At 41.4% G+C, this 144,179-nt stretch overlaps 6 protein-coding genes and 1 pseudogene across 10 annotated transcripts; 3 read left to right on the forward strand and 4 right to left on the reverse strand.

Moving 5' to 3' along the window:
- The first annotated feature begins 4,797 nt into the window (after positions 1 to 4,797).
- On the forward strand, positions 4,798 to 73,769 carry LOC124466321 (protein-cysteine N-palmitoyltransferase HHAT-like protein). Of its 4 annotated transcripts, none has more exons than XM_047018129.1 (12): positions 4,799 to 4,999; positions 5,644 to 5,766; positions 7,240 to 7,307; positions 7,446 to 7,559; positions 14,714 to 14,908; positions 15,076 to 15,285; positions 35,306 to 35,477; positions 50,908 to 51,052; positions 51,148 to 51,183; positions 66,589 to 66,790; positions 72,291 to 72,432; positions 72,592 to 73,769. In XM_047018129.1, the coding sequence occupies exons 1-12, from the start codon at positions 4,909 to 4,911 to the stop codon at positions 72,804 to 72,806; spliced, it is 1,713 nt and encodes a 570-aa protein (XP_046874085.1). In that variant the 5' UTR covers positions 4,799 to 4,908; the 3' UTR covers positions 72,807 to 73,769. The 4 variants fall into 4 exon arrangements, with proteins under 4 accessions (XP_046874088.1, XP_046874085.1, XP_046874087.1 ...); XM_047018131.1 differs by having other exon boundaries at positions 5,650 to 5,766; XM_047018133.1 differs by having other exon boundaries at positions 4,913 to 4,999; positions 5,650 to 5,766; positions 7,217 to 7,307.
- A 4,870-nt stretch (positions 73,770 to 78,639) lies between these two features.
- On the reverse strand, positions 78,640 to 82,613 carry LOC124466328 (G2/M phase-specific E3 ubiquitin-protein ligase-like). The gene is given in 11 exon segments (XM_047018143.1): positions 78,640 to 78,862; positions 79,268 to 79,325; positions 79,328 to 79,436; positions 79,660 to 79,838; positions 79,987 to 80,237; positions 80,239 to 80,298; positions 81,015 to 81,067; positions 81,279 to 81,361; positions 81,461 to 81,770; positions 82,157 to 82,281; positions 82,386 to 82,613. Coding segments are annotated over 11 exon segments (1,620 nt in total). The 5' UTR covers positions 82,555 to 82,613.
- Positions 82,614 to 89,231: 6,618 nt separating this feature from the next.
- On the reverse strand, positions 89,232 to 90,892 carry LOC124466307 (putative nuclease HARBI1). The gene is made up of 3 exons (XM_047018103.1): positions 90,845 to 90,892; positions 89,726 to 89,837; positions 89,232 to 89,663 (listed from the first exon to the last, which is right to left on the reverse strand). Exons 1-3 carry the CDS (start codon positions 90,890 to 90,892, stop codon positions 89,290 to 89,292), a joined length of 534 nt encoding a protein of 177 aa, XP_046874059.1. The 3' UTR covers positions 89,232 to 89,289.
- A 325-nt stretch (positions 90,893 to 91,217) lies between these two features.
- LOC124466308 (putative nuclease HARBI1) lies at positions 91,218 to 93,146 on the reverse strand. Its single transcript, XM_047018104.1, has 4 exons — positions 92,785 to 93,146; positions 91,915 to 92,026; positions 91,554 to 91,852; positions 91,218 to 91,223 (listed from the first exon to the last, which is right to left on the reverse strand). The coding sequence occupies exons 1-4, from the start codon at positions 93,079 to 93,081 to the stop codon at positions 91,218 to 91,220; spliced, it is 714 nt and encodes a 237-aa protein (XP_046874060.1). The 5' UTR covers positions 93,082 to 93,146.
- Positions 93,147 to 95,358: 2,212 nt separating this feature from the next.
- LOC124466327 (nuclear apoptosis-inducing factor 1-like) lies at positions 95,359 to 96,671 on the forward strand. The gene is made up of 2 exons (XM_047018140.1): positions 95,359 to 96,257; positions 96,369 to 96,671. The coding sequence occupies exons 1-2, from the start codon at positions 95,846 to 95,848 to the stop codon at positions 96,581 to 96,583; spliced, it is 627 nt and encodes a 208-aa protein (XP_046874096.1). The 5' UTR covers positions 95,359 to 95,845; the 3' UTR covers positions 96,584 to 96,671.
- Positions 96,266 to 98,370, reverse strand: LOC124466322 (putative nuclease HARBI1). 2 transcript variants are annotated; one of them, XM_047018135.1, is made up of 3 exons: positions 97,076 to 98,370; positions 96,613 to 96,997; positions 96,266 to 96,481 (listed from the first exon to the last, which is right to left on the reverse strand). In XM_047018135.1, exons 1-2 carry the CDS (start codon positions 97,743 to 97,745, stop codon positions 96,627 to 96,629), a joined length of 1,041 nt encoding a protein of 346 aa, XP_046874091.1. In that variant the 5' UTR covers positions 97,746 to 98,370; the 3' UTR covers positions 96,266 to 96,481; positions 96,613 to 96,626. The 2 variants fall into 2 exon arrangements, with proteins under 2 accessions (XP_046874091.1, XP_046874090.1); XM_047018134.1 differs by having other exon boundaries at positions 96,266 to 96,500.
- A 14,898-nt stretch (positions 98,371 to 113,268) lies between these two features.
- LOC124466326 lies at positions 113,269 to 114,141 on the forward strand (annotated as a pseudogene).
- Positions 114,142 to 144,179: the final 30,038 nt, after the last annotated feature.

A 144,179-nucleotide genomic window follows, 5' to 3' on the forward strand; every position in this document is an offset into this window, starting at 1 on the left:
ACCTGTCAGTCATATGTTCCAATACTTTTGCTCACGTGACAAATGGGTGGGTTCGAACAAAAAGGTGATATTTTCTAATTTGTGCATCAGATCCTGATGTAAATACCTGGAAATAAAAGCTGAAACGTTGATCTCTGGTTTCACGTTCATCGTTTGATGTCAAGCCCAAATGTTTTCAGTCTACAGCAAAAATAAAGGAATTGGCCTCACTGTTCCAATACTTTTGGAGGGCACTGTATATGTTTTACCTCCCAAAAATCCCAGACCTTGTACAATGTATTATTTTGCCCCTACCACTAGTAACTTCAGGCACTTGTTTAGTTTTCCACAATGTATGCTTCGTGGAATGTCTGTCTTGACAATTTCAAAGCATGTATGCAGATAGACGTACTTTCATGCGATGGTGGAACAGTACCCATCGACCCACTAGACTTTAGCCACAGCGTAGGGGCACTCTGACGGCCCATCACACGTCAAATACACCCGCAACGATTTGCATAGCCACACTCAACACATTAGATGCGTGAGTCCAATTATCCCCACGCTCCCCCAGCATGAGTACGGTGGGGCCCACAGCTTGCTAGCTTGTTCCTTCCGGCAAGTACCTAGCATGACACTCGTAGCTAGCAACGCTAGACGCTGGTGTTTACCGTGACGGTACCCTCTTGCCAGAAGGCCTACATGTTTTGCCACACCAGCGTAGTGCATAGAGCTAGATAACCGGACGTTCATTTGAAATGGCCGAAGTCACACATCTGAGATGGTAGTCTACGCTGTGGGCCCACACACGACGACAGACAGATACTGTGACGCTACTCAACTGGTTAACCGATAATATAGGGATACCATATTTCACCTTAGTATGTATTTGACGTTTGAAGTCATTTGGCTGCCTTAACATCTGCCCGGAGACAGCAGACGAATTTAGCGTCTCTGGCTAACTGCTCAATTACACTTTCTATTGATCAGTGCGCACCCCTGAAATAAAGAAAATTACAATGAACAATATTGGCAAGCTGTTACGTAAGCACCGGCTAATACATTCCCGAAATCCGAGTATTCCGTTGCACAGCGTATACTACTGAATGCCATGGCAATCAAGCAATACAATCCATTTAAAGAGCCGCAGATACACAACCCTCTCATTCGGGTACGCCATTCCTGATTACCAGCCGGTGGTGTCCTAAGACACGGTACCACGTCATTCCTCCCCTGAAGTCAATGCGAAGTCGAAGGCCACGGGAGCGCCTCCGAAGCAGTACCGGGGATCGGCGGATCCACCGCTGTCGTCGACCCCTCCTCCAGCGCGACGACCCGAGCACTCGTTTCCGCCAGAGACCTCGACGTCCAGAGGGGCCAACTGCACCGGGTCTTCCTCCCTGGACTACAGCATTCTCAGCGGGCACCGTTCGGGAAGAGAAGGAAGGAGAAAGGAGCGGCCTTGCAGCACTCCACGAACGTGCAGTTCATCATGATTACACTCAAGGAAAGAGACACGACCAAGACATAGTAGAGTCCAGGATGCGTTGAACCGCCAATCCTGGTAGTAAGCGATCTTTGAGCTGACGCGAGTTACGCCGGGCCTGGCTACCTGCATCGTCGCTACCGCCGTCGGGGTGGTTCTCAGAGGCTGCGAATCCAGGCGAATGCCCGAAACCTCCCGCAAACACCCCCAACAACAACAGGTCACCCCCGGATCGCAAGAGCCGGACACAGCAACACAGGCGAAAGCATCAACCGACAACGCAGGAATACAAACACATTGGCAGCAGCACTGATCATACAACGACCGGGGTGAGTGTGTGCATATCCGCGCGTCTTTTAAAGACGCCTTATCGGACGTGGCCCAATGGATATGCGCTGCTACATGGGTGTGGTAGTGGGAGGAGTAAGGAAGGTGGAGTAAGACGCCTTACGTCCCCGATCACTGACTGACGCGCGCTGCCCGATTGCCCTGCCAGAACTAGCTGCGCTTATGCCCTGCTGTGGTAGAGAGATGAAATTGGCTGCACAGATGATCCCCCTCCTCTGGATAATTGTGGAAGATTGTATTGAATCAGTGTATATACAATATTAGTTTAATTTAAGTCACAAGTACTTTACATTTTCTTTAAAACTCAGCGGATACCTTTATGAACTGTTACAGGACATGACACGGTAGACGGGGTTGTGATAACTGTAATAGCTTGCTTGCGTTGGTTGCAGGGGTCCGTATTTAAATTACATTTTGCAACTGATATTTCTGTATATTTTATATTAAAATGCATGGCCTACTTATTATTTATAAAGATTACATAGATTTAAAAGCATTTTTTTTCTGCTCATTTACAACTCAAAATACTAAGAGTGAAGAGTAGAATGAAATAGTTGTCTTCGACTTTCCCTTGCAAGAGGGAATGGTGATCAGCAACCTCATAGTTGAATCAAAACGAATACATTTGGCAGACCGGTGTAAAAATGTACCTAATCTCTATGACTTAAACGTCATTGTAAGTTTTTCCCTTCTCGTGATATTTTCAGGCATTTGGCCTACTCATATTGCATTCATTCATTAATAAAGAACCCCCTTTGAAGCTTATTTTAACAACGACGTTACCAGCAGTAGCTATCTCAGGCCCCGTTTACACGGAAGAAAAACGCATATATTTTCATGCGGTTTGGCCTTTCATTTACACGAAAACTGAGGTTTTATCACGGAAAACGATCATTTCTAAAAACTCCGGCCAAAGTGGAGATTTCTGAAAACTCAGTTTTTGTGTTTGCGTGTGCACTAGCTTAAACAGAGTTTTAGGTTCTCAAAGCTCAGAGTATGGGACTAAAAAAGCATCACGTCATGAGAGCGTCCTGTTTATAGTAACACGTGCGTTCGACTTCATGCAGCGCCGGCGTCGCCTGCAGCCCGGCTGACTTGAAGCAGCCAATGGCTTTCTCAGCTTCAACGCAGCCGGCTGTCGGCACCGCCGGTGGTGCATGAAGTCGAACACCACTAGCATAATGGGGTCATTTATTTGTGAATTGCGTTACATTTCTGAATCACAAAATACATTTGTGCATCGCATTTGTGAATCATTCAAACAAATGAACCTCGCGCCTGAAAGGTAAAGGAAGTCGGTCGTGTTATTCGTAGTTGTTGATTTTGAAAATTGTGATTGGTTTGCATGGCTTTATCCTTCACATTACACTGCCGCCTACAGGTTTGGCATAGTTATGATGGCGCTCGGCGGCGTATATGCGGGTTCATGTAAACAGAAACATTTTTGAAAACGTACTTGTGTGTACGACGTTATTTTAGAAAACGAAGGGGCAGAAATATTCACTAATTGTACATCTAATATAACATTGTAATTTATATTGACTTGTTCCTTCAGGTCTTCCTCCTCTGTGATCCCTCCACTTCACAGTGAAGACACTTAAGAGTGCAGAGAGGGCTAAACACATAAAAGAAGCTGAACATCATGCAGCCATATTCAGTTGCACTGGACATGCAGTACATGTTGATCTGCCCTACAACAGAAGGCATTTCATTATTGTGAATTATAAACCTCTTTAGCAAGTTTAGTTTCAGACTTTTGTTTATAACAATAACTTACTGTTTTCTCTTGTCAGGGCAGCTTTGAAATCTGTTTCAAAAAACTATTTCTACTTTGCCAGCATTGCCATAATTTTCATTCTTCATGCTTCATTTTTAAATCAATAGATAGAAAATTTTGTGCTGGTCGTAGACAGTTGTCTGTAGCCTGATGTTGTCATACTCATAATTCTAGTCAGAATATGAGTCTGAAAACTCTCCGTTGGGCTGTGACTATGGTGCGTGTTTCAACCGAACTCGTAAAACAAATGCCTCTTCGCTCAATTGGATAGACCTACAACCAATCAGAGCAACGTTATATGTTGTTTGTTGAAAACGAATTCAACCCAAGCGCTCTTTCGTGACATTGTTGATAACGTTACTGTTGATCATCTGTCCATCATCGTATAAAGCCCGCCCTGGCAATTTCATTGGTCCGTCCTGATTCTGGTTTTCTGTAATTGTTCCCAATACGAGACCCTCCAGACCCAACTTCCCGACCAAATTTTTTTGTGGGCGGGGAGAAGTTGGGCTGGCAGCCAGGCTAAGTTGTCTGTGGAATCTAACAGACTTACACATTTGTTCAGAGCCCCACGAAAGCGAGACAAAGTCAAACTCTCGCCCCATAGAGACCAATGCAAATCTAGTGACAAATTTATCAGAGAAAGCAGAAGGAATATGTTTTTGAAACTGCCGGTAGAGTCTTATTTCTGACCGCACAGACATATAAAGGATATGTATGGTTTCGGCAGAGGGTCTCGGAAAATGCGTGAGCACACCCAATAATAAGAATACGTAGAAACACTTAAGGTTGCTTCGCGGCTTGGCCACCAATAATTGCTGGTCATGTTCACTGTTCACAACAGGCCAAAACCACCCTCAGGCCACAGGGAAATGTCCCAGTTCTCCCAATGGCCAGACTGTGCCTGCAGGCCAGTAAGGACTACAAGTGTCCTGTCCTAAAAGATTAGGGTAAAATCCCCTAATAAATTCTGTGTCCCAGGAACATGTTAAGACAATGAGACGTGGTAGGACATGGGGGTGCACTCAACTCATACTACTGTAACTGTAGGCTCAGGCCTATACAGTAGTTACAGGCTATACAGGCTTATGGTTAACAAACATGTAGCCTGTCTTGTCTCCATCTAGTTGTTTGATTGACACACTCTTGTTATATAACTCCGCCCCTCTCTGACAACTTCAAAATATAAATACTTCCCATGAACACTAACAACTCCCACTACAGGATTCAGGGGGTCCCGCTGTACCTCCCACACTATCAGCTTTGTAGATATAGAGCAAACACTTCAGCCTAGTTACTTACCAATGTTTATTTTCTAATGCAAAAAGAGGAACAACAGTTTTTAGCTGTGTTTTTTATTACATTTTTTAACTTGTTTTCCAGTTTACAACTCCATTGCTGCACTCAAGGTCAGTAGCATAACAGGTGTGACAAACTATTTGGCGACAATTTGAAGTGTATGACATTTAGACAGCTCATAGCTTGCAAAATTCTTTTGAGAATATATTGTCTTTATTACAAAGCAGTACATTGTTGATTTAAATTCGCATAAAGCAGAGGGCACGAAAGTGTACATAAAAGTTCACCGTAAATATGAAATGCAATAAAATAAAGTAAAAAAAAAACTCCATCTCTTATTCAACTTAAACAATTTGGAGAATAACCAATCATCTGAATATGTGTTTTACAATTCAAATTATATGTGAGCTGACAATTGAGGCACAAACCTAAATCCTAGCTGCATGTAGTACTAGTCTATTTTTAGCCACTGCTTAAATTGTATTGCATTTGACATTGAAACAGTAACATTAGACAAGCCACTTACACTGTGAGTGGTTGCAAATAAACTGATGTCTTTGCAGATAGTCATAGAAAGTGTTCCGTTTCACTATGAACAAATTATTAGATTTTAAACGTTTTAGTGGTGTGCTGCAGTCTGTGCAAATGTCGAAGTATTTCAACACAATCTGAAAAAAAACGATTGATTATTTCAATAATCCATCAAAATGAATTTGAAAGTTCACACTTAAACCTTTCTGTTGTCCCTCCTGAGCTGTAGGTGTGTACATCATGGGAATCAAGGCAGCCCTCCCTAAGTATGAACTCTACTTCTATAACACGGTGCTGTGTCTTGCCATGTTCTGGGCTGCCAGCTGGATCTTTGAGGTGTCCAGCTGTGAGTCTACCTCCGGCCCCTCTCCCACCCACCCCAAGACACACACACACAGTGGTAGTTTTAATTTAGTGTCACAGAGACTGTCTATAAATCCTGAAATGGATTTCTTTGTTTGTTTGTTTCTGAGCATTAACACATTTACAATATGTGACTTTCTTACCCTACCAAGGTCACATGTAGTAAATGTACCAATCGCATTCAGATCTGACAAAAATGCTCTGGCCTTGACACTTATCTGTAATTTTTCTTATTCTTGTCTTTGTGTACCCTAAGGTGTGCGAGTAGCTATTCACAGTGTGTTTTGCACATGCTTTTCCCCCCTGCCCTCATTATCGTACAGGAAGCATAAATCAGATGCAAAATATGCGCTTGGAGATGGAAAGAAGCATGGACAAGCCTTCCATCTCCCATAGATCTGTCCAGCCAATGGCTGTCCATCCAATGCACCCGAGGAACGATCATGAGATTTATTTCATAATTATAAATAATGAATCGTTGTACTTTGAATTGTCAACATGAAGAGAATTCTAGCAGCAGTCATTGTTGAAGATTTGATGCAGAATTCCCAAGTGGAGCGGTAAAACCTTTCCAAAATAGGTTATACTTAATATGGCCTTAATTGTAATTATACATCAGAGTTTGTTAGGATGTTAGCTTCTTCACTTTGTAGAGATATTTGTTATATTATTATTGTTTACCAAAAAGGCTGTGAATAATCTTCATGGTAATTCACAGTAAGTCAATGGCATTAACATGAAGATGTTTACATCTGACAATTTATCTTGTCAAATTCATGTTTAGTTTATTCCCCAATGCAAGTATAAATATTGAAAAATTGGTCAGACTGCTTCTCTCAATAGTTTTTTTATCTGCCTACCCTAAATAGCTAGGACCAGTAAGAAGGTCATGAGAGCTAAGTACTGTGTCCGCGTCGTCAAGCGACTCTGTTACTCTTTCCCGCTCTGTTACTTGCTCTCTCTTGTACCCTGTTGCATCTGCGGTACTAATATAGGGCCAATGACATTTTGTGCTGGTACGGTAGTTACATGTGCACATTATACATCATAATCTTTGATACATTTACACATGTCCGGTAAAGGAGGCCCACTGGAGAGGGGAATACAGTATTGTCTTTGGGTAAGGGTGGCGTGCAAGGCATTCCACTGGGCACAGACCCAGAATGTGAACTTCCCAGACCATGCGTGGCAGAACAGGTGTCTGTATTTATACCACAGGAAGGGAGGTGTGAGACCTTATTTATCACCTTGGGTTCTGTCACCAGTTACAAAAAGCCAGCTAAGCTTGCGTTCAAGGACAACAGGAAGAAAAGTGGGGTTTGGTTGGAAATAATGGGAAATCATGCAGTATATGTCTAGTATTTTTATGTTTAATTGTCTTAACTGTTTAATTGTAACATATTGTTCAATTGTTGAACTTGTAACTGATTTAGGTGATTCTTCACTCTTAATTCAGCAAATGCAAATAGAAAGACCTTCAAAACCAGTGTGAAGCCAGGATGGTACTACTTCGGGAAAAAAATGGTGAGAATGTTGACCGTGTCCGTTGTTGATTAAAATAGGTTTGTCACTCCCACTGAATTTGAACCATTGCATACTATACAACCTCAGACTGATGACGTATTCTGCAAATACATTTATTTTATTATGTTTGCTCTGCAGGAAACAGCTGATTTTGAGTGGGTGATGTGGTTTTCTACATTTCGAGAGCACATCCTATTTGCCCTGTCTGGTCATGTGATCTTTGCCAAGATCTGCTCCATGCTGGCTCCACAGGTAAGTCTACTGTGAGATCAGGCCTCTTTCAAAGAAGTTTGTACATTACGTTAAGTAGAACTGTGAACATTTTAAAAAGTTAGTAAAATAATCTTTAAAAATCTTTATGTTTAAGTTAGTGTCTGTCTTGTAATTGGCTTTACTGGTCATAGTTTCTACAATAACAGCATGTTTCAAGTAAAATTCAGTCAAAAGGCTATTTAAACACCTTGGCAGAATGTATTTCCAAAACACATACATTTTTCATGATGAGGTACTGTACCAAATCTGAAATGGATCCTTTATATTTATATTATTACATACCTTTTAGCTGTCTTTACATGAGCAAATCAATGTTATGTCAAAGGCAAAAGATGCCATAAATATTAAAATTTTTGTTGATATCTTATGAGAATTGAGAATAGGTCCTTGTCTAGCACTGTATTGTGCATATTTGTGTAGTAGCTTTTAATGTCTTAAGAGTGTGAGTGAGAGTGGGACCAGGTGGAGAGAGTAAAATAAATCAGAAGAGGTGTAGGTCGAGAGAGATGTGCAAAAAGAGATAATAATGCTTTATTTAGACTGCGTTTAAGGCGTTTAGTTTGGCTCGCCTCCTTGTCTCAACTATTCTAATAACAGTAAACCAGTCAATAATCAATACCATCCACATAGAGAAGAATACTTGAAGAAAACACTTCAAAATTCTCCCGCAATAATGTATTTTCTATTCTCGAACCTGGCTCATCGTACTATCTTTTTAGAATTATTTTTGCAACAAGTTTGAAACCAATCCAAAATGGGTAAACTAGCACCCCATTTATTTGCTTATGTCAAGAAAAAGTTGCCTGGAAATGTGCTTGCCGATACGAACGGCACGAGCACAAAAGGGAACATTAGCCGATCGGTGATTTACCTGAGCTGAATGAGCACAAGGAGAAAGGGCTTGATACAGTTCACCTGCCTTGCTGTAGCCAGTTTTACAAATGGTTGCACACATACATGACGTTTGTTTATAGAGTTTATTTCCGTAATTTTAAAGCAGATTTAACAATTTTGTAATGAATGTTATTATTGTCATGGCATGACAATCGTAATTATAGCCTAATATAATTAGTGATATTGTGGCATGTTAAGGTGTCATTATATATTGTTGACATGTTCCTCTGAAGCAAAGACAAAGTTTAATAAATCATGTCTGATAACCACAATGTTGTTATGGTTATGCGATGTTATGTCAGTTAACACCACAATGATGGCATTAACAATAACAGTAAGCTAGTAATAGTAAAGCATCATCATCATAATAGTAACATATATATAGGCCTATTTAACTTAATTTCTTTGCTGAGCTAAAAACAATGAAGAAGCCAGATATTCAAGTTTATAGTTTCTTTAATCCGACACAATACTTAAAGGTCCCATGGCATGAAAGTTTCACTTTATGAGGTTATTTAACATTAATATGAGTTCCCCTAGCCTGCCTTTAGTCCCCCAGTGGCTAGAAATGTTGATACATTTACATTTATTCATTTAGCAGACACTTTTATCCAAAGCGACTTCCAAGAGAGAGCTTTACAAAGGGCATAAGTCACTGATAATAACAACAAGATAACCCCAAAGCATTGCGGGTAGCCAAAAACAAGAAGCACACATTGTGATCAACCAAAAAATAAGTGCCAAAGGGAAGAACCATAAGAGCATGTAGTTAAGCATGTTACAATTAAACAACATGAATCTCTGAGGGCAAGGGTACCTGTAGAAAAAGCAAGCAACATAAAATAAAAATAAGATGAACTAAAATAGAATATTTCGCAGCGAATACAACAGTTTAAATCAGTTACCACCAACCAACAAGAGCAACAAGTCTAAGCAAGAGTCATTGTGATCCTTGAGGAAACTAGCATTGGGTTCAGCAAACCATTCCTAAGTACCGTTGTACTCCCGGAACAAATGCGTCTTGAGCCTTCTCTTGAAGGTGGAGAGACAGTCTGTGTCTCTAGGTGTAAACCAAGCCCTGGGTATTCTTCTCTCTCTATGAAAAATGAAAGCTCAAATGCTCCGATCTGACAATCTTCCTCTTATGTCGTCATAAAGAATTTGGCCCGCTCCAAATTATGGGATTATGACGGTGCAATTATGACGGTGCAAGCGCGAAATCGTTTTTTCCTCTAGAGACATCATGGCTTGCAAACAACCGAAGTATGGCAGTTAGCCCCGCCTCTCTCCTCCTCATAGCATTTAAAGCTACAGACACAGAAATGTCCTAAGGAAAGCTCAATGTGGGACTGCTCGTAGTGGCTGTAATTCTGCACCAAGGCTGAATTTCGGGAAAAAGACTTAAGATACAGTATTAGGGGACCACTAAGGCCTATATCGACTACAAAAACCTACTTCCTCACCTATAAAGCTCTCCACAATCTAGCCCCCACTTACCTCTGCGACCTCCTTCACGAACATACTCCCTCCCGCACCCTCCGCTCATCCTTTTCTGGATTGCTAACCATTCCCACGACACGCCTCAGTACCATGGGTGCCCGAGCCTTCAGCTGCTCAGCACCCAGGCTCTGGAATTCCCTCACTCCACACATAAGACAGACTCCATCACATCATTCAAGTCTCAACTCAAAACTCACCTGTTCAAACTGGCTTACTCTCTATAACTGGACCCTGTGCACTTCACGTGTGTTTATGTTGATGTTCTGTTTTAATGTTGTTTTTACCTTTTATGCTTCTATCTTTTATCCTGCATTCTTTATTGTAAGGTGACCTTTGGTTGACTTGGAAGGCGCCTCCAAATATGTATTATTATTATTATTATGTATTATTATTATATTATTATTATTAATGTATTATTATTATATATAAGCATCCAAAAACAGCATGCCATGGGACCTTTAAGCAGTCATACTAAAGCAAAAAGAACAACTTATATGTGGTGAGTCGTATGTGGAACATGTTCCATCTAGAATAGGAATATAATATTTTAATAAAATATTAAAAACCAAGTGAACAGAATACTATATAGGATTGATTTTGATTGATTTCGCGTCATACTGATTCTTAATCAGACTTTTACCCCATTACCAATTACCCCATTATTGCATGCATCCATTAGGTCACTGAGGTCTGCGGACAAGCTACTTTTGTATACTCCCCGATCACGCTGTATATGCACAGGTGATAGGGCCTTTGCAGTTGCTGGTCCTAGGCTGTGGAATCAGCTTCCCCTTTTCTATTAGGCAGGTTCCCTCATTGTCTGTTTTTAAATCCAGGCTTGAGACCCACTTATATGTTCTGGCATTTCCCACTACTTGAGTTGTGATGTTACTTGTTAAGGTGTTGTTGACTGTTTTGTATTTTGTTTTTACTATGTATTTTATAGTGTTTTTAAAAATGTATTTGTTTTATTATTTTTGTGCTTTTGTTCGGCACCTCGGTCAGCCTTGCTGTGTTGAGAGTGTGCTTTATAAATAAAATGTACTTACTTACCCCAAGTTTTCTGACTACTGCAATGCCTTGGCTCACATGCTCCTGACCAGATGTCGCAAAGTATGACGTATACAGCAAGTTGCAAGCGTGCACGAGTCCCGGAACTAGGAACAAGGCGAGCCACTGTCAGAAAATGTCTAATATAGAGAGAACTGCCACTCTCGGGAAACTTCCGGGTTCTGAACTGGTAGCAGTTCCATGTGAGGGCGCTAACGAGCGAGTGCAGAATGAATGGAGGTCTATGGAGCTATACCCCTCAAAATCCACTTTTCTCAGGATATCATTTTTTGTCTAGTAATTTGAATTCTGAACTCGAAAGGGGAGGCAAAAAGAATACACACTGCTGGTTGTTAGATTGTTTTAAAGTCGCCTTTCTGTTCTAAAAAGCCTTTGAAAATGTCATTGACGTCATACACATCGTACGACCAGAGCTACTGCTTTACGGCAAGCTCTGGTCACTTACTTTTTTCTCTCAAGGCATCGACAACACAGCTGACAGGTTAGGCTCTCCCTGTCAATACACATGCTAGAAAGAATTTGGGCTTGCTAATGTTGTTGCTAATGTTGCTAATGCTCTGACCATCAAGCGGGAGCTCTGGTCGTATCAGTCCTTCACTAACCAATCAGCATTCATTAGCAGAATGCTAGCATGTTATGGGCAACAACGACTCACCCTGTAAGAAATCAAAAGGACATAGGTACTCGTTCATTCAACTTTCGACCTATAATCTATGTTGAACATGCAAAAACTACAATCAATCAGGAGATTTCATAACGACAATCAGGCGAAAGAGACAAATGTAGCCGTTTAACTCCATAGACTCCCATTCAACATGCACTCGCTCAAAATCACCCCCAGTGGAACTCTGGTGGAACTGCAGCCACATTTGGTACAATGGGGCTCAATAGGGAGTGGCAAGGCTCTCCTTAAACCGGCTCTGCCACTGTTCTGCCAAGACCGGACGGGCCGGAACTGGAAGGATGGTGCGGTTCGTTTTGCGATCTCGCTTGCCTCACTGCCTCATTGAGCACTTTTCATAGAAAAGTAAGGGGAAGCCATCTTTAAAGAGAGGGTGGCTGAGGGAGTCAGGTGGCTGAGCGGTGAGGGAGTCGGGCTAGTATTCTAGAGGGTGCCAGTTCGATTCCCGTCCACACCAAATGACGTTGTGTCATTAGGGAATGTCCCTGTACTTACTGTAAGTCGCTCTGGATAAGAGCGTCTGCTAAATGTAAAGAAAGAGCAGGCTCTCTGTGTCTACTGTATATAAGTGTATGGAGGAAACAGATACCTCATTCCTTTTCGCGTGACTGCTATGTTTAGTATAGTAAGACGTGAATGATAAAACCAGGATACGAATCTTTGGATCATTTTTCACATGATCTGAATACATACGCTCCGAAAAGATAACAGAAAGGATTTGTTTTCGTCATTCACTTTCACTTTCTCACTGCAAGGTTTAGCAGTAAGACATGAATTATATTTGTAATTTTAACTTTACTTACAGTTCATTGCGGTGTATTTGTGTGGCGTGATAATTAAATGTTAGTGTGATAATGAATCATTTCAATCATACAAAGTGTCATGATGCTTATTTTTTATGCGCTAATTTTTTTTCATTTTATTTTTATCCCCCCCATTTTTATAAATGTTTTGTGACATATATTTAGTATAGTTTTGTCTAAAATGTGTAATAAAAAAAAAAGAAGAAATTTCACTGCGGAGGGCGATCCTTCACTGTTAATAAAATACACAGACGAGTGACAAATAATGAATAAATGAGTGGAGAAACTCATCAAATATAGATGCTACCATAAAGATTTACTGCATACTACAGTTAAGCAATTTATCTATCATACTCTATGGCAACAAAAAAAATTGCAGGCGTTGTTAACCTCTGTTTTGTGTCAAGATAAAGGAATATACAGTGCCCTCCAAAAGTATTGGAACAGTGAGGCCAATTCCTTTATTTTTGCTGTAGACTGAAAACATTTGGGCTTGACATCAAACGATGAATGTGAAACCAGAGATCAACGTTTCAGCTTTTATTTCCAGGTATTTACATCAGGATCTGATGCACAAATTAGAAAATATCACCTTTTTGTTCGAACCCACCCATTTGTCACGTGAGCAAAAGTATTGGAACATATGACTGACAGGTGTGTTTTGTTGCCCAGGTGTGTCCTATTACATACATTATTCAATCAATAAATACCACTGAATGTCTACACTCAGGTTCAGATTGGGTAAGATAGGTTTTGTCTATGCAGACTGTATTCAGAGGTGAAAACAACATGAAAACCGGAGCGCTGTCTTTGGGTGAAAAACAAGCAATTGTGAGTCTTAGAGAAGATGGAAAATCAATCAGAGCCATTGCAGAAACATTGGCCATAGCCAGTACAACCATTTGGAATGTCCTGAAGAAGAAGAAAACTACTGGTGTACTAAGTAACAGACGTCGAACAGGTAGACCAAGGAAAACATCAGCAGTTGATGACAGAAACATTGTGAGAGCTGTAAAGAAAGACCCTAAAACAACTGTTAGTGAGATCAGCAACAACCTCCAGATGGCAGGAGTGAAGGTATCACTATCTACTGTTCGCAGAAGACTTCATGAACAAAAGTACAAGGGCTACACCAGAAGATGCAAACCACTCATTAGCAAGAAGAATAGGAAGGCCAGGCTGGAATTTGCCAAAAAGTACAGAGATGAACCTCAAAAATTCTGGGACAAAGTTTTATGGACTGATGAGACAAAGATTAACTTTTACCAAAGTGATGGAAAGGCTAAAGTTTGGAGAAAGAAAGGAACTGCTCATGATCCCAAACACACAAGCTCATCTGTGAAACACGGTGGAGGTAATGTCATGGCTTGGGCTTGCATGGCTTCTTCTAGGACGGGCTCATTAATCTTCATTGAGGATGTAACACATGATGGCAGCAGCAAAATGAACTCGGAAGTCTACAGAAACATTTTGTCTGCCAATTTAAGGAAAGATGCAACCAAACTGATTGGCAGAGCCTTCATCATGCAGCAAGATAACGACCCAAAACACACTGCCAAAACAACAAAGGAGTTCATCAGGGGCAAGAAATGGAAGGTATTAGACTGGCCAAGTCAATCTCCAGACTTAAACCCTATAGAGCATGCATTTTACCTGCTTAAGAGGAGACTGAAGGGAGGAACCCCACAAAACAAACAACAACTGAAAGAGGCTGCAGTGAAAGCCTGGGAAAGCATCAAAAAGGAAGAATGCAAAAGTTTGGTGACGTCAATGGGTCACAGACTTGCTGCAGTTATTGAAAGCAAAGGATTTGCAACTAAATATTAAGTCTTATTCACTTAAATATGTTTTAAGTATATCTGTTCCAATACTTTTGCTCACATGACAAATGGGTGGATTCAAACAAAATGTGATATTTTCTTAGTTGTGCATCAGATCCTGATGTAAATACCTGGAAATAAAAGCTGAAACGTTGATCTCTGGTCTCACGTTCATTATTTGATGTCAAGCCCAAATGTTTTCAGTCTACAGCAAAAATAAAGGAATTCGCCTCACTGTTCCAATACTTTTGGAGGGCACTGTATATATAGCTTTGAGAGGGTTCGTTGGGGGTTTACAGGGTTTTTCCTGGCCCAGCATTTTCCTGGCCCAAGCAATACCAACACTGCTTGTCTCTCCCACAGCACAGGTCCTTGGTTTACATGGTATATGGCGTGTTGGCTGTGTGGACCACTATGGGCTGGACCTATGTCACTCTCATCCTGTCCCACTGCATCCTGCTCTACAGCATTTCCTTAGTGAAAATCAGGTGGCTCTGCTTTGTGATGGGGCTCACCACCCTGGCAACTTTCAAGTGTGAGCCCTTTGTGTCGTGGCAGGTGTGTTATGACTTGGAGCAGTTCTGCACAGCACAGCATGCACATACAAAATATGACCTTACATATTTGCATGAATGTATACATGTATGTTTATAATTTCAAATTTTAACCTTTGTGTAATGTAATTTACTCATATTGACTATTAATAAGTCCCCTTTCTTCTGCAGGCTGGCTTTGTGACTGGCTCGTTTGAGCTGAGGCCTGTATTGTTCTATGGTGGCTGTGGATTTACTATACTGCGCTGTATGAGCTTTGCCCTGGAGAACTGTGAGCGGAGAGAAGGGAACTATAGCATCTTGGAGTTGCTCAAGTTTAACTTCTATCTGCCGTTCTTCTACTTTGGACCCATCATAACCTTTGACAAGTATTACATTCAGGTAAATAGTATTTACAGTACCTCTGTGAGATACAGTGTTCCTAAACAAAATTCACTCCGATATAATACAGACATGCACACACATACACACCCATTATCGACCAGCTAGCTCTCATCACTCGTCAAGATTTTAAATCAATTTTCTATATAATACAAATAGAAAATGTTACGTCACAGCATTTGACTTTAATATGTAGATACACACCTGGGTCAAAACATTGCGTTTTGCTAATTCAGTTAATATTTAACAAGAACAGTTTGTTCTTGATCTCTATCCAGGTTGACATTGGTGTTGTGAATGATAATCAGATTGGGGTCTGGAACCTGACTCCCACACCTAATAGGTGTGTTCAACTTCATGCAGCGCCGGCGCCAATAGGCGGCTGACTTGAACCACTGCATGCCGGTTTGAATTTTTGTCCGACTTGAGACGGCGCCTACGGATGTCACTGTGACATATGTCATCAACATACTGCAGAACGATTCAAGAGCAGCTGGCTGGGTCAGCCAGCGCATCTTCTACAAAGCAACTGCAGGAGCTCTAATGACGACACAGCTATTTTATGATTGGCCAGGGGGGTATTCCAGGTAGCAGGTTTAACAAACTCAGAGATTAACCCTGAACTCTGAGTTGAGTTACTCTAACATGGGAAACTCCGAACATTCGGTTCCAGAAAAGCTGATATGAATTTGTTAACTCAACTCGGAGTACGGCAACTCTGAGTTTAGCGCGTGCATGAATACTACCAAAAGCCAACATCTATGGAGCTCCGATACTAGGATTCACCATGGCAACCGACGACAAAAAACATTGTCATACTTCACCACACTTTAGATATAAGTTTTATTTTGTGTTCATGGTCAATCTGAGGACATATTCCGGAAAAAAGCAACATGGCTGTAGCAGCGTAGCCTATAGCTACAATTGGCGTGGGAGACAATTGCTGCCGAGTCAATGCATTTACTATTTGAATGCAATAGCCAGTCCATACATTGAACAATTAACCCCACTATCCGTTAATATTACAGGAGAAAAACTGGTGGACTTAATAAAATAGCATGTTCAATGTTATATTACATATAAAAACATACTACGAACAGGTAATGCATATTTTGCATTACTTGTGATTGTAGCCTCGACGTCATCATGGTTTTAATCATATTCGACATGATAAAAAGTTTAAATATCAATTGGTGCCTATTTCAACTTGTAGTAGCAGTTTCCCTCAACAGAATGCTTTTTATCAAAGGATGATGATGATGATTAAGATGACGAAGAGACATTATTAATGACTGCTGCCACAGACATGAATGCAGAGAATTACTATGTATGGTAGCTACTGGTAGTTCTCTCTCAATGTACTTTTATTTACAGGCTTTTTTTGTAATTGTAATTTACACTGACACTATGAGAATATTGAATATAAAAACGATTTGCACAGGGCATGCTGTATACAATGAGATGTTCATTTAATGGCAGGAGAAGTTTGCATGTGGAACAGTGAAATGTAGCTAATGTAATCTCATGTTACAAGTAAATTAGTTGTACAAACTGCATCTGGTGAATAAAGTGCCAAAAACTGACCCAGAGATGGTGAAGAACTACTTAGGGTAGAAGAAAAAAGGCTAATCTCGAAAAAGATTTACTTGAACACCAGTTACGAGAGGATGCATGGTCACAGGTGATGTTAATTGTAGGAACAATAAACTATATGAATATTAATAGTGGATTTTCTGAATTTCTATTTTGACCAAGAGATGGTGTACTTAGGGCAGAAGAATAAAGGCCGATCTTGTCAGGCTATCAACCTGTCCCCACCTCTCATATGGTAAAATATGGAGTTATGAAGTCTCAACTTGATGGCTCTCACGTCTCATCGTGTAACTTACTGTAGCATTGCTAGTCATGTTGATAAGTAAGGGTCAAGATTCTGGTGTGATTGTAGTTGTTCTTAAGGAATTGTGAAGCATTGTTCTGTGGATTATTGATCAAGACGTTCTCCTGAGCTCTAGCTTGTCCTACTCCTTCTTCCTCACTTTTGCTTTCTATCTCTGGTTTACAATAATCATGGTAGAGTAGGCATAAGAGTTAACCTTCATTAATATCATTTATTTGCAATATGATAACAATTATTTAACCTTAATTTAACCATTCTTGCTCTGATTTAACCCAAAAATCAAAATAGTCAAATAACTGTAATTCCATTGGTAGGCCTATTGGCATTATTTGGTTAATGTTAATACACTGTTCAGTTTCCCATCTTCATTCAAACCATAGGGGAATTAGTTTTGGTTGTTTAGCCAATATTGACCCCCTACAATGTTGAAATAGATTTGCTGAAACACCAGTTTCAGGATGGTACATCATGTAAATTGTAGGAATCAAATGAATCATGTAAAATGTAGGAACAATAGCCGATAAAAATAGGCTGGGCTACTCATTGTGATTTCTATTTGTAGGCAATGAAGGAGACCAAATACAATTTCAATTATTTGTATTTATTTCAGTGCCCAAAAGCATTTGGTCAATTCTGAGTGCATGTCCACGGCATGTAACACAAGCGACGAAGGCCCACGGTCTGAGAATGTTGCTCAAATAAATTACAGATTGTAACGGGAAACGGTAACGTTAACTTAGGTATTCATCAGGGAATTAAAGCACATCAAATCGCAATCTTAAAATCGTTTCCCAGCGTAAAACTAAGCAAATACAATTTTGTTCGACATCGCTCGGCTAAACCAGGAAATGATATGCCGTGTCTGCCAAAGCTATCGGGCTCATAAAGTGGGAGGGGATCGGTAGAAACGCAGAGTTTGGCATGGAAAACCTGCTAGCGAGCAGGTTAGTTTGACGGAGTAAGTTACCATGGAAACTTACCAAAAGGTAAGTTACCCCCCTGGGGGGTATTCCAAGTTAGCCTGACGTTGACATACTCATAATTCTAGTCAGAATATGAGTCTGAGAACTCTCCGTTGGGCTTTGACTACAGGGCGTGTTTCAAACGAGCCTGGAAAACAAATGCCTCTTCGCTCAATTGGATAGATCTACAACCAATCAGAGCAACAGAGTATGTGACGTATGTTAAGCACCGCATAGTTGTTGTCAACAGAACTAAACTACAAGCAGACTTGAAGTATGCTTGAAGAATGAATACAAACGATTTTTGCCGGTGTTGTAAAATTAATTTAAGGGTAGGGAGAGTACTTGTTCACACAGTCAACCTTTTTGAGCGAAACAATAAAGGGCGATGCATATACGAAGTTCTCCGTTTAGGATTACAACTCCATCGGGGCCAGCTGATAAATTAAACTTTTACCGAATCCCGCAGGAAGGACGGCAAAAACATATTTTCCATTGACAAATGCCTTGATTGCGTCTCTCTGTTCCTCTTTCAAAATGAATGCGCTGTCGATGTCTTCTAAAACAGACTCGATGGCAGAATCATAACATCCCAGATCTCCAGCGGTAGCCATGTTTGTTCAAAACGAATTCAACTTAAGCGCTCTTTTGTGACGTGGGTGATTACGTTACTGTTGATCATCTGTCCATCATCGTATAAAGCCCGCCCTGGCAATTTCATTGGTTCGCCCAGATTCTGGTTTTCTGTAGTTGGTCCCCAATACGAGACCCTCCAGACCCAATTTCCCGAACAAATTTATTTTGGGCGGGGAGAAGTTGGGCTGGCAGCCAGGCTACAATACGAGACCCTCAAGACCCAACTTCCCGACCAAATTTCTTTTTGGGCGGGGAGAAGTTGGGCTGGCAGCCAGGCTAATTCCAAGTAGCGGGTGTAATGAAAACTCTGAGTTGTTTAACCCTGAAAAGAGGCATACTCCGAGTTCCACGTTCCAGAAAGAGAGGTAACGAAACCTTTTGGTAAGTTTCCATGGTAACTTACTCCTTAAAACTAACGTGCTCGCTAGCAGGTTTACCATGCCAAACTCTGCGTTTCTACCGATCCCCTACCACTTTCTTAGCCTGATAGCGTTGGCAGACACGGCATATCATTTCCTGGTTCAGCCGAGCGATCTCGAACAAAATTTAATTCGCTTAGTTATACGCCGGGAGACGATTTTAAGACTGCGGTTTGGTGTACTTTAATTCCCTGATGAATACCTAAGTTAACGTTACCGTTTCCTGTCACAATCTGTAATTTATTTTAGCAACATTCTCAGCCCTTGGGTCTTCATCGATAGTGTTACTCACCGTGGATTTGCACTCAGAATTGACCAAATGTCTTTTGGCACTGAAATAAAGACAAATAATTGAAATTATAATTGGTCTTCTTTATTGCCTACAAATAGAAATCCAACAATGAGTAGCCTATTTCTATCGGCAATTGTCCCTACAATTTACATGATGTAGGCTACCGTCCTGTAATTGTTATTTCAGCAAATCTATTTCAACATTGTTGGAGGTCAATATATTGGCCAAACAACCGAAACTAATTCCCCTATGGTTTGAAGGAAGATGGGAAACTGAACAGTGTATTAACATTAACCAAATAATGCCAATACCAATGGAATTAGTTGTTTGACTCTTTGGGTTAAATCAGAGCAAGAATGGTCAAATGAAGGTTAAATAATATAATCATTTTATCATATTGCAAATGAATGCAATCAATTAAGTTAACTCTTATGCCTACTCTACCATGATTATTGTAAACCAGAGATAGAAAGCATGAGGTGAGGCAGAAGGAGTAGGCCTAGGGCAAGCCAGAGCTGAGGAGATCAAGAATCCACAGAACAATGCTTTACAATTCCTTTTATACCCAAGAACAACTACAATTACACCAGAATCTTGACCCTTACTTATCAACATGTCTAGCAATGCTACAGTAAGTTACAAAGATGTGAGAGCCATCAAGTTGAGACTCCATCCAGTAACTCCATATTTTACCATATGAGAGGTGGGGGCAGGTGGATAGCCTTACAAGATCAGCCTTTATTCTTCTGCCCTATGTACAACATCTCTTGGTCAAATAGAAATTCAGCAAATTCAACAATTAATATTAATGTAGGTTATTGTTCCTACAATTAACATCACCTGTGACCATGCATCCTCCTGTAACTGGTGTTCCAGTAAATCTTTTTGGAGATTAGCCTTTATTCTTCTACCTTAAGTAGGCCTACACCATCTCTTGGTCAGTTTTTGGCACTTTCTTCACGAGGTGCAATTTGTACAACTCATTTACTTGTAACTGGGTATACATGAGATTACATTAGCTACATTTCACAGTTCCACATGCAAAATTCACTTGCCATTAAATGAACATCTCACTGTATACAACATCCATGCTCTGTTCAACAGGATCAGAATGTGCAAATACTTTTTTTAATATTAATTATTCTCACATTGTCAGTGTAGCTGACAATTCCGTACAAGCCTGTTAATAAAAGTAGGCTAGATCTTGAGAGAACTACCAGTAGCTACATGCGTAATTCTCTGCATCCGTTTCTGCGGCAGCAGTCAATGTCTCTTCGTCATCTTAATCATCATCATCATCATCATCTTTTGATGAAAAACATTCTGTTGGGGGAAACTGCTACTACAAATTGAAATAGGCACCAATTGATATTTACTCAGTATCATGTCGAATATGATTAAAACTAAGGTGACGTCGAGGCTACAATCACAAGCGTATAGCCTAAGCAAAATATGCGTTACCGGTTCGTAGTATGTTTTTTCATTTAATAAAACATTGAACACTTTTTCTCCTGTAATATTAACAAACAGTGGGGTTAAATGTTCAATTTATGGAATGGCTCGCCAGCAATTGTCTCCCACGCCACTTGTATACGCTGCTACAGCGGTGTTGCTTTTTTCCTGGAATATGTGCTCGACCATAAACACAAAATAAAACTTGTATCTGAAGTATGCAATGTTTTTTTCGCCATGTGCCATGGTGGATCCTAGAATCAGAGCTCCATTGATGTTGGCTTTTAATAGTTCTCATCAAGGCCGTTATCATAATACATATTGGGGGGGACACATCCCCCCCAATATTCAAATCTGGTCAAAATGTCCCCCCCAATATTTTGATATAGAAATATAAATGTGCTACGCTACGACAGGCAACCACGCACGCTGTCCGGAATTATCATAAAAAAAAAAAATTCCCCCCCCCAATGTTGACTCCATGGCTACGGCCTTGGTTCTCATGCCCACGCTTAACTCTGAGTTGACGTACTCCGAGTTGAGTTAACAAATTCATATCAGCTTTTCTGGAACCGAATTTTCAGAGTTTCCCATGTTAGAGTAACTCAACTCAGAGTTCAGGGTTGATCTCAGAGTTTGTTAAACCCGCTACCTGGAATACCCCCCTGGAATACCCCCCAGACTCATACACGACAACGTTGGCGTATGATTTGTTTATTCTGACACCTTCAGTTTCGCTAATGCTCAAATCCGGACCAAACAGTACAATTTAATAAAAAACTACTTTATTGACAGACTGAAATACTATCGTTAAAGAAAATATTTTAGTCCGCCTCTTCACTAACGGAGAGACTAAGTTTAGTTGAGTTCTGGTTGTATCATCAATCTGCAGATTGGAGAGAGTTACACAATACATAAATTATCTATTTCAGTGCACTGGTCGTGCAGTTCTAATGCAAAAACAATTACATTTGCGACCATGCAGTTCGTCAGTGTCAGAAATATTAATCTATCAAGCATTGCACAGTCAGACGGTGAACACGTTTAAGAAAGCTTTATTGCTTGCGGCCGGCCCACAAGGAGACAAAAACATCACACGCCATTGTGCTACAAGTTTGTCTGCTATGATATTGTGCTAGCTAGCTATTTAAGCAGCCCCACTCTTTACAGTCATTGGTTAAGACAAAGGCATGCAAATGTTCCATGGTTCTTATTCATTAGTTCCTTGCGTAGACCTGGTGCGCGTGTGTGCGTGCGTGTTTGAGTGTGTGCGCCTTTTAACCCCTGTAAGCTTGACCACACGATTCACCCACCACAGATAAGGCCAGACGTCTTTTGGCCTTTCCAGTAAGAGAGAGTGGTCAGACCAGGTCACCTTGTTTACATATGCCTCATGTTTCCGAAAGTTCAGATTTGGGGGTAGGCTTCTCTCTACACACCAGGAATGCTGAACACAGAATCATTCTTAAGTCAGCGAAACAGAAAGCAAACAGTGCTTGATCAGCCATGATGAATTCAAAGTGTTTTTTTTTTTTACAGAGGCAATGCACATGAATGAACATGACTGTAAATGTGCCAGAATGTGCCACTATGGCTATTTTTGATCTGTAACCTTTGATAGAATGTTAAAGTCACCCTAAAAATCACTACATCTTATACTACAAAAAAAAACATTAAGTAGACTAATTACAAAAGGTACAACGTGATTGATTTCAAGCACACTAAATCACTCAAATACATTATATAAGTAGGACATTTTATCTAAACTCACATGAGTGACGTAAACGCAGCAAACCACGGTAAACATAAAACGTCTGACTTGACAGCTTTTTCAACTCCCCCCTTGACTACAAGCGGCAACTCTCGCAAATCGGTGCAGCCAGCCGCAGCCGATGTCGAACACAGCCAATGAGACAAAAATTATCTCAAGGTCGTCTTAGCCTCTTCTTTCATGAATTTGACATACTCCTCACCTCCCTCCAAGAAATCTACATCTGGGAATAGATACCCATATTACACAGGATCTCCTGAGACACACTCCTTGGCACTATGTTAGAGACTTACACCACTTATCCTAATGAGTCTGGCAGGAATTATGTTGAGAAAGCAGCTATTGGGCTTACAACCCTATTCACACAGGACATGTTACGGCTGCAACGCGACCAGGCTAGTTGTCCTCACAACATTTCAGAAGACAACCTGCGAGGCAGCTGTATTGGCGAGTTCGCGACATACAAATTTGTGCAGGCTACTTGTGGATTTGTGGTGTCATACAACTAGTGTTGCTCAACTTCTAGGATGAATCTCTCGTCGTCCATTGGAAAATCCTTAGATTTCTGGCCTCTTGCCACCGAAGTAGATTTATTGTATGTTACACAAACACAGAATTTACTGTGGCAGGAAGGTGCAAACAATAAACATACGGATCTTAAATTAAGTAAAAGTACAATAGTTTAACTAATTCTAAGAACTAAACAGTCTAAAAATAAAACAATTTAAAGTATAAAATATATAAAAAAATAAGAATAGAATATGAGTGAGCAGCATGAGTGGGCAACATAGTGCAAATGAGATACTGAGATAAAGGTGGCTTGTGCGTAGTGCAATAGGTGTCAGATGGACTTATAATAATTAAATACATGTCAATGGGAGTCCTTAAAGTTGGAGAGGTCTCTGATGGAGGTGGGGAGATGATTCCACCACTGGGGGGCCAGACAGGAGAAGAGCTTGTGTTGAGCGGTGGGACCACCAGGCGGTTGTCTGGAGAAGACCGTAGGTGGTGGGTGGGGGTGTAAGGCTGCAGGAGAGACTTGATGTAGTCGGGTGCAGTCCCGTTTACTGCTCGGAAGGTCAGTACCAAGGTCTTGAATCTGATATGGGCCATGATGGGTAGCCAGTGGAGAGAGATGAGGAGCGGGGTAACATGGGAGCGTCTAGGTAGATTGTAGACCAGGTGGGCCCGCTGCGTTCTGAATCCTCTGAAGAGGGCGGGTTGCGCATGCTGGGAGACCAGCGAGTTGCTGTAGTCCAACTTGAAGAGGACTCAACAGTGTTGAATGAGCTCTAAGTTGTTCTCAGCTTCCCACCTGTAGTCAGACTCGTCCCCGTCAGAGATGAGCCCAATGAGGGTGGTGTCGTTCACAAACTTCAGAAGTTTGACAGACGGATGACTGGAGGTGCAGCTGTTGGTGTATAGGGAGAAGAGCAGAGGGGAAAGGATGCAGGCCTGAGGAGATCCGGTGCTGATGGACCGGGAGTCAGAGACTTGTGTTCCCAGCTTAATGCACTGCTTCCTGTTAGACAGGATGTCTGATCCACCTGCAGGTGGAGTCAGGCACGTTCAGCTGGGAGAGCATGTCCTGAAGCAGGGCAGGGATGATGGTGTTGAAGGCAGAGCTGAAATCCACAAACAGGATCCTGACGTGGGGTGTCCAGGTGCTGTGGGGTGAAGTGGAGGGCCATGTTAACTGCGTCGTCCCCAGACCTGTTGCCTCTGTAGGAAAACTGCAGGGGGTCCAGGAAAGCGTCTGTGGTGGATTTGAGGTGTGCCAACACCAGGCGCTCAAAAAACTTCATTACCACAGAGGTCAGGGCGACGGACCTGTAGTTAATCAGTCCTGTTGGCCTTGGCTTGTAGTTGGTGATCTGCCCGAGCCCTCTCCAGACAGAAGCAGAGTCGTTAGCAGAGAATTGGTGTTTCAGTCCCTCTGAGTACAATCGTTTAGCCTCTCTCACCGCCTTGCTAAACTGGTTCTTCGACTCTTTGAATCTGTCTTCTAATTGACTAATTTCTAACTAGTTGGGAGAGGTGTATTGATCTGGCCCTGGCTAAAGCGGTGTTTATTTAAGGTGGATGTGTACTAGAGGTGTCATACTGAAAGTAAAGTGGAGGATAATTAACACCATGCATCCCTGTAACTATATTGTGGAGTTGAGATTATGATGAATTTGTCTTATGTTAAATGTTTCCTGGCAAAGATGTATCAATACAAATGTAACACAATGCAGTTTTTGCTACTCAACAAAATTGATCAAATGTAACACATAAGCAATAGTGCAAGTCAAACACAAGGCGCAATCTTTGCGGGAATACAAAGCAAATCTATAAAAACAATAATATAACTACTACCAGTTGTAAGGCCCTTTTCAGATAAAAATTAGTTAAATGCTTTGGTAAAAAGCTAGGTTTTCAGCTTTTAAAAATGTCTAGCGTATTTGCTTCTCTGATATTTATGGGTAATTTGTTCCATAGTTTTGGGGCGTAATTGGCAAAGGCAGCATCACCAATCTTCTTATGGCTGCTTCCGGCGACCTCGAATAGGCCTGCATTTGATGATCGCAGTGTTCTAGCTGGTGTGTAGTTTATAAGAGAGTTAGCAATGTAGCTAGGTCCTTGTCCGTGTAGAGCTTTGTATGTGAGGAATAGGACCTTAAAGTCAATCCTGAAGGTAACAGGGAGCCAGTGTAAAGTAGCTAGGACAGGACTAATGTGTTCTCTCCTTTTAGTTTTGGTTAATAATCTAGCTGCAGAATTTTGAATGAGCTGTAATCTTTCAGTGGTTTTCTTGGGAAGACCAGTGAAAAGTGCGTTACAGTAGTCCAGCCGGCTGGATATAAAAGCATGAATTAACTTCTCTGCATAATTTTGGTTTATGAATGGTCGTACCTTTGCTATATTCCTTAGGTGAAAGAAAGCAGGTGAAAGAAAGCAGTTTTGGTCACTTTATTAATGTGGGAGTTGAAATTCAAATCTGAGTCCAGGATTACACCGAGATTTGCCACCTCTGGTTTAAGCCAGGGGGTTAAACTTCCTAGATTCTTAGTAAGCATCTCTCTTTTGGATTTGGGGCCACATAGTAGGACTTCAGTTTTGTCTTCATTTAATTTAAGAAAGTTATCATTCATCCATTTGTTTATTGCTAACAGGCAGCTGGTAATGGAATTGATGGCCGTTGCATCGTTGGGTTCAGTGGATATATATAGTTGTGTGTCGTCCGCATAGCTATGGAAATTCATGTTATGTTCTCTGATTATGTCACCGAGTGGTAACATACAAAGAGAAAAAAGTAATGGACCTAGGCAGCTTCCTTGAGCAACCCCGTAGCAGTTCTCATGTTTCTTAGACCTATGGTCTCCTAAACTAACATAAAACTTCCTTCCTGTGATATATGATTTCATCCAGTTCAATACACTATCCGTGAACCCAATAAGCTTTTCAAGTCTATTGATTAGGATGTTGTGATCAATGGTATCAAATGCTGCACTGAGATCTAAAAGGATAAGGATAGAGACTTTATTTACATCAGAGTTTAATCTGAGGTCGCTAATTATTTTGGTGAGAGCAGTTTCAGTACTGTGATATTTCCTGAAAGCTGACTGCGAGACTTCCAGAATGTTATTTTCTTCAAGAAAATAATTTAGTTGGACTGAAACGATCTTTACCAGTACTTTACTAATAAATGGAAGGTTTGATATTGGTCTGTAATTTGCAAGTAGACTGTTATCCAATTTGGGTTTCTTTAATAGGGGCTTTACAACAGCTGTTTTAAAGGCATCTGGGAAGACGCCAGTTCTAAGGGATGTGTTTATAATCTCTAGCACCGGACCTGAGACATTATCAAACATTATCAAATCTCTCGCTTAAAGAATGTTGTGGGTATAAGATCAATATCTGAGGTTGTGGAGTTAGATTCACTGACAATTTTTGAAAGTTCACAAAGTGTGATACAGGTAAATGTGCTCATGGTTATGTTGCAGAATCTACTGATGTCAGTTTCGACCCCACTATTACTAGTACTAGCTCTGATCAAAGTTATTTTGTTCTTTAAGAACAAAGCAAGCTCTTCACATTTAACTGCTGAGGATAGCGGGGGGCCAGGGACAGTGTTTAGCAGCTGGTCAATGGTGGAGAAAAGAACTCTGGAGTTTCTGGCATTTTCTGTAATAATGTTGGAGAAATATTCTCTCCTCGCTAGACGGATGGTTTTGTTATAGTTGGTTAGTGTATCTTTATAGATATTGTAGTGAATAGTGATTTTTGTTTTCCTCCATTTTCTCTCTGCTGCACGGCATTTTCTTTTAGTTTCACTAACATTTTTATTTCTCAGCCATGGGGAGGTTCTGCTTGTGGACTTCTTTTTGGTTTTCAGTGGTGGAACAGAGTTTAACACTGATAATAGTGCATCATTGAGGTTCTCTACCATTTCATTCAGAGAGCAATCATGATTAGTTGGTTCATATAGAGCAAATTGTTCAGAAAATGTCATCATAGCTGTATCGTCTAAATATCTTCTTTGGACTAAGAATTCTCTTGTGGTTTTTGTTAGGATGATTTCCACATTAAAAAGTATACAATGATGGTCTGAGAGGGGTAGATCAGCTTTTGAGATATTATTGATATTTAGACCAGTTGTTATCACTAGATCTAGTGTGTTTCCGTGCCGTTGTGTTGGGTCTGTTATGTGTTGAGTTAGGTTGAGACTGTCTAGGAGATTTAAGAGCTCAATAGTTCTTGGGTCGGCTTTTTTTATTTACTTGGATATTTAAGTCTCCGTTTAAAACTACTTTGTCATATCTAGTGACACATAGTGATAATGGTTCAGAGAATTCTTGTATGAATATTGGCGAGTGCTTGGGTGGCCGATATATAATGACAAAAAGTATTGATTCGGTTTTGAGCTCTATAGCAAGATATTCATACGAGGTGAATTCACCTAGCTCAGTGATTTTGAACAATAGTTCAGAGGAGAAAATAGCTCCTCCACCTTTTCTGGATTTCCTAGAAACTTGGTGGAAGCTGTAATCTGGCGGACACGCTTCTATCAAAGTTGCTGTTGCCGTGTCGTTGTTTAGCCAGCTTTCTGTTAAACAGATGCAGTCTAATTTGTTTTCTATGACCAAATCATTAACTAAAAATGTTTTGTTATTAAGTGATCTAACATTTAGAAGGGCCAGTTTCATCTGTGGGGCATTAACAGATAAAACAGGGGTTGATAAATCTGTTTGAAGAATATGGATATTTCTGTGACTTCTAACACTAGTTTCAGGTTTGTAACCATGCATTTTACCATGCCATTTTCTGTTTGTGATGATGACCGGATAGTCTAATGAAATAGCATGGTGGCTGTCCTAGCGTAAGAAAACCATTAAGAAAACCATCTGAAATGTCACTGGAGATTTTCAAGATGGCCACCAAAATAGCATTGATAATGACATTTTGGGCCCTTTTTTAACAATCTGAAACGTAAGTATCAAAAAGTGAAACGCAAGTGACTTTGTGGGCGGGACTCTGGCGCTGTTGCTATTATACCGGCGGGATAAATGACTCTGCGCCTGGCGCAAATCTAAAATGGGTTGGTCTGAAGTAGCTACATTACTCATAGGTTTGGGCGTAACGTGCAATAAACCAATCAGAGCAACATCTCACATTCCCTTTAAGAGCAGGCGCGCTTGTTATCTTGCGGATTGCTATTATAATGGAATCTGCCATAATTGTTACAAATCAAGTTCACATACAAGTTCAAGTCTTTTATTTGTCAGGTGCACAGAACAACACAAGGTTAGACTGGGCACATAAATTCTTAAGACAAGACAACGCAAGCACCTGGCATAACATAACATATAAGTACACAGAACAAATTTACATCTATGCTGAGCTTAGATAAGTGAAACTTCCTAAATATACAGATAACAATAGATAGTACTCTATACTAACCCTAATGCACAAAAAAAAAACTATTTCAACCCTATAACCTATTCTAACCTAAGTGGAGTACAGTGCAATAGTGCACGTTTGCAGATCAGTGACTATGTCAATGACCTGGTTACATTGGTTGTTTTTTGTTTGCAGTTATATATGGATCAAATTTAGGTTTTAGTATGTGCTTTCTTTTTTGTATTCCTGTAGAAGCACAATCTGACAAATGTGGTTTTCTTGCTTTCTTTTCGTTGGTCTATAAGCTAGCTACTAGCTCTAGCTACGAAGGTGATGTACTAGCGATACAACTGAACAACGCGGTCTCCATGGAAACGGTCGAATTTTACTGCTGTAAAATCACGTTCAATGTAGTAAATCCCTTAACGTTTCACCTTAACTAAGGAAACCATTTAAGGGATTCTGTGCAACCCCCTTAAGTAAATCCCTTAGCTAAGGAGAAATGTACCCTTAAGTGTCATACTTAAGGAAAAAACTTAAGGGGTTTTGTACAACCTGCCCCTGATGTTTAGGAGCCCAACTTTCCAGTATGGGTTTTTGGCAGCTTTAGACATAGATATTTCTTCTGAAAAGGTGGCACTGTTATCAGAAAACCTAATAGGAAGAGTAACGCGGAGCAAGACTGAATACAGGTTAAATTGGTATAATTCCTAATAATCAGGGTTTTATACAAGGTGCTTTAAGTGCTTGAAGTACTTGAATTTGACTTTTTTGAAATTTAAGTCCTGGAAAACCCTTGAAAACAGTCATATTAATGCTGAGGTACTTGAAAAGTGCTTGAATTATTTAAAGACAATATATATGAATTTATTGAGGTAATTTGTGTTGTGTTCATAAAAAATAAAAATACAAGTATTTTTAACCCTCCTGCTAAATTAGTTAAAGCACCATAAATTTTTGGTGGTTTGCGTTATAGCATATTATCATGGTCTCAATTAATTTAAGTGTTTTTCAAGCACAATAAGAGCCAAAGTAGAATCAATTAGGTTCTGAAGAAGCGCTGTCTGAAGTGGCATTCTTTGCACAAACACCAGACTCAAACACCAAGAGAAAAAACACTTCTTCTCAGCCAGTGCGTGCCAGTACCGTATTAATTAGGCCTACTTGAGGACTAAACAGAAAATTGTCAAAATGACCATTTTGGCGAGTCTCCTCATAAGCAGTCTGAGTTTCAAAGTCTTAAATGAAGTTGAAGAGCTGGAAGAAAACTGGATTTGTGTCAGATCCGCGGCATGTGCGTCAGGTCTTAAAGAGACAGACGTCTAATAAACCCACTGCTGTCCGTCTCATTAATGTTAATAAAAAAAAAAGAGAAAATCACTGCTCTTGATTGAATAACATATGTAGCTTTAATAAGGATTAATTTAAAGTAAATAAAGTATATGTTTGATAAATGAGATCTCTGATTGTAGTCCTTGAAACCCCCCAAAATAGTGCTTGAAAAGTTCTCGAAAGTACTGTAATTTCATTATACAGTATCTGTACGAACCCTGAATAATTTAAGGCCAAGATTTGGAGGTGGGGGACCGACACCGTCTCAATGGGAAAAACTACATCAGCAACCACACTGGCTACACTACAAGCTAAGCTATCGGGCCCCAAACAGCTCACAACATACCTATCAGACTCTCTAAGAGACTGTGGCCTGGCTTGTTCTAGTGAGTGTCAGGCCTGCTCTAAAATAGCTTCAATATTCCTATACAATAGAAAAGCACCTCTCCAGCTCGGGTGGAGCCTGTCACTTTTCAACAAGCCGGGTTTGGCCCAGAAACGAGACCAATTATCTACAAATCCTAAACCCTGTTATGTACAGAAGCGAGCCAACCAGCGGTTAGGAGAGACAAGTCTGCTGTAGATCTCATCAGTTCCCCTAACAGGTAGTGGACCAGAGACTATTACTCGATGCCGACTCAAATTTTGAGCAAGGTCACATGCCCTTGCTATATTAACCTTTGTGACCTCTAACTGCCTCAGCCAACATCATTGCTGCTGACATGTATGACAATATTCTCGTACCTATCATCAGTGTGTGCGCCATGTGCTTGGGCCTTTGCCTTAGCCCTAGTGCTAGCCAGCACCCTAAAATTAGCTTCTATGTCGGTAGCTCTGGCCCCAGGCACACAGTAAACTGTCGCTGGTGGCTCTAATCTAATGTTACGAGTGATGGATTCACCGATCACTAACGTCAATGTAGCTTGCATTCGAGGAGGAGTTGAAAACAGAGCTGTCAAGTTGGTAGTTTTCTGCTTCCGATGGTTGCTGTGTTTACGTCAGTCATATGAGTTTAGATAAAATGTCTTTATATCTTGTATTTACATGATTTAATGTGCTTGGAATCAATGACATAATTAGTTTTTTCTACTAATTAATGTGTTTTTGTATAAATATACGATTTATTGTTTATTATGGTGACTTTTTAACATTCTGTCAAGGGTCTACAGATTAAATATAGTACGGCTGCACGATTAATCGAATTTTAATCACGATTTCGGCTTCCCACGATCAGATTTGCGTGATCGAGCGATATTTAAAATGCGTCATTCCGTTCATTTCTTTTTTTTGCAAAGTCAATCTAGCGCTCCGTTAACCAATAGGTGCGTTCGGCTGTGGATGCATGAAACGACCAGCGAGAGTTGCCGCTTGCAGTTGGGGAGGAGTTATAAACGGCTCCTTAAGTCGGAAATTAATTTCATGTATTGTGCTAAACTCTTTCTCCAATCTCCAGGCTGCAGCCGGCTACGGCGCTGCATGGAGTCGAATACACCTAATGTCTGACCACGTGCTTCCATGAGCCAGTCAGAGTTGTTCCCTGCACTACGCAGCTCAGTTTCCAGATGTAGACGGTTACAGACAGAGTAACGTGAGGAAAACTCCGCAACAGATGGCAGTCGGTCATAAGGCTGCTATCTTAACAAAGACAACTAAGAAAGACTACCTGTGACCTGCCTTCGCTAATCCCTAAAGCCTTATTTTAGATACAGTATAAGTTTAGATAGCTTGCAAATACAGAGGATAGCCTACCGAAGTTGAGTTAGCCAATGTCGTTAGCGATGCTAGCTAACGTTAGTTTGCTAGCTGTATAACATTTAACTGGGTCTTGCAGCGCTGCTTGATTTACTGAAATTATTCTGAAATATTATGTTCTACTAGCCATTAGCCTTCTTGAGCAAGGCACAGTTTTCCAAAGCCCTAGTGTAACTGAGACTACACAGTAAATAATTCCTCTTTCAAGTAATAAGCCCCCGTTCAATTGTTGAGCATTAAATTAGCTGCAAGGTCTGTAGAGATCTTGAGACTAAGCCACTCGAGCGAACACAGATCTGTGTTTTGCTAATGCAGAATTCGGTAAAATAGAATCGGTAAAATAAACGTAATGAGTGGAACATAACATGAAGTAACGTGGCATTGTATTTTGTGAGTTTTAACTTGTCCAGTGGGGCAAGTAAATTTCTCTTCCACTTGCCCTACAAAAAAATACACTTGTAGCGGACAAGCCTTAATGTCGAGCCCTGCGTAATAGTTTTTTATTGATTATACATTTTGAGTTGTATTCACATCCATTATGCAGGTACAATGCTTTGTGACAATAAAATTTGATTAGGTTAAAATCAACAAATAATCGTGATAATTAATCGTGATCTCAATATTGATCAAAATAATCGTGATTATCATTTTGGCCATAATCGTGCAGCCCTAAAATATAGCCATATTGGCTAATTCTGGCACAATTACATTTATGATGTTCAATAATGTGCACTGCCCCTGTAAATAAATACAATCATAATTCATTGTGGCCGATCAAGCGTTGTTTGCTCACTTTATTGCTGACAAACTCTTGGAAGTCGCTTTGGATAAAAGCGTTTGCTAAATGCATAAATGTAAACTGGTCTTGAATTGTTTTTGCATTAGAACTTGCACAAACCAGTGCACTGAAATTGGTCATTTTATGTATTGGGCTGTAACTCTCTCTCCAAAATTGAAGAGGTGGACAAATACACTTTCTTCAAAAATAGTATTGCAGTCTGTCAATGAAGGCAATTATTTAATTAATTGGTACTGTTTGGTCTGATTTTGAGTATTAGCAAAACTGAAGGTGTCAGAATAAACACAAAACATACGTCAAGGTTATCGTGTGTGAGTCTGGCCAATCATGAAATAGCTGTGTTGTCATCAGAGCTTGTGCATTTGCTTTGGAGAACATTGGCTGGCTGACCCAGCTGGCTGTTCTCAAATCGCTCTTGCGGTACATTGATGACATACATCACAGTGACATGGCGTTGGCACCGTCTAAGGTCGAACAACATTTCTAACTGGCATGCACTGCTTCAAGTCAGCCACCTATTTGCGCTGCCGGCACTGCATGAAGTCGAACACACCTATTGATTCATTACTCTGTCAATCATTATAAGGAGGGATGGAATCTTTCAAACAGCCTGAAAGATGCATTTATGGTTTACCAGCTCAAATGATTAAGAAATCCTGTGCACAATGCAATACCCTAGATTATCCTTAGGCTATTTTATTTACTTCATATATGTTAGGTGAACAAAAAGGAGGCTATTCTAAATCATGTCAGGCACCTTGTTGATTTATCATGCGCCACTGCCCTTGCGTAACCCGCCATCCACACTGGAATCTAGAGTCCCAATGTTACAATAATGACCTACATAAACCAAAATACACATTCTCCCCAGTATTATATCATCCACTGCCTATGGGCTACACTGTCTGTCTTGTCATTCCGAAAGTTGTTAAATTAGTCTAAGCATCAAAATGTAAGCTAACATCAAGTAAGCGTATTGCCTAGAATTTCCAAACAAATTACACATGGCTCTCATTTTTGCAATACCTCGACCTTGTCCTGACAATAAATGAAGAACGTCACATGTTTTGCCGATATAACTGGATCTAATTATACCCTTTAATGTTTATGATGTCCCTGTTTGTTTATACTTTTGACTGGGGACAACAACGCAATCTTGTCATCTGACTATAGACCAACTGCAGGCCAACGCTGCGTGTCCACTACAGCGACACAAATCGCCTGCCATCACTTGCCTTCCCACACTCTGACACACTCGGGGGCGTGTCAGACAGATGAATGCAGAGTTGTAGTTCTCTAAGGTCACTCAGTTTGTATAACGTCATGGCCAAGGGTGCAGACTTGGGTTTACGCACTCACAATATCAATCAAAATACACCTTTTACATACATGAAGCAAAACTTATATTTGCTGGCTAGATGTAACATGATGTTATCTACTATACACACTAGTTCTGGCTCTTTTTTGCTGTATTTTATTAAGAGGGAAAGATTGTTGCACTACGCGACCGGATACGAACGCCACTGATGATGTGTAACGCAATCTCACAATATTGATCTAAATACAACTTTTACACATATGATGCAAGAAATCCAATACACTGGCTAGATCTAGCAAGCTCTAATTCACTAGGCTACTCGCAATACTTTTTTGGTAGTATTTTATTCAGAGGGAAAGATTCAATGTTACAGTATGCCACCGGGCACTCAGGTTAAGCCGTTGTGTACCGCCGGCGGGGCTAACTAGCTAGCCGTGCAAAGTTACGTTAAGTTACAAGACTGAATTTAAAAGTACAAAAAAAACACCAGGAGCACCGACAACATCGGCGACCCTGCGCCATACCTCATTTTTTGGGGTAACGAACATGGGTAGGTATGCAGCCACACAGACGATTAGGGTGTCCTCCATCTTGAAACCGTGGAAGCTAGACATTTTTACAGTGACCAACGGTTGCTACGTTACAAGAAACACAAAAACAATCGCTCCTCATTAACATAAAGTTGAGAATATCTAAACTTGAATCACGTCACTACCGACAATGCACCACGCAAGCGATTCACCTTACTCCATTAAAAATGAATGGAAAGCATTGCGTCGCATCGCGTCGCTGTAGTGGACACGCAATGTGTTTGACATCCTTTAGCCAATAAATTACATTTTGCTGAATGATTGAAGGGCTAGACAACAAACGCTCTAATAAATAATCACAATCACATAAATACAACACAGAAATAAATGACAGATTGACAAGGCATTTTCATTTTCCAACCGTATCTTTGCTCCGTGCAAGAAGCGGCATCTAGGGACCATTACGTGTCAGTAACAACATCTCTGTCTGAAGACTCAGCGTAACCGCGCTTCTAGTAGGTAAAACCGTCTCGGCGCTTCTAGTGTAAATGTAATGTCTCCATTACATAGTACATTTGACCCAGGGAATGTCAAAGTAACCTCAAAACGTTTTTTTGCTATTATTAATATTAAAAACAAACATTACATTTGGGGGGTATGAAAATGTCTCAAATACAGAAACTTACAGAGGAATGGATCAAACCCTATGAAAACATCCTTGTTGTAAAGTGGGGAATTTAGGTAGTTTGGCTCAATATTTCTGCTGGGACACCTAATGATCCAATTAAAAACAAAGCTGCTTAGATCCCTGATAATTAATAACACTGACAAATATGATAGGAATCCTCTGCAAAGCTGCTTGGACCCTTAAACACACACACACGCACACCTGCAAACACACATCTGCATACACACACAAAAAGAGAAGACTACTGCTGCAACACTGGTTTCTAGTTTTTGTATCCTGCCCTCTACAGGCCAACAGGTCTGACCTGACCAGGAAGGAGAGAGAGATGTGGAACATCAGTCTGCAGGGCCTGATTCACTTGGGTGCAATAATCCTGGTGGATGTCCTTTTCCACTTCATGTATATCTTGACCATACCCACTGACATGAAGCTGCTCAAGCACCTCTCAGACTGGGCATTAGGTGTGTGGAAGATTCTGCTCCCATGGGACAGATTCATTTTACTGTTTTGATAAATGTGTTTATGCACAGATGTTTCTCATTTAATCTGCAGACCATATGACATCACACAATGTAGCCTATGTAACATAAAGTAATGTTGGTTTGTTAATGGGGGCATGTTTATTTTTCAAATTTCACTGGAAAATAGACAGCTAATAGACAATCGGGAGAATTCCCTGTGGGCTGCTTCACTTTTACATTTAGTCATTTAGCAGACGCTCTTATCCAGATCGACTAACAGTATGTACAGGGACATTCCCTCGAGGCAAGTAGGGTGAAGTGCCTTGCCCAAGGACCCAACGTCATTTTTGCAAGGCCGGGAATCGAACCAGCAACCTTCTGATTAATATCCCGCTTCCCTAACCGCTCAGCCATCTGACCGCTTTTGGTTCAGTCGAGGATTTTTTGTTGTTTAGATTTGTCACGTTAGTCTATCTTCTCTTACAGTATGCTCCACACGTTCCGCATTCTGACACCGCCGAATGGGTTGTACCATGTGAGGGAGTTCTCCCCTCCCAAATAGAGTTGGTTGGGTCCATAGCCCGTTTTTTCCTAAAACTTTTCTCAGGCTACCGATAGCTGGGCCGGGCGGCTCTACCGCAATGATACGCGTCAGGGAGGATGGATGGGAGGAAGAGGCCAGGAGGGGCTGAAAAAGCCAGGTTGAACAACAACAAAAAAACATTGGAGGATGCTGCCAAACGTGCCAAGCTTAAAGGGTAGTTTTCAAGAGGACAAACACAAGTGGCAAGTGGTATTGAGACATAGGCCTAATGATTAGCATTAGCAACGTAATTGTGTGGCGACCTGGGGAAACCCTTCACGTGGTAAAAATTGGACTCTCTGGGTGGCATGCATCTTTGAAATCTACAAACTTACCTGAATACAAATCTGTTAAAATCAATTAGATATCTGGGGGGTCAGATAGCTGAGCGGTTAGGGAGTCTGGCTATTAATCAGAAGGTTGTGTCCTTGGGCAAGGCACTTCACCCTACTTGCCTCTGGGAGAATGTCCCTGTACTTAATGTAAGTCGCTCTGGATAAGAGCGTCTGCTAAATGACTAAATGTAAAATCTTTATCACAACTGAAGTTACATAATTTCAAAAAGTGATAAGGGAGAAAACTGCATTCAAAGATTCCTCTCCGTTTCATTCTAATTGTATCGTGATGCATGACGGGAACACCAACACTCAACTCGACTGTTTCAAACAGATTGTCAATCTGTTTACATTAATAACTTCTCAGCAAGTCATTTTTTAGTTTAACAGCCTGACTTGATTGATCAGTTGTTACGGGCTGCTGTAGCACTGAAAAGAGCAGACAAACTGAGTATTTGATTTGACATGGCTTGAAACTCTTGCTAGCCAACATGTCCAAAAACCGTTGAAATTAACTGTTTTTCATAAGTAAATTTAGGGTGTTAACTATACAAAACATCAAAAATCTCAATTTTGACCAAAAACTGATTTTCAATCTTTTTTGAACAATGAGTGGCCGCAAAATCCGACAAGTTCTTGCAGACCGCCACACAATTATTTGGCGACTATCGTTGCAGCATTGTCAACCTATTCGCAAGCAAAATATTAGATTTTACAAAAAGATTAGCCTTGGTATAAAAAAAAAAAGTTGGCCGGTCTTGGGCCTGAAACTCCCGGGATGAACAGTGGCCCCACTCCGGCCCTGGAAGGCCTATGCACTATACACTTGGTGCAGGTGTAAAACTTGATTAAATTCATGTGCTTTTTGATCAGCTCTAAACGTTTAAATTCCAAAATAATGATAAGCCTTGAATGTTCCGCCACAGGGGCGTAGCCAGAATAATGTTTTGGGGTAGGCCTAGAAAAATGTGGATAGGCATCTTTTCATTTTTTTTTCTTATTTACTTTGCGATGTGCACCCGGTGCATCATTTTTCGTAGATATTTTCGTTTTTGGGTAGGCCTTAGAACAAATTGGGTAGGCCTGTGCCTACCCAGGCCTACCCGTGGCTACGCCCCTGGTCCACCAAGGATGAGTTTTTATTGTGCATTCAATTATTTTGAACAAGCAGGACAAAACTTTAATTCAATGCCTTATATTACATAGACGGAAGCAGTATGTTCGTAGAGAGCAGTAACAGAGTTGCTAATAATAAACAGACCACAGCCCAGACCATGATTTTTTTGTACTGCTGTTGTGTTAAATCTTGTATGTTGAAGTTAGTAGTAAGTAACAAAAGTAATTATCAATTAATGCTGTCAAACGATCAAAATATTTAATCGAGATTATTCGCATAAATGTCATAGTTAACTCACAATTAATTGCACATTTTTATCAATTCTAAATGTCCCTTGATTTCTTTTTGTCCCATAATTTTTTCTCAATTTAATGCTCTTATCAACATGGAAAAGTGGATCGGCTTGCTTAGTGCAAATGTTTTTTTTTTATTGAAAACAACATTGCAATCGCCTGGCTTTGACGAGGGGACGGAGAATTTGCACAATTCAGACTGGACGTGCTGATAAGATAGCTCAGTTCACAACGACAAAACACATTAGGTGTGTTCGACTTCAACTTTCAACTTTATTTATCTTTCAAAAGGAAATGCAGCACCGGCGGCGCCGACAGACGGCAGCCGGGCTACAGGGCGCTGCAGGCGACGCCGGCGCTTCATAAAGTCGAACGCACCTACAGATCACTTTGGTCTTGTCAATGTAACCATTTGGCAACTTTTTAAAAGTAAACTTTCCATTCAGAATCTTATTGGCATCCATTTCGGCGTGTCGCGCTCGCCATCCACCAACGTTAGCCTACAACTCTTTAGCCGGCTCGCAAGCCCAAACAAGTGTGAGCGGCGTTTCTATTGTTTTGTTTCCGGTCTAGCTAGATCCGGTGTGGTGTTCAAGTTCAAGTCTTTTATTTGTCAGGTACACAGAACAACACAAGGTTAGACTGGGCACAGAAATTCTTGAGACAAGACAACGCAAGCACCTGGCATAACATAACATATAAGTACACGGAACATAATTTACATCTATGCTGAGCTTAAATAAGTGAAACTTCCTTAATATACAGATAGCAATAAATAATCGACTATACTAACCCTAATACTAAAACTTCCTAAATTACAGATAACAATAAATAGTACACTATACTAACCCTAAATGCACATAAAACCTATTTCAACCCTATAACCTATTCTAAGTGGAGTACAGTACAATAGTGCAAATTTGCAGATCAGTGACTATGTCAATGACCATACAGGAGCCTGGTGGCGAGGTACAGTGAGGTACAGTAGTGCAATGTTACTGATAGTGCAACCAGTAGCTGAAAGTGACAGTGTATAAGTGACTAGTGTGCTGTAAATCAATGTCCATATCAGTGTCCATTCAGAAGCCTGATGGCCCTTGGGTAGAAACTGTTGTCCAGTCTGCATGTGCGCGACCGGATGCTGCGGTAACGCCTGCCAGAAGGCAACGGGGGAAAAAGAGACTGAAGGATGGGTGGTAACAGTCTCTTAGAATCATGCCAGCTTTCCTGAGGCAACGTGTGTGGTAGGTGTCCTGTAGGGCTGGGAGCTTCCTGCCGATGATGAACTCAGCAGAACGGACCACACTTCGTAGGGCCTTGCGGTCCCTGTCTGTGCAGCTCCCATACCACACTGTAATACAACCAGTCAGAATGCTCTCTATAGTGCATCTGTAAAAGTTAGTGAGGATGACGGAGTCCATACCAAACTTCTTCAGTCTCCTCGGGAAGAAGAGGCGCTTACGGGCCGATGTCAGAGATGAGGCCACATTGCTGATGTGTCGTCAGCAAACTTAACAAGGAGGTTGGAGCTGTGCGTTGCCGCACAGTCGTGAGTGAACAAGGAGAACAGGAGAGGGCTGAGCACACAGCCCTGGGGGGTGCCTGTGTTGGTGATCAGTATGGATGAGGTGCGGTCACCGATTCTCACCACCTGTGGCCTCCCCGTCAGGAAGTGGAAGATCCACTTGCAGAGGGAGGTGCTTAGTCCCAGGTCCACAAGCTTGGAGACCAGTCTGGAGGGGATGATGGTGTTGAATGCAGAGCTGTAGTCAATGAACAGCATCCTCACATATGTATTCCCCTTGTCCAGGTGGGAGAGAGCGGTGTGCATAGTCAGAGCGATGGCATCGTCTGTAGACCTGTTGGACCGGTATGCAAACTGCATAGGGTCCAGTGTGGGGGGCAGCGAGGAGCAGATGAATGATTTGACTAGCCGCTCGAACCACTTCATGATGACAGAGGTCCGTGCTATCGGGCGATAGTCGTTCAGACATGTGACCTTGGTGTTCTTGGGCACAGGGATAATGGTGGTCCTCTGGAAGCAGGTGGGGCGTACAGACAGGTTAAGGGAGAGGTTGAAGATGTCACTGAAGACCCCTGCCAGCTGGTCAGCGCAGCCCCTGAGGGCCCTCCCTGATATGCCGTCTGGGCCAGGTGCCTTGCGAGGGTTGATCTTCTTAAAGCACAGCCTCACCTCGGCTTCAGTTAGTGTAGGCACACCACTGGCTTGGCCTTCAGGTAGCTCCCCTGCAGGGGGGTCACTGTCCCTCTCAAAGCGAGCGTAGAAGGAGTTCAGCTCGTCTGGCAGTAGGACAGAGGACTGGGTCTCATTGTAGCCTCTCCCTTGGTTGTCAGTAATGGCTTTAAGTCCACTCCACATGCGCCTGGGGTCAGAGCCATATTAGCTGGACTCCATCTTGGTCCTGTAAGCCCTTTTCGCTGCTTTGATGGCCTTCAGAAGGTCGTATCTGGCCTTCCTGTACTCATCAGGGTCCCCAGAGTTAAAGGCGATAGTGCGGGCTCTCAGCTTGGCCCGGACCGCAGCATCAACCCAGGGCTTCTGATTTGGGAAAGACCGGACAATGTTCTTGGGGACAACGTCATCAATGCAGTGCTGGATGTAGCTGGAGACAGTGTCTGAGTATTCGTTAATGTCCCCATCTGCTGCCTCCTTGAACATCAACCAGTCAGTGGTGTCAAAGCAGTCCTGGAGGGTCGCCACACACTCGTCACTCCAGAGGTGAACTGTCCTCTCAACCGGTCTGACCTGTTTAAGCTTTTGTTCATATGCGGGGAGGAGAAGAATGGAGGTGTGATCAGCCTTCCCAAAAGCAGGGCGGGGAAGGGGTTTGTAACTGCCCTTGAATGCAGGATCTCCGAAGACAGCCAGGTCTCGACGAACGCCAGTACACAGCAGTTCCTGATGTCCCATTGGAATTTGACAGGAGCGTTAAGTTCATCCATTTTGGTGTCGATGGACTGAACGTTAGCTAGTAAGATGGTTGGAAAAGCAGGTTTGAAGCACCATTTCCGAGTTCGAACAAGAACTCCAGCATGCCGGCTTCGTTTCTTCTTCCTCCGTCTCGCAGGGAAACAGAGCGGCGGAACAACAAAGGGCCAGCTGCAGTCCGAGCTCACACTCCGAAAAGTGGAATTAAAGTTTGTAAAATAATCCTTGCCAAGTGACAATTTAATGTCCAGAAGTGTCTGCCAGTCGTACTGAATAAACGACAAAAGAACATTGACAAAACAAGTAACGAACACTAAAATGACAAACAAAAAGCTAGGTTTTTGCGGAGCTCTCGTCGGCGCTGCCATCTCTTAGGCGCACCGGATCACACAGGGCGTATGACGCATCTGAGTGACCTTCTGAGTGGAAGTCAATCGTCAGTCGTGTTGTAGTTTTTCTAACGTCACTAGTTGATGCAGCAGCATGTGAAAAAAACTAAAAAGTTTGCTAGGCCAAAAATAATGTTAATCTCGCGATAAATTGACACTGTTGAAATGGGTTTGCGTTAATGCCGTTAATAACACGTTTAACTGACAGCACTAGTATCTATATAACATTTACAAAAGTACATTTATCAATAATGATGAACAGAAAACAGCAAAATATATGGTCACATGTTATAACAATAGTTGAATCTATTCTTAGTTATGTCTTTACTTAAGTCTAGGTCTCTAGACTAAGAGAAGACTAAGAAAATTCAACAAAGATCTCCATTAAAGGTCACATGATATGCTGTTTTTGGACGCTTTTATATAGACCTTAGTGGTACCCAATACTGTATCTGTAGTCTCTTTCCCGAAATTCAGCCTTGGTGCATAATTACAGGCACAACGAGCAGTCCCACAATGAGCTTTCCTCAAGACGTGCTGTTTCTGTGTCTGTAGCTTTAAATTCTAATGCAGAGGAGAGAGGCGGCACCATGCGCTAATGTTTACAATGGATGTATCGCAATGGCTCGCAGCCCCGTTGCCCCGTTGCTTTTCAGAAAGGCCAGCTTTGTATTAGCTCAAGTTGAGGAAACAGTCGTGGCTGAAATGTTTGGCGCAGACATACAACACTTTGGGAAGTTGTGTTGGCGCATTTCCAGAGAAAATAAAATTAAGACACTGGGTCTTCAGAAGCTCGGATGAAGGAGCTGTAAAAATACTTTTGTTTTCCTTTCTACATCCAAACTGAGCAAATGTAATGCTTTGTTCGTTTGCAAGCCATGATGTCTCTCGAGGATAAAAACACTTGCACGGTCATAGCTCAGTTTCTCATGGACGGGCCAGATTATCAGGGCGGGCAAAGCAGAGAGAGGGGAGGTAACCTTCCTCCTTGTAACGTCACAAGGAGGAGATTTTCATACCGAGCGTTTGAGCTTTCATTTTCTCAAAGGCGGAGAAGAATACCCAGGGCTTGGTTTACACCTATCAAAATGTCTGGCCACTGGGGGACCAAAGGCAGGCTAGGGGAACTCATATTAATATTAAATAACATCCTAAAATGAAGTTTTCATGTCATGTGACCTTAAAATATTTGGGGGGGTCTAGGACTTTGCTTAATTTATGTCTGGGAAACTGAGCCTTAAAGGGAAACTGAACAACTAAACCTCATGAGGTAAATCCCAAAATTGTATGTGGTAAATTAAGGTTTGCGAAGCCTTGAAAGAAAGGAAATTGAAATGACCACCATAATCCTAACTCAACCGATGCACGAACCAGGGGCCTCATGTATAAAGGATTGCAGCTTTCATACCAAAAGATGGCGTACGGCCAAAACTCGAAAAGTACCTACGTACAGAAATATTCACAGGTATAAAACCGGTTGTACGCCAGGTTCTGTGCTAGCCTGGTCCTAACCAGACTCTCGTACATTTCATTTGTGAGTGTCTGGTCTCGCTCCATTGACAAGCATTGACTTCCTTGTAGGCGGGTACTCTGTTGAAGTTTAAAACTATTGGATCTGCCCAGAGCCACTCTGATCTGCTATAACCAATCGCTAGCATTCGCCTTAGCCAATTCCTTCACCACTACTGTAACAGAGCTAGCTGCCGTAGCTGGAAACTTTTCCTGAACCCAGTGGGGAGGAGGGCCACAACATCATGGCCACCAACAAAACTCAGCAAAACTTGTTCTTGCTCCGGCTTTAGCTGTTGGATATTCGGCAGCGTTGCCACAACGGACTGAATGGCTTGGCTCACATCTTTCTCCGACGCCATTACGGAACTACAACACAAACTAGCGCACAACATCAACGTCATCGTTGTCAGCCACTCCCTCTGTTCTCTGATTGGCCGGTTAAAAAGTAACCTGCAAAATCTAACTTACCTACTAAACGGCCAGACCGAGTACAGAAGCAAAATCCAAATTGAGCGGAAGTGCGTAGGTCAGCAGAGCCAGGCTAGTTCTGGTCACCTTTCCTTTATAAATTACAATCAACGTGAGATTGACGGCACGTGAACGAGCCACTGACCCCACCTTGCCTCCTCCCATAAATGAATATGCAGATGGACTATAATGCGCTCCTGAGGTCATTTCTTTGTCTGAATTACCGTATTTCCGTAACGGAAATACGGTAAAAAAAATTACGTTAAACGCCGCAGCGTTTATTCGAAGAAATACGGTGACTGTGAGATCGAGGTTCTGCAACAGAGGTGGAGGCGAGAAAATGTGTCCTGTTTGGCGGCCTGTCATCAGGTATTAGCGACAAAAGAAAGTCGGCGGACTGGATAACTGTCACTATTTGCGTCCTTTCTTGTTTTTAACCTGTGACACTTTGAGATTTAGCTAAATGTAAAGTGCATTACAAATTAAATTATTATTATTATAGGGCCATAAATGCTGTGGGCAGAGAACCGGACCATGGCAGAAATCAAGAAGAAATGGTCCGATGTAAAACTTTAAATGAAGAAACGATTGGTGGCGCATCTTAACAGCATGGCAGCTATAGTTAGCGTGACATGCATTTCCTGAGTGATTTTGTCGTTTGACACTCTCAAGTTTAAAAGAAGTTATACCATGGTCTGGGTGACATTTACATTTAGTCATTTAGCAGACGCTCTTATCAAGAGCGACTCACAGTAAGTACAGGGACATTCCCGCCGAGGCAAGTAGGGTGAAGTGCCTTGCCCAAGGACACAACATCATGTGGCAGGGAATCGTTTCCGTTTTCAACTTTGGAAGACTTTAACAAGAAGCTGACTTGTAATTTACAACAATGAGTGACTTCCATTTTTATTTTTACCTATTTGAAAATGTTACCTTTCTGAAAGTACTGTGTCAGTCTCACGTAACCGCTCTTCTCACATCCCATTCGCTATTCACCTCGCTAGTCTATCTACTTCAGACAGGCTGCGGCCAACTCTACACATGGCCGATTATTTTGTTTTTAAAAATCTAGATTTTATTTGGGGACAATGACATGGCTTGATAGCTGGCTAGTCATGCTGTTAAACATACTGTGAAATTATAATTACTGTTGGGAGAATATGTCAACTTTAATGCGGTCATCTCACATCCATTTGCTATTCAACTCGCTCCACAGGCTGCAGTCGTACTGTAGCCTATACAGTATACGGACGATACTTTCGTGAAAATCTTAATATCAATTTTGGGACGGTTACATGGCTGGTTAGCTTACAAATCTCCTTGTCAAACATAAACACACTGTAAAATTATATTTACTGTTTGTCAACCGCACACAATGTTATTGTCTCTGAATCTTGCTAGCATAACGTTAGCTTTCAGGCTAATAGCTCAGCCAAGGGAAAGCCGGTGTTGGTTCTATGAGCTGAGCGGACTACAAAAAAAGAGTTGGCTAACGTTAAAAAAAATCGTTGGCAAGTGACCATGGTATAAGCGGGATAATGCCCTGTGTCCAATATTACCTGATAATGGACGATGCAGAGGCGTGAACCGTCCGACGCGCAGCGGAGTCCATTATCAGATAATATTGGACACCTCGTCGGGCATTATCCCTTACTTATTAAGTAGTGGCGGATTAAACAGAAGGCTATATAGCATTTCCTGTTTTGGGTTTTGATCATTAATGATCAAACTTTTTTTTTTTTTTGAATAGTCAACGTCATAAACGTAGTAGTGGAAACTTTATTTTGTAATGTTTGGTGAGTTTTGGCACTTTTCAGTTAGAATTCGCCATGTTACAGAGCCAGACAAGACTTTGCGGACGGTCCGCACATTCTCACGTCTGCTCAAAACTTTCCGTGACGGCCCGCACATTCTCACGTCAAGTAAATCTGTATACATCACAAAGTGTGCGTGAAAACCAGCATGCACAAGCTTTTTGTGCGTACGCAACGTTTAAACATGAGGCCCCAGGTATTTTGTGATGTATGGTGTTTGAAGTACAAACCAACCACAGCGATAGTACTATAAGGAGTCCAAAAGCTGTGTACTTGAATAAACCTTGTTTTTGCATCTGTTGAAAACGGAGACTCGGAGGTGAAATGTACAAATAAATTATAATTGTGCACGTTTTAGTAATTGTTCCCTTGTTTGAGTTAAATCTTGCCCATGTTTAAGTAATTAATTCCCTCGTCTTTTGTGCACTTTTCTGTGAATTGCAGTCCCTGTAAAGTGACAATAAAATATTCACTATAAGAGTTTCACACCACAGAAAAATGTGTTCCTAACCACACAGCCAAATTTGAACGATAACAAAAATGTATTGAAAATCAAAGTAAATTTTTTTAAAGTAATTTGCAGTTTTCTTGAATCTCAAACACTGAGGTCTCTGAAACCACGCCCTAAGCATAATTCCTTTATGATGCCCCCCCCCACACACACACACACACACACACACAGCTCCACCCCGAGAATGTATTTATTTATTACCAAACATACTCAATACCAATAACACAATAGTATAACATAATAGCAGCATCACAATGTAACACCAATTCAAAGCTGGTGGTTCTCTGCTGTGTATCTGTCCCTAAACTGCTGGTTGAGGGTGGTTGATCAGGGCTTGGTAATGTTGTAGTGTACAGACCTGCTGGTTGGCTGGGGTCGATGTGTGCCTGAACTGCTTGTAGATGGTTGCTCGTCATCTGTATCTTCCTCTTGGCCACGTACTCCTCCTTGTACGTAGTTCTTAGAAATACTAAGAAAAAGGATCAGTAGAGAAAGAGACAGAATATTCAAACAAAGAATCTTATACCCCAAAAAATTATAAACATTTAAAATTGAAAGCATGCAGCCAAGGAGCTCTTCCCCTTTATTACTTATTTATCAACTTTTTGATCAATATGATATAATAGCATAATAGAATGTAAAGTAAAGTAACAGCTAGCTGGCGTCAGTTACTTGTAAAATGCATAGATAATGTTTAACACTAAAATCTCAATTTATCTTGAACCTAAGTTATGACATATTTGAGTTTCCTAACATTAGCAATAACGTCAACTAGTTCGAGGTGTATGCATAGGCTAACTATTACATTAGCAGCACATTTCCCATATGTAGAATTATTAAACATGGACTTATCTGCAAGTGATGCATGGGCATCATCTCAGTTCCTTCTTCTTTCTTTTCTCTGCTCCTGACTCCTGCTGTCTTTTTGAGGCCATTTCCCAAAAAGTTGACTTAGCCTACTGTCAAACTTCGTCAGGCGCAATCCAACAGACCACTGATAGGGAAGGGCACCCAAGGGTAGCTTGGGAAGTTAAGTGTGTGTGTGTGTGTGTGGGGGGGGGTCACCATCGTTACTTTCTTGAGCAATTAAATATCTCTTGTTTTGCCTGTTTTGTGATATACATGCCTAAAAAGTGTCTAATATTTATATACTGAAATAATATCTGCATTATAATTATTAAGACTATGATGATTTTTCATTAGGCTATTTTTGGTGCCCCCTCAGCAACTTGGATGTGATTCTTAAAATTTATTAATATTCATTTTTCAACCCAGCACGTTAGCATGAGCGAATTAGGGCTAGGTCAACTTACGTTTTTCAGGTGGTAGGAAGGCTACATCATATTCAACGTCGAACAATGAAACATAAACCGTTGTTGGCAGAGTTTGCATTCAAAGTTTTTCGAGTCACCCGGTACTTTGTAAATGTACTTCAATGAAATGCTGCCATACCACAGATTTCTTTGCCATTTTGACTAATAACACCGACAAAGTAGGCTATGGCGGAGTTTGTAGTTCTGCAGCCAATTGTGCTAGTGCCGTGTGCAAAATACCAAACCAAAACAAAGTGCAGATTAACGAAAGGGAGAACAGTAACACCTTTTCTTTTAAATAATATATTTTTAGAGTTGCTTTATCTGTCTTAAATAATATAATCTACAATTTAGTTAATTCAGCAATGATGACACAAGCAGGAATCAGATCTCACACTGCCATACGGCAGCTCAATTAAAAAAATCTTAGTCGACCAAGATTATATCGACCAGAAAATCGACTAGTTGACTGAGTGGGGACAGCCCTACTGATAATGAATGCTGATTCTATGACGTCATTGACATTTTAAAAGGCTTTTTAGAACAAAAATATTAGTTTAAAAAATCTAACACCCAGCAGTGTGTATTTTTTTTGCCTCCTCTTTCGAATGCAACATTCAAATTACTAGACAAAAAATTATATCCTGAGAAAGGTGGATTTTGAGGGGTATAGCTCCATTAACCTCCATTCATTCTGCACTCACTGGTGAGCGCCCTCATATGGAACCAGAGTGGAACTGCACCCAGTTCAGAAGCTGGAAGTTTGCCCAAGTGGCAGTTCTCCCCATATTAGACTTATATATATCTATATAATATAGATATTTTACAACAAAATCTACCAACAAAAGTGGATGCTCCTAGCAGGATTGGCTTTACACAGACATAAATGTGAGCTTACAGAGCCAGATTCAAATTGAGAAGACATGAGGACATGTTACGACAAAAAACCTGAAATTCACTTTACAGGGACTTTAAACTGCTCAATCTTTATTAATGTGCCTTTACATTTTCTTAAGAGTTTACGAGTAAAATATGGATTGAACATATGTTGATTGACACATTGAAACATGCTAGATTGTACGAATAAAGTTTGTGTTTTTAATTGATATTTGTATTACAACTCCTTTACAATGGTTAGCCTTGGTCGGGCCATGGACCTTAAATTTAGCATTAGCCTAATAAAGAACCATAGCCTAATATTGATCCATTTCCAGTTTAACACACTCCAACGTCTGCTGTGAACACACATCAACATGTCCACTTTATAGTCATGCCACCAACAACTAATAATGACAGAGGAATGACAGCGAATAACTTAATTTACAAGATTCAAGCTGTCCTTAGTTCACAATACAAAGTTTGTATTTGTTGTTCTCTGTGTTGTCATCTATAGTCTTGCCATAGTGCAATTGAAGATGGTAAGATGCACACAACACAGGGAGGTATTGAAGAAGGAATCATCAAATATGGGATGTCACAAGGGTGTCAGATGGCTGAGCGGTGAGGGAGTTGGGCTAGTAATCAGAAGGTTGCCGGATCGATTCCCCGCCGTGCCACATGATGTTGTGTCCTTGGGCAAGGCACTTCACCCTACTTGCCTCGGGGGGAATGTCCCTGTACTTACTGTAAGTCGCTCTGGATAAGAGCGTCTGCTAAATGACTAAATGTAAATGTAAATATATTTACATAAAACAAGGGTATTTAACTAAAATGAGGGAATACCAAAACAATTACTAAAACAAATACTATTTTTTGTATCCATGTCTCCTCTGCAGTGGCGTTTTTATATGTAAAAAATTGGTGGGGCAAAAAAACATTTCAAAATATAGGATACCAGTAAGCTACAAAAGTCCCTCTTGCTACTGATGTGTTTATTTAACACGTCAACAAACAGCGTGGCTCCACGCAACACGTTTAACGACAGAGCGGCTTGCTTCGCAGGTTTTGTAGTACACAAACTGGAGAGAGAGAGACCTTCTTGTGTAATTGCTCTCCTTGTCTCTCACACACATGTAAAATTACCACTGTCATATTTACAAACCTAAATTAGGAATGCAACCAAGCTCAGAACCAGAAAGAAGCAATGAGCTCAACACAACAGGAAGGCCATAACGAAGCAGAAATACAACTTTTTAGGGATACAGATCCATTCTATGACAACAACCAGATAAGCATGGACACACTCACACGTCACCATCTTTATTTAAATTTACATTTACATTTATTCATTTAGCAGATGCTTTTATCCAAAGCGACTTCCAAGAGAGAGCTTACAAAAGAGCATAGGTCACTGATCATAACAACGAGATAGTCCCAAACATTGCAAGTAGCCAAAACATGAAGCATACATTGTGAAAAGCTAAACAAGTGCCAAAGGGAAGACCCATAAGAGCATGCAGTTATACAAGTTACAAATTAAACAACATGAACCACAAAAGTGCAGGACTTTATCGATCCCCATAATATGACCAATTCACAGACCAGCACCACAAAGGCAGGATGATAAAATATGCTTTCACTCACCAAGGCTGAGAGCTCACTTGAAGAGAAAGGTGCCTTCTTTTGTATGCTAACTAGACTAACCGTTAGCCACTCTTTCTTCAAAAACCACTCCACGTTAAATCTGCGGTTACTTTTACCAGCAGTTTGCAATGTTGCAATGGCAATATCGTGGCTGATTGGCACCACTTCTGCTTTATTTCAACTTTCTCCTCCAAATTAAGGGTTTATAGGGTATATAAGGGTATACAACCGGTGCTCAAGTATGAAATCCACTTTATTCATTTTCTCAAGTTATCTGGCGTTTGTGAAGCTAACAAGCTAGCTAAGACAATCTAGCTAAATCTCCTCGCTCTTCTTGCCGACTAATGTTGGCGACAAGCAGCCAATCAGGGCTGAAATACAAAATGACGCTGTATTGGGGCAACCGGCTCTCAGCCCCACTTGGCATACAATTTGTGTGATCCACATTACATTACATTCTGAGCATGCGTATTAATACTTTCCCACGTCCAATGTACATTGCATTGTGAGAGAAGGGCTATAGCCCCACCAGAGCCCCACCTTCACGATTAGCCTATGCTATTAGCATTGCTAACTCGAATAGGCAGAACGCAGTCTGAAGCAACAAGGCAGGGACCAATGAAAATGAAATAAAATCTTAACACAAACGAATGAAACGAAACAATTTAGGAAGACGCTATATTCATAGATTGTAAATTATTCGAAGTAAACTAAAATAAAAATGTTCGAGAAATTAAAAATAACACAATTTTGTTGCAGTTCTTTCTGTTGATAACAGGTGGGGCAGTGCACCTGCCCCTAATGACCAGTCGCCACTGCACCTCTGGGGCTCCATAGTTGAGTTAAGGTTTTGGTGATGTGGTTATTATTTGAATCTCCATTCTTTACTGGCTGTTCACCAAATTTAATACATAAAACTTGGTTTCAATATATTTATTTTGATATTTTAGTAGGCTTTTTTATATCATATTTTATTAAATAATGAGTACCAGAAACAACAGGCATGTATTGACTCGAACAAGAACCAGCCTCCAGGTGAAGAAATCATGTTTCACCTGGGATTAATGGGGTTGTACAGAATTGGGGATTTTATACAGCTGGCACTACTGTGAAAGTGGGAGTCAAGGTGCATCAAATCTACGGATGTCGCATGGTTATTCATCATTGGTTTAAAGTACATAAACGACATATCTAAATAACTACTTAATCTAGCTAATTTAACTAGCTCTAAAAGTTGTACATTCTAGCTGTCTGGATATGCCCCTGCCTACCCTTTAATTCAATAAAGGCCTAACAATGGAAGGAAGTATCTCTGGAAAAAGGCAGAAAAGCATTCCTCAAATCACTTTTAGCATTTGAGGAAGCCCCAAAATGTATATAAATGAAAAGTCTCCCTCATCCACAACTTTTCACCATTTTGTTTAGAAAATAGGGGCAAGTTAAAGCGAAAATTAGGGTGGTTAGGTACCATAAATTGCTACCACAGACTCACTTCAATGATCTGCAGATTGACTGAGAAACACTTGTATCTAAGTATATATTTTTTTAAGGTGGTAATATTTGGTGTAATTCATCCCTGTTTTATTGTTTCTCTTTTTGTTTGATTGGCTGTGTCCCATTAGTTGGCTTGGCGTATTATAACCTGGTGTATGATTGGGTCAAAGCTGCTGTCATGTTTGGGGTCATCAACACAGTGTCCAGACTGGACCACCTTGACCCACCTCAACCCCCAAAATGCATCACCATGCTATATGTGTTTGCTGAAACGTGTGTACACAGTAATACATCTCCCAACATTAATAAATAATCTTAATGTTCATTTATGTGATACTAAATTCTCCCATATTTTGTCTCCCTTGTAGTCACTTTGACAGAGGAATCAATGACTGGCTCTGCAAGTAAGTGTCTTAATAAGAAAAACTAATGTTTCAGATGCTAAATACTACACCGTTCCTTTAGTAGTACACAAAAGTATTCTGATAAAAACCTGGGGCCTCATGTAAAAAAGATTGCGCCGCTTACATTTACATTTACACATTTAGCAGACGCTTTTATCCAAAGCGACTTCCAAGAGAGAGCTTTACAAAAGAGCATAGGTCACTGATCATAACAACGAGGTAGTCCCAAACATGAAGCACACATTGTGAAAAAACTAAACAGGTGCCAAAAGGGAAGACCCATAAGAGCATGCAGTTATAGAAGTTACAAATTAAAACAACATGAACTACAAAAAGTGCAGGACTGTACCTGTAGAAGAACAATCAACAGTAAAATATTTCACAGCGAGTACAAGACTTAACTTAGTTATAACTAACCTACAAGAGCAACAAGTCACTCAATAAGAGTCATTGTGATCTTGGAGGAAACTTACATCAGGTCTAGCCAAGCATTCCTAAGTGCCGTTATACTCCCGGAACAAGTGCGTCTTAAACCTTTTCTTGAAGGTGGGGAGACAGTCAGTGTCCCTGATGGAGGTGGGGAGCTGGTTCCACCATTGGGGGGCCAGGCAGGAGAAGAGCTTGTGTTGGGACCGGGCGGTCTTGAGCGGTGGGACCACCAGGTGGTTGTCTGAAGAAGACCGTAGGTGGCGGGTGGGGGTGTAAGGTTGCAGGAGAGACTTGATGTAGTCGGGTGCAGTCCCGTTCACTGCCTCGGAAAGTCAGTACCAGGGTCTTGAATATGATACGGGCGTTGATGGGTAGCCAGTGGAGAGAGATGAGGAGCGGGGTAACATGGGAGCGTCTGGGTAGATTGTAGACCAGGCGGGCCGCTGCGTTCTGAATCCTCTGAAGAGGGCGGGTTGCACATGCTGGGAGACCAGCGAGCAGCGAGTTGCAGTAGTCCAACTTGGAGAGGACCAGTGCTTGGACTAGCAGCTGGGTGGAGTGCTCAGACAGGTATATCCTGATCTTCCGGATGTTGTAGAGGGTGAATCTACAAGACCGGGAGACTGTAGCATTGAGGGCCGTGAGGGAGAGCTCGTCATCCATAGTAACATACATTCTGGTACATACCAGAAGATGGCGTACGGCCTTAACTTGAGTACCTAAAAGTACCTACGCACACAAATATTCACATGTATAGAACCGGTCGTACGCCAGGTCCTTCACACCTTTCCTTTATAAATCCCAATCAACGTGAGATTCATCGCATGTGAACGAGCCACTGACCCCGCCTTGCCTCCTCCCATAAATTAATATGCAGATGGACTATAAATGCTCCCCTGAGGTAATTTCTTTGTCGAATTAAGATGGCTAAACACGCAACATACAAACATTTCACAGAGATTTCACCTTTTCATAGTTGAATAACAACAGTTTGGTGGGTAAAATGAACATACAGTAAACTTCAAAGTCCATTGACACCTCTTTCCTATGCAAATCTCAAACAGACAAAGTCTTGTAAGTTCCATCAGAGGCACTGTCCGCTCTGACCAAGAGTCGAACTACCAACTACGCCAACAAAAAGCTAGCGAAGCTCCCCCTACCGTCGAATCAAAATGGTGCCGGGAGATGAATTTGCAAAGCAGTTAGCTAGCCGGAGCCATATCTTCGTAAGGGGAACTGCTCTCTAAGCCTTGTTTTATCAACTTACAAATGTCTACATGAAACAAAAACATATTCAGGTAGGGGAGACTGGGTATGGTTGTAAGACTTTTTTCTTCAGCACCTAAAAATACCTTTCTTTTTTAACTACACGTGTGAAACTTTTAGGCAAAGTACCCATACTTGTCTACTACAAATGGCAACAATTTAAATGTCTTCAACTATATCACAGACTTGTGAGATGATGACAAATACAAGGTGGTCCTTTGTTACAACCAACCCCACTACCGGGGAAGGTTGTAACACATACTGGAGTAACTTGTAACAGGTAAACAAAATGCACAAAAACCAAGTGACATGCCACAACAACAGTTTTATTTTAAATGAATGGCTGCAACAATGAAATGTGTGAATATGGGGAGTGTATGTGCATATTGTGTGTGTTTGTGCATGCACACGTGTGATTGGTGTGTGCATGTCCGTACGTGCACATTCATATGTATATATCTGATGTTTTTTGCTTTTCGAGGCTCCTCCTCTTCCAATGCCAGCTTTACTGGTGTATCAGTGAGGATTTCCAAGCGCCTCTTCTTCCTACTCCTACCTGTCTCTTTGGTTGTAATACTTTAAAAACACGTGTTACAACCATCCCGGCCACTGTCACCCATTGTTTAGCTTGCTGTATTGGCATGGTGCTTTGAAATTAGCAGGAGGTTGATACACCATTCTTTACTAGAGAAACTACAGTTTGACCGGACATAACTCATACAACATTATCTACAACGGTAGAAATACTAAAGGAAAATGAATCTTTTTTTTACTTTTGTACTTCAGAATTAAATTTTTCTGCTCTAACTTCAGGAGAAATAGCAACACAGACTGGAAAACTCCATGTGGTATCGTAAAGGAAACCTGAGGAAACTGAAACTGTCACATGACTCCTATCTTATCCCTAAATCGTGGAATTGGTAGTGTTACAACTCTCCCCGTGTTACAACCATACCCAGTCTCCCCTATGTTTTTACGTATAATTTCATACAATTTTGTTGTTTTAAAATGACTTGTTACAGTCTTGATTACACAATGGTTTAATGCTAGAATCACCGCAGGAAAATTGACCGTCATGACGCGTTTGATTACGTCAAACTGATCTTATTTTGTTTAATGCCAATGTATTCCTTTCCAATCATTATCAAAACTACCCAATAAGACAATTTATTTAAAAAAATTACCTCAGGAAACGTTAACTTAATGGGTGACTTTAAAGTACACCCATGGGCCCCACACCAACCTGGCCATCACTCCGTATGAGGAGGAGGAGCTCAGCTATTGTTATACTGTGGATGGCAGACCATGGCTGGCCATTGAGCCGGGCCACCATAAAGGTTTACGCAATGGAGATGGTCAGAGCCTCAGGGAGGGACGGATGTTAAAGCATATAAACCATTCACTGCATGTGATTGCTAGCAAACATATTACACTTTCTCTGCTGGTCTTTCGTTGGCTATTTTTTAGTGCATTTAAAATGCCTAAGCGAAGCGGTCGAGAGTGTGGCTGTATTTCACAGCCTCGCAAAATGCAAAAAAAAAATCAAAACGATTACCTGCAAGCACGTAGAATGTATTGAAACATGCTGCGACACACAAAATACTTCTTAAAGCAGAGGGATGCACCGTGTTCGACAGCTTGTGGACATCAGTCCCTGGTCCCGGGACAGCCTCCCGAATTTGTCTGCCCTTTCAAATTCATACCTGTGTGTGCAGGCCTCTTCAACACTATCTGAGTGGGTTTTCTCCTGTGCAGGACATGCCATAAGTCAGGAGAGGTATCTTGCCAGAGAAGGGAAATATGGTAATTTTTCTGCAAAAGAACTGCTGAAGTTTGAAGCTGGTTTAGTTAGCATACCAATTCAACATGTATTGAGTCTCCAACCTCATCATCAAGGATTGATCACCCCCTCGAAGAGGAGGAGTTTTTTTACTTCCCTCACCAGCACCTACTTTCATCCACCAGACTCCATTCAGGTCCCCCTCCTCTCTATTTTACCCCTCATCCCCCCACCAGGGGCCTCATGTATAAGGGATTGCGCTGCTTTCATACCAGAAGATGGCGTACGGCCAAAACTTGAAAAGTACCTACGCTCAGAAATATTCAGATGTATAAAACCGGTCGTACGCCAGGTCCTGCGCACCTTTCCTTTATAAATCACAATCAACGTGAGATTGACCGCACGTGAACGAGCCACTGACCCCGCCTTCCCCCATAAATGAAAATGCAGATGGACGATAAATGCGCTCCTGAGGTCATTTCTTTGTCTGAATTACCGTATTTCTTCGAATAAACGCAACCATCGAATAAACGCGTCACCAAAAATGAACGTTAAACGTTGCAGCGTTTATTTGAAGAAATACGGTGACTGTGAGATCAAGGTTCTGACAACAGAGGTGGAGGCGAGAAAAGGTGTCCTGTTTGGCGGCCTGTCATCAGGTATTAGCAACAAAAGAATGACGGCGGAGTGGAAAACTGTCACAATTTGCGCCCTTTCTTGTTTTTAACCTGTAGCACTTTGAGATTTTATGAAAGTGCATTACAAATAAAATCATTATTATTATAGGGCCATAAATGCTGTGGGTTCAGAGAACCGGACCATGGCAGAAATTAAGAAGAAATGGTCCGATGTAAAACTTTAAATGAAGAAACAAGTGGTGGCGCATCGTAACAGCATGGCAGATATAGAGTTAGCGTGACATTTCCAGAGTGATTTTGTCGTTCGTTCGACACCCTCAAGTTTAACAGAAGTTATTAAATTGTGGCGGATTAAACAGCTATATACCATTTCCCGTTTTTGGTTTTGGCATTTTGATGTGATCATCCACATTAATGATCAAACTTTTATTTGTATGTTTTTTGAATAGTCAACGTCATAAATGTGGCAGTGGAAACTTTATTTTGTAATGTTTGGTGAGTCTTGGCACTTTTACATTTACATTTATTCATTTAGCAGACGCTTTTATCCAAAGCGACTTCCAAGAGAGAGCTTTACAAAGTGCATAGGTCACTGATAATAACAACAAGATAGCCCCACAGCATTGCGGGTAGTCAAAAACAAGAAGTACATATTGTGAACAACCAAAAAATAGTGCTAAATGGAAGAAACCATAAGAGCATGTAGTTAAACAAGTTAAAATTACACAACATTAATCTCTAAGTGCAGGTGTACCTGTAGGAAAGCAATAAAAATAGGATTAACTAAAATAGAATACAACAGTTTAAATCAGCTACCACTAACCAACAAGAGCAACAGTCTAAGCAAGAGTCATTGTGATCCTTGAGGAAACTAGCGTTGGGTTCAGCAAACCATTCCTAAGTACCATTGTACTCCCGGAACAAGTGCGTCTTGAGCCTTCTCTTGAAGGTGGAGAGACAGTCCGTGTCTCTGATGGAGGTGGGGAGTTGATTCCACCACTGGGGTGCCAGGCAGGAGAAGAGTTTGTGCTGGGACCGGGCGGTCTTGAGAGGTGGGACCACCAGGCGGTTGTCTGAGGAAGACCGTAGGTGGCGGGTGGGGGTGTAAGGCTGCAGGAGAGACTTGATATAGTCGGGCGCAGTCCCGTTCACTGCCTCGGGGTCTTGAATCTGATGCGGGCCGTTATGGGTAGCCAGTGGAGGGAGATGAGGAGCGGGGTAACGTGGGAGTGTCTGGGTAGATTGTAGACCAGACGGGCCACTGCGTTCTGAATTCTCTGAAGAGGGCGGGTTGCGCATGATGGGAGACCGGCGAGCAGCGAGTTGCAGTAGTCCAGCTTGGAGAGGACAAGTGCTTGGACAAGCAGCTGGGTGGAGTGCTCAGACAGGTATCTCTTGATCTTCCGGATGTTGTAGAGGGTGAATCTACACGACCGGGAGACCGCAGCAATGTGGGCCGTGAGGGAGAGCTCGTCATCCATGGTAACCCCAAGGTTCCTGGCAGAGGATGAGGGGGTCACCGTCGCAGATCCCAGGGTGATTGAGAAGTCATGGGAGATGGAGGGTTTGGCCGGGATGATGAGAAGTTCCGTTTTGGCAAGGTTCAGCTGGAGGTGGTGCTCAGTCATGATGGTGGTGGTGCTCACCACTTTTCAGTTAGGATTCCCATGTTACAGAGCCAGACAAGACTTTGCGGATGGTCCGCACATTCCCACGTTTGCTCAAAGGTTTCCGTGACGTTTATACATGAGGCCCCAGGTCTGTTCATTTACATTTACATTTAGTCATTTAGCAGACGCTCTTATCCAGAGCGACTTACAGTAAGTACAGGGACATTCCCCCCGAGGCAAGTAGGGTGAAGTGCCTTGCCCAAGGACACAACGTAATTTGGCACGCCGGGGAATCGAGCCGGTAACCTTCTGATCACTATCCCAACTCCCTCACCGCTCAGCCATTTGACTCCCTGTTCACACAGACAAGGTGGTCAAAGCAGCCCGTAAACGTCTCTACTTCCCGAGGAGACTGAAGAAGTTTGGTATGGACTCAGTCATCCTCACTAACTTTTACAGATGCACTATACAGAGCATTCTGACTGATTGTATTACAGTGTGGTATGGGAGCTGCACAGACAGGGACCGCAAGGCCCTACAAAGTGTTGTCCGTTGTGCTGAGTTCATCATCGGCAGTAAGCTCCCAGCCCTACAGGACACCTACCACACACGTTGCCTCAGGAAAGCTGGCAGGATTCTAAGAGACTGTTACCCCCCATCCTTCAGTCTCTTTACCCCGTTTCCCACACGCAGACTGGACAACAGTTTCTACCCAAGGGCCATCAGGCTTCTGAATGGACACTGATATGGACATTGATTCACTGCACACTAGTCACTTAAACACTGTCACTTTCAGCTACTGGTTGCACTATCAGTAACATTGCACTACTGTACCTCACTGTACTTCGCAATCAGGCTCCTGTATGGTCATTGACAGTCACTGATCTGGAATTTTGCACTATTGTACTGTACTCCACCTAGGTTAGAATAGGTTATAGGGGGGGCGCTGTTGAGCATGCCTAGAGAGTAGACGTGGCTTCCGCAGCTCCTGCAAAATCCTAAATTTAATTAATATTTTGTGAACCTTACAAATACTTCGACGCGAATATTTCGTACACCAAACGTTTGATATCTATATAATGTAGCACAAGACTCCTAAAGACTCCAGAGAAAGTCGGGCAACCTCAAGAAACACGACGAACTCGGAGGATGCTAATTCCAAAACTATGGATGCACTAGCGAAAGCTGTTGGTGTTATCCAAGCTTCCATCGACTCATTCCGAGAAGAAAACCGGGCGTCTATTGCTTCTTTACACACAACGCTTAATGCACTTGGCCAGAGAATTACGAGTGTGGAGGAAGGACTTAATGAACTGGATAAAAGATTGGACGGTGTGGAGCTATCACAAACTTCCTAAGCTAAGGAGAATTGCGAGCTAAGGGAGAAAGTATCATACCTGGAGAATTACACAAGAAGGCAGAACATTAGAATCGTTGGGATAAAGGAAAACAGAGGGAACAAAGCCAACGGAGTTCATCGCTAATCTACTTGTAGGGTTGTTTGGAGAAGATAACTTTCAAATGTCACTGCCTGTGGATAGAGCTCATCGAAGCCTAGCTCTTAAGCTGCGAGGTGGCGACAAACCCCGACCGTTCATTGTAAAGCTACATCACTTCCAGACCAAAGAGCGGATCCTGCGCCTTGCGCGGGAGAAAGGTGCGCTTGCCTACAATGGATCAAGAATTCATATATTCCCCGACTTCAGCCCGGACGTCAACAAATCATTTCTGCATTATGCATGTAGCCACGCTAGTGCTAAACAACTATTTAACTGGTCGGCTCCAGGACGCCGGGTAAGTAGCTAGCTCCTGAGACTTCTCACCAAAAGAACGAAGGGGAACCTTCGAGTAAGTTACCTAGCGAAAAGTAGCCACAACTTTCCTTGACTTTTAGCTACGGCACTAATGCTGAAAGCTCGCTTATATAGCTGTTGGTCTTACTAGAACGGCGTATGTATGCATTGTTGCTAACGTGTGCTGTCGTTGTGACTGTGCATATGTGAGAAAGACGAATGAGTGACAGAGAGACGGAGGGAGGGCAGGGGAAAGGAAATGCAGCTGAACGAATACGCTGCGTGTTTTAACCTAAATAGCGATAAAAAAAAAATGTTTCACGACACACAATATGTGGCGGCCGGTGTTGATTCTGTGGCGCACCGCCACAAATTTGTCTATGTGTGGGAAACACTGCTCTCTATGGCTAAAGGAGGATGACACAGCCCCTGCGTGGCTTCAAATTGAACTTGCAACAAGTAGGCCACACTAGTGATGGGAAGTTCGGTTCTTTTTACTGATTCGGTTCTTTGAATCTCGTTCAGTAAAATGAACGAATCTTTTTTCGAGTCATTTGTTCATTTCGGGGGGGGGGGGGGGGGGGGGGGGGGCTATACGTCCACTGCACTGTAGGTTAGTGCATGACATGTGCACCAGCAAATACTATTTCAAAATAAATTCCTGCATTAAAATAATGTATCATGAGTTTGTATTGTTTGTTCATGTATTATCACACTAGCATTTAATTATCACGTCAAACAATTACACTGCACTAAACTGTAAGTGTAAATGTAAAGTGAAAATAACAAAACCAGTCAGTATGATGACTTGAGCGAATATCATTCATTCACGTCTTACTAAAACAGCGGCCACGCGAAAGGGAATAAGGAAACTGTTTCCTCTACTAAAAAATACAATGCGGGTCACGTGAAAAAAGGATCCAAAGACTCGTAGAAAGACCGAGTCGGGGAAGGAACTAATCATTCGTTTCCTCTAGCTACAGAGCCTATGCAGGTCACGTGAAAAATGATCCAAAGACTCGTAGAAAGACCGAGTCGGGAAAGGAACGAATCGTTCGTTTCCTCTAGCTACAGAGCCTATGCAGGTCACGTGAAAAATGACCCAAAGACTCGTAGAAAGACCTAGTCGGGAAATTAACGAATCACTCGTTGAGAGGACTCGTTACTCCCGAGTCCTTATAAGGATTCGTTCAAAATGAACGAATCGTTCACGAACGACACATCACTAGGCCACACTCACTTCCTGCTTTACTCTGTGCATCTTTACCAACACTAGTGAATAATGTGAATGGAAATGTAATTGTGAATCAGTCTTTGCGCATCCTCAAACAATTCAAAAAATGCTTAGGCATCCAAAACATCTCTATCTACTCTCCAATAACAAATAATCATCTTTTCCAGCCATCTCTGTTAGACAATGGCTTCAAGATCTGGCGTGATAAAGGTGTACATAGCATAAGGGACCTTTATTTTGAAAACACTTTTGCCAGCTTTGAACAGCTGTCCGCAAAATATGAATTGACAAATGCTCACTTCTTTCGCTACTTACAAGTCAGAGATTTTGTGTGTAAGAAGTTTCCTAACTTTCCAAACCTCCCTCCCTTATCCTGCTTGGACTCTTTGTTAAAGGTTAATTTGTTAAAAAGAGGTAGAGTATCAATGATTTATGCAGAGATCATGAACATACTGAGTCCCTCTGTATCACATATAAGGGAGGAATGGGTAAATGATATTGGGGTAACACTTTCTGATGAAGAATGGGAGATGGCTCTTTTTAGGGTACATGCCTCGTCTATTTGCTCAAGACATGCCTTAATACAGTTTAAAGTATTGCACCGTCTACACTATTTAAAAGTTAGATTTGCAAGAATATTTCCAGATATAAACCCTGCGTGTGACCGATGCAAACAGGCCCCTGCGACCAACGGCCATATGTTATGGTCTTGCCCAAAACTTACTGAGTTCTGGGATTCCTATTTCAAAACAATTTCCCAAATATATAACTATCATATTCAGTCATCATCTGCAATTGCCGTCTTTGGTATCACACCGTGTTCAGAAGAATCCAATCCACCAGCAAACCTACAAAGGGTCATTGCTTTCTCCTCGTTATTGGCTAAGCGTGCCATTCTTTTTAAATGGAAAGATCCAAAGCCTCCAACACATAGTCAATGGATAAGAGACATGATGCAAAACATAAAACTAGAAAAAATAAGATGTACACTGAATGGCTCACTAAAGAAATTTCATAAAACATGGGATCCTTTTATACAACATGTAAATATGTTACCTGGCCTAGAACTGTAAATATATATTGTATTGTATCTTGTCACTGTAGTATATCTTGTCACTATTGATCTGCCCTACTCGTATACCGAAATATACTGGGATGCTGTTTTTTTTTTCTTTTTTTCCCTTAGGTATGTCTGTCATTTGTCATGTGAGGTGTCAATTGTTGTTGTTATATAATTTTGTATCATATAACTTCTGAAATGTATTGTCTGTAAAGTGGTAGAAAATCACAATAAAGAAAGTGTTTAAAAAAAAAAAAGAATAGGTTATAGGGTTGTAATAGGTTTTATGTGCAATTAGGGTTAGTATAGTTATCTGTATATTTAGGAAGTTTTGGTATTAGGTTTAGTATAGTCGATTATTTAGGTTTAGTAATAGTCGATTATTTATAGCTATCTGTATATTTAGGAAGTTTCACTTATTTAAGCTCAGCATAGATGTAAATTATGTTCCGTGTACTTATATGTAATGTTATGCCAGGTGCTTGCGTTGTCTTGTCTTAAGAATTTCAGTGCCCAGTCTGACCTTGTGTTGTTCTGTGTACCTGACAAATAAAAGACTTGAACTTGAATTTATGTAGGTCATCGGATTTAGGATCCTGCGACAATGGAGTAAAAATGTTTTCAAGTTGTAGGGTTGGTTGTCGGGGAGGTGTTTTGCTGGTTTTACTTCTCCCAGCTGTTCTCGGCTGTGTCCAGCTGTATGCAGGGTTTGAGAAATGTTTCTGCCTGTGTGGTAATGAAGGCCAGCCAGTTGCATCAGAAATCTCAGGGTGCTGGGCTTTGCCTGTTAGCCGTCCTCCCACATCCTGCATCTTCGGCTTTGCACCGAGAGAGTTCCAGGGAGGACTACCATTCGAGGATTCATTAACAGCTACACAGCCCTCCTGTTTCTTGGTAGGCTTGGCGGTGCTAGTTAGCCGTGTCTTAGCTTGCACTTGTCCAAGATTTTGAGTCCATGGTAAAGTGGTATCCATTTACCTCAACGTTCACTTTTAGTCGGTGGATCTTTATTTCCAAGACTGCAATCTTCTGTAGGAGTTTGTGGTAGTCGTCCATGGAGAGGGATGGCATCGTGCTGCTACTTAGCTTTAGCTTAGCTGCTAAGTAGCCTATAGCAATTTATCTTTAAACCAGTGGAAATATGGCAATAGCCTGTTAAATCTACAAAGAAATAAAGTACCAGGTATTTTCAAGTGTCCAGGAGCTGCTGCTCTAAGATTCTCACCAAAGACAAACAAGGATATCAGAAGGTATTAGCAGATCAAATGCAAACATAGGCGAGAGCAAGCAGCAAAGCATTTGCACTCAGCGTTATCTCGGCATAGGCGAAAGACAGAGAGTACCGGGTTGGACCCCCTTTTGCTTTCAGAACTGCCTTAATTCTTCGTGGTATACTTTCAACAAGGTGTTGGAAACATTCCTCAGAGATTTTTGTCTATATTGACATGATAGCATCACGCAGTTGCTGCAGATTTGACGGCTGCACATCCATGATGCAAATCTCCCGTTCCACCACGTCCCAAAGTTGCTGTATTAGATTGAGATCTGGTGACTGTGGAAGGCCATTGGAGTACAGTGAACTCATTGCCATGTTAAGAAACCAGTTTGAGATGATTTGAGCTTTGTGAAATGGTGCATTATCCTGCTGGAAGTAGCCAGCAGAAGATGGGTACACTGTGGTCATAAAGGGATGGTCAGCAACAATACTCAGGTAGGCTGTTGTGTTTAAACAATGTTAGTACTAAGGGGCCCAAAGTGTGCCAAGGAAATATCCTCCACACCGTTACACCACCACCACCAGCCTACTATTTAAAGTTATATAAAGTTATACTATATTTTAAGTTTTCACTCGTTTGATAGCTGGTGCTAGCTGGCTAGTTGTTTTCGTCAAAAGAATTCACTTATTTAGCATCAATTTTTAAAGACCGGGAAGGCAACACGTATAGTTTTCTACCCGCGCGCGTTGCTGCCTCGGGAATGTCGAACGAGTGAAAACTTTAAATAGTAGAGTAGAATAAACTGGTATAAATAAGCCTAAATACAAAACTTCCTACCTAGTAACCAGTATAGCAACCATGACAGTTTCCTGCTAGCACGCATAGATATCTCGGGAATTAAGGTTGGCATAGCTACGGATGCGTCCTTGCTTCGGAACGGCGTTGTGACGTCAGGTAGGACACTATTTGGCCCTAGGACACTATTTGGCCTGACAGCACCATTGAAAGCATCCTGTCCAGCTGCATCACTGTGTGGGGCAGTAGCTGCACTGAACATAGCAAGAAAGCACTGCAAAGCATAGTGAACACAGCTGGTAAGATCCTTGGTGCCCCACTCCCTTCTTTGCAAGACAAATAATCCACCCGCCTTACCCGGAAGCTACCTCGACTGTGAATGACACCAGTCACCCTGCACACAGTCTGTTCAGCCTCCTACCCTCTGAAAGAAGGTATAGGAGCCTCTGTTGCCGCACCACCAGACTCAGAAATGGCTTCATAAACCAAGCTGTCAGGAAGCTAAATTCTCTCCCCTCACTCCCCCCAGCCATATCCTCCAGTCTAACAGGAAGCTGAAAATCCCCCCCCCACCACCCCTAAAAAAAATCATTCAGGACTCTGCACTTTAATCACTTGTATTATGTTTAAAATGGTATTATGTATTTACATTTAGTCATTTAGCGGACGCTCTTATCCACAGCGACTTACACCACTTGTACTTACTGTAAGTCGCTCTGGATAAGAGCGTCTGCTAAATGACTAAATGTAAATGTAAAACCCGGAACTTCCATATATTGGTTGGCAGGTGATTGGATGAACCATCAGTCTATTACCGTCATTAGCAAATCTAGCCATTTTAATCTTTGCAAGACATTTTAATCTCACGATGCCCGATATCTGCGTCCAAAGTTTTGCTCACAAAGAAAACAAAGTTCCTGAGTGCTAATACAACTTAATGTAATTCAACATCTGTTTTAGTAGAATGGTATTTACACAAATATTACTTCAGAGGACGGCTCAAGGTGGTTGAAGCTTTATAAGAAGGCTCCAGAGGGAGAGGCTGCTGGCAAGGAAAAAACGATGCCCAGTGTGTGCAACCACTTCTAAAGAGCCAGCATCCTTGGCTACCACACAGGATACACTCAGAGCCAATCGATTATTCTGTATTCTAACATATTACTTCAAATAGGTAGAATCTTAGATATTTGTAGACTATGTTTTATGTTACAGAAGCTGTAGAAAGACAAACCATAGGGGCAAGTTATTAGAATTTTGAGTTTTGAGATTTATATGGAGGTTTGTATAGATTTAACCTTTGTATTTGTTCATGTTATGCCATGGAAACAGTAGCCTGGCTCTGCCCTCCTACGCACTTCCGCTCAATTTGGATTTTGCTTCTGTACTAGGTCTGGGAGCTCGGCTCTGAAGTCGGTTTCCAGAAACACATTTTTTGTAGGTCCAATCAGCGAACGGAGGGGGTGGCTGAGAACGATGACGTTAATGTCGTGCACTTGTTTGAGTAGTTCAGTAATGGCGGCGGAGAAATATGCGAGCGAAACTATTCTGCGGTTGTGGCAACGCTGCCGAATATAGGTTAAAGCCGGAGCAAGAACATTCCTTGCTGAGTTTTGTTGGTGGCCATGATGTTGTGGCCCTCCTCCCTACGAGGTTCGGGAAAAGTTTGATTTTCCAGCTACGGCAGCTAGCTCCGTTACAGTAGTGGTGAAGGAGTTAGCTAAGGCGAACGCTTGCGATTGGTTATGGCAAATCAGAGTGGCTCTGGGCGGATCCAATAGTTTTGAACTTCAACAGAGGACCCGCCTTCAAGGAAGTTAACGTTTGTCAATGGAGAGATCCCAGACCCTCTGTACAAATGAAATGTACGAGGGTCTGGTTAGGACCAGGCTATGGAAACAGTGCTTTGATTTAAAATAATGTTACAATTTACAAAGTGAATGAATTGTCATGTTTTCCTTAGTAACATAATCCAAGTTTGTGTTTACTGCATGGAAAAGGGAACAGTTGAAAATGATATGGTAAGAGCCTGGTAACATCACAGAAACAAACACAGCTTCCTTTTACAGTACAGTTCAGCTTACTTACTGAGTAAATAGCCATGTGTTACCTGGTATCACTGTTGAACGTATATAACAAGTTCATATTAAGGTTAATGTTGACAAAGTAATATTTGGTTACAAAGGATATGGTAAGAGCCTGGTAACACCATGGAAAGAAACACAGCTTCCTTTTACAGTACAGTTTTAGCTTACTTACTGAGTAAATAGTCCAAACATGCGCAAGAACTTACCCAGTATCCAAGAAAATTTACCATGATAGTAGAGGAAAACTCTTCCCGCGGAGGTTGTTACCAGCCAGGTAAATGAGTATTGCCATCATCGATAAATGTATCTGAAAAGGTATTTTATTGGAAAGTACCATCTTAATTTCTAACTAGACTGTTACCGACATAAACCTTAGGTAACTACAGGGTAATAGTAGAGCTTTTTCTTAGTAATTCTGCTGGAGCTTGGCTGTTTTTACCTACTTAGTAGCAGTAGTATTTACCCATTAACACATTATAATTTTACATTTGTATCTCCTGTAGTTACCAACTTACTCAGTGGTATTTAAATATTAAGTAATATTTGTAAGTTTTCAGGTAAATGCTAAGTTTTGTTTTCTTTCTTTACCTAATTATTACCGGTGAAAATTACCCAGTAATAACTAGCACGTTAGTATTTAGTTAAGTCTATAATAAAATTAATTACCCATTATCTCTGTATTTACCACCTTGGTACCAATCGGTAATACCCAATAATACACAAAACATACCCTTTATTTTCTACGTAAATACCTAGTACTTAAGGGACTATAAAAAGAAGGGTTACCAAAAGTTGTGAAATTTGGCATGTTGAAACTACAGAGCATTAGTAACTACCTTACCAAACATGGGCCACTTTAAACAGAAGGTGGCGCTACAGGCCACCCCCTAATTTTCCCATTTTCAAAGTGAATCCATTTGCATCCCACTTGACCCAAAATTCTGAAATTCATTACTTATCCTTTATTTTTGCACACATGATCTTCAGATCAAGCCTCTTACATGCACATTATTGGGCATGTCAAAATGTCACTTAAAGCATTAAATCTACCCCAAAAGTGATTATGTGTGAGAAAATCCCTCTTCCACAACTTCTTGAAAATATGAATGGGCAGGCTAAGACTAAAATGGGCATGTGCAGCTTCACTTTGAAAGTATATCAAATGATCATTGGAATAAGCTGGTCTTGACTGATTCTGTTCCAGCCCAGCAAAATGGCTAAGATTTTTAATTTTTAATTGGCCTACCGACTTGGTTGACATCTGTTTCTAATGCGTTCCATGTGTTCATCTGAATAATGTATTGGGCTTCAAATGCATCCCTATCATCTGCCATGTAATTGAAAATATTTTGTTTCTCTTCAAAAAAAAAAAAATGTTTACTTGTTTTTATGATGAGCTTAAATGCAGAATCCTCCTAACTCTACTTGTCTATGCATTGAATCAAAACAATGAGTCGCTGTAACGATCCTGGACCCCTTCTGTCTCTATCTCTCTTCAGATATGTGTACGACTACCTGGGAGGGAAGCATGAGAATGTTTTGGATGAGTTCATTGCAACAGTATGCACATTTGGTGTCACCATCATGTGGCTAGGCCCTTGCCAGGTAGTCTTCATCTGGGCTTTCTTCAACTGTTTTGGCCTCAACTTTGAACTTTGGACTGCCAAATTCTTCTCCATGGAACCGTTAGCCTCCCTAGAGGTAAGTCAAAGTTTTGAAAAGGTAAAACAAAAATGGTGTTCTCAGGGTGTGGTTCTCAGGGTGTGGTTGAAGGGGATTGGACCCAATAGCAGGGAGAGGCAAGGCAGGCAAAAACTCAAGTATTTATTCTCAAAAACAGGAACACTGAGAAAATACTCACACAAACCACGACAAAGCGACAAGGACAGTCAAATGGAGCAGACGTATATAACCTTTACACAGGTCAGAGTGATCACACAATGGACAGTGTTGGGAAGGATACTTTCAAAACGTATTTTGTTACAGAATACATTACCAAAAATGTAACTTGTAACGTATTCTGAATACTTGGATTACTTCCACATTTAATTGAATTTTATAGGTGTAGGAATGCGGCCATCAATTCCTGCTTTCTAAACAGGCCTATTCTGGTGTGTGACAACATACCATGTTATCACATCATGGCCTACATAGTTCATACACAGGAGGACTTGGCATGTAAGGAAACACAAGACAGTAACCTAACTGAAGGCAATAAGCAGTAGGCTAAATGTAACTAACTGCACATTGAACTGCATACTACAAAAATCTAACCGCAGTCTAAGCTACCACAAGCTAATTTTAGCTAACGTTAGTTAGCATGTCAAACAGGGCTAGTCAGTCATTCAACTGCTCTGGGGTTAGTAAATCAGCACATAGGATAATGTAAAGTCACACGTCAACTACAACTATAAAATGGCAAGGTAACACTATTTCAGTGACATTTGAAACAATAGTCTCCGGCCTTGTGTCCCAAAGTTCTTTGATGTTGCATCCCTCTCTAAATGAGGTGATCGTAAAGAAAACAGATGGGAATCTCCAAACCAGAATTAATTAAACACTGACAGGACACAGTCTCTTTAGCCAAAGATTCAGAGCAGCAGCATCAATTGACCCCTCTCAAAACTTCTCCCCCAGGTCATAAATACCTTAAGACAATATAAGACGCTTCACCCATTCTCCAGGGTAAACCGCCCCACAGAGCCTTCAGCACCTTACTTAGGCCGAATCCCAATATTCTGTCTTACCTCTACCCCTAACCCTTAGTTTTGCATTCGGGGCACGTTTGGGGAAAAACTATGTCCGAACAGGAGCTGTTCGGACCAATGAAATTGTCAGGGCGGGGTTTATACGATGATGGACAGATGCAGTAACGTAATCAACAACGTCACGAAAGAGCGCTTGGGTTGAATTTGTTTTGAACAAACAAAATATTACGTTGCTCTGATTGGTTGTAGGTCTATCCAATTGAGCAAAGAGGCATTTGTTTTACGAGTTTAGTTGAAACACGCCCCATTGTCACAGCCCAACGGAGAGTTATCAGACTCATATTCTGACTAAAATTATAAGTATGACAACGTCAGGCTACCAATTCCTTGGAATCGTCAGCCAAATTATCTAACGATTCTGCTAACGGTTCTCTGTGGCGTTGCGCATGCGTGAACTTTTATAGTTTATTCAGACTGCATCAAACATGGCAACTATGCAGAAGCGTTCTAAAGTTTGGTTGTATTTCACACGACAAAATGACAACAACGCCACTTGTAACGCGTGTAAAAAGTCTATTTCGTCGAAGAGAGGAAATACAACAAATATGAAGAAGTATTTGAACACACAGCATGGAATGAAGTTACTGGAATGTCATGTGATCGAGTCATGCAAGCAGCGCAGCTAACGTTTGCGTTTCATTTCTACCTATCAAAGGTAGAGCTTAACTCCTCATAAGTGATCACAACCACTTGTCACTGTGTGAAGCAATTTGCCTTTTTTGTGTATAGTCGATCAAGTTATCTTCTGTCCCGTCGTTTGAACCATACATTTTAGCTCCGGCATTCGCCTCCAATTATTGATCACTTCACGTTAATTATTGGAGGGCGTGTGTTGTCAGCAAACGTTCGCGTTGTCGTGTTAACACATTATTAAACTGAGCATATTGATTTGTATTCCATTATTAAACTTTGTATTTTAATTGTTTAACAGAATGGCCGATGTTTGACACTGTCATATTATATGATTTGACCTTGGCTGAAAATTGAAGATTCTATAATTCTATTCTAAGCTAGCGTAGCTAATAGAACTTTAGAAGAAGAGCAACGGAAAAATGTCAATGTGTATGTATGCATACTATATATGGTGTGCAGCATTATAGAAAATTATATTTAAAAAAATTATGTAAACTAGAAAGTGCATTTCCTGCAGAAAATGCGTTGGAATGCTGAAAGCTGAAATGAATTTAAAAAAAAATCTGATATAATTCAGAAATGAGAAAATACCCGCAAGCTGAAATGAATTAAAAAAATCTGTGAGTCACACAAAAGAGGCAGTGTGGAAGCTGAACTGACTAACTAACATCACCAGCTGTTTGAATTAGAGTCAGAGAGAAGCTAGCAATGCAGTAAGTGTGTTCCTTATCTGACAAAGTGACTTGAGTGTCTACTATCTGAAATGCAGGTAGGCCTAGCTAACGTGAAATTAATCCAGTTAATCGCACCTCAGCGATTTCACTATGTTGGCAAGGTTCACACACACTAAGCTAGCTGCATTTGCATAGCTAGCAAACAAACCGATGGAGCAAACATTAGCTAGCACCTATTCCATTTGGCGTCGTCAAAAGATGGAAACTTTGCTATCGTCAATTTAATCCAAGATCAGCACAGATATTGTAGTTCTTCGACTATATTCTACCATTGTCATAATTATCTTAAATGGTCTCGTTGCAAAAGCTAAATCGTCTCTAGGGACTTTGAAGCACCTGTGTGCCGATCTGGAGTAAACTGGCGATAGCAATGATGATGGCAAATACCACACAAACGGAATTGGGGCTCGCTACCTTTGCAAATTCAGCTATTCTGGAAATCCAGCCAATATAAAACCAAAACATGATTAATATTAATATGACAAAAGGTTGCAGTTTGCGTTGTGTAAAGGGTGAACTCATACCGCTGTCAATCCTTGTCAATGCAATCCGTTTCACCTTTCCTAACTGTCTAGCTACCTGGTAGATCGAAGCCTATTCTAGAAGAATGGTAATAAATGATAGAAGCCCATCTCCTACTGTAAATAACTTGCACATTGTGTGAGCATTTCAGGACACCAGAACGCAAAGAAAGAACCCTAGTGGCCTAATCTCAAAGACTAGTTGATAAAATGTTAATAAAAATTATGTGAAATGTGCTAATTGAATGTTTCATAATGATGCCATGGTATTGCTGTTGTGATTAATTGTGTAGTATTGGGTACTGGTAGGTAGGAGGATGGCAAGCACTTTGTGTCTTTTCTAGGAGACAGACTGTGAGTCAGTGAGGGTGGTGAAAGGGAAAGAGCCAGGGAGAGACTTCAGATGACAGTGTCACAGCCATGGCAAGACCGGGGATCAACCTTTTTGCCAGCAGGAAACAGTGGCACAGTACTGTATAGTCACCTCACTGGTGGCATAGAACCATATCAGCCACACCCACAATTTATAGAACCGCAGACTCTTGCCAACAAAGTGTTAACACTTCAAGAGAAATGGTTGCGCGATTTTCCCCGACTTTATGATGGTTCAATTGAGATTATTTTAGATGAGACTGCACCATGCCCATTGTAATTACATAAACAGCACCCATACAGTGTACAGTACATACTGGCCTTTCTTGGTATTGCTGGTTGTAAATACTGTACACCTGCATTCATACTTGACTGATAAGAAAAACTACTCTAACTACATTTGAACAAGTTGAGACAACCCTTCAGTTACTAACCATAAATTATCCAGGAGTATTAATTATGGTTCCTTAATATACATTTAGCATATTACAATGTAGGCTGTATCACAGCAATCATTTTGGTGTCCCCCTCAGAAATTGCTCTTGAGAAAATTTCATAAAATTGTCCCCCCCAAGTTGATAGCAGATTTTCGCCACTGCTACGACCAACACCAAATAAGCTATCTATTGATCCAAAAATTAAGCATGAAGAGTGAAAATTGTTGCAATGCTGGCAAACTAGAAATACTTTTTGAAACTGATTTCGAAGCTCTAAGCGTTTCAGTCAGCGCCCTAGGCTCTCCACATACACACCCATGTAAATCTCAGAAACAATATTGAAAAAAGTTCACTAGATATCAAAAAGCTGAATACAAAAAAAAATAGTTTAGGTTTTTGTCAACATGTTAAAGTTTAAATGGTGGCTGTAGCTAAAATATTGAGGAAGAAGAAGGATTTGAAAGTTGAAGAAGTTTAAGAGGATTGAGAGGATTTGAGAAATCAATATTGATTTATATTAATTCAAACATAAGAGGTAGAAAGCTGAAAAGTCACAGCAGTCATAGCCTGAAACTGCTGAATTTTTTGAAAGTTGAACGGTTTTAATAGCTGAAGATTTGCAGGCGCTGAAGGGTGTCACGGAAGAAATAGAAGAAGTTGAATAAAGATTCAAGGAACAATACTTGGAATGCTGAAGCAGTATTCCAACAATAAACCCATTTGTGCTCTTTTTTCCCCCCCCTGCCCAATAAGAATCGATAACAGAATCAATAATCAATTAAATTGATAAGCAGAAATTGATAAAATCTTATCTCATCCCTAATCCGCACACAAACTATCAAAATGATTTTAGATTTCCGAAACGGTTTGATCGGTACAGGCATGTCTTCCCGAGAATTGGCACACATCATCGTCACAGCAACCGTCACTATAAATTTCGAAGGGATTTTTGATTTTCAAAACCGTTTGTCCGCTACAGCCAATCAAAATCGGCAGCAAAGACACCTACAGGAAGTTGGCTCATATCTTAGGAAATCCATGAGAAATCAACACCAAACTTTGAATGATGACTCTGAACTATCTCCTGAGGATGTCCAAACTATTTGGTGTCATGTGATCACTGGGCGTGGCCACAGGAAGCAAAAATGTGTTTTAGCCAATAACTGTTGAATACTTTTATTAAGTGATTCCTTTGTCTCATGATATCTTGGGACATCCCTTGTGTGATACATGAAAACTTGAGATAATAGCCGAATTGATGCGGCTGCCATTTTGAATGAATTGAAAAACTTTTTTTCTTTACTCCTCCTACGTTGTCCAATCTTCACCAAATCTGGCAGAGAGTATCGTCAGACCAAGCCTCACAAAGGCCTTCACATGATTTTTTGATTTTAAGAAACGTTTGCCCGGTACAGGCAATCAAAATGTGCCGTTAAGACAGCAAACAGGAAGTTGGGTCGTATCTCAGCAAATCTTTGATGGATTCACACCGAACTTGCTGCGTTTACTCGTTACCCTCTTCTGAGGATGTCTCAAATGTGTTATGGGTCACTTGACTGCTTGGCCACCTCATTGCTGCTTGTAGCTATATTTCTGATGCTTTTCTGTATATCTAATTTGGTGATTAGGTTGTAGCATGACTGGTAGTCAGGAGTGCAGCTTATGGAGAAGGACTTTGGTCTGAGGAGGGACCCGAACAGATGCTTGGTTTTCTTAATTTTTCAATTCCCTTTCAGATGGCCATGTCGGAGGCCATGTCTCGTCGAATCAGAGCTATTTTCAACACATTCAACTTTTGGACAATTGTGCTGTATAATGTCTTGGCCCTAAACAGCCTGGACTTTGCCAAGTTAGTGGCCAAGAGATTGCTGCTCAAAGGTGATCAGTTATTATACAAAATGGTAGACCATTAAGGGAATATTTGATTACTAAATATTAGTTACTAAAGCTCCACTGTACAATGTGAAAAAAGGATAACTAGAAGCTGTTATTTTACAACAGTGTTGAGTCTGAAATGACATGCTCTGATCTTTCCAGGTTTCCCTATAACCACCATCTTGGTGATGTTTTTGACGTACTGCTTGGTGCAGCTAATAAAGGAGAGAGAGAGGAAACAGGCCCTGATTGATGATCCTGATCCCTCCCCTCCTCCTGCACCAGCACCTCCTCCTACCCTTTCTACCACTACAACAACAACCACAACCATAGCAGCCCAGCCAGTGATGGAGCCCGAAAAGGAGAAAGCAGAGTAGGCAAAACTGTATTTGAGTCCTTGTTTCAAAATCTGATTACATCAATTGTGTATGTCAAGGTGTTGATACAGTGCACTGTGAAGATCCCTTATTTGCATGGCTCACCAAACAACTGTTGTCATGAATACAGATTAAATACAATGTTTGTTAGTGATGTTTGTTTTGTTTCTGTATTACGTAAAGGTGCTTTTACACAAACCGAAGATGTCCTAAGATTCAAAACTTTTGGTAGGAATCAAATGTATTGCAATAGAAAAAACATTCAAGGAGTGTTTGCTGTACACTTCTGTTCAATATAAAATATGACAGCACCTACAAATACAGTGTAAGATATACAATTTGCTGAATAATGTGTGTCATTGTCCTTGTATTTAAACAACCCCTAAATCAAATAATAGAAAATATTTCTTTCTTTTTCTAAACATCAAATAATATATTGTATAGACCCATCTTTTTACATCAGATGATGAGCAAGATTGTCTTTAAGCAAATGTGTCTTTGAATCAATGTGAGTATCTTTACTTCCCTATGACAGCCTTGTTGTCATTAAGAGTTATTTGATGTCACTTTGAAAATATATTACGTTACTGGAATGCATCCCAATTCTTCCTATTCTATAATTTATCCACACAGACCAACTGTTCTTGGGAATGGTATTTGTGTGCCATGTTTTTCCAGGGGCCAGTTCTTCATACGTCGCTAACTCAGTTAGCTGGATTTGATTGTTGACGATTTGTCATAATCTTGGATTGTTTGGTTCTTCGAAGCTCATTCTGAGGGCTATTGCACGAAACCAGGATAAGGGATTAAGTCGGGAAATTCAAGTTATCCTGGATGAATTTAGCTTTGAGTTGGTTGCACGAAAGCAGGTTGAATTAAACCCAGTCAAGTCACCATGGAGATTCTGGAGTCTCGTGTTAAATCAGCTGCCGCTCATATCCGAAATAAACTTTTTAACAGTTATTTCGCTGTCTTCTGAATGTGTTCTTATGTATTTTTTATTAACATGCATTACTTGTCACTATTGCTGTCAAGAGTTTAATTTAAACCCTACTATTGCAGTTGTTTAGAAATGGTTGATGAAGTGGCAACTGTGATTTCAATGAAGTCAGTAATGAAGGCGATATAGCCTACACCGCTCAAAAAAATTAAGGGAAGACTAAATGAACACATCCTAGATCTGAATAAATAAAATCTAATAAAATACTTCTTGTTTGATTCCATTGATAATTGATCATTTTTGTGTGATTTTGTTGTCATCACATTCAACTATGTAAAGAAAATGTAGCCTATTTAATGAGATGATTTCATTAATTCAGATTTAGGATGTGTTAGTGTTCCCTTTATTTTTTTGAGCAGTATATAAAGTCCCATTCACCTGTGTTTCTTACTGCAACATGGCATGCCCATTTCTGAACTAAGTTTTGGATGAAGAAGCATTGATATTGAGACGTGGTTTCAGACGAGAGGTTAATACATTGTTTTACAGATATGCATAAGTGTGGGTTGAAGTCACGTATTTTTCACGAGTTTCTTTATTCACAAGTTTCTTTATCTCCAGATACAGTTTCCTCAGTGTTTTCTTCTTGATTTCAATACCAAGGTCTAGATCCTGGAGACCTTTACTGACAGCAATCTGTGCATCTGCCAGCTCAATTAGCTTTTTCAGATGTTGAGTAGAGACATCTGACAGTTTGTGAATTCTATAAACCACCCATTGATTAGCACAGCAGGAATTGTGCATGATTTTGATTTCCTTTAGCCCATACTTACTATGTTGCCAGGCTGGCTGTCAGGCTGTAGCCTACTGCGTCTGGATCCTGTTACAAATATATATTATGAGTGCTATATAACTGACTTTTATTGTATAAATTGTTGTGTGGTTTGAGTTGTATATTCTCATGTGATGCCTTCTTGCTGCATACAAATTGCCCTTCTGGAGCAAGGAATAAACTGATCTGAAATGACTTCTCATCCATTATGGGCTAAATATGCATTTCCATGCGATTTACATGATACCTCAGGCCTTCTGGAGTACAGTGACACAGTCTCCTCATCATCAGCTGCAGAAGCCCCTTCCTATACTGCAGAAGTTCTTTCCCCCTGCCATATTGAATATAATTTGTGTTGACAGGATGTACCAAGCCATGTGCTTTTAATGAATAATACTCACTGGATCTTTGTCTGGTGGCAGGAAAGTAACTGTGTTTTAAACCAAGGAAGGCCTGTGATGGAAGGGATTCAAGGTGGGACAGCTTCTGACCACCTGCAAAAACTGCCCTCTTCATACAAGGTACTTGCAGGCCTTGTGTGTCCAGCGACACAGTTACTCTCCTGCCACCAGACTGTAGCAGAATATGTAGCAGGCATCTTGTAAGTAATTTCTACATACCATTTACAAACTGTTAAGGCACTTACCAGCCTGCAAAATGTATTTATATTTTATCTTGACTTGTTGCCAGGATCTTTTTTATCCAGTCATGTTTGTTCTGTATGAACATTAATTGTAGAAATACATTTAGAATCAGACACCGCTTACAGAGATTTGTGTATGGTTGTAAAACATATTCTTACATTGTGAATAAGGGTTTGAAATTAGGCCTAGTCTTTAGGGGAAATTTCCCAAGGAAAATTAATTCCTTCTGCTCACTTTTAAAGCAAAGTGGGATAAATAATAATAAATTGTATTTACATAGTGCTTTACATGGTAGGCTACTCAAAGACACTTTACAGTAAAACCAGCACATTTAGCACATAAACACATATACAGCAATACAACCAATACATAAAACAAGCATATTAAAAGCAATTACAGTGTACAACTTTCTTAGTAAGTAGATATTTTTCAATCATTATGCTTTCAGTCGGTCCGCGATTGTCTACCAGGCTTTTCTCTCTGTCTAATAACAGCAGCCGTATTTCCTTTTTTACATTTTACATGCTTCACTGTGCTTCAATTTCCGTAATTAGTTGCTGCTAATATCGGGTGAAAAATATGCTGCACGCGTCTTCTCCATTTCTGCATCAGTCAATCTGTGATCGATACCATGGTCTATTTAAGAAATCCGTGAAGGTGCACTTATCCCAACTATGTACATCTGGATTGACATAGCTTCACCTTCTCATCCTGGTTTGGCAAACGTGCAACCGAATAAGCCGCGATGAGCGGATCACACTAAGTCCAGCTGCGCTTTTTCAGTTATCTTGGATTTCTTTATTCTACTTTTGTGCAACAGCCCCTGGGTTTCTCAAGCCAGGTGGCTCATTAGACCAGGGGCTCATCTCCTGTTTCCAAAATGTATCACAAACTGTTTGAGAAAGCTGGACTACTATGATAATTGGTGATGATAATAAATTATTCTTCCGCATTAGCTAAGGGATGCTTTGCGTTTAGGTGGTATTTGAGACTGGAAGAATTCCTACTGTAAACCAATACCGCATAGCACAAGTTGCAAACAACCTTAGTCTTGTCGAGGTTTCCATTGGGAACATTCTTAAAAATAAATTTTCCCTGAAGCAAACCAGGGGCCCGTTTGTCTTAAGGGTTGGAGCTAAGTTAATCAATAGTCCCTTTAGTACGGTGGCCGAGAGGTGCAAACCAACATTACAAAATCTGAAACCCTTTTACAAAGCTTGAGACAAATTTACATTTTGGAAAACATTTTTACATATCATAAAACTAAATTACATTACCAAAACACATTAACAAGTCCCGAAACAAATTTACATTTCAGAAAACAAATTAACTAGACGCAAAACACTTTTCAAGTCCCGAAACAAATTTACAAGTGGCGAAACAAATTTACAAACGACATTAGCCGGAAAGGGAATGTACCAATTCCAAAGTTGACGCGGAAGTGATAACGGAAGCGCTCAATTTGAGTTGATGGCGGTTGATGGAGTTCATGGTGACCCAAAATGGACAGCGATAGAGTGGTGTTTTGCCCGTTTTGTGGCAAACATATGAGCCAATTAACAAGATTTTGTTTTTCGTGTGGTCGGTCTTTGGAGTTTTTAAATTGCGCAGACCAGAGTGAAGGACCAGATGTGTTGCAGCAGTGCATACCATATTTTAATGAGGGACACTCGCTACGCTGTAAGTACGTACGTAATCGTGGACATGATGTCATGTTTACACGGTGTGCACATCAGCTTGAGGTCTCTGAAAAGCAAACTGAATGATGCTGGGTTATATCGCAGAAAGGATTTCTCCTCTACAAACGTCATAATTAGGGCAATACGACTGGAACTTCGTGGACCTGGACAGCTGTTTGGCTACCGCATGATGTGGCAGGTGCTCAAACAAAAGTATAATCTGCGAGTGAAGAGCATGTAATGAATTTGCTCCGGGAGCTCAATCCTCGAGGGTGCGAGAGGAGAGCACGCAGAAGGTTTATAAGGAGAACCTACCACTCCATGGGACCGAACTATATTTGGCACGCGGATGGTTATGATAAACTCAAGCCATTCGGTTTGGCTCTTTCAGGGTGTATCGATGGATTTTCGCGTAAAGTACTGTGGCTTGTATGTGGATCAACAAATAATGATCCAACTGTGATCGCTCACTATTTCCTGTCATCCCCATGAGACTGAGGACTGATTGCGGCACGGAAAACGGGACCATGGCCGCAATTCAGTGCACCCTACGCCACCACCACAATGACTACTACTCTGGAGCGTCCAGCCACATGTATGGCTCATCCACAAGCAACCAGAGGATTGAGTCATGGTGGTCCATATTCAGAAAGGGAAGGTAAGTGGCCATCATAAAGTCATTTAATTATGTGTAACCTTCATTCATTCAAACGTATATGCTTAAAACTATAACTTTATTATTTATCGATTTCTATAGGAAATGTTCTTCAGAAGTACTTGGATGAGTGTGTGAGACTGTGGAACAGTCACAGGATTCGCCCCTCCAGAACAGCATCATGTCCAGGAGGATTGCCCAATGAGCTCTACTACTTACCACACAGGTAATACTTTGGTGATAGATGGTATTTGTTTTGCTTTTATCTTAAATTTAAATACTTTTAATTATATATTCTGTTTAACATAGGTTTGGCTCCAGAAATTGTGGATTTCAAATTGAGCAGGCTGAACTGGATGCCTTTCCTGAGGCTCACCTGACAAGAGCTCCATGTGGGGACCCAAACATTCAGGAGTACTTGGACTTAGCCATGGAGCACAATCATTTACAGAAGCCAGAGTACTGGCAGTCTTCAACTGAACTGTATCTGAGATTAAAATAAATTGCTCAGCTATGAATTGATTGATTGGGAGATTTATTGCAATGGTGGTGGAACATGTACACAGTGTCTTAATGTGTCACCCACAGCTTCAATATTTCAAAGTGGGAATACAAATAATGGGTCATGGATTACAATCTAAAACAATTGTCAAAATGCTAACTGAGAATGCTCACAAACCCTTACATTATAAAAGCCTCTTTAACAAATGCAACTATAACATAACAGCAACAAAGAAACAACATTTTTAGAGTCAGAGCTCTAGGGGTTATCCAGTCATATGGCTTAGACAGCCAAATCCTGGACTATTTTGAATTCCAAAGTCCATTTGTGATTTAAACACACTATATGTGTCCAGGAGTGGTAATTTCAACAAGTTTGAACATGTATTTGCCATTGGGAATGGGGAGTCATCCAGGAACTCTATTTGTGGCAATGGTTGCAAGCCAGATGGGGGAAGTGATGTCAGCCCAGTTGCAAACATCAAAACGTCCTCCACAGACACAGCAGCCGCGCCTTCTGCAAAGAAATAAATGTTCAGATATACCATGGTAATGTGGTTTTCTAATTAGTTACAAAAAACCTTACAAACCTTCACAGTCAAGGAGATAGTCTGCCCAGTAGGTCACGGTTTGACTTTCTTTTAGTCTCCTATTACTCCCTGAAGGGCTGAGGTCAGGTTTGAAGAGTTTTTCAAGCTCAAAGCCAGTGAGTCGCTTTTCAAAGTGGCACAGGACAGGGGTGAGCAAAGTAGGGTGTTGCTGTAGTGTAGTCAGAAACTGAAGGGCTGAAAGACCATCTTTGAATCTACAAAGTGAACACAAACACTGTTTCACTGCTGTGTAGTGCCAACTGCATTTAAATGATCTAAAGAAAACTTTTAGAGGTTCTCTTCAGACAATTACTATCCACCTAAAAAAAATTGGGGAAACATTTGGGGAAAATGGTTGTGTGATAACATTCTTTTGATTTGCACATGGAAAGGTGTTACAAACTACAAAAAAATCACACGGAGGAATGACACAGAGGGCAGGTTGGCAGGGAATGGAGAGACAGACATCACATAGTGTATTACAACTGAAAGCCTAAGGCAAAACATTTGTCACAGTGGCTAACTAATAACAGATACACATGCCATGACGCATTTTAAACAAAAATGTCATACATAAACATAAAAGAAAATCACCATCATAATTCAAAATATTATCTTACCTGTCAATTACAGATGAGTTGCGGTCAATAATATACCACTGGAGGTAGTCTGCCACGATTTCTTTTCTTCCACAGCAGCAACATGTCTCAGACAGCCTGCTGTCTGTAACATTGTGCTGTGTCTCATGATACATTCTTGCAGAGCATCCAATGAAGCAGCATTCTTAATCTTAAAGACAAAGAGGCATAAACACCCCAGTAAATAACTATGTACTATCCTTGCCTATTTTTATTCTGTGACATACATAGCATGCAGTAACCCTACCCTATCAAAAACTAATACATTCTGCAAATTCTGTTTATGCGATATAGGAAGTAAACATTGTCTTAAAACAGTGCAGGAACTATGTCAAACTCTGTCCTACCACATTGTAGATTTATGCTATTCTCACCTCTCGCAAAGCTTTCCCTATTTCTTCATCAGTTATTAAATTAACTGTTGGTTTGAATGAAGGCTGGCCGGCAAGATAATGTACAAGATCTTCTGACAGGAAATGGGGTCCTGGACCTCCATGTACAACTGACACTGCGATCATCTTTCCTGCCATTAAGTATTCATCCTCCCTAACAGCTATGAATGAATTCATATTGCAAAATGAAAACATACAATACAATATATACTTTAAGATATTGAGGAAAAAAGCATATGCTGTATCATCTATTTGTTTAATGATCATTAACCAACCATTAGTATAGCACACTTCTAACCCTATGCATACCATTTGCATTGTAGACCAAGAACCGATGTCCTTCTGGTCCATCAAAAATGTGCCGGTCTTTCAGGTGTTTCATTAGCAGAGATAAAAATTCTCGTCTTGGACCACCAGTGTCAATTCCCTCCTCAAAAATACCAGCATCATCAGTAAATCTGACCAGCAGGTCACAGGTTTCAGAATATGTTGTACGCTTGAAACCTCTGACGGCTCCATCCCAAACATTAGCCCTTGAGATGTTGAACCTGCTGACTCTTGTGATCAATAGGAAGCGACAGGTTTGGTACAATGTCAGGTAGTGTAATGTCCATCTCCTCCCTGTAATAACAAAAAGTGATTTAATTAATGGATATCCCAGACAGTGCACACTTTTACAACAGTTATGTAAATACCGGAATGCCACACTCAAAAGCTAATCTTACACTGCCGTGTGTTGGAAATTCTCCACATTGACTGCAACCAGCTCCTCATCCTCTTCCTCAACACCTGGTGCATACAGGTCCGTGTATTTACTGTTGGGAAATTACAATTTCCATGTTAAAACATCTTACAAACACACATTTTTTCCCCATGAATTAAATTGAAAGTATGTGAGTCACTATCCTTTTTTAAATTTATTTTTCACCTGTAGCAAGTCTTGTCTGGATTTGTTTCAGATGGATCCATATCCTCAGCATTAGATATTACTATCTGAAAAACAAATTAAAATGTCTGAAGCATTACATTACATTTAGCAGACGCCTTTGTCCAAAGTGACGTACAAGGGAGAAACAACAAGTCTTAAGAAACGTCAGGCTGCCACAGTCTGCCCTATTACCTGTCCAGGCCGAATTGTTGCTGAATGTCCCGGTCCATCTCTAAAACATGATACAAATAATACAATTACTACATTAATTATTACTGTTCTTCAGGCCTACAATAGTCATCTAAGAATGTAAACGAACACAGGCAAGATTCCTATTGTTTGATTACCACTAGAAAGGATACAAAATGTTTGACTCTGTGACAAAGGCTAGATGTCAAAATGTACCTACCTTTCATCTTTAGGTTTGAGTTTGGGAGTACTTCGGTTTTGTGGTTCAAAAACCTGAGAGGAAACGCATTAATTTATCAACAATAGCTTCGATAACTGTTCCCTTACCCCATACAGTATATATATATATATATATATATATATATATATATATATATATATATATATATATATATATATATAATGGTGAAAGGTTGTCAGTATTGTCATAGATAAATCAATAAATGCATTCATAAATATTAAAATAAATAAATAATTGATGTACCACTGTGTCAGCTCGATTGAATTCAGCTGTGCTCCTTGATGCGATGACAATTTCAGAATCAGAGTCTGAAGTATTATCCACTGCTGTAAAAACAAACAAACAGATCATATAGATAATGCAGATGCATCCTTCAGTAGAGTATCTAAAATATGTAAAAATGTTGAATCCTGAGATCCACTAACCTTCTCCTTTAAAATGTGTTTCTAGGCAAATGAAAAATGTGATCCTGGAATATGGCCTTCCTAGTTCCTTTTTATATTCTGCCAATTTGAATGGCCTTTCTGATCCAGGCACATGGACCACCTCTGAGCAGTCTGGATACAAAAGGATGTACGGTCCTTCTGGCATGTCCTTGTTAAATGTTTTCATTTTCTGGACAGCTTGTTTCAGTACATCAGGAGCTGCTACCTCTGGGTCTACAAATAACGGGAGTGTTTTCCCTCTTAGAGGTTTTAAATCAGTTCCATTTGGCACCATCAATCCAATGTTTATCTAATAAAATGACAAAGATGTATTAATCATAGGTAAAATAAAAGACTATACATACATCTGTGTTTCCCATCAATTATGGAGAATATGGTGTCCCTCCATGGTCTAATTGGTGCCACCACAGATTCATAGTGAGCCGAACATGTCAATATGCTGCACTCTCCAATTCGTTACAGTGTTTGCCCAATTGCTTTAGCAAAGCATCTCGCCCTGCACGAGAGCTTCTGTTATTCTGCCTAAATCTACGCAAAGATACCCTCTTCAAAGATGTTAGTTTTTCTTTTTAACTTAATTCAATCTGTACAATAAATCTACTATTATACAGATCCATTTAAGAGTCACCTCGAGTCAGACAGTCAAGTTATAAGCTAACAGTCAGTACAATTTACCTGGACGTGTTTTCGTTCTTTAGCCCGATGTCTTCCTCTCGGCCCGTAGTTAAAAGACTGACGCTCTTTGGACTTTGAACTTTTGTACTCCATGAACTGTTTGTATGATGTGCAAGGTTTTTCTGCTGAAATTAGCAAACTCAGTTTCAAAATAGAAAGTTAACGGCCACTAACCAATTGAGCTATCACTTTCATTCAGGTACTGTAGCGAGCGTTATGCTGCACTTACTTTGTTTAGCATTATCCGGCTGTTGAGATGTCCCCTGTGTGTTTGGTCCTTCTGTCTTGTCTGCGCCATTTAAAAACTCCAAAGACCGACCACACGAAAAACAAAGTCTTGTTAATTGGCTCATATGTTTGCCACAAAACGGGCAAAACACCACTCTATCGCTGTCCATTTTGGGTCACCATGAACTCCATCAACCGCCATCAACTCAAATTGAGCGCTTCCGTTATCACTTCCGCGTCAACTTTGGAATTGGTACATTCCCTTTCCGGCTAATGTCGTTTGTAAATTTGTTTCGCCACTTGTAAATTTGTTTCGGGACTTGTTAATGTGTTTTGGTAATGTAATTTTGTTTTATGATATGTAAAAATGTTTTCCAAAATGTAAATTTGTCTCAAGCTTTGTAAAAGGGTTTCAGATTTTGTAATGTTGGTTTGCACCTCTCGGCCACCGTACTTTAGCCCGTTAACAGGAGCGAACTAATTTAGAACCGCAAATATCGGTTCGTCGACGGCTGATCCGCATCCAAATCATGTGGTTAATTTCAATCCGGCTAAACTCATCAGGGCACGTGCACGTCATACTTCAGAAGGTAGGAAAGGTCGATCACCAAAAACCGTGATTTTCTAACGGCATGATGGCGGAAAAGACGAAAGAGAGAGCGGTGATATTTTCGCCAATCCGAGCAAACCATTTTAATGAGTCTCTACGAAGACGATAAGCATATTATCGTGGCTAAGTAAAACACTGCCACAGCTGCCATAGCGCATGACAGGCAGCTCGGCAAAAAATTGCCGATAAGCTAAATGCGTATTTTGGTAAAATGTATAGGCTCATTTTAAGTGCCTTATTACCCCAATAAATCAGATCACATTTCTTTAAATGTGTCTGCTGACAGTAGGCTTAATGGAAATTTATCATCGATTGAGATCTTGCTAGAGAAAATATTGATATCAACTCTTTCAGAATAAGTATAAAAACAAGGCCAAAGAGTATCTAATTGATACGAATTCATAGACACTTATGAGGATATATGTAGGCTTACTGAAAGCGCTGATATCATGTACTATAAATATGTATGCATGTAGGCCTATGTGTTAATCCCTCTTTGATTGCATTGACTGGGACATGGCCAGAGAATATGATGAATTGATTCATCAGCTGGTTAAGCGCCAATAGCCTACATTTTTCTTACAGCAACGCATGCAGTGGCTTTGCCAATGTTTTCTGCATCGCCTATACTGTATAAAAATGTACCTGACGCAAAAAACCTCAAGGCTATGCATAGAATCTGAAGCACAGTACAAGTTTCAAGTAGCTTTATTGTCAATTTTTATTGTCAAGACATAAAAAGGAATCGATAAGATGTTTCCCACTCTACCACAGTGAAACCTAAAAAGCACAGGCACAACAGATAAGACAAGATACGCCAATCGACGCACTAACCAAAAATACAGGCGGTGGTCAGCCCAGGTCTTCCCTAGTGTGCCTAGACAAGGTTAAATCTACGGGTAATGTATGCCGACAGTCGTCTTGCCTAAGCTCTCTCAAGGCTTTGTGTAGACCACAAAACAAAACATACAGCAACATGAAAACAGAGAGCGCAGCACACTAGTAACAGATGAGCTCTACTCTACAAACCACAGCAAATAGCATGCCAACAGAAAGACGTGGAGGCTTTTGTAGGGTGGTGGTTGAACCCAGCTGCAGGGGCGGGGTAGCTAGAGCGGGGGGGGGGGGAGTTAGAGCTCCAATCAGAGGGGGGATCCATGTCTTAAAATGGAAACACACACAGACAAAGCAACAACACAACACTGGGGAACGTAACAACAGTGTAGTATTTGGACATGTTCCATCCGGCCATTCTCTGGGTTCAGATGATATGGTTGCAGGTACCAGAAATGGAGAAACAACAACTATTTGGTGGTTGAATGAGCAGAGAGGTGAGTGCAGTGAAGATAAATCAGCTGCTACATCCAACCTGTGGAGCAGCAAGGCCTCTCATCTCTCTCACACATATGTTAAGACAATATGTGTTTGTGTTTCCACTCCTCTCGGTGTCTCCTCTCTTCAGGGGCCTGTACTACGAATCAAGATCAACATGCTCTGGATTACTTTCAGTTACCCGGCTACGCGAAGCCTAACAATCGCAATCACGATAAGTGGTATCACGACGGCGGTTATCATCTCTCTAACTCAACCCAGATCTTTCCAATCTATAGACGTGCGCGTTCACATAAAAGGGCGGTGTTTGCACCGTATGTTCAATCGCAAACATGGACAGAACAAGAGCCGCATATTTTACTCAGGAGGAGCAAATGATAATCATGGAAACTTATCAAACCTATAAACACATTATTCTGGCAAAGAGTAACACCGGCGCTGCTGCCAAGTCAAGAAAAGAAAGCTGGCAGAAAATTGCCGACGCTGTTAATGCGTACGTTACATGACTTATTGATATCACTGGCCCAGGCACAAGATCTTAATTAATTACACTTGTGCGTTCCATAACGTTAAACTTATGTTGCTGTAATATTTTAGTTGAAACCCTGCCAGTGCCAAACGGTCCTGGGAGCAAATAAAAAACAAATATAAAAACATAATTCAAACCGGTAAGTAGCAGTAGGCAAGACTTGCACATATTTTAAGGCCAACAAGAACAAGGCTGAGTTGCCTGAGTCAGTCCCTTTTGTAGGATATTGGTATTAGGGCCTATAGTACAATGAAATCGCTTGCAGCCAACAGTAAGAAAAATGACGCGAAGAAAACTGGAGGTGGCCCTCCTCCACAGGACTTTACTCCTGCCGAGGAGCTGGCCCTCTCCAGCAATGAGGGTCGCCCAATGATGGAAGGAGTGGAGGGGGGCATCTCTTCGTACCCTGGTGGCAGCAGATCCGACTCCCAGGCATATGTACAGGGTATGTTTCAAGTCATCTATGTGACCATGTCCATTCAACAATTATTTGTGAATATTGTAGGAGTGAAATGTATTACTGTTCTCTGCAGTGACAGGAAATACAGTGGTGTTGCTGCCACCACCCACTTTCGTCCCACTGTGCCATACAGAGGTAACAGTGAAACTAATAGTCATAAGCCAGTATGTATGCCATATGTGGTTGCTGAATATTGATCAAATATGCCATTCACTTTCTCAGGTGGAGGCCCTAGATGAGGAAACTCTGTCATCCTGCTCAGAGAACGCTTTGGGGGTACGCTTTTCAGTTTTTTACCACTTCCAACAAAAATGCTGAGAGTGTGTGAACGTGTGCCTGTGATTGAAGTGTCTGTAATGACTTGCTAATGGTGGTGGTCAGAACATAAGACACAAGTCCTTAAATTGCTCATTTCAAATATGGCTCAATTGATTACATTGCTTTGGTGTTAAACTCAGCAGGAAGAGGAACTTCTTCCTCCCCCTGAGCCTAGGGCCTCCACCTCAAGGTCAAGCCAAAGACATGGGGTAAGCAATAAACCTTGAAACACAGTAGTCAAATGGACACCTTCAACTTTCTCCAAGTGTGCCTTGAAAAGAGACAATGCTCTTTATTTGTTTCAGGTTGGACAGGGTTCGTACGGTCATGGAAAACCTGGAAAAGTCATGGAATTGTTTAATGGTTATTTCCAGGCCTGGAAAAGTGCTTGAAAAAAATTAAATCCCAAAAGTTTTGGAAAAGTCATGGAAAGTTGTTATAATCATATTTTCATGTTGTTCATTTAAGGACAGTTTTAAATAATTCACATGCGTTTAAAAGAAATACATTCAAAATATAAGCAGGCATACGCTCTCATACTAACTGAAGTTAGATGGCCATAGCAACAGTAACTCAGAGAAGCGCGAGGGATAATTTAAAATGCTAGGAAATTGTAGCTTTAACGATGCTTGGCTACAAATGGAAAGATACATTAAACAGACAAAGACCCGGGACGAGCAAAATGTCGGTTGTGTGGTGGAAAATCATTCGACATTTTAAACATGGGAGAGGCGGCATTAACTAGCCATTCCAAAGGTAGCAAACATAAGAGCGCTGCTGCTAGCAAAGCTAGTGCTACAGCAGCCCGGTGATGGGTGCTGCTAGCAAAGCTACAGCAGCACCCATCACCGGCGTTCTCACCACAGCGAGGTCCACTGCTACGCCTAGCAGCAGCAGGGGTCGATAACCGATGCTGTGACAAAAAATGAAGTCCTAACTGCGGAGGTAATGTGGGCTGAAGGGGCTTATTTTCCCGACTATGACCGGCGTTCTATACATTATGCCGCTTATTACACGGCTACTTGCCAAAAAAACAACGTAACACAGTGTGTCTTTTCACAATTTATTTGTTACCGTTCGTAGTGTTGATCAGCAGAAAAATAGTTTGACGTTGAACTTCATAGACGTTGAACATTCTTTAGGCTTCAAATCAGCTGACGTCGCTAAGCAACGGAGTACGCTGGGGTTGAAAAGTTACCGGACTGCTTGCGGAGTGCTACAAAAGATGTGAATCTGAGGCAAAAAGGCCACTTCCATTGACAGCGGTCAAATATGCATAGCTAAGTTCAAATGTAAAAAAATTGTTAACCGAAGAACGTTGGGAAGCCCCATTTAGGTGAATGGAGCATTCTACAGTATTACGAACAGCCGTGTAATACGTAAGGGATAATGCCCGACGAGGTGTCCAATATCATCTGATAACGGACGATGCGGAGGCGTGAACCGTCCGACGCGCAGCGGAGTCCGTTATCAGATGATATTGGACACCTCGAAGGGCATTATCCCGCTTATAACATGGTCACTTGCCTACGATTTTTTTTACAAACATTAATTTATGTTTTAAGGCGTATTTCAATAGAAATCTAACGTTTTTCAACGTTAGCCAACTCTGATATGTATAGTCCGCTCAGCTCATAGAACCAACACCGGCTTTCCTTTGACTGAGCTATTAGCCCAAAAGCTAACGTTATGCTAGCAGGATTCAAAGCCAATAACATTGTGTATGGTTGACAAACAGTAGATATAATTTGACAGTATGTTTGACAATAAGATTTGCTAGCTAACCAGCCATGTCACTCCCAAAATCAATATCAAGATTTTCACGAACAATGTCGGCCATATACTAGTACTAGGGCTACAGTATGGCCGCAGCCTGTGGAGCGAGTTGAATAGCAAATGGATGTGAGATGATCGCATCAAAGTTGACATTTTCTCCAATCAGTGATTATAATTTGACAGTATGTTTAACAACAAGACTAGCCAGCTATCAAGCCATATTATTGTCCCCAAATAAAATCAAGATTTTTAAGAAGAAAATAATAGGCCATGTGTAGAGTTGCTGCTAGCCGCAGACTGTCTGAAGTAGATTGACTAGCGAGGTGAATAGCGAATGGGATGTGAGATGAGCGGTTACGTGACACTGACACACTACATTCAGAAAATAAACATTTTTCAAATAGGTTAAAATAAATATTGAAGTCAGTCATTGTTGTAAATACAAGTTAGCTTGTTAAAGTCTTTCACTTATTGTAAATGGAGGCTTTGACTACGTCACTGTTGTTATGGTTACATATTTAAGATATTTTGTACAGGCTCCTGTGTAGCCAGCGGAATAATTTAGAATGGTGAAAAGACAGTTTTTCTGCAATGACGCAGTAGGTGTCCGTTATCATCCTATAATGTACACCCCTGCAGCCAATCAAACTTGAGTATTCACCCAGACCATGGTATACAACTTTTTAACGTATACACCAAGATTTCACAAAAAGTTTGGTCATGGAAATTTGGTTTAAAGTCATGGAAAAGGCATGGAAAAGTCATGGAAATCCGTTGGTCAAAATGTGTATGAACCCTGTTGGAGCAGACAATGTGAGGGCCCTCTACAAAAGGACTCTGGAGCTCGATATCGAGTACAAGAGGCTAATAATTAAGAAAACAAGGCTGGAGATAGAGAAACTGCAATATGAAAAGAAGGTAGTACATGACTGAATGTATGAATGACTTACAATCAACTTACAGTTATACTGACATTCTTTTTCTGTGTTCCTAGTAAAGGGAGAATGCATGAGGAGGATGTCTTTTGTTTTCTATGTTTTTGAGTTTTTATACCTTTTTTGTGGCTTGTCCCAAAGATTTATTTTGTGCCTTAGTCCTTTGCGGGGGTTTTCAACATTTCTTTCTTTCAAAGTTCTATTTATTGTTTGTGAAAATTGAAATAAATGTAAAAAAACATCAAAATTCAATGAAAGTAGTGAAATTATTTCTTTAACTTGTGAAGAGCATTGCAAAGTACCATACACATTGTTCTTTTTGGTTTGAAATGTTTTGGTTGAAAGAAACCCCAATTTCTGATATGGAATTTATTAGAAAATGGGTCAAAGCAACCCAAGGACAAAGGGGTCAAGGGGAGACAGCCCAGTGAATAGGAATAACATAACATGAAACCTCCCCAGTTGATAATTGGGTCAAATATTGTTTTCAATACTAGCTTCCTGTAAATGTATGTTTCAATGAGAAAATGATGCATTAAGTTGTAAAATATGATGTAATTTGCATACATTTCCAGCACGGAAATCAGAACATTGGATGAAGACAGAATGCAAATCCTTGTTTCATTTTGTCACCATAATTAAGAGTCCAAAGTTTCTACAGAGGGCACTCTGGATATCTTTCATCACGCCATAATCCGAATATGGTGGCAACATTAAATACATTTATATTTAGTCATTTAGCAGACGCTCTTATCCAGAGCAACTTACAGTAAGTACAGGGACATTCCCCCAGGGCAAGTAGGGTGAAGTGCCTTGTCCAAGGACACAAATAAAATCTACATAGCTCAAATGCTATGGAACCAAAATAGCCCAACTGAAAAGTAAAAGGTAAAGAATGCCGCCACATAACTAAATGTTAAGAAAAATGGCATAGCCTGTCTCCCCTTAAACAAAAAACTGCCGCGTTATAGAGTTTCTCACGGCCCTGCCAGTAGGGTAGTCGAGGGTGATGGGGTCTACCACATCTGGGGGTTGCTGGCTGACAGGTGGGGCTCTCTCCCTTCTTATGGAGGCCACATTGTGGAGCACGGCACAGGCTGTCACCACTTGACAAGCCCGGTCGGGGGCCACTCGGAGGCCACGCAGGCAATTGAAGCGTGCTTTGAGGATGCCAAAGGTCATCTCTATCTTGACCCTTGTCCTGCTAAGGGCCACATTGAATGCAGTCTGTGGCCGTGTGTTGGGGTCAGGATAGGGGGTCATCAAAAAGGGCTGGCAGGCGTACCCTTGGTCCCCTACCAGCAATCCACTGAAGAGCCCTGAAGAAAAATTTTATATTAGCATAATCGGTATAACAAAATGTTACTTACAATTGCCATACCTTGCTCTAGTCTGTGGCACAGTGCAGACTCCCTAAAGATCCGGGAGTCATGGACTGACCCAGGCCACTTTGCCTCAATGCTGGTCACCAAGCACTGGTGGTCACAAGTCATCTGCAAAATAATCTTGTGTTAAAATTAGAGCTGTCAAACGATTAAAATATTTAATCGCGATTAATCGCATTAATGTCATAGTTAACTCGCGATTAATCTCAATTAATTGCACATTTGTATCTATTTTAAATGTCCCTTGATTTCTTTTTCATCCATTCTTTTTTCAAATTGTAATGCTCTTATCGACATGGAAAAGTGGTTCGGATTGCTTCGTGCAAATGTTTTTTTTTAAATTGAAAACAAAATTATATTTTCGACTCCACGACGTGCTGCGATGATAGCTCATTCCCTCCGGCTCAGTTCACAACGACAGAACACACTGATCACTTTGGTCTTGTCAATGGAACCATTTGGCAACCTTTTAAAAGTAAACTTTCCATTCAGAATCTTATTGGCATCCATTTCGGCGTCTGGCGCTGGCAATCAACTCAAAACATAACGTTAGCCTACTACCAGAGAATGTCTAATATCCGTAAACGGGCTCTGCTACGACTGTTTAGCCGGCTCGCAAGCCCAAACAAGTGGGTGTGGCGTGCCTGTTGTTTTGTTTCCGGTCTAGCTAGATCCGGTGTGGTATTGTAGTTTTTCTAACGTCAGTGGTTGTTGCAACAGAATGTGAAAAAAAACGACAAAGTTTGCTAGGTCAAAAAGAGCGTTCATCGCGCGATAAAAAAATTGACGCCGTTAATTTGGGTTTGCGTTAACGCCGTTAATAACGTGTTAAACTGACAGCACTAGTTAAAATCCATCCACATAACAGCACTAACGTGAGGGATGTACATGAAAGTACCTGTTGCGAAATACCGCAACGCTACGCATACAGTCTGTGGGACTATGAGCGCACGGCTTCGATGTGTCGCATTTGCAACATACGGCTCAAGAAGCTGGCACAGATAGGTCATTCCCTCAGCTGAAAATCTATATCTTTCATAAAGATGGTCATCGTGGAATGCCAACGGGTTCTGCCGGTCTCTAAAAGTTCTGGCTCTTCTGAGCGCACCTCTCACTATCCCCGCACCAAGCTCCACGGGGTCTTCTACGAACGGTGACGCCATTATCCTCTCAAGAATGAGTTAGTGGGCGGGGTTTTTATACCGGTTGATCTCTGATCTCAAACTTATCCTGCTTCCGACCAGGTTAGCCGTTCAGCATGTGTTACCATGGCGATCTACCCCGATAACAAGTGATCCACCGTCATAGTACAGAAAACCCTGGGTTAAACCTGAAGTTACCTCGCTAACGCCAAATCTTGATTCGTAGTACAGGCCCCCGGTCTGCTATCTGCTAGTGAGATAACAGGTTAGCCTCACTTTTCCCCCCTGAGTCAGTTACAGACCACACCATGAAAAGTGTGTGTTTTTAACCTGTCTTGAACTAAACCTAAATCTACACACAAAAAACCCACATTACTTAAGATGTGAACACTTTACCTTGCAGAACATGTTGGATTATTGGGGTGTGCTTGCCTTCGGCGAGCACAAACCATTGTTATCTCACATATTTATTAATATTATTATTATTCTTTTTGCCCCCCTAAAACTTTGTCAATATTTGGACTACATAGACAACCTAGGTGTCAAACGTTTAGTCTTGGTAGCGATTGAGTTGCTTGTATTTGGATTTACGTTCCGTTGCACAGTTTAGGAGGTTACAACATTTTTGTGGGGACAAAGTGGCCCCCGACCATGGGGGTGGTAGACCCGTGATGGGGTCTACCACATCTGGGGGTTGCTGGCTGACAGGTGGGGCTCTCTCCCTTCTTATGGAGGCCACATTGTGGAGCACGGCACAGGCTGTCACCACTTGACAAGCCCGGTCGGGGGCCACTCGGAGGCCACGCAGGCAATTGAAGCGTGCTTTGAGGATGCCAAAGGTCATCTCTATCTTGACCCTTGTCCTGCTAAGGGCCACATTGAATGCAGTCTGTGGCCGTGTGTTGGGGTCAGGATAGGGGGTCATCAAAAAGGGCTGGCAGGCGTACCCTTGGTCCCCTACCAGCAATCCACTGAAGAGCCCTGAAGAAAAATTTTATATTAGCATAATCGGTATAACAAAATGTTACTTACAATTGCCATACCTTGCTCTAGTCTGTGGCACAGTGCAGACTCCCTAAAGATCCGGGAGTCATGGACTGACCCAGGCCACTTTGCCTCAATGCTGGTCACCAAGCACTGGTGGTCACAAGTCATCTGCAAAATAATCTTGTGTTAAAATTAGAGCTGTCAAACGATTAAAATATTTAATCGCGATTAATCGCATTAATGTCATAGTTAACTCGCGATTAATCTCAATTAATTGCACATTTGTATCTATTTTAAATGTCCCTTGATTTCTTTTTCATCCATTCTTTTTTCAAATTGTAATGCTCTTATCGACATGGAAAAGTGGTTCGGATTGCTTCGTGCAAATGTTTTTTTTTAAATTGAAAACAAAATTATATTTTCGACTCCACGACGTGCTGCGATGATAGCTCATTCCCTCCGGCTCAGTTCACAACGACAGAACACACTGATCACTTTGGTCTTGTCAATGGAACCATTTGGCAACCTTTTAAAAGTAAACTTTCCATTCAGAATCTTATTGGCATCCATTTCGGCGTCTGGCGCTGGCAATCAACTCAAAACATAACGTTAGCCTACTACCAGAGAATGTCTAATATCCGTAAACGGGCTCTGCTACGACTGTTTAGCCGGCTCGCAAGCCCAAACAAGTGGGTGTGGCGTGCCTGTTGTTTTGTTTCCGGTCTAGCTAGATCCGGTGTGGTATTGTAGTTTTTCTAACGTCAGTGGTTGTTGCAACAGAATGTGAAAAAAAACGACAAAGTTTGCTAGGTCAAAAAGAGCGTTCATCGCGCGATAAAAAAATTGACGCCGTTAATTTGGGTTTGCGTTAACGCCGTTAATAACGTGTTAAACTGACAGCACTAGTTAAAATCCATCCACATAACAGCACTAACGTGAGGGATGTACATGAAAGTACCTGTTGCGAAATACCGCAACGCTACGCATACAGTCTGTGGGACTATGAGCGCACGGCTTCGATGTGTCGCATTTGCAACATACGGCTCAAGAAGCTGGCACAGATAGGTCATTCCCTCAGCTGAAAATCTATATCTTTCATAAAGATGGTCATCGTGGAATGCCAACGGGTTCTGCCGGTCTCTAAAAGTTCTGGCTCTTCTGAGCGCACCTCTCACTATCCGCGCACCAAGCTCCACGGGGTCTTCTACGAACGGTGACGCCATTATCCTCTCAAGAATGAGTTAGTGGGCGGGGTTTTTATACCGGTTGATCTCTGATCTCAAACTTATCCTGCTTCCGACCAGGTTAGCCGTTCAGCATGTGTTACCATGGCGATCTACCCCGATAACAAGTGATCCACCGTCATAGTACAGAAAACCCTGGGTTAAACCTGAAGTTACCTCGCTAACGCCAAATCTTGATTCGTAGTACAGGCCCCCGGTCTGCTATCTGCTAGTGAGATAACAGGTTAGCCTCACTTTTCCCCCCTGAGTCAGTTACAGACCACACCATGAAAAGTGTGTGTTTTTAACCTGTCTTGAACTAAACCTAAATCTACACACAAAAAACCCACATTACTTAAGATGTGAACACTTTACCTTGCAGAACATGTTGGATTATTGGGGTGTGCTTGCCTTCGGCGAGCACAAACCATTGTTATCTCACATATTTATTAATATTATTATTATTCTTTTTGCCCCCCTAAAACTTTGTCAATATTTGGACTACATAGACAACCTAGGTGTCAAACGTTTAGTCTTGGTAGCGATTGAGTTGCTTGTATTTGGATTTACGTTCCGTTGCACAGTTTAGGAGGTTACAACGTTTTTGTGGGGACAAAGTGCCTTTTGTCGACGAAGGGTAATCTGTGCTAGCCACGGCACCACGTCAACACACGTTAGCAATGACACATGGATACAACGTGATAGACATTCTAGCTCGCAAATTGGAGCTTGGATTACGAGTGAAAAATACCACCCCAAAAAAATCACAACCATTTGGCTTTGTAGAGAAAGCGATTTCGAGTGGAACTGCGATCTCGCATTTTTTATTTTGGTCGTGACAGTCTTTGAAATTTGAGCGAGTGCAGGTCACCCGTGAGACCGCCTCGTCTTTTAGGCAGCAGCCATACTAGAAAGCGTCATAGTAGTATTTTTTAACTAATTTTATAGTTCAATTTTACACGAAAAAACAGAAAGAGAGAAACTTTATGACGATATGACTATTGTGAACAGCCAGGTGGTGAGATTTTAATATAGGTTGCTGTAAAAACGTTGATTTGTTTGCTACGTGAGAGCCTGTCAGCCTCCATTTATGATTGCGGAAGCAATGTTTTCAACAGTGTTGACACTCAGTCAACTGTCAATCTGCGTCTGGTGTGTACTTTCTTAATTTCGTACCAGGGTCAATTCTACATCTAAATGGACAGCAGTGTTTTAAAGATATGGCGATTGCGAAGACAACCAGCGGGTCAGCATAGTTTGTTATTTGTGTAAAACTTGGAATTTGAGTGAGACGGCGTCTTGTTTTGACGTTAGCCACAGAGTCACAGACTCGGCTCGCCCACTGGCAGTATAGTAGGCTACAGTACTGTCTTCAATGCCACAGCTATGGCTTAACTTTATTATGTCTTATTACACAGCTGTTCTTAATACTGTAGAATGCTCCATTCACTTGAATGGGGCTTCCCAACATTCTGCGGTGAACAATTTTCTCATATTTGACCGTTGCTATGCATATTTGACCGCTGTCAAGGGAAGTGGCCTTTTTGCCTCGGATTCACGTCTTTTGTAGCACTCCGCAAGTAGTCCGGTAACTTTTCAACCCCGGCGTACTCTGTTGCTTAGAGACGTCAGATGATTTGAAGCCTAAATAATGTTCAGTCTATGAAGCTCAACGTCTTTGGCGATTTTTTTCTCTGCTGATCAACAACTCTTGTTGGTTAGTGGTAGCTGATTTAAACTGTTGAATTCTATTTTAGTTAATCCTATTTTTATTGCTTTCCTACAGGTACACTTGCTTAACTACATGCTCTTATGGTTTCTTCCCTTTAGCACTTATTTTTTGGTTGTTCACAATGTGTACTTCTTGTTTTTGGCTACCCGCAATGCTTTGGGGCTATCTTGTTGTTATTATCAGTGACCTATGCACTTTGTAAAGCTCTCTCTTGGAAGTCGCTTTGGATAAAAGCATCTGCTAAATAAATTCATATAAATGTAAATGTTATCCCCTACAAAAGAAACGTTCTAATTTCTAATTTCCTGCGCTTTCAAACAATCAGTGGAGTGTGGATAGCAACGGCAGCTAGCTTGCCTCTAGCAAACTGCTTTTGAATTAGCCATGTCATTGCTTGCCTTAAAATAACATTATTATATTTACGTTGATACATTAAGATGCTTTTATGAATCAATATGTCCTACCACTTGAGAAACACTGTCCTACACATAATTAGACAAATGCAATATTAGACGTCCCATAGCCTACAACCTCATAACCAGGAGCAACAGGTGTCTCAAGAGGATTAAGGAGTTGAAGAAGCAGATGCTGTGTCTTCCTCTTGTTGGACAACCAACAAGTTGTTTATATCTGAATACAATTTCCTAAGTTACCTACTGAGCGATACCATCTGAATGATACATGTAATTTTTACAAAATTAATATCAAGGGAACACAATGGTCAGAACTGCAGTCATACACTTAAATGCATTTTAAAATATGCAAACACCAGGGGCCTCATTTATAAAGCTTTGCGTGGGATTCACGTGGAAGCTGGCATACGGAAGAAATGTAGGATGTACGTGCGAACAAAAATATTCGGATTTATAAAACAGTGCGCACTCACGTCCTACGCCTGTTTCCCTTTATAAATCACAATCAACTCTAAATCTGGCGCAGCTTTGGCGGCTGTGTGGCACGCCCATATTGCCTATAAATAGTCAATTAAACGCCCCTAATTAATATTAATTCTGGGCCAGCAGAGAAAGAAACATGGCAAGCGCAGGAAAAAAAACAAAAAAAAGAAATTTCTTAGACTGCGAGATCGAAGTTTTGGTTGGGGAGGTGGAGAAAAGAAAAAAGATTTTGTTTGGAGGGCACAGTATGGGAGTCACTAATGCCAAAAAGACTTTGGAGTGGCAAACTCTTGCTGAGGCAGTGAATGCCACTGCATCAGAAGATCGGACTGTGGCCGAACTGAAAAAAAAATGGTCAGACATTAAAGTCGAGGCCAAAAAGCGCCTGGCGCACCATCGCCAGAGCGTGTCTGCCACGGGCGGGGGAAAGGGGACGCCGGAACTGACCCCTCTTGATGAGAGGCTGGCAGGCATCATCGGCGAGTCCCTCTTGAGTGGAGTGGTGACAGAGGCGGAGGGGGACACCGACGTGCCAGCAGATGAAATGGGAATGTAGGCTTATTTGCAATTGCTTTTATGGAATGAGTAAAATAAATGCATTCAAGTCACTCGTGTATGTACAAAACACTTTATTTACACAAATCCCTTTTTTTTTTTAGTTGCTGCATGTTCCAGTGGAGAGGGTGTTGCAGCTGAACCTCCACGTGCCTCTCCGTCTCCGTCTCCGTCTCCATCTCCATCCAGCAGCGGGCGTGTCCTCACCGACGCAGTCCTTGCCATGCAGAGGGAAACTATTCAGTGCATCAGGGAAGTGGCAGGAGAGTTAAAGGCCATCAAGACAGTGTTGTCCGAAATAAGCACAAAAATGAAATAATTTGTTAATAAACAATTGTATTTCCATACCTTGTTTGGTGTTTTCACAACCGCCGCATCACAGCCAAACGCTGGCGCACAGCCGCACCGTTTGGCTGAAATGCCTGGGGCTGGGGGTCGGGGTCGGGTCGAACACATGCAGCTTCCGCTCCAGGGGGTAGAGGCACATTTTGCAGTTGTGCCATATTATGTAGCACAGCACATGCACGTATCATCTGGCACACCTTCTCCGGTCTATATAAAAGCATCCCTCCAGTGCAGTCTAGGAACAGCCATCTGCCTTTAAACAGGCCTATGGTGCGCTCCACCACAGACCGTGTCTGGGTATGGCTGATGTAATACTGCCTTTCCTCCGCGCTCTGGGGGTTGGCGAAAGGCGTGAGCAGCCACTGCTTCAGTGGATACCCACTGTCCCCTGCAAGGATAGTGAAATAATTAGATACTGAAGTACAGAGAAAATGCCTTTTAAGATGTTCACATCAATCAAACTTACCCAGAATCCAGCCATCACGCACAGCCCCAGCCTCAAGTCTCCGACCAACACTGCTTTGTCTCAGAATGAATGAGTCATGGGTTGACCCAGGCCACCGAGCTACAACATTTACGAGTAACATGTCCGCATCACAAATGACTTGGACATTTATTGAATGAAAATGCTTTCGATTAACGAAAGCATTTTCATTCATACTCGGCGCCCTTATAGCAACATGAGTGCAGTCAATGGCACCGATTACATTTGGGAAACCGGACATTGCTGCAAATTGCGCTTTTTTGTTTGCCTGTTCAGCCACCGTGTAAGGAAACTTGATGTAAAGATGTGTCAAACTTACAATTCCTCCTAACACGTCTGGCATAACACGGCTGAGGGTTGGCTGAGATATCCCCGACCTGTCAGCCAACTCCCTCTGAAAAGTGCCGGTTGCCAGAAAACCCAGTGTGGTCAGAACTTGAAGTGGGACTGGCACGGCGTTATTGCGCCGGGTGTTCCTCGCCAAAGCTGGGCCCAACACCGCGCACAGCTCGAGCAGGACAGCGCGCGGCAGTCTGAATCTGCTTATCAGCCACTCGTCCCCATTAGCCAGCAAGTCTGTGTGCTCTCTAAAAATTCTCTCCCTCCTTATTCTCTGTCGAGCAACGTCTTCAAAAAAAGCCAATTCAGCCATTTTGCGTCATTACGCATTGTGCTGGCATGCCTTTTTATACCCATCCATTTGATTGAACCTAACATGCTACAGGTGTGGGAGTTCATCTAATTCGTAAATTATGGAAACAACAAATGGTGTTGCACAACAAGCATGTATAATCATAATTCAACTCCCTGATTTGAACACGATTTAGGCTACAAAAAACAGACATTTAAAACAAACGATAAGCGCTATGTGCTCCTATCGCCAGACGGAAGCCTCGAGAAAAAGCATCCGTGTAAACTTGTCCTTATCGCCTTATTATTTATGAGAATAAATTCCATAACATGCACATTTTGTTTAATAATTACAGAACATGGTTTTATTTGCAAATATATATTTATATGAATTTATGATAGACTACTAGTTTTCTTTATTTTCCCCCCGCACTGCATAGAGAATCTATGAAACAGGTGTTTGTGTATTAATTGTAAGAATGGCTTTTGAGAATTCTTAATATGATTAGGCCTAATCAGAGGCAATAATTTGATTTATTTTACACATTGGTCTCAGTTTCAAAATGTTTCCGCGTTTCATTCTTCTGCCAACGGCGTCGCCGTTTTTCCTTTCTCCACTTTCTGTGCGTACGCATGGGTCAGAGCTTGCGTGGAAGACCGCACTCTTCCCGTCAAGTTTGGTTTTTATGAATCCCAATATTTGCTTAGAAATTGGCGTGCGCCCTCTTCTGGGCGTACGCAAGCTTTATAAATGAGGCCCCAGGAGACTATGGGTAGCTGGGGCAGCCGCCAGCACAACCTCACAATTTCCACAGAAATTGTACCCTCTCTAGTTATATTTTACATTATAATTGTCACTTTTTTTTCTCCAAAGCAACGTACAAAACATTTACATTTCTTTCCAGAATACAATGTGTCTTAATCTACATTTACATGTATTCATTTAGCAGACGCTTTTATCCTAAGCGACTTCCAAAAGAGAGCTTTACAAAAATGCATAGGTCACCGATCAAAACAACGAGATAGCTACAAACATTGCGGGTAACCAAAACATGAAGCATACATTTTGAAAACTAAATAAGTTCCAAACGGAAGAACCATAAGAGCATGTAGTTAAACAAGATACAATTAAACGACATGAAACTCGAAAAAGTGCAAGGGTGTACCTGTGGAAAAAAGCAAGCAACAAAAATGTATTACACTGAAAGTACAATCATTTTAAGTCAGTTACAACTTACCAACAAAAGCAACAAGTCTCTCAATGAGAGTCATTTTAATCCTGCAGGAAACATCAGGTCCAGACAAACATTCCTAAATGCCGTTGTACTCCCGGAACAAGTGCGTCTTGAGCCTTTTCTTGAAGGTGGGGAGACAGTCAGTGTCTCTGATGGACGTGGGGAGTTGATTCCACCATTGGGGGGCCAGATAGGAAAAGAGCTTGTGTTGGGACCAGGCGCTCTTGAGCGGTGGGACAACCAGACGGTTTTCAGAAGAAGACCGTAGGTGGCGGGTGGGGGTGTAAGGCTGGAGCATAGACCTGATGTAGTCGGATGCAGTCACATTCACCGCTAAGAAGGTCATTACCAGGGTCTTGAAAGGGATTTATTCGCCATGAAAGTTTGCACAGACAAGGAATTTGCTTTGGCAGGAAGGTGCATACAATAAACATATAGGAATCTTAAATGTAAATATGTGGTCTAACTATACTAAGGATACATAAACTAGCAATACTAAGTGGAATACAATTAAAATTAAATATACAATAAAATATAAGTTGCCATGAAATATAAGTTGCCAATTTACAATATAAAATACAAATATTACAGGAATTGTAATGTAGTTCAAAATACAAATTGTTTTAAGACATGAAGTCATTAAAGTCAGTGTGAATTATTGGCCTTGTTGAGGAGGCCAAGGGAAGAAAATGTTTTTGTGGCGTGAGCTTTTGGTCCTGATGGACCGCAGCCTTCTACCGGAGGGGAGTTCCTGAAACAGGGAGTGTCCAGGGTGGGAGGAGTCGGACACAATCTTCTTTGCTATCCTCAGGGTCCTCGAGGTGTGCAGGTCCTCGAGGGAAGGCAGATTGCAGCCAATCACCTTCTCCGCAGTGCGGATGATACGCTGCAGCCTACTCTTGTCCTTGGCAGTGGCAGCAGCGTACCAGATGGTGATGGAGGAGGTGAGGATGGACTCAATGATGGCTGTGTAGAAGTGCACCATCATTGTCTTTGGCCAGTTGAATTTCTTCAGCTGCTGCAGGAAATACATCCTCTGTTGTGCTTTCTTGGTGAGGGAGCTGATGTTCAGTTCCCACTTGAGGTCCTGGAAGAGGATAGTACACAGGAAGCGGAAGGACTCCACAGTGTTGACTGGGGAGTCACACAGGGTGATGGGGGTGAGTGTGGCTGTGTTCTTCCTGAAGTCCACAACCATCTCCACTGTCTTGAGAGCATTGAGCTCTAGGTTGTTCTGGCTGCACCAGGTCACCAGGTTGTCCGCTTCTCACCTATAATCAGACTCGTCTCCACCAGAGATGAGCCCAATGAGGGCGGTGTCATCCGCAACCTTCAGGAGTTTGACCGACGGATGACTGGAGGTGCAGCTGTTGGTGTAAAGGGAGAAGAGCAGAGGAGAAAGGATGCAGCCCTGGGGAGATCCGGTGCTGATGGACCGCGAGTCAGAGACTAATGTTCCCAGTTAAACGCACTGCTTCCTGTCAGACAGGAAGTTTGTGATCCACCTGCAGGTGGAATCAGGCACGTTCAGCTGGGAGAGCTTGTCCTGAAGCAGGCCGGGGATTATGGTATTAAAGGCAGAGCTGAAGTCCACAAACAGGATCCTGGCGTAGGATGCTGGGGAGTCCAGGTGCTGTAGGGTGAAGTGGAGGGCCATATTAGGTGAATCTACACGACCGGAAGACCGCAGCAATGTGAGCTGTGAGGGAGAGCTCGTCATCCATGTTCACCCCGAGGTTCCTGGTAGAGGATGAAGGGGTCACCGTCGCAGATCCCAAGGTGACTGAAAGATTGTGGGAGATGGAGGGTTTGGCCGGGGTGATCAGAAGTTCTTTTTTGGCGAGGTTCAGCTGGAGGTGGTGCTTGGTCATCCAGGCGGAGATGTCTGTGAGGCAAGCCTCGATCATAGCTGAGATCCCCGGATAAGTCGGGGGGAACGACAGGTACAGCTGCGTGTCGTCAGCATAGCAGTGGTAGGAGAAGCCGTGGGAGGTGATGATTGGTCCATATGGGGGGTGGGGTGGTGTACAGGGAAAAGAGGAGGGGTCCAAGGACGGAGCCCTGTGGGACACCAGTGGAGAGCTGGCGGGGGCCTGACACTTTGCCTCCCCAGGAGACCTGGTAGGATCTTCCCGACAGGTAGGATGAGATCCACTGAAGTGCAGTGCCAGTGATGCCCAGTGATGCAAATTCATACAGTTAGTGAAGCATATAGTCAAGGACTAGAAGTGTATAATTATAGGACTGTCTGCAAGTAGGGAGTTGCAATTGTCAAGCACTGGATGAAAAGCTGTGTGCAGTATTCTGTATGGAACAGTCAGATCCTTCTGATGTAGTGCAGTAGATACCGACAGGACCGTTATGTGCTTCCAACGTGCTCCTGGAAGTCCAGCTTGTTATCAAGAATAAAATTATTAAAAGATGGTGAAATTCTCTTTTTGACCTGGGGACAGAGAGTGGTGTAAGGATGGGTGTCACCCTGCCCCCACCTTTCATATGCTAAAATATGGAGTTGCTGGATGGTCTCTGCTTGATGGGTCTCACCCCTCATTGTGTAACTTACTGTTGCATTGTTATTCATATGTTGATAAGGGTCAAAATGTGGTCTGATTGGTTGTTCTTGTCGATAAAGGAAATTGTGAAGCATTGTTCTGTGGATTTTTCATCTCCTGAGGCATTCTCCTCAGCTCTGGCTTGTCCTACTCCTTCTCCTTCCTCACCTCTCGCTTTCTCTCTGATTTACAATAATCATGGTAGGGTAGGTAAGATTTTAAGCCTTCATTTTGTAACATGTTTACCTTGTAATTGATTTAATTCATTTGCAATGTTATTGAATGTATATGTAATTTAACCTTATTCTTGACTACTTTTGCTCTGTTTTAACCCATTGAGTCAAATAAATGCAATTTCCATTGGTATTGGCAACATTTGATGAATGTTTAAACACTGTTCAGTTTCTCCTCCTTTAAACCATAGGGGAATAGTTTTGGATGTTTGGCAAATATTAAACTCTCTACAGTGGGAAAGAGCAGGGTTCATACAAGCTGCCTAAAGTGTTTGAAGTAGTTGTATTTGACTTTTAGAAATTGAAGTCCTGGAAAACCCTTGAAAACAGTCATATTAATGACGAGGTACTTGAAAAGTGCTTGAATTATTTAACGACAATATATATGAATTTACAAAGTAATTTTGAAGTTTTTTTAAATACAGTCTTTTCGCTCAAAATTAACTCCTCAGCCCATCCCCTTCCTGCTAATTTAATTACAGTTTTTCTCCATTGCTTTGGTTCAATTCTTGAAACAGAAATTACATTTTCAAAGCTCCACGTGCATTTAGTAAAATAGCCTATATGGCTCAGCACAAATACATAGATCACCTTCAAAAGGTCATATCTCACCCAAAACAGTTAACTCATGCTTCAAAACCAAATCATTTTCTCATATAGTCAGTGCCCCCAAAATGAAAAGTTCCTTCTCGATTGCTTTGGCTCATCTCTCGAGAAAAAAGAGGACATTCTCAAACCTTTTAAATACATTTGCCAAAATAACCTAGATGGTTCAGCAAAATACCATGGCACACCTGCAAAGGGTCATCTCTCTCCAAAAAAAGACAACTCATCAGTCAAAACTAAATCCTTTTCTCATACAAATTGTCAGCGCCCCCAAAATGAAAAGTCCCTTTGGCATTGTGTAAACACTGCAGGTCAAAATGTTTAGATGTTTTGTCAGTATGGCAGTGGACCTTAGAAATCTCCCTCATCTGCACTGTGCTACAGTTACTGTAGTAGATGTTTTCTTTCCAGAATACAATGTGTCTCAATCTACATTTACATGTATTCATTTAGCAGATGCTTTTATCCAAAGAGACTTCCAAGAGAGCTTTACAAGAGTGCATAGGTCACTGATCATAACAACGTGATAGCCCCAAAAATTGCAGGTAGCCAAAACATGAAGCATACACTGTGAAAAACCCAATTAAGTGCCTAAGGGAAGAACCATAAGAGCATGTAGCTAAAGAAGTTACAACTAAACAACATCAACCTCAAAAGTGCAAGAGTGTACCTGTAGAAAATCAAGCAACAATACTGTAATGTATGCTCCATGTTTTGGCTAACCAAAATGTTTTCCATCTCGTTGTTTAGGATTATTGACCTATGCACTTTTGTAAAGCTCTCTTTTGGAAGTAGTTTTGGATAAAAGCGTCTGCTCAATGAATACATGTACGATGTAAATGTGTATCAAACAGAAAAAATATTACAGTAATTCAAGAGCAGCCTACTTTCACATCACATATTGCACTTACACTGCCATGGAAATTGTTACTGTAATTTCCATACATCATGGTTACTGTAACAAGAAATGTGTACAGCACAATATACTGTCATACAATAAGCACATCAAAACTAACATTATGTATAACCTACACTAGTAGTACGGGTAACCACAGTAATTTTCAGGCATGTGACCCTTTCCTAGTCCGAGTTGCAGAGGGTGCATTTCATGGCAAGAAGGAAACACATACAGTAAGAAAGTAAAGCAAAGCTGGAGTTTCACTAGTTGTCGTCCTCACTCTCCTGCTCATCCTCACGCTCTTGTCTGTCTGGCCACAGATTTCATTGACATCACATCTGATGTTCTCCCTTGTGATGCAACAGGGAAAGAATCGTTGTGCATGCCGCAACCATCCCCTACACTGATCTGCTGTGACATCATCACAAGCAGCATCCATTGCCTGAAGCAGGGAGCTCTGGTTTTGAGCCCGATGCTCATAAACCCTCCATCTCCATGCAGAAAAAACCTCCTCTATAGGAGTAAGGAATGGGGAATAAGGCCCCGTTTACACGGAAGAAAAACGCATACATTTTCATGCGGTTTGGCCTTTCATTTACACGAAAACGGAGGTTTTATCACGGAAAACAATCATTTCTAAAAACTCCGGCCAAAGTGGAGATTTCTGAAAACTCTGTTTTTGTGTTTGCGTGTGCACTAGCTTAAACAGAGTTTTAGGTTCTCAAAGCTCACAGTATGGGACTAAAAAAGCATCACGTCATGAGAGCGTCCTGTTTATAGTAACACGTGTGTTCAACTTCATGCAGCGCCGGCGTCGCCTGCAGCCCGGCTGACTTGAAGCAGCCAATGGCTTTCTCAGCTTCAACGCAGTCGGCTGTCGGCACCGCCGGTGGTGCATGAAGTCGAACACAACAAGCATAATAGGGTCATTTATTTGTGAATTGCGTTACATATCTGAATCACGAAATACATTTGTGCATCGCATTTGTGAATCATTCTAACAAATGAACCTCGCGCCTGAAAGGTAAAGGAAGTCGGTCGTGTTATTCGTATTTGTTGATTTTGAAAATTGTGATTGGTTTGCATGGCTTTATCCTTCACATTACACTGCCGTCTACAGGTTAGGCATAGTTATGATGGCGCTCGGGGGCGTATATGCGGGTTCATGTAAACAGAAACATTTTAGAAAACGTACTTGTGTGTACGACATTATTTTAGAAAACGGAGGGGCAGAAATATTCATTTCTGTAAATACCCGGCTATGTGTAAACGTGGCCTAAGGTGATAAGAGCACCATCAGAATTCTTGGATGGGCAGTGAAACCTGATGAGTGGGCCACGGTGGAAGCTTACATTGTCCCACACAATGACAAGGCCCTACCAAACCCCTCTCATGTAGAGGGATAAGATCGGAGTGCAGGCGGTCCAAGAACACCAGGAGCGTCTGGGTGTATGGGCCAAGACTGGGAATGTGGGTGACTACACCATTCTCTGAAATAGCAGCACACATGGTGATGTTGCCCCCAAGCTGGCCTGGGACATGCTCTATAAATTTGATGGAGGCATTTATACTCCTGGATAGCTCCTGTCAGCTAACTAAACTGACAGTGTGATTGGTGATCGGATGTGTCCCCTTGTTTAGTAAAGTTCTAGTGGCTCCTGACAATGACTGTAAGCAGATGATCCAAGAGATCCATATTACAGTATATACCATAATGTTTTTCATGGTATTATGTGCCTGAAAGATTTTGACAGTGAAGTGAACTATTGTGCAGGTGATGATGTACACAAGGAAATTATGCCAATATGTTTTGCAGAAAACAACCACTTGACTGAGAAGCAACAGTCAGTTTTGACCAGCAAGATATTTTCAATTGGAAATAGGCCTAATTGAAGGCAATTATACCTAACCATTTCAAAGATGTGGTAAATCATTTGAAATGTGTACAAACTGTAGGCAATTGCACTTGTCATTTACAAGGATGTGCTAATACAATTGCAATTTGATTAAAGGAATGAAAACTTCCAATATGTTGTGAACAAGTGCCCAGCGGTTTGGAGTTTTGCACGTGTTGTTTTGAGAATGTAATTTCTGTTTCGTGAAATGAGCCAAAGCAATGGAGAAAAACTGTAAAGCACCATCCTTTTTTTCTGGCATTCTTTGGTTTGCGTTATAGCATATGATCATGTTCTCAATTAATTTAAGGTTTTTCAAGCACGATAAGAGCCAAAGTAGAAATCAATTAGGTTCTGAAGAAGAGCTTTCTGAATTGGCATTCTTTGCACAAACACCAGACTCAAACACCGAGAGAAAAAACGCTGCTTCTCAGCCAGTGCGCGCCAGTACCATATTAATTAGGCCTACTTGAGGACAAAACAGAAATTGTCAAAATGACTATTTTGGCGAGTATCCTCGTAAGCAGTCTTTACTGAGTTTCAAAGTCTCAAATGAAGGTAAAGAGCTGTAGGAAAACTGGATTTGTGTCAGGTTTTAAAGAGACAGACGTCTAATAAACCCACTGCTGTCCGTCTCATTAATGTTAATCAAAGAAAAACAGAAAATCAATCGCTGCTCTTGATTGGATAACATATGTAGCTTTAAAAAGGATTAATTTAAAGTAAATAAAGTATATGTTTGATAAAAGAGATCTCTGATTGTAGTCCTTGAAAACCCCCAAAATAGTGCTTGAAAAGTCCTTGAAAGTCCTTGAATTTAATTATACAGTATCTGTACAAACTCTGGAAAGAGAGAAACAGCTTAGTATCATCAACATAGCAACGGTAAGAGAAGCCATTTGACTTGCCTAAGCTGGGTGATCTGCTTTAGATGGAGAAGTGGTCCCAGCTCAGATCCCTTTGGGGCAAAGTGCTGAAGCACAACCTTACCAGCCAACCTGAAATAATTTACCAGATAGGTAGGACTTGAACCAGAGAAGAGAGAGGATCCAAAGATACATATTTCAGCCAGTGTGGAGAAAAGCTATGTCAAAAGTGCCAGACAGGTCTAGGAAGATGAGGACATTGTGGGGTCATTGTGACCTGAAGGCAGCACAAGGCTATAACGGGAACAACAATACAATAGCTCCAGCTAGCATTGAGTGGTACAATGCTCACGACTGTTTATTTAACCTAAAACACTTTAACATTGGACAGCTTGGATAGCCATCTAACTAGACAACATTCCCAATCAGAGTGAACACTCAAATGATCTAATCTACAGACCATAGCATTACACATATCAAAACAGAACGAACACAACAATAGAACTCTGAACAATGCTTATTTAACTAAGCTAATGCCCTTAACTTCGTAGCTTTTCAGCTTGCCGCGGGGCATCCTGGGTACCAAGAGCATTGTCGCTACAATACCAAGCAATGCACGAGTTGATGTGTAACACACTTGGGTTTTGGATAGTATGTCCAGAAATAAAGCCAAGTCACTCATTTCGTGGCAAAATCCATTGTTATGTCTACAAAATTATTTTAGATATAGTATAAGTTTAGCTCGCTTGTAAATCCTGAGTCATATCAAATCAAATTCATTTGTATAGCCCTTTTTACACGCGAGCATGTCACAGAAGGCTTCACATACGCCCATAGAACTGCCCCATAACCCCAAGGCGCCCAACCTAAACCCTCAAGGAAGGCAAGGAAAAACTCCCAGAAAACTCCCAACGGGAGAAAAAATGGAAGAAACCTTGGGAGGAGAGCTTCTAATTAAGTTTCCTAAAGGCAACATATAGCGTGAAAATGACAGAGGGCCTAGAACTGAACCCTGTGGTAATCCGTATTTTACAGTGGAGCTTCTGGGTGAGCAGCCATCATGGTGGACATATTGTGATCTATCAGATAGATACGATCTAAACCACTGAAGTGAAGTACCAGAAATCCCAACATAGTTTTCCATACGTTCCAGGAGAATCTCATGATCCACAGTGTCAAAAGCTGCACTTAGGTCTAGAAGAATCAGGACAAAGATAGAGCCTGCGTCAGAAGCTATTAATAGATCATTGACTACCATGGCTAATGCAGTTTCAGTGCTGTGGTGAAGACGAAATCCAGACTGGAGAGGTTCATAAAGCTGATTTGAGGAGAGGTGCTCAGTGAGCTGTTGTGCCAGAGCTTTTTCTAACATTTTGGAGAGAAATGGCAAATTTGAAATTGGTCTGCTGTTGCTAAGACAACCTGGATCCAGGTTTGGTTTTTTAAGAAGGGGCTTAATAATAGCTTGTTTGAAATCATCGGGGACTTGGCCAGATACAATAGATTCATTAATAATACTAAGCATGGGTGGTCCAATAATAGGGAGAAGTTCCCTAAAAAAGTTTAGCAGGGAGGGGATCGAAAAGGCAGCTAGTGGGTTTCGAGGAATCTATCAGCTCGATGAACGCTTCCATAGAAATATGGTTAAAGTGAGTGAGAGCCTCAACATGCAGCATGCTGGGTATAGAGGAAAATTCAGTGTTGATGGCCACTCCTATAGGACTAGTCTGTAGTTTGACCAAAAATGCAATCTATGCAATAAGGGACAAAGAAATCTAAGAAATCATTTGGAGAGAGATCTGAATTAACAGAGAGTGTACTTTTCTTAGTGAGTTTTTGCAACAGTATCAAATAGGAACTTGTTGTTGTGTTTGTTCTTACAATCAATATAGAGAAATATTCTGATCTGGACCTGATGAGGACTTGCTTGTACTCCATTTGGCTGTCCTTCCAGGCCAGGCGGAAAACCTCCAATTTAGAAGTACGCCACTTATGGTCTAGTTTTCTAGGGGACCTCTTGAGAGTGCGGGTTTCCTCTGAATACCATGGAGCCAGTTTCTTGTATTTTCTTTTCCTTGGTTTGAGTGGGGCAACAGAGTTCTAGGGATAGCTGAAGAACCAAATTCAGATCCCTCGTTTTAGCATTTAATGATTTATTTGGGACGTCAAGTGCTTCTAGTGCAGTGGGTAGAATACTAACCAGTTCCAGAGCTGTGTTTGGGGTTATGCAGCGGCTAGTAGAAATATTCTGGGTGCCTCCAAGGCTCTGGCAGAGGTCCATTTTGAAGGTTACCAGGCAATGGTCTGATAATATAGGATTGTGGGGGTGGACAATGACGTCACTAATCTTGATTCCCCGCGTGAGAACCAAATCCAATGCATGCGAGTGAAGGTGGGTAGGTTTGGAAACTACCTGAGTGAGACCTGTGGAATACATTAGAGCAGTAAAGGCCTTACTTAAAGGATCTTTTGGGTCATCCACATGAATGTTAAAATCACCCATTATTAAGATATTATCAGTATGTCACAAGATCAGCACTAAAATCAGAGAATTCCTCTAGGAAGAGGGAATACGGGCTGGAGGGCCGGTATAGAGTAACTATACAAAATGAGAGAGGGGGGCAGGAGTAGTAGAATTATTCCTTTTTAAAATAGTTGGTGGTTTTATACTAATTATTTCAAATGATTTAAAGGTGTTTACAGATTTTAGGCTGAGGTTGAAGCTAACTTCATATATCATAGTAACACCACCACCTTTCTTTGATACAGGAGGGATGTGTGAGTACGCAAAATCCGGAGGCGATGCTTCATTCAGGGGGGAATTTTCGTCAGGTTTTAGCCAGGTTTCGGTGAGTCCAATCAAGTCCAGGCTGCATTCAGACATCAGATCATTTCTCAAAACGGCCTTTGTGGATAGAGATCTGATGTTTAGGAGCCCAACATTACAGAATGGGTTTTTGACAGCTTTAGACGTAGATAATTTGTCTGAAAAGGTGGCACTGTTGTCAGCCGTATGGCTCCTCTTTAAGTTCAGAATGCCCAGGACAAAGAAGTACCACAAAAGGAGAGCTTTAAAAAAACTACTATTTTTAATTCACATTTAAAAGTTCAAAGAATTATTTTAAAAAGAGAAACCAGCATTCTTTGGCTTGGAATTAATGTCCACAGCGAACGTCCTGTCGGGTCGCTTTCTGCTGTGTGGTCGTTCTTTCTCGTGTGCGGCCGTCCCTTCCTGGTCCGTTCGACCCTGTCTCCTGGAACGAGCCGCCACATACACTCAAAAATAGAAAGTGCAATCACTACTTAGTCGGCCAAACATACAACATAGCATGGATCTGGATTTCAAGGTTACTTCCCTTCATGTAGTGATTCGTGAGCGTTGGAATAATAATCTCTGTTCGTTCTCGTTGGCGCCCGTCTCCTTATGCACCGTCGCGTTGTCCTTTCCCAGGCCCGATTGTCCAACTACTGCGGCTCCCCGTTACGATGGCCCATTCCGTCTGCTTCCATCCGTGGCAGCTCGTTCGTCCGTCCGTCCGCTACAGTCTCTGTCGTAGCCTATTCATTTTATCGGCCATCACCACGTTGTCCCCCGCAGTGTCTTCGTTAGCCTCCGTCTGTTGTCCCTGCCGAGTGCCTGCCAAGTTCCTCGTCGTTTCGTAGCTTCTTCTCCTAATACCCCTCCGTGCCTGCTTGGCCGATTTGGTAATTTTCTATGTCCCAGGTAAATTGGCAATTTACCAACCCCAATAGGAAGTCATGTTGGGAATGTCCATGTACTCACACGTGTAAACAATCACAGCAAATCAAAATAAATGTCACAACACACTAGTAATTCCACCCAGAAACACACAACATTTCCAATAGGCTGACACTGTCATCAGAAAACTTCGTAGGAAGAGCAGCGGGGGAGCAAGGCTGAATACATATTAAATTGTTATAATTCCTAATAATTGAAGGCCGAAATTTGGAAAAAGGGCGGGGGGCCGACACCATCTCAATGGTAAAAACGACATCAGCAACCATACTGGCTACACTACAAGCTAGGCTATCGGGCCCCCAACAGCTCACAACATACCTATCAACAGACCTATCAGACTCTGTAAGAGACTGCAGCCCGGCTTGTTCTAATGAGTGTCAGGTCTGCTCTAAAATAGCTTAAATATTCCTAGACAATAGAAAACCACCTCTCCAGCTCGGATGGAGCACGTCACTTTTCAACAAGCCAGGTTTGGCCCAGTGTTACGTACGATGTTGAAGGTAACAATGTTTGACTGACAGTACTGGACCAGCGGAGAGTGTCAACGGTGTAGCCGGGGACAAACGATGCAGCGGGGTCATACGGGTTGTGTACATTTATTAATACAGCTGCAAAAAGGTATCGGCAAACCGCAACAAGTGAACAAATAACAATGACTAATAGACAAGGGACGTACCAGTACATAAAGACACGGAGAAGGGACTGTGAGCGATTCCCGATGAGACAAAAAGTGCATTACGCTAAGGACCGAAACGGCCCTGTTGGAAAACCACTAACTAACCTAGTATTTCCTAACCTAACTACGCTGAACTCTAAGTTACAAAAGCTGCAGGTGGAACCGCTCCTAAACTACTGTGCATAACATCGGTTATCTACGTGTTGACGAGTAAACCCATGGGTCTCTACACTATCTCCCTTCTCCTCTTACACATCTGGACAAATAAACAGCCGCTCAGCGCGACTCGCCCCTGTCCCTCATACGCCAACCAGAACACGCTTTATCGATGACGACAGTGTCTAATTAGGCCCGATTAGACACAGCCGCCTCAGGTCCGGATCTTGACGTCGGGGCGCGCACTCATCATCAGTCATCATCAGCACCGTCACAGGAACACCTACAGACAAGACACAAACAAAACACACACACCCTACAGGCAGGAGTGGGAGCCGTAACACCAGAAACAAGACCAATTATCTACAAATCCTAAACCCTGTTCTGAGCAGAAGTGAGCCAACCAACGGTTAAGAGAGACAAGTCTGCTGTAGATCTCATCAGTCCCCCTAACAGGTAGTGGGCCAGAGATTATTACTCAACGCCGACTCATCTTTTGAGCAAGGTCACATGCCCGAGGTATATCAATCTTCGTGACCTCTGATTGCCTCAGCCTAACATCATTGGTGCCGACATGAATGACAATATTATCATACCTATCATCAGTGTGTGTGCCATGTGCCTTAGCTTGGGCCTTTGCCTTAGCCCCTAGTGCTAGCCAGCACCCTAAGATTAGCTTCTATGTCGGTAGCGTCGGACTCGAAGGAAGAAAGCCGAGTAAACCTATATGTAAGACAGTAAATGTGTAGATTAAATCGGGAAGGACAAAATAAATGAATAAATGAAGTAATATATATTATATAGCGATTAACAAGAAGCAAGAAAAAAGCTTGGGAAGAGTTTGGAGCAGTAGCTCAGGTGCAGTGCGGTATGTCGTCAGACAGGAAGCAGGAAATCGTGTGAGTGTCACCAGCCAAGCCTTTTCCCTTTATGGGAGGCAGCCTCATAGGCAGTAGCGGTTAGAACTGAAACTGTACTGTAGCTAGTGGTATGTGCCAGTCGAGCCAGTGGTACGTGTCAGTGCCTCCTCTGGTAGGTGACAGTGGCTAGTGGTACGTACCACCACTGCCAGTGGTAGGTGACAGTGCCTCCACTGGAACATGACAGTTACTGTTCTGTTGATATTAGGTGCGTTCAACATGGACTGCGGCTGCATGAAACGACCGGCGAGAGTGGTCGCTTGCAGTCGGGGAGGAGTTGAAAACGGCTCTGTGAAGTCGGACATTTCAGCTTCTCGTGGTTTGCTGCGTTGACGTCAGTCACGGCTGATTAAACGCCGTTCACTTTACTCTATTTATAATTAAACGTAGTCTTTCCGTTAGTGAAGAGGCGGAGTAAAACCCTTTTCTTCCATACATTTTTTATTAAATTCAACAGTTTGGTCCGGATTTGAGCATTGGCGAAACTGAAGGTGTTTGAATATTACAAAACATGCGTCAAAGTTGTCGTGTGTGAGTCTGGCCAATCATGAAATAGCTATGTCGTCACTTGAACCCGTGCAGTTGCTCTTGTGAAAATGCGCTCGGCTTCTCAGCCGGCAGGTCTCGAATCGATCTCACGGTACTTTGATGGCGACGTCACAGTGATGTATCCTCGGCGCCGTCTCAAGTCGGACAAAAAGTCTAACCAGAATTCACTGTTTCAAGTCAGCCGCCTGCAGCCGGCTGCAGCGCTGCATGAAGTCGGTTCATGTCAAACGCACCTAGTGGTACGCAAATGTCTTGTGGCAGTTGCATTGGGTGTCTTGCAGCTTTTGTTTACTGTTGCCCAGGTGAAAAAAAAGTATACTTTAGAGTACTTCAAGCATATTCACATTTTCAATAATACGTTTTATCCCTCACAAGCTACTTAGCTGAAAGAGTGCTTTCAAAGCGGGGCGAAATAAATATGTAACTCCAGTTAGCAGCAACGTAGAAATATGAGGGTAGGCTTATTGGAAAGGTATGAACCAGAGCATGACGCGCAAAGGCAGGCCGACGGGCGCACGTGCATTTCCACTATGCAGCGAGCGAGACAAAACTTCAAACAGAGCTACCGAAATGGGGATTATTTTCCAATTTCTTATTCGTCTAAAAAAACACTCTACCCGGTGCGTCCTAGTCTAACTTGAATTACAATAGTGTCAGAATCAGAATTGGTGTTTATTCGCCATGAAAGTTTGCACTGACAAGGAATTTATTATGGCAGGAGAGCCTACCCAGGCAGCCATTTTCTGGGCCAAAATCAGTCCCCAATCAAATCCCACATTCGGGTGCATTACTGTGAATTTCAAGGGGAATTTCTCTGAGACTGAAAGAGTGCTTTCAAAGCGGGGGGAAATAAATATGCAACTCCAAATATTTCACTTTATCTTTTTATTGTGAAAAGTTTTCACAACATGACTTTGACTCACAATGACTTGGATACAGCACGAGAGTTGTGAAACAGACCAGGATCGGTGTCACAACAAACCCGATACAGCATGAGAGTGGTGTAACAGACAAGGTAGACCATGCGAGGAATAAAATAAAATGTTTCCCTTTATATACCGCTACTGGCTGCATCTCTCTGCTGCCGATCTTCTCTTTGTGCTGATGCTCCCGTTCTGGGCAGCGGATGCCGCACTGACGGACTGGTTTCGGATTAGGCACTTGTGTGGCCGTGCACGTCATCTACATGGTGAACCTGTATGGGAGTGTGCCAATCCTGGCCTTCATCAGTCTGGACCGCTACCCAGCCGTGGTCAAAGCAACAGACGCGCACACATCACGCACAAGACAGCTATTGGCACGGAGACTGGTGTTTGTAGGTGAGTTACGTCTCTAGCCTCATCCTTTATCTCTCTCTCACAACGTGCCCATGCCTCAGATGTACAATGGTACATCTTCACTTGTATTCTCCATCTCCTGATCTAACCACCGAATCTCCTCTGTCTCCCCTCACCCCCTCTCCTTTTCCAGGAGCCTGGTCGCCTGCGACTCTCTTAGCAGTGTCAGACATAGTGTTTGACTTGGGAAGCAGGAGATGGGACGATTGTGTGCCAACGCTTATACCCAGCTGACAATGCTCCTCTCTCGGTGTCAGTGTTCTACCTGCAGCTGGTGTTGGTGGGCTTGGTGGTACCGGGCCTAGTTTTGCTGGTGTGTTACTGTGTCATCGTGTCCAGGCTGACCCGCAGCGGCCCTCTGCAGGGGCAGAGACAGAAGCGCAGAGCTGTCAGGACCACTGTGGCGTTGGTCCTCTGCTTCTTCCTGTGTTGGCTCCCCTATGGTGCTGGCATCACTGTGGATGCCCTCATGCGCCTAGAGGTCCTTCCCAGGGGCTGCAGTCTGGAGGTGGTACTGGATGTTTGGCTGGCGGTGGCTGAACCAATGGCATTTGCCCCCCTGCTGTGTAAACCCGCTGCTGTATGCCTTCCTGGGGGTGGACTTCAAGAGGTCCGCCAGATGGGAGGACTTAACGCTCGGTCGCCTCGTCTCCAGTCTGAAGATTCCCCCCTCCTAGGCGCCCAAGAGACTCTACTACCACAGAGTCTGAGTCATTCAGTCTACACTCCAGCTAACAAAATATGGGTGTGGATGTTGGTGTGGGTGTAAATGCTTTGTCCTATATATGAGAAGAGGGTAGTCTGCTGATCCATGACTTTGTCCCTTGTCTGAAAGATAAACTTTTTTGTAAATAGGGTTTGTGGGTCAACGATGTTGTTGTTGTTTTTAAGTTTGTTTATATACAATAAAATTCGAAATCGAAATGAAATGTTTTCACTTTTTGTCTTACTCTTCCTGTCTCAGAGTTCTCAGTGTGTGTGTGTGTTAGTTTAAATTATTTTGGAGGCGTTAACCCTCCCTCCCAGTTAGTCCTGGTAGTCTGGGGATGTGTCTATATCACTGTCATCATCATCACACACCAACTATGACTCAACTTTGACTCATGATGGTTGCAAAAGCACTGAAACATATTGACAATGAAACTAGGTTTCAGACAAGTGGCTTGGACCAGGTGTATGCTTCCTCCTTCTCCTCCTCCTTATTTTAGAATATACATGGAGCAAAACACATTATTACAATGCCAAATTAGTGGCGGTGTTGTAATACATAATGCGGACATGGAAGGGGGTCACAAGGACCCGGAGACAGCGCGAGGGTGATGTAATAGACAACGCAGACAACATAGCTGTGGGTCACAACGACCCCGATACAGCGCGAAGGATAAAGAAAATGTTTCACTTCATCTTTTTACCATGAAAAGTTGTCACAACATAGCTGTGGATCAAAACGACCCTGATACCGCGCCAAGGATAAAGAAAATGTTTAACTTTGTTTTATCATGAAAAGTTGTCACAACATAGCTGCGGGTCAAAACGACCCTAAGGTAGCACAAGGGTTGAATATACTAAGAAAAAGTGTACTATCTGTGAATATATAAAAAGTATACGACCATCATGCTTTTACCAATTTTAACATTAATACTTTGAACACACACAGACAACACACAGTTTACATTTGGCTCTCAACGAAGGCAGTCGCATTTTCTTTCCCTCTCCTCCCCCTGACCTTCCCTGCTTGCTTCCCTGCTTGGCTTCTATCCTATTGTTTAGTCATTCACGGAGAAATGCTCTGAAGATTCAATCATTTGGATAGTTTTTTATTATATTACTCAAAATCAAATACTTCTGATTGGAGCAAAGTAGATTGACTACAACCACTAAAAGGAACAACCTGAGGGACTGAAGCCCAAGGAGAGCAGAAGTATTTTGGGCTACTCTCCCAGACTGACCACAGGCAAGCAAAGCTAAAGCTTGTTCCCTGTAGAACTATGGCTTGCAACGACTGCAAACAACTTACTCAGAGGATAGTCGAACTGGAGTTAAGAGTCAGAACCCTTATAGATATCAGAGAGACCGAAGACTTTATAGATTTCTTGCTACCTAGCCAGGAGGCTAAGCTACCGGCTAATGAGCCACCCTTGGAACCAGCTTTCTTTCCACCAGCCGGTGGACCGGATGAGTCATGGCCTGCTCTCGGCGCTAAACCAAAGAGGCCCAGCGCCGCTTCTACTTTCATCGGAAATGGGACTGTCACCAAGGATAAAAAGCGAGGCATAAACTCTTCCCACATCACCTCTCCTCCTGTCCCACTCAGAAACAGATTCGAAACACTGGGAACTTCCTTGTGTGTGGAATCCAAGGCGAAGAGGCACAGGAGTGCTAGCCACGCAGCTTACAAACATGAAGGGCCCAGATCACCGACACACCATGATGGTAGCTACTACACACTTGCAAATCCATCAAATTATCGTCTGCTGCGACCGGGAGTCCCCCATTTCACTCCAAGCCCCTCTCGGACCATTCGGGGCGCTGTTCGACCCCCCATCAGGCCTTATCAGACAACAATACCACAGGATTATCAACTTCCAAGGTATGCTAAGACTACCCACAACCCATCAGCACTTAGAGGAGCTAACGCTGCTAGCACTTTAGAATCTACTGCTGGCACTGACACAATGGCTGACCTTGGTCTAGCAAAAGGTCCTATCATTTCTAACCCAAATAAGCTAAGAACTGGCTCCGCAGCTACTGATAAGGCAAACGTTAGAAATGCAAATACAATACCACATATGGCCACCATCTTGATTGGAGATGCCATGACAGCACATGTTAAACTGGCAAAGACAGAAAATATTTGTCTTAGCAACACATCTGTCGAGAAACTGTCGTCAGAGGTACAAACAATCCTCAACAATAAACCAAACAACCCTAAGATTATCATCCACACTGGCTCGTTTGATATCCTACACAAGAAAACTGGCACTGAGATACTTAAAAAACATTTCACCCAGCTACTGAACACACTCAACAGATATCAAGATGTATTCATCAGTGGACCGATTGCATGCTTTCGCAGAGGAAAAGAAGCCTTCAGTCGACTACTATCTTTCAACACATGGTTGGCATCTGTCTGTCTGGCACACAAACTGAGATTTATCGATAATTTCACTGTGTTCTGGAACTGTAGAGACCGTTTTCAAGCTGACGGACTCCACCCAAACCGTAGAGGATCTCGACTACTAACAGCAAACATCAGTCACGTGCTCCTGACCACAAATCAAGTTGCTCCCCCTATCCCTGTTATGTCTAAGCTGACTGACTCATCTCAAACAACCTCCCATGGAACAGAACATTCAAACAGCCTCCTGCAAGGACATGGGCCTTGCACAGATCTGCACCCCCCAGATGAATTCCCTTGTGATGGAACAGCTCAGTGACATAGACTTTCCCAAAGAAAAGCTACGCTAGGACAGCCACCATGCTATTTCATTAGACATACCGGTCATCATCAGAAAATGGCATGGTAAAATGCATGGTTACAAACCTGAAACTAGTGTTAGAAGTCACAGAACTATCTATATTCTTCCAACAGATTTATCAACCCCTGTTTTATCTGTTAATACCCCACAGATGAAACTGGCCCTTCTCAATGTTAGATCACTAAATAACAAAACATTTCTAGTTAATGATCTGATCAAAGAAAACAACTTAGACTGCATCTGTCTAAGAGAAACCTGGCTAAACAATGACACGGCAACAGCAACTCTGATTACAGCTTTCATCGATTACAGCTTTCACCAAGTTTCTAGGAAATCAAAAAAAGGTGGAGGAGTCGCAGCAATTTTCTCCTCTAAACTGTTGTTCAAAATTACTGAGCTAGGTGAATTCACATCATATGAATATCTTGCTATAGAGCTCAAAACCGAATCAATACTTTTTGTTATTATATATCGGCCACCCAAGCACTCGTCAATATTCATACAAGAATTCTCTGAACCATTATCACTATGTGTCACTAGATATGACAAAGTAGTTTTAAACGGAGACTTAAATATCCAAGTAAATAAAAAAGCCGACCCAAGAACTATTGAGCTCTTAAATCTCCTAGACAGTCTCAACCTAACTCAACACATAACAGACCCAACACACCGGCACGGAAACACACTAGATCTAGTGATAACAACTGGACTAAATATCAATAATATTTCGATAACTGATCTACCCCTCTCAGACCATCATTATATACTTTTTAATGTGGAAATCATCCTAACAAAAAACACAAAATAATTCTTAGTCCAAAGAAGAAATTTAGACGATTCAGCTATGATGAAATTTTCTGAACAGTTCGCTCTATATGAGCCAACTAATCATGATTGCTCTCTGAATGAAATGGTAGAGAACCTCAATGATGCACTATTAACTGTGTTAGACTCTGTTGCACCACTAAAAACTAAAAAGAAGTGCACAAGCAGAACTTCCCCATGGCTGAGAAATAAAAATGTTAGTGAAACGAAAAGAAAATGCCGTGCAGCAGAGAGAAAATGGAGGAAAACAAAGATCACTATCCACTACAATATCTACAAAGATACACTAACCACCTATAACAAGACCACCCGTCTAGCAAGGAGAGAATATTTCTCCAACATTATAACAGAAAATGCCAGAAATTCCAGAGTTCTTTTCTCCACCATTGACCAGCTGTTAAACACTGTCCCTGTCCCACCCCCATCCTCAGCAGTTAAATGTGAAGAGCTTGCTTTGTTCTTCAAGAACAAAATAACTCTGATCAGAGCTAGTATAATTCATAGTGGGGTCGAAACTGACATCAGTAGATTCTGCAACATAACCATGAGCACATTTACCTGTATCACACTTAGTGAACTTTCCAAAATTGTCAGCGAATCTAACTCCACAACCTCAGATATTGATCCTATACCCACAACATTCTTTAAGCGAGTGTTTGATAGTGTCTCAGGTCCGGTGCTAGAGATTATAAACACATCCCTTAGAACTGGCGTCTTCCCAGATGCATTCAAAACAGCTGTTGTAAAGCCCCTATTAAAGAAACCCAAATTGGATAACAGTCTACTTGCAAATTACAGACCAATATCAAACCTTCCATTTATTAGTAAAGTACTGGAAAAGATAGTTTTAGTCCAATTAAATTATTTTCTCGAAGAAAATAACATTCTGGAAGTCTCGCAGTCAGGTTTCAGGAAATATCACAGTACTGAAACTGCTCTCACCAAAATAATTAGCGACCTCAGATTAAACTCTGATGCAAATAAAAGTCTCTATCCTTATCCTGCAAGATCTTAGTGCAGCATTTGATACCATTGATCACGACATCCTAATCAATAGACTGGAAAAGCTTATTGGGTTCACCGATAGTGTATTGAACTGGATAAAATCATATATCACAGGAAGGAAGTTTTATGTTAGTTTAGGAGACCATAGGTCTAAGAAACATTAATCAGCTATGGGGTTGCTCAAGGAAGCTGCCTAGGCCCATTACTTTTTTCTCTTTATATGTTACCACTTGGCGACATAATCAGAGAACATAACATAGATTTCCATAGCTATGCAGATGACACACAACTATATATATCCACTGAACCCAACGATGAAACGGCCATCAATTCCATTACCAACTGCCTGTTGGCAATAAACAAATGGATGAATGATAACTTTCTTAAATTAAATGAAGACAAAACCGAAGTCCTACTATGTGGCCCCAAATCCAAAAGAGAGATGCTTACTAAGAATCTAGGAGGCTTAACCCCCTGTCTTAAACCAGAGGTGACGAGTCTCGGTGTAATCCTGGACTCAGATTTGAATTTCAACTCTCACATAAATAAAGTGACCAAAACAGCTTTCTTTCACCTGAGAAATATAGCAAAGGTACGACCATTCATGAACCAAAATGATGCAGAAAAGTTAATTCATGCTTTTATATCCAGCCGGCTGGACTACTGTAACGCACTTTTCACTGGTCTTCCCAAGAAAACCACTGAAAGATTACAGCTCATTCAAAATTCTGCAGCTAGATTATTAACCAAAACTAAAAGGAGAGAACACATTAGTCCTGTCCTAGCTACTTTACACTGGCTCCCTGTTACCTTCAGAATTGACTTTAAGGTCCTTTTCCTCATATACAAAGCTCTACACGGAAAAGGACCTAGCTACATTGCTAACTCCCTTATAAACTACACACCAGCTAGAACACTGCGATCATCAAATGCAGGCCTATTAGAGGTCACCAGAAGCAGTCATAAGAAGATTGGTGATTCCGCCTTTGCTAATTATGCCCCAAAACTATGGAACAAATTACCCATAAATATTAGGGAAGCAAACACGCTAGACATTTTTAAAAGACAGCTTAAAACCTACCTTTTTACCGAAGCATTCAAGTAACTTTATCTCAGAAGGGTTTTACTACTTTTATTAGTTATATTATTGTTGCTATTTTAATTATAATTTTTATCACTTGTATTATTGTTTTTATTGATTTTATGTAAAGCACCTTGAGCTACAATTCTTGTATGAAATGTGCTATATAAATAAAGTCTTACTTACTTACACTACAAAATTTTTTTTTCTGAAAACCGACTTCAGAGCCGAGCTCCCAGACCTAGTACAGAAGCAAAATCCAAATTGAGCGGAAGTACGTAGGAGGGCAGAGCCAGGCTAGTCCTCTTCGACCTTTTTGGTCTTTTTCAACTTTTTAAACTATTTGTATTATCCGTGAGGTCCTTTTGCCATTTTAAATGCTATCCTTTCCTGGTTTTCTGCAACCACATTGCGTGCGCATCCCGAATGTTTACAAACAAATAATTGGTCTATAAGTACACAGAATATGATTTACATCTATGCTGAGTTTAAATAAGTGAAACTTCCTAAATATACAGATAGCAATAAATAATCGACTATACTAACCATAATACTAAAACTTCCTAAATATACAGATAACAATAAATAGTACTCTATACTAACCCTAAATGCACATAAAACCTATTACAACCCTATAACCAGGGGTGCACATAACTACTGGTACGCAGGTACGCATGCGCGACACAAATCAGGAATGCGTAATGCCACTTGTAGTACTACGCGCCTTTGCGTACTCGATCTTGATCTTGTCAACTAAACTTACACATGACATATTGCTTGTCGACGACAACTGTCAGAGATGTCCAAAAAACAACAAACATTAAGTAGCTTCTTCTGCGTTTCACCACCTACTAAGAAACGCCAACTGGAGCCAGAGCCAAAGAAAATACTTTTTTCGGAAAAGTGGCTCCAAGATGTGCAGTGGCTTGATGCTAATGATGAGTGCACTGAAATGTGGTGCAAGATTTGCCGATCAAATCCACAACTAGCTGACAAAACAGGTGCGTTTTTTAAAGGCTCAAAGAATTTCAACCATCCTTTATTTGAGAAACATGATAAGAGCAAAGAGCACATGAACGTGGCACAAGCCGTTGCTAACAAACAAGCGAGCCGAGAAGAAATCTCCAGTCGCCCACTTGCCAGATGGCGAGTCAAGCTGAATGAAGAACAGCGACAAGCTCTGTCTAATATTTTTCTCCTCGCCTTCCATAAAGCAAAACACGCACGCCCCATGTCTTCATATTCTGAAGATATTCCTTTACTAAAGTGGCTAGGAGTAAATGTCGGAGGTGCATATCATTCACGTGAAGGTGGCACACGGATCATGCAGAGCATCGCTCACACCATTAACGGGGAGTTAGGAGCCAAGTTGAAGTCTGCTGAATTTTGGGGGCTGCTTTTTGATGGATCTGAGGACATCACAAAAACTGAACAGGAAATCGTTTACATCGTTTCTGTGTCCAGAACGGAGAGTTTACCTCGGACTTTATTGGACTGATTGAATTGGGTGCTGACCGAACCGCGCAGGCCATAACAGACGGACTTGTGAGACTTTTCCATGACACAGGCCTGGATGACTGGACAAAAAAGTTGGTCGCTGTATGCACAGACGGGGCTGCTGTCAACGTCGGAATCTACAACGGCGTTTTGCCAAAACTCCGGCGACTTGCTGCGGTTGGAGACTCCCTTGTGCACATTCTGTGCACCGCACACACACAGGAGAATTGCGCAAAATCAGCTGATCGCAACGTTCCTTACTGTGAGACATTTAATGGCTCTGTGGTCAAGTTGCTGCAGTTTTATTTACAGAAAGGTGGAGCAAAAAAAACAGCTGCACTGAAGAAGCTGTGTGAAGAAAATGGGATCTCCTTTGTGAAACTGGGAAAGTTTCATAACATAAAATGGTCTGCATGGAGGCATGAAACACTGCAAAAAATATCAAGACTATTGCCAGCCATTAAAATGCAACTGGCTACGAGTGATAACAGTGACTTGCAGCATATCTGCACAGAGCGTTTTCAGTGCTTTCTGTCAAACATGCTTGACATTGGCAACATTTTGAAGAACACATCCATTAGGTTTCAGAAGGAAAAGCTGACCATTGGAGAATGTAAGGACAAACTCATGGTGGCCATTGGACAGTTTACACTTCTACTTCATGGGGAAGGCCACAGGGCACACACTGTTTCTAATGTGAATGCTGACAGAGACAAGACAAACTTACTCAGGGGGTTAATTGAAGAGTTTAAAGTCAGATATAACTCCCTCAAGTCATGTGATCATTTCTTAGTATTTGATCCCTCAACATGGCCTAGGGAAATGCAAGACCTCCACAGTTTTGGAAACACAACAGTTTGCAGCATTCTCAGGAAATATGAGGCCACCTTGCAACTTGACAAAGACACCACTGTGACAGAATGGATGCGCTTAAAGCAGGCAGGAAAACGCCTGGGATCCTCTTCTGTGTATGACTTGGTCCAAATAGTAAATACAAGTAACCCAGATGCTTACTCCAACATCAACAAGGTGGTTAAGCTGTCTCTTACACTGCCTTTAAGCAGTGCAGCTTGTGAGAGGGGTTTCTCACATCTAAACATAATAAAAACCAAGTACAGATCTCGTCTGTCACATGCTCGTCTCTCAGCCCTGATGCACATTCACCTGTCAAAGCAGACCACAGAGACATTTGACCCAAAGCAAGCTGTTGACCTGTGGATGGAGACAGCTAATCGGAGGCTCAACCAAGGACAGGGAGGTGCATCTGCAGCATCTTCATCATCTACCATGCAGGAAGCTGAAGCAGAGGACAGTGGGGGTGACATTGAAGAGGACATTGGTGGCGACACTGAAGAGGAGAGTGAGAAAGACTGCACTTATTAAGACCACGCTACATATGTGGTGAGTACCAAACACCATCTCCTGGTACTCACCTGAGTAACTCACTGAAAAGGTTATGTGCACCCCTGCCTATAACCTATTCTAACCTAGGTGGAGGACAGTACAATAGTGCAAAATTGCAGATCAGTGACTATGTCAATGACCATACAGGAGCCTGATGGCCAAGTACAGTGAGGTACAGTAGTGCAATGTTACTGATAGTGCAACCAGTAGCTGAAAGTGACAGTGTTTAAGTGACTAGTGTCGTCGAAAAAATAGTCTACGTTTTTAACCAATATAAAAATGTAAAACAGCACGGAAAAGGCAGCAAAGTATGATGCAAAGTGTTTATTAGAATCCAACACAAAGGATTGATTCCAACAATCTTGAGTAGATCCGACTGAAACTTTTCTCCGGACATTTGCTTATATATTTTTCCTCCATTATTTTATGCTATTTTATCATTGGTACATTGCATGTAGTCACAGATGTATGTATGCATTTCACACTTGGTTGGTCCATTGTCACAGACTTTGCATAGCCTGGACTTTACCTAACTTTCCCCCATCCAGTGCCCACGTGGGGCCTTGCAGCCCAGCTGCACAGGTTATACAGAGTTTAAGGACATAAATCTGTCCCCTGATGTCTGGCGCTTGTAGTTCTCAATATCTGGGCCTTGTAGTCTTTCATGGGAGAACAGCAACGACTAGCTTTTTAAAACATTTTCCTGTGATCTGTAGGCCTAGCCTGGCTGCCAGCCCAACTTCTCCCCGCCCAAAAAAAATTTGTTCGGGAAATTGGGTCTGGAGGGTCTCGTATTGGGGACAACTACAGAAAACCAGAATCGGGACGGACCAATGAAATTGCCAGGGCGGGCTTTATACGGTGATGGACAGATGATCAACAGTAACGTAATCAACAACGTCACGAAATAGCGCTTGGGTTGAATTTGTTTTCAACAAACAACATATTACGTTGCTATGATTGGTTGTAGGTCTATCCAATTGAGCGAAGAGGCATTTGTTTTACGAGTTTGGTTGAAACATGCCCCGTAGTCACAGCCCAACGGAGAGTTTTCAGACTCATATTCTGACTAGAATTATGAGTATGACAACGTCAGGCTACTGTAGGCCTACAATCTTGACAAATTACCAGCAGGTTCTTTAGTAGATGACACACATCAAACTGGAGGCACACGTTGACCGAGTTTGCTAGTTGCTACTTGGTTAATACATTTTTGATGAACCCAAGTTTCTTTAATATATATTAGAAGCATTACAAGACGGGGCTCCAGTGTGTGTTCAAACAAGGCCAAAAGTGTCAGATGGTATAAGTTGAAAAAGATAATCATACCCTTGCAAGAAACACTCCACGCCTCAACCCTGCCTCCCTACCCCCACCTAAATTACCGCTTTCAGCTTTGTTGTACGTTTTAATGAAGTGCATTGAGGCAATCATAGTGAGCAAGTTGAGGTCATGAGGGCTACCTTTGCAGTTTACATAGACACACAACTGACAGAGGCACTGTTGTGGATACTTTTTTCAAAGTTCTGATCATATTTCATGTCCAAATTCAACTTCTTTAAAGTCCAAAAACAGCACGGAGCAGCAACGAGAGGGTTCCCAAGAAAATCTGATTTCCTTTGTCTGTGCTACACCTTTTATATCCAACAAATTACACCCCTGAACTTTTAAAACAAATCTTTTGGCCTACTACAATTGTAAATATCCTATGACTTCTGCTCCAATTGGGCCTTTATGCAATGCTATCTCATATTTTCTGCTTTTTCTGCAACATTTTAGGGGACTAACCAGGGACCAAACCAGTTCCTCTATTCTGCCCTACTACATGTGTTTTCCAACACCAGTTGCTATCAACCCTGGATTATAGCCCTTCACCATTGTATGGTGCCATTCATTCTTCACAGGTCACAGGCATCACGTCAAAGTGAATAGTAACTGGTCCAACTCCATATCCAAGCCCGTGGTATCTGTGGAGGAATAAAGTCATCACATTTGTCAAATCCTCCCCACACAAGTCCAATGACTTTAATAACTTGTGTGTAGGCCCATACTATAGCAGTTTGCAGACATATAACACAGATGAGACTGAGGAGAGTGAATTAGAGATAATGGTAATGGTAGGGTGTTACACTTTTCTGCTTCTCTTTTTCTCCACTCACCACTTTACCTTCTCACGCTTTCCAATTGTTTAAGTCTCTATACTCTATTCTCTCTGTATCCTGCATAAAAGATGACTGTGTACTGTATATCAAAACAATCCGGCATATAAATCCATGTATCTCCACACTCAGATCCTATCACCCTTCCCCAGCCCACTGCTGTTTTTAACTAACCTATATACTACAACAGCATAATACAATCCCTGAAATTCAGTTATGGTTTTGGATTTTGGAGTGCCACCCCAAGATTTCAGTGGCCCCACCTAGCCACTCCTATAAAACATTTCTGGGGATGCCACTGCTTTTGCCTGTTAATGCTTGCACTGCACTGAAGAAAACTATATGACAACAATAATGTTTAATGTAACTGGCCCCTCTAACAGCACCACTGGCCCCAATGTAACTGCCCCCCCCCCCCCCCATGGTCTAGAACCTCCCCTAGCTACATTGCGGCAAACTGAAAAGCTACTAAGCATTAGCTTAGTTAAATAAGCATTGTTTGGAGTTTTATTGTTGTGTTTGTTTTGATATGTGTAATGCTATGGTCTATAGTTTGGGTAATTTGAGTGTTCACCCTGATTGGTAATGTTGTCTAGTCAGATAGGTATCCAATCTGTCCACTGCAAACAATGTGTATTTGCAAGTAATCCATCGTGAGTATAAATTTGCTCATAGGAGGCTGCACAATGGTAACGGTTGCATCGGAAGTGGGACTTGTATTCCAATGCGGCTTGTACTCCAATTTAGACAAAGTGCCCACTCTGGGGCCCAGGTAAAAAAAAAAATGGTAAGTATACTAAAACTAAAAATGCTTGAGTATACTTGAAGACTGATTAATCATCAGTATACTTCAAGTTAATGAATGATTAGTTAAAAGTATGATTAGTTAACAACTATACGGCATATACTTAAAGTTTACTAAGTATACTTGAAGTTGTTTCACATAAAAGTACACTTGATACACTTTAAATTGTGCTTTAGTACAATTTAATTACAACTAAAATCTACTTAGTACAAAATTAGTGTTTCCAAAATAGTACACTTCAAATTAACTAATTATTCAATAACTTGAAGTATACTGATGATTAAGTCTTCAAGTATGCTAAGATTTAGTATACTTAGCATATTCTTTTTTTTACCTGGGTGTGTAACTGCCCTGTGGCCATTTTAGAATAGAAGAACAGACTATAAACGTTTATTTTTGAAATATAAGTTTAAGTGTTTGTTCTAACAGACTCCAAACCATTTTGACGTCTCACGACAAGCTCACCATACAAAGTAGTCGATTTAGACATTATGTTGCATATATAATGGTGTGACTGTATTGTAAAGCAGATGTAACAAGGTAAAAATTAAGCAAAGTACCTTTAGTGAATTTTCCCCCAAATCTCTGCAGTATTTAATATTTTCTTTGGTTCCATTATTGCATTTGGTAGCATTATTGGGTTCAGTATTGTTCCGGGTGGGGCGATAATTGAGGTTGCGCACATTCACTTTCCCTCGTGTGGAAGTCTGTACAGGGGTAAGCTGCGTTCTTCATCCTCCGTGAACGAAATTAATTAACACTGTATATTTTGTAAGTAATTAATGACGCGTATTTCTTTCGTGACCTAAGATTGCCTTTTTATTACTCCCGATGATTAGTACTTTGTTAAATTACTTAATTACAAATTAATGTAATAAGATACATGAGTTGTGAATATTTGTTTAGACGTCGAGTACAGATTAACTAGCATATTCCATTCCGTAGGATGACAGTGTTGTTCACATATCAATCTCCAAAAAGAGCACCTGCAAATTTCTTCAGTTTCAACTAGTGTTGTTTTTGGCGGCCTGTTTCAATTGGGTGTGCTTTGCCTTCGGCAGGGGCACAACCATTGTTATCTCACATATATATTACTATTATTGTTTATTTTCGCGCCCCTAAGGCTCAGTCAATATTTGGACTACATACACATCGTCGATGTCAAAAGGTTCGTCTTGGTCACGATTGCGTTGGTTCTATTGGGATTTATGTTCCGTTGCACGGTTTAGGTTTTAATTACGTTTTTGTGGCACTGACGCTACTGACGTCACTAACGTCACAAAATATCGCGTGACTACCTCTAGCAGAACATTAGTTTAGCAGCTCGTTAACTTCTGGGATATAGCTAGGCTAACTTGCTTTGCTGCAAGGCAGCTGCAGAAAAGCCACAAGCAAAGAGGCCAGGGTGATAACTATTTACTCATTTTACTTTGTGATATGAAACACAATTGTGAAGTTTAATGTACAATATAAGCTGTTATAAGGAAGTAGTTACATCTACTTTAGGAAACAGTAGGCTAGTATTTCACTGAAGCATTAGCATCATGACATTAGCCTCTGTTGCCCGGGCAACACATACTACAGCGGTCTATGATGCATCTGTTTTCAATCGTTAAAATAAACATTCCTCACAAATATATTTTCGTTGTAGGATTTATTATGACATTAGATTACAAGTAAACGATTTGTTGGTGAAATTATCTTTACCTGTGGTTTCAAACCAGTGTAGCTCACTGCAACGCTGTACTTTAGCTAGTAGACGGGAACCGTCTACTAGCTAAAAAAACATCTCCACAGCTGTTTACAGTAGGTAGGAAGTCAAACGGCGGCACATGTTCGGCACTACCCTTACTTAAATCAAAAGTCTTTCAATAGGTGAAACTATCTGACTAGTTGTTGGAAAAATTGAAGATGTAACTGTTATCCTGTAATAAGAATGATTCTGTGTTCAGCATTCCTTGCCAGCAGAGAACCCTCTCCCCACATGAGCTATAGATGACACTAGGCTTACGCAGACAAACTGACCTAGATTGACCATTAGTATGCTAGAGGTGCAATAAATGTGTTAACCTTATCTGTGCTGAGTGAATCATATGGTCAAGCCTAGGGTCAGAGAACTCTGTAAGTTTCCACGTGCACGCGCACTCTGTCTCTCGGATCGATCATATTGACAGCTGATATGCAGGGGAGGAGACTTCTCACCAATAAATAGTCTTACTTGAAGACTTGTGAACCGGACAAACTTTGTAGCACAATGGCGTCTGATGTTTTTGTCTCCTTGTGGGCCGGCCGCAAGTAATAAAGCTTTCTTAAACTTGTTCACCGACTGACTGTGCAATGCTTGATTGATTAATATTTCTGACACAATGGTCCTTCGAGCCGGATTTCAACATCCATTCCACCATCCAGAACCCAAGAACCAAGAACTAAAATTGTGCAGACGTGCATGACAATAGAGAACCTCGCAGCAAAAATGGCTGTTTAAAAAGAGGCCAGTTTTTTGGGGGGGGGGATGGTGGAAAGGTGACGGAATTCTGGACTAGCTAAGAGGCACAGCTTTCGATGGACAAGGTAAGAATGAAATTGTAAATATATATAGTCGAATTTTGTGCTCCAAATTGATTTTTAAAAACTCCATAGTGTAGTCATTAAAGCACTCTGGTCCCTATCAGCTAAGACCTGGTGGAAACCCAGTGCAGCGAGTGGGGCGTCATATTTACTGAGACCCGTGATCTTTGACGCATTGGGAGCAGATAGATCGGTGAAGTAAATAGACTGTATGTTTTGCTAAGAAATGGTGCCGGAAGTTCCGGGAAACAGAATCAGTTACGGCCTGACCGACCAGAACTGAGATATTTGAAATATATCTGAGTTTGGTGGTAGTTAAATACCTAACCAAATGGAAAGATTATTGCTGATTTCTGTGGGAATGCCATTGCAGTAAAACAGAGTTGGATGAAATACTCCGCTGTGAAGTCGTGAACTAAACTCACAATGGATCCTGACCTGTAAATGTATATTGGTTGAAATTGACATAATAACTGATTGTTATTGCTGATGAATTGGGAATTGTAATGTACACATGGTAAAGGCATTTGACATGCCATTAGAGAGTGGAGTTTTACATAAGTGCGTTTATTGTTGCTGAGAAGTGTTTGTTGAGTATCTGAGTCTGGTGGTAGACACGTGCCATAAACATGTGTTATTAAATCCTAGCCAAACGAACAGGACAAGGCCTGGTCGACCAGGATTCGGATGCGTGAACAAAAGATAGGACTTTTCAGTGTACAATGTAGAATTTGGACTCGATTTTTGAGTTAAAGATAAATTACGTGCAAATATATCTCTTGCATTTGCTTAATTCAGGTCCAAGTTGTGAGATGGTACAGGCTAATCACAGGAGTCACGTTTACTAAGATATGGCGCCAGGGTACTGGGAAGCAGCGTTAGTGTCCTATTTTGCTCTAAGTTCTGTAGAAAGCCGTTGAAGTAAATGGGCCGGTCCACAGCCTGTGAGTAGGCTACAGGTAATAAATTACTCCGTGCGCACGTAAAAGATAGTACTAAATTAGTTGATGAGGACTAATTGTATAAACCGCGGACCTATTGTGTATATATAACCATGGTTAATTGTTTTAAAAGTTGTACAGAGGAAGTGTGAAATGCTTAGAAATATGGAAACCAAAATTCAAGTTCAATGGTGAAATTGAAGTTTTGTTTAAGTTCCAATTGTTTAAGTTAAAGAGTAGTGAAGAGAATGTGGTAATTGTTGTCTCAAATGTGTCTAAAAGAAGGCTGACATGATTCTAGTGAATTTGCCAGTCCGCTGTCTGTTGAACAAAGTTTTTTACAAATTGTTGTGATAGCTTTGGGATCTGAGAGGAAAAGATCCAAGCTGTGACTTTAGCTAATGGCTAATGGTGAAAACGTAGAGAAAGTGCATTTTGCCAGAGATTTTGCTCTGTCCTGAGACCGAGGAGAGTCCAGGAAGTTGAATTTGCAACTATGGCAACGACATTTGTAGCTAACAAACTTGCAGACAGACTCAACAGCGATGGCGGTGGGTACAGGCTAGTAAAGGTATTGCCGCTTGACATTTGACATCAAGGATGAGTAATCGCATGACGCATGCGCAGACTAATTGAAAAATCGAGAGATTGAAAATCAGCAAATTTAGAGAAATAGATGAATTTGGAGCGAATTTTGCACATTAATTTGGTTACTTTTGAAATATCTTAAGTGATGAGTAGCCTATTTTGAAACATTTGCTAACAAGGTTTTTGGTTGTTTGAGTACATTTTACATGAGTTACAGAAATTCCGAGGAAAGGTGGGGGCTAAAGTCCCGTTACGTTGAAGTTTTACAAAGTTTATCCCAGAGGGTAATTCTGCATAATTATGTGAGTAACCTATTAATGCTGAAAGATGTGTTCGTTTAGATGAATTCGAAGTTTGGTGGTTAACAAATGCGTGATCAACATTTGTTGTAATTCCTAGCCAAACAGGGAGGTTTTTGAAGCCTTTCCGACCAGAACTTGTATTTATAAGCGGCATATCTGTGAGGTGTGATGGTATTAAAAAAAAATGCAGAAATTGAACCCCTGGTTTATAAATTGGTTCTAATACAATTAGAAGAGTTATACTAGTGAAATTAAGTGAATAGAAGGTAAACGCCAACCATATGTGTTGTTCAAAGAGAAAAAAGTTTTTGAGTTTTTGCTTTGTTCCATAGCGCGTTGTTTGTTTGATTCGAGTTTGAAGCGGGCGCTGATGGAAACAATGTGATAGATTTGAGTTATTCAAGATTAAGAGTAATTGAGAAAGTAACAAGAGTGTTACATTAAATCATAATACAAATTACAAAATATTCCAATTAAATATTTTCATTTGGGTTTCTGGTCTGCAAAATTTAGATTTGAAGAATTGTCCGTGCGTTACGCATGTTGAGAGCGTAATGGCTGGTAAATATAGACTTAAAGCCTATTCAAAGGAGTATTCTCTGTATGCTTTGAAAAGACATTTGAGAAGTTAAAGAATAAGGTTTTTGTTTAACGGGCTTATGGTACTCATGTTAAATTGTGAATTTAAAGGTTTAAAAAGAAAAAGGGAGAATTTATATTTTCTTTTGTCTTAAGGGCATTGTGTGACGTGATTACGGAGCATAATACTGGCATGAGTGACTTAGGTCTGGGAGCAGTTTTAACTGTCCGAACATTGATTTGATGAAACAACATTATGATAATGATAGTTTAAAGCAAATTAAAATGTGGCTCAGAGAATTAGTAGAAGGCTAATTTTGAAATCAAAGGCGAAATTAAGTCAATAATGGCAACTTTGTGTGTTATGGGAACTTATGGGAAGTTTGTGTTTAGACAGGAAGGTTGTTTTTATTTGGCGAAGGAATGTGTTTTGTTTAAGGATTTGAGTTCATTTGAAATTGTAACTTTATTATCTACATCTGATTTTAATAACCACTTGCACATCAAATATCCATTGACATGGAATCAACTGATGGCACTTTTCTAGTTGGGTTATTTTGAAGCTGTGTTTTTTTCACAAATGTTTTATTTTGGTTTGAGGAAAAGAAATGTGAAAGATTGAGAAAGTGATTAGATGGATGAAAGATTGGTTTAGAGTGAACCATAAAAAGTCTATGAAATGAAGCAAGAGAACGTTTTGTGGATGTGAAGAGATGATCGGTTTAAACACGTTGATGTTCTGAAAAGGGAATCATGCATATACTTTGAATGTATGGGAACACATTTTAAGTCAAAATAGTAAAATCTAGGGTTTTTAAGAGTTTTGATAAAGGTATTGGATGCAATTTAGTTATGAAATGAGAAAGAGAAAATAACTAAAATGTATTTTTATTTTGAGTTTTATTGTAATTTGGCTTCAAGTTTGATTGCATGTTTTATCAAGAGCCTGACGCAATGTTTTGGATAAACAGTTAGGCTGTGATAAGGAATAGCTACATTGGGAACATTATTTAGTCTATATTTTCATTTGAGAAACATACAGATTAAATTCTGGTTTGGGATAATGACAATGGTTTTTATCATGTTTTTAACAATGTGATTTGGTTAAACAGAGAAGCTAAAATGATATAGGTCTTAAACTTAACTGTTTTGAGAGAAAGAAAAGGTTTTTGGAGTGAAAGAAATGAGACTAACAGTTGATTTTGTTAAAAAGGGAATAAAGAAGCAGATTTCTAGATATAAGTAATAAGAGTTGAATATCAAATGATGAGGTATTGTCTTGTTATATATGTTTGCTCAACAATGGATAAATAGGGCAATGATCACCTGGAAAGATAAGAATTCTGAAGAACTTGTGTTGGTTCTACCAGAAGTAGTCCAAATTCCTGAAGAGGTGGATCAAAAAGTTAACCGATTTTATGCAAAATGCTAACTAGAAAAGAGATATCTTCTGCTAAATTCTGTTCCAGGTGAAGCAGTAAACCAAAGAGTGGATGAGTCAAACCAGAAGATTGGGTATTGATTAAAGTTATCAAAATAAAGAACTGGTCCAGCCCAGGTGGGAGGGACCGTATCAGGTACTACTCACCACACTCACTGCAGTCAAAATAGCAGAGAGGACACTTTGGAGATGTTTGTCACATTGTAAGAAAGTGAGGGACATTGATCCAGGGACAGATTAGTTACGCACCACAGTCTTGAGGCACAAGTCTGACTACAAAGGGGAGTCATTCTCTTAAAGAACGGCGCGTCTCAAACTCAGTTAAGAAACCAACGGCCAACAGAGACATAGGGTGTAGACTAAATAGGCTAAAAAGATAGGAGACAGTAAGCAGGGAAAGGTAGAAAAGATGGGTGACCTATTTCCTCATCCGTAGTATTATGACATCCGTGATACCATATTTAGCTTACTGTTGCTAATATCCATAATAGTCTTCCCTATACTATGGTTTGAAAAGGTGATTGCTCCGGTATGATGCCCCTAGTGGAAACAATAGGTCAGATAAAGACAACATCGCTGAGACGAGCAGAACACACTAGTATTAAGAACTGGATTTACTGACAGAGAATTAGTGGTTGGAATGGATAATGTTTACTGCTCGCATCAAAAAAGGGCAGTTCAACTGTCTTGCATGTGCCAAAGCTAAACCTCAACCAGGCACAGTGCTATTCCGGCTGAGTGATTAAACAGATTACACAGGTTTACTTTGCTGTTCCCTATGGTTAAAAGATGCAATATTTTAACCTCAGTGACTATCTACAAGGAAAGATGGCGATTATGAAGAATTTGTTTGGTCTACTAAAAGTTCATACTGATGACATTGATTTTATTTTTCTGTGAATGCTAAAGCAGATGTGGCAGCAAAAGAGGCAGCCAAACAAGATGTCTTAACATTAGGAAATGTGGATGACACTGTCTTGAGAGATATGCAAGGGGTGTCACCAAAATGAGGGGTTATGTAAATTCATAGGAGGAACTTGTGATACTAAATAATCTATTTCGTTATGCTATAATATTGAGCCATGAGATGAATCATGTCTCAACAGGAGGGAATGATAACGAAAGAGTGTTTACAGCAAATGGATTTACAAACTATTCAAGAAAAACTTTAAGAAAAAACTTTTTTAGCATACCCCGATTTGAGTGCGAACAAGATATGCATGAACTTTATTGAGCTAAAGAAATGTAAAGATTCAGGAATGGACCAACGACGAGTCAGTTGCTTTCAACTGACCTCTGTGAGAATGTAATTTTAATTACTGTGTAGTCTACTTCTGAAATTTGCAGACAGGAGAGAGATGCTGTCTCAATCCAGTGAGAGGTCCCTGACCTAAGGAGACTGGATTGTGGTAACGGATTTGACACGTTAAATCCTGGAAAATGACCCGAGGTGAACGGGGTCATTCCTGGCTAGTTTCAGAGAGGAAATGGCATGGTACACGTGAGTCAAGCGTGCACTTTGTTTGATGATGTCAAAATAAGGAAAACTCCGCGCTGTGCCTATAGTACAGTACGTTGAGGTTGCAGTTTTGAACAACTACACTACATTTTCTATGAGAAGATTACACAATCACCATGCACACAATCATGGCATCAGTTTCAGCAAATTGGACTTTGATAATGATGGGAATTGTCTTGGGAATGACATTCCGTTTTGTATGTTGAGAAACGTATGAACAATTCTAAATGGTGCTATGACTATGGAAGTAAAGATTTAACTGTTTCATTGATAACAATGCAAATGGTAAAGAGATTCAGAAGTTAAGTTTTAATCTTGAAATAAGTAAACAATGTTTTCTGTGGAATAAACTTTAGGTACAAACATTCCTATCATGATACGTTCTACCAGTTATGTAAAGATGTTCCAGTTGATTTGTTATGTTCCAGGGCAGAAGTTTGAATGTTTTGAGAACAGTTATAGACTGTCGGAAGAGGAGATAACAAGACTGTTTCACTTGTGACTTAATGAAGTATTATTTGGGAATTGCATTAAAGCTTTGTGTTTTGTTTTTGAGAAACCTATTTGTACTACAGAAAGTTGATATTAATTTGAAAAGAAATAGAAATTGAGAACATGTAATGAGATTTCAGGATTTGTGCCAAAGTGATGTGTCTTATCATGCAGAGGTTGTAAAAGACTTAGCAGCAGGCTGGAGAGAAATGTCTGTTGACCAAAAGTCCTGACCGCTCTGTAGGAGATCAGATTCGGGGGAGGGTGAGCTTCTTTTGCCATCTATAAAATGGAGATAAGTTTGACGGGGGGAGTACACCTGGAGACAACCTTAAGGGTTAAACAGGTTTTTTGTTTGGTTAAATGATGACTCCCTGACTTGGAGATAAATGCTTATCACCTAACCTGGAGAGGAAGAGCACAATCAGGGCCTGGTTTCGACTGTCTTAGAAAAATCTGACTGAGTTTACTGAATGGTTGATGGTTTTAGAGATGACCATGTTGACAACAAGTAGGCATGTTTTTACATCCTGATCATTTCTGTGTCGATTTCTTTGTTACAATCTTTGTTTCTATGTGATTTTGTGTGAAGGAGATCTGAGATGAGGTCCAACATATCAGACGTCAAATGACCATTCTGCTGCGTGATGACGGGTTTTACCCAATACCATGGGCTTCCGTCATGTCCAAGCATTCACACCACTAGACTATAATGCTGTATAGTCTTATTGAATATTACTTTTTTTTTAAATGTTTTGATTATGTATTTTTGATGTTATTGGCTGTGTGTAGGCGTGGTTTTGGAATAACACCTTTTATTCAGGATAAACAGGAGGGATATGTTGGAAAAATTAAAGATGTAACTGTTATCCTGTAATAAGAATGATTCTGTGTTCAGCATTCCTTGCCAGCAGAGAACCCTCTCCCCACATGAGCTATAGATGACACTAGGCTTACGCAGACAAACTGACCTAGATTGACCATTAGTATGCTAGAGGTGCAATAAATGTGTTAACCTTATCTGTGCTAAGTGAATCATATGGTCAAGCCTAGGGTCAGAGAACTCTGTAAGTTTCCACGTGCACGCGCACTCTGTCTCTGGGATCGATCATATTGACAGCTGATATGCAGGGGAGGAGACTTCTCACCAATAAATAGTCTTACTTGAAGACTTGTGAACCGGACAAACTTTGTAGCACAATGGCGTGTGATGTTTTTGTCTCCTTGTGGGCCGGCCGCAAGTAATAAAGCTTTCTTAAACTTGTTCACCGACTGACTGTGCAATGCTTGATAGATTAATATTTCTGACACTAGTGACTACTAACCTGAACTCCATTGCCACAGCCTAAACTTTGTCAATCTGTTCATGAAAATAATTCATTTCAGCCTAGACCGTACAACGGAAGTAACGTTAAATCGAATTCAACCAACGCAATCGCTACCAAGACAGTCTAGCAGTAGCAGTCGCCTACAATTTACTTTTCAGTTAGCAGATGGTACTATTTGAATCGCGATTCCATCTGAGATAGCTACTGCTTGCAGGGCCAGGTTATGGTCACCTGGGGCCCGGGGCAGAAGCCTCCCCGAGCCCCTGCACCACCACGCAATATATTTTATATATAAAATTATACTATGATTTTTATCAATATATATTAGAGAGAGAGAGGGATTGGTAATTAAATTATGACAGACAAAAATATCAGTATGTGATACATTGTAATCAGTGGCGGCTGCTGGTCTTTCAAAGAGGGGAAGCTCTTTTTCGGCCTACATCCTAAATGTTTTATTTATTTAGCTGGTTCACTGGCTAGTTCACCCCTACGTAAAACCTAGCCGACTGAATGAATTAATGAATGATCTAACAAAACAATATTAATCAAGGAGGAAATGTGGAAATTAGGTTAAACTGAAACAAGGAACGTGGTGTATAATTGTATGAAATGTATGATGAAAATTGGTTAGCAATTTCGCCAAGCAAATACCATGAAATAGGTTGCTGCAGTTTGTCTTTCAACTACAGTTGCAAAATCCGCGATGGGACTGATCTCGAATAGCTTCAGTGACTTTTTGTAGTACAAAACTACTGTCAATCATAAGGAGATGCAGTCTTTCGTCAGACTCTCCAATCGTCACGTGGAAGCCCAGCGTCCAGGCCAGCCCACTCCTCCATTCACCCCCAGAGACGCTGAGCGTCCGAGGCGGGATCATCTCAGCATTCATCCAATGACCGTATAGTTTCGAAGAACGGAATAAAACTGTTCAAAGCAGCCCCATTGAAGTCCATGGAAGCTGAGCTTCAACAGGGAAATGCACTGTGACGCTACGGGGATGTATGATAAGGAAATCAGTCAGTCGACCTGCTAATATGTAGCTGATTCTGAAAGAAATCGTCTTCGATATGAACGTGTTCTAACGCATTTAAACAATAGTAAATATTTGACCATACATTTTTTTAATTGCAGGGGAAGCTGAGCTTCCCTTGCAGTCTTAAATGAATCGCCACTGATTGTAATACATTGTAACACGCACCCCTAGCCTAGCCTGGCTCTGCCCTCCTACGTACTTCCGCTCAATTTGGATTTTGCTTCTGTACTAGGTCTGGGAGCTCGGCTCTGAAGTCGGTTTCCAGAAACACATTTTTTGTAGGTCCAATCAGCGAACAGAGGGAGTGGCTGACAACGATGACTTTAATGTCGTGCACTTGTTTGAGTAGTTCAGTAATGGCGACGGAGAAAGATGCAAGCGAAACTATTCTGCGGTTGTGGCAACGCTGCCGAATATAGGTTAAAGCCGGAGCAAGAACATTCCTTGCTGGGTTTTGCTGGTGGCCATGATGTTGTGGCCCTCCTCCCCACGGGGTTCGCGAAAAGTTTGATTTTCCAGCTACGGCAGCTAGCTCCGTTACCGTAGTGGTGATGAAGTTGGCTAAGGCGAACGCTTGCAATTGGCTATGGCAAATCAGAGTGGCTCTGGGTGGATCCAATAGTTTTAAACTTCAACAGAGGACCCGCCTTCAAGGAAGTTAATGTTTGTCAATCGAGAGATCCCAGACCCTCTGTACAAATGAAATGTACGAGGGTCTGGTTAGGACCAGGCTACCCCTAGCCAGCCACGATGTCAAATACATTGGAACATGCAGTCTAGCGTACGCACACACAGCCCAGCGAACACATATTTATAAACAACTCGATTGAACAATTTAATTATCAGGCTGTGGCCGTGTGTGGGACTAGTTTAAGTCCACTCGTCTACTTTTTTTGAAGCCAAAGTCACAAATCAAATCGTTGAAATCAAATTGGCAAAGCAGGTCTATGGAAGCAAATCGTTACCAAAATTCAAATGCAAGTGCATTTCCAGAAATGCATTTGCATTTTCAGAATGTGGCTGCATTATTTGACTCATAAATGAAATTAGTAATCAATCATCCTATTTGCATTTAAATTTTTCTTCTTCAAGAGTGCTCAAAAAGAAATAGACATTTGAGATTTAATTTTCTAAATATGCCCCAGCAAATAGATTCCAAAATTCAATTTGAAATGTAAAATTTGAAAATTTCCAGAAAAGCATTTTCATTTTAAGAACGTGGCTGCAAAATTGTGACCACAATTGAAATTCAAATGCATTTCCAGAAAAGCATTTTTATTTTCATGAACGTGGCTGCAAAATCGTGACCACAATTCAAATTCAAATGTATTTCCAGAAACGCATTTTCATTTTCAAGAACGTGGCTGCAAAATCGTGACCACAATTCAAATTCAAATGCATTTCCAGAAACGCATTTTCATTTTAAGAACGTGGCTGCAAAATCGTGACCACAATTCAAATTCAAATGCATTTCCAGAAATGCATTTTCATTTTAAGAACATGGCTGCAAAATCGTGACCACAATTCAAATTCAAATGCATTTCCAGAAATGCTAAATGAACGAAAAAACATTCTGTGCGGCGCAGCAGAGGACGTCAGTAGCCGCTCTTCTTCAGCTCCCTGCTGACCGAGCTACCCATATTGTTCGGTGGGGGGCGGTGTGCACATCTGCATTGCATTACATAGCAAATGTGACGGGAAATTGATTGAATTGCTGGGTCTTTAGAGGAAGCATCACAGACTGAGCAACTTGATGTCAAATAATGACTAAAACAGTGGCAGAGCTACATTTAATGTGTACATCTGTGACGGCAGAGTATGCAGCCAAGCTCTCTATAACTTGTTCTACTCGGTCACGGGCATCAGACTCAGATATATTAGTAGATTCTACCTGCTCAGCTAATTCTAACAGCGTTTGCACAATTTGAGGGAGTGCCATGATCTGTGATGAGTCCTCTAAAGCAGTGGTCCCCAACCTTTTTTGCGCTACAAACCGCTTTCATGTTGGACATATTTTCATGGACCGGCAGGGACGGACTGGGAGGAAAGATAGCCATGGACAGCACTGCTAATGCATCCACATTCTGGGTTTGATGTGATCCTAGTTAGTGACAACCACACCTAATGCGAGCGCGCAGAGAAAAATAGTTTAGCTGATTTGAACGAAAAATAGTTTTGGGAGTTTTATGTAAAATAAACAGCCCGTTTTTTCAATTGACAAAACCATGTCTAGTGAATGTGATGTATTTTTGTCTCTTAATTTTTCAGCCCCATCTTTAAGTTTCTTAGCCTGGTTTTACATCGTTATATTGTTACTAGCTAGCTTTCGATGTGTCAGTCCCACTGTTGTGAGTGACTATAAGCTACGAAAGTGACACCCAAAGTGCGTTCCTTATATTGATGAAGAAAGTGTTTTGTCCGTCTCCATAAACGGAGTGACAAAGTTCAGTTGAGTTCTGGATTTTAAAAAGTACCAATCTGCAGATTGGGAGAGAAAACCAGACCTCTGACAATAAATGAAAACACAACCCCAGTCTTAGGTCTCAATCATGTCTCTCTCGGCTCTGAAGGCCGGAGGACCATCTTTTATAGGGCACAAGAATGTAAACATAGATAGTGACAGTCAGGCAGTAATGAGGTTATAATAGTTGGAGCTCTCCTTGTAGTCATGACAAGGAACATTTAGCCAGCACTTTCTCCTGACCCTGAACATCTATTAACCCTGACACAGACACAATCTACTCTTATTAATAGAAAGCTTACATGACAACATACTAACTAGTATCCAATGACTAGTTCTATTGATTAGTGAATAATGTAAGCACTCAGAAAATCGCAATTTCTTCCACAATTTCCAGTTTAGGCCTATTCCATAATTTTGTTTGATTGCTGTCACAGCAAAAAATCCCTCTTGATATTGGAAATGGAAGCAGGGTTTTCAGTGCTTTAGGGGCGATCTCAGGATAGCCTTCATCCAAAACACTGATAGTTGTTGTCTCAACAGGCTTCATTGAGTGGTAACTATCACTTGTCATGTGTCAAGAGGAAGAGACGCGCATGATACCGCTCAATAAAGCCCATAAACTTGAGTAAACACAAGTCTTTAATGCAGAGTTTTTCTGCTCAGGGGAAAAGGCCAGCGGAGAAGGAGAGAATCAGGTCATTTTTCAGAATAAAACTTCTTTCAGACTGATAATCAATTAAAAGGAAATCATGTGAAATAAACAGGGGTGAAAGTAAGCCGGTACTGGCCGGTACACCGTACCGGGAAGAAATTACGACACGCACAGGCCCGTTGCGACAAGGCAAGCAAAACAAGCAATTGCTTGGGGCGCCGAGCTGGCTTGGGGCTCCAAGACAACGACTGGTTAAGAATAAAATGCAACGACAAACTGTATGAGTGCCCCTTTGATAGTCAATGCAGTGAAGTGCAATGACACTGTTATCGGGATTCATCTCAAGGGGCCCCCTCTCATGATCTGTGCTGCTGGCAAAATATAAAACCTTGTTGGTCGGCAGTCATCATGAAGCGGAATGATCAAAAACAGATACAGGTGGGTTAAAGAGTGATACTAGAGTGATAAGAAGTCCTAGTGAATGCTTGATAAGTAGACTATAATACAGTAAATAAACAAATAAATAAATAATAAATAATTAGGCTAAGTGAAATTTTCGGCCTGAATCATAGTACCACCAAGAAATAAAAACAACTTTCACCCCTAGAAATAGATGACCCACGGACCGGTACCGGTCCACGGACCGGTGGGCACCGGTTGGGGAACGCTGCTCTTAAGACCCGGCAATTCAATCAATTTCCAGGCACATTTGCTATGTAATGCAATGCAGATGTGCACACCGCCCCCCACCGAACAAGATGGGAGCTGAAGAAGAGTGGCTACTGACGTCACTCTGCTGCGCCGCTCAGAATGCTTTTTCGTTCATTTTGCATTTCTGGAAATGCATTTGAATTGTGGTCACGATTTTGCAGCCACGTTCTTAAAATGAAAATGCATTTCTGGAAATGCATTTTAATTTGAATTGTGGTCACGATTTTGCAGCCACGTTCTTGAAAATGAAAATGCATTTCTGGAAATGCATTTGAATTTCAATTGAGGTTACAATTTTGCAGCCACGTTCTTAAAATGAAAATGCATTTCTGGAAATTTTCGTCTTTTACATTTCAAAATGAATTTTGGAATCTATTTGCTGGGCCATATTTTGAAAATTAAATCTCATATGTCTATTTCTTTTTCATTTTAATTAAGTGAAAGATAGAGCACTCTTGAAGAAGAAAATTAAAATGCAAATAGGATGATTGATTAATAATTTAATTTATGAGTCAAATAATGTAGCCACATTCTGAAAATGCAAATGCATTTCTGGAAATGCATTTGAATTTTGGTAACGATTTGCTTCCATAGACGTCACTGTAGCTTTGCGCCGCCATCTTTTGTATCAACTCACCCGTTAGAAATGCCTGCAATATGTTGTGCAGTTGGGCTACAACAACAGTCGAAAAAGGAACCCCAGACTGCTATTTTATGTTATACCAAAAGAAAAGGAAAGCAGAAAGAAGTGGTTAACGTCACTGTGTCCAATCCCGACCGGTTTTTAACTAACATTCTGATAAAATGCAACTTCAAACATCGATAAAAATTATTGTATCACGTTTTCAGCAGATTTACTGATTTCACGTTAAGCTTTAACTTCTTACCGTTCGAGCTAAATATTGTATAAAAAAAATGGACCTAGCTTATCCTTCACTAGAGCCGGTAAAAAGATGCTGGCGCCGGAAAAATAGCCGTGCGCTATCCTTGTCCAAACCCGACCGCACATGTCCTCGTAGTAAACACTCGCCGCTGCTGTTTTTCCGGGGATATTAACTTTATCCAGGGTCACCAAACTTACCATCAATGCTGTCAACATATCCGGGGACGTAGTCATGTCCTTCACAATAAGATATCACGCTTCAACATCTCCAAACTATGCGATAAAATCTCAATTTGACTGTATACCACCTCCTGCTGGATGTTTTGTTGAACTCTTCTCATGTCAGTCCCTTGCCCCCCTCCCTTCCTCCCCTCGACTAAAGATCACCTCACACATGATGGTGTATTTTGGCATTGGCCATACAAAGTAATGTTAAGCTACAATTCAAAAAAATACACTTGTATGCTAACCCGTAGTAGCAGAACGATGACAATACAGAAACACTTTTCAGAGTAAAGATCGTCGCCCGAGTGGTCTTTCGTCTTTCTCTCATCAATGTAACTTTCCTAAATTATTTAAACATGTAAACGTCCATATATGTTCATGAAATTTTACATGTAGATTGTTTGGTATGCCTAAAATAATACTACTAACACTTTGCTAGCGATTGCAAAAGAAAATGGTGGCAAAAAGACCGGAAACTGGGTGTCCAAACCCCGTTCGGGTTTGGACAATAGTAGTTTACAGCGGTCGGGATTGGGCACAGTGACGCTAGCTGCCGTTCGAAGAGATCATTGGACACCCACGTCTGACACCTTACTATGCAATGACCACTTTGTGTCAGGTAAGCCTTTGCCTCAACGCTGCTCGGGCTAACAAGAGCTAGCATCATAACATTACAGTACGTTTGGAGAACCAAGAGAACACTTACAGAACTTGATTGACAATATCAATATGTCAAGAGTGTCACCCCGTTTTGTAAACATCACGTTGTATTAGTTAGCTGTTAGCTGCTAGCTGTATTGGCTACTAGCTGTAGGTGCCTTATGTAGCTACAGTACTCGCATATTTATAGCGATCAAGATTTACGAAAACATTGGCTGGAGTTCTCCTTTAAACCTATATTTCACATAAACACAAATCCTGAAATTAGTTACCTCAGACATTTTTCGCTTAGACAGTCTACCTATGCAAGTCCCTTTGTTTAACCCTTGTAGTAACTTCCGTGAGTTAAGGGCCCGGGCAGAGGAGCGGTCCTTGAATGAGGAGGTATTAAGGGATAACGATACCATGGTGCTGGAACTCACAGGATTTACATTCACATTTATGCATTTAGCAAACGCTTTTACAATCTGAACCAAACAACATGAACCACAAAAAGTGCAGGACTGTACCTGTAGAAGAACAATCAACAGTAAAATATTTCACAGCGAGTACAAGAGTTAACTTCGTTATAACTAACCTACAAGAGCAACAAGTCAATCCATAAGAGTCATTGTGATCCTGGAGGAAACTAACATCAGGTCCAGCCAAGCATTCCTAAGTGCCCTTGTACTCCCGGAACAAGTGTGTCTTGAGCCTGTTCTTGAAGGTGGGGAGACAGTCAGTGTCCCTGATGGAGGTGGGGAGCTGGTTCCACCATTGGGGGGCCAGGCAGGAGAAGAGCTTGTGTTGGCACCGGGAGGTATTGAGCGGTGTGACCACCAGGCGGTTGTCTGAAGAAGACCGAAGGTGACGGGTGGGGGTGTAAGGTTGCAGGAGAGACTTGATGTAGTTGGGTGCAGTCCCGTTCACTGCTTGGAAGGTCAGTACCAGGGTCTTGAATCTGATACGGGTGTTGATGGGTAGCCAGTGGAGAGAGATGAGGAGCGGGGTAACATGGGAGCGTCTGGGTAGATTGTAGACCAGGCGGGCCGCTGCGTTCTGAATCCTCTGAAGAGGGCGGGTTGCACATGCTGGGAGATCAGCGAGTTGCAGTTGTCCAACTTGGAGAGGACCAGTGCTTGGACTAGCAGCTGGGTGGAGTGCTCCGACAGGTATCTCCTGATCTTCCGGATGTTGTAGAGGGTGAATCTATAAGACCGGGAGACTGCAGCAACGTGGGCCATGAGGGAGAGCTTGTCATCCATGGTAACCCCAAGGTTCCTGGCAGAGGATGAAGGGGTCACCGTAGCAGATCCCAGGGTGATTGACAGATCGTGGGAGATGGAGGGTTTAGCCAGGATGATGAGAAGTTCTGTTTTGGCGAGGTTCAGCTGGAGGTGGTACTTGGTCATCCAGGCGGAGATGTCTGCGAGGCAGGCCTCAATCCTAGCTGAGATCCCCGGATCAGTCAGGGGGAACAACAGGTACAGCTGCATGTCGTCAGCGTAGCAGTGGTAGGAGAAGCCATGGGAGGTGATGATTGGTCCAAGTGAGGTGGTTTACAGAGAGAAGAGGAGGGGTCCAAGGACGGAGCCCTGTGGGACACCAGTGGAGAGCTGGCGAGGGCCTGACAGTTTGCCTTTCCAGGAAACCTGGAAGGATTTTCCCGACAGGTAGGATGAGATCCACTGGAGTGCAGTGCCAGTGATGCCCATCTCAGAAAGTCTGGAGAGCAGGATCTGGTGGTTAACCGTATCAAAGGCTGCAGAAAGGTCCAGCAGAATGATGACAGATGACCTGGAAGCTGCTCTGGCAGACTGGAGGGCGATGGTGACTGATAGAAGGGCAGTCTCTGTGGAGTGGCCAGTCTTGAAGCCTGATTGGTTGGGGTCAAGCAGGTTGTTCTTAGACAGAAAGTTAGACAGTTGGTTAGATACAGCACGTTCAATTGTTTTTGAAAGGAAGGGTAGCAGTGATACCGGTCTGTAGTTCTGGAGGACGGCAGGGTTAAGGGAGGGTTTTTTGAGTAGAGGGGTAACTCTGGCCTGTTTGAAGGCAGAGGGAAAGGTGCCTGAGGTAAGAGAGTAGTTTAGGACATGGAGAAGAAAGTTATGATGGAGGGGGAGATGGTTTGAAAGAGAGGGGAGGGG

The sequence above is a fragment of the Hypomesus transpacificus genome, unplaced genomic scaffold (genome assembly GCF_021917145.1).
Source record: "Hypomesus transpacificus isolate Combined female unplaced genomic scaffold, fHypTra1 scaffold_91, whole genome shotgun sequence".
Lineage (NCBI taxonomy): Eukaryota > Metazoa > Chordata > Actinopteri > Osmeriformes > Osmeridae > Hypomesus > Hypomesus transpacificus.

Coding starts and splice junctions, on each gene's coding strand:
- LOC124466308 (XM_047018104.1), bottom strand. CDS start 93,081: ATGGCGTCACCGTTCGTAGAAGACCCCGTGGAGCTTGGTGCGCGGATA. Junction 92,027..92,784: donor ACATCCCTCACGTTAGTGCT/GTTATGTGGATG, acceptor ATTATTTTGCAG/ATGACTTGTGACCACCAGTG. Junction 91,853..91,914: donor GTGCCACAGACTAGAGCAAG/GTATGGCAATTG, acceptor ATTTTTCTTCAG/GGCTCTTCAGTGGATTGCTG.
- LOC124466307 (XM_047018103.1), bottom strand. CDS start 90,892: ATGGCGTCACCGTTCGTAGAAGACCCCGTGGAGCTTGGTGCGGGGATA. Junction 89,838..90,844: donor TGGAGCTTGGTGCGGGGATA/GTGAGAGGTGCG, acceptor ATTATTTTGCAG/ATGACTTGTGACCACCAGTG. Junction 89,664..89,725: donor GTGCCACAGACTAGAGCAAG/GTATGGCAATTG, acceptor ATTTTTCTTCAG/GGCTCTTCAGTGGATTGCTG.
- LOC124466321 (XM_047018129.1), top strand. CDS start 4,909: ATGCAAAAAGAGGAACAACAGTTTTTAGCTGTGTTTTTTATTACATTT. Junction 5,767..7,239: donor GATCTTTGAGGTGTCCAGCT/GTGAGTCTACCT, acceptor CTCTTAATTCAG/CAAATGCAAATAGAAAGACC. Junction 15,286..35,305: donor TTGACAAGTATTACATTCAG/GTAAATAGTATT, acceptor TGCCCTCTACAG/GCCAACAGGTCTGACCTGAC.
- LOC124466327 (XM_047018140.1), top strand. CDS start 95,846: ATGGCAAGCGCAGGAAAAAAAACAAAAAAAAGAAATTTCTTAGACTGC. Junction 96,258..96,368: donor CGTGCCAGCAGATGAAATGG/GAATGTAGGCTT, acceptor TTTTTTTTTTAG/TTGCTGCATGTTCCAGTGGA.
- LOC124466322 (XM_047018135.1), bottom strand. CDS start 97,745: ATGGCTGAATTGGCTTTTTTTGAAGACGTTGCTCGACAGAGAATAAGG. Junction 96,998..97,075: donor GCGTGATGGCTGGATTCTGG/GTAAGTTTGATT, acceptor CTATCCTTGCAG/GGGACAGTGGGTATCCACTG.